General features: G+C 38.9%; 11 protein-coding genes across 17 annotated transcripts in view; 4 read left to right on the top strand and 7 right to left on the bottom strand.

Moving 5' to 3' along the window:
* Positions 1-3,506, bottom strand: part of stoml1 (stomatin (EPB72)-like 1) — a 9,457-nt gene extending 5,951 nt beyond the window's left edge. The window contains exons 1-3 of the mRNA XM_047354407.1: positions 3,183-3,506; positions 2,970-3,076; positions 2,729-2,878 (exon numbers count right to left, since the gene is read on the bottom strand). Of these exons, the coding sequence (XP_047210363.1) occupies positions 2,729-2,878; positions 2,970-3,076; positions 3,183-3,339 (414 nt within the window). The 5' untranslated portion in view covers positions 3,340-3,506. The remainder of the gene's footprint in view (positions 1-2,728; positions 2,879-2,969; positions 3,077-3,182) is intronic.
* A 3,832-nt stretch (positions 3,507-7,338) lies between these two features.
* LOC124858639 (photoreceptor-specific nuclear receptor-like) lies at positions 7,339-12,530 on the bottom strand. The gene is made up of 8 exons (XM_047350726.1): positions 12,271-12,530; positions 9,210-9,354; positions 8,987-9,090; positions 8,645-8,911; positions 8,347-8,534; positions 8,033-8,270; positions 7,836-7,941; positions 7,339-7,733 (listed from the first exon to the last, which is right to left on the bottom strand). The coding sequence occupies exons 1-8, from the start codon at positions 12,359-12,361 to the stop codon at positions 7,601-7,603; spliced, it is 1,272 nt and encodes a 423-aa protein (XP_047206682.1). The 5' UTR covers positions 12,362-12,530; the 3' UTR covers positions 7,339-7,600.
* A 3,999-nt stretch (positions 12,531-16,529) lies between these two features.
* On the bottom strand, positions 16,530-26,292 carry hexa (hexosaminidase A (alpha polypeptide)). 2 transcript variants are annotated; one of them, XM_047350085.1, is made up of 14 exons: positions 26,008-26,292; positions 25,423-25,527; positions 25,277-25,342; positions 24,104-24,150; positions 23,877-23,987; positions 23,692-23,793; positions 23,362-23,494; positions 22,658-22,838; positions 22,425-22,511; positions 22,266-22,338; positions 19,265-19,439; positions 17,181-17,271; positions 16,966-17,073; positions 16,530-16,852 (listed from the first exon to the last, which is right to left on the bottom strand). In XM_047350085.1, exons 1-14 carry the CDS (start codon positions 26,276-26,278, stop codon positions 16,789-16,791), a joined length of 1,614 nt encoding a protein of 537 aa, XP_047206041.1. In that variant the 5' UTR covers positions 26,279-26,292; the 3' UTR covers positions 16,530-16,788. The 2 variants fall into 2 exon arrangements, with proteins under 2 accessions (XP_047206041.1, XP_047206049.1); XM_047350093.1 differs by lacking the exon at positions 26,008-26,292 and having other exon boundaries at positions 24,104-24,155; positions 25,423-25,491.
* Positions 26,293-27,420: 1,128 nt separating this feature from the next.
* Positions 27,421-42,122, top strand: arih1 (ariadne ubiquitin-conjugating enzyme E2 binding protein homolog 1 (Drosophila)). The gene is made up of 14 exons (XM_047354891.1): positions 27,421-27,874; positions 33,977-34,044; positions 34,190-34,337; positions 36,464-36,556; positions 37,270-37,325; positions 37,732-37,798; positions 38,298-38,404; positions 38,486-38,528; positions 38,649-38,720; positions 38,826-38,956; positions 39,293-39,350; positions 40,227-40,487; positions 40,652-40,764; positions 41,731-42,122. Exons 1-14 carry the CDS (start codon positions 27,590-27,592, stop codon positions 41,813-41,815), a joined length of 1,587 nt encoding a protein of 528 aa, XP_047210847.1. The 5' UTR covers positions 27,421-27,589; the 3' UTR covers positions 41,816-42,122.
* Positions 42,123-46,338: 4,216 nt separating this feature from the next.
* Positions 46,339-63,278, bottom strand: c2h15orf39 (chromosome 2 C15orf39 homolog). Of its 5 annotated transcripts, none has more exons than XM_047392522.1 (5): positions 63,000-63,278; positions 61,907-62,021; positions 61,352-61,499; positions 54,781-57,961; positions 46,339-49,423 (listed from the first exon to the last, which is right to left on the bottom strand). In XM_047392522.1, the coding sequence occupies exons 3-5, from the start codon at positions 61,358-61,360 to the stop codon at positions 48,339-48,341; spliced, it is 4,275 nt and encodes a 1,424-aa protein (XP_047248478.1). In that variant the 5' UTR covers positions 61,361-61,499; positions 61,907-62,021; positions 63,000-63,278; the 3' UTR covers positions 46,339-48,338. The 5 variants fall into 5 exon arrangements, with proteins under 5 accessions (XP_047248478.1, XP_047248494.1, XP_047248470.1 ...); XM_047392538.1 differs by lacking the exon at positions 61,907-62,021 and adding an exon at positions 59,821-59,922 and having other exon boundaries at positions 63,000-63,277; XM_047392514.1 differs by lacking the exon at positions 61,907-62,021.
* A 10,043-nt stretch (positions 63,279-73,321) lies between these two features.
* ppcdc (phosphopantothenoylcysteine decarboxylase) lies at positions 73,322-81,860 on the bottom strand. The gene is made up of 5 exons (XM_047390180.1): positions 81,567-81,860; positions 79,972-80,067; positions 79,306-79,434; positions 79,026-79,194; positions 73,322-74,331 (listed from the first exon to the last, which is right to left on the bottom strand). The coding sequence occupies exons 1-5, from the start codon at positions 81,708-81,710 to the stop codon at positions 74,243-74,245; spliced, it is 627 nt and encodes a 208-aa protein (XP_047246136.1). The 5' UTR covers positions 81,711-81,860; the 3' UTR covers positions 73,322-74,242.
* A 51-nt stretch (positions 81,861-81,911) lies between these two features.
* On the top strand, positions 81,912-88,663 carry hacd3 (3-hydroxyacyl-CoA dehydratase 3). Its single transcript, XM_047390173.1, has 11 exons — positions 81,912-82,050; positions 82,684-82,726; positions 82,823-82,896; positions 83,059-83,223; positions 83,409-83,454; positions 83,576-83,686; positions 83,787-83,914; positions 84,018-84,130; positions 87,813-87,919; positions 88,001-88,132; positions 88,226-88,663. Exons 1-11 carry the CDS (start codon positions 81,973-81,975, stop codon positions 88,300-88,302), a joined length of 1,074 nt encoding a protein of 357 aa, XP_047246129.1. The 5' UTR covers positions 81,912-81,972; the 3' UTR covers positions 88,303-88,663.
* ints14 (integrator complex subunit 14) lies at positions 88,659-93,627 on the bottom strand. 2 transcript variants are annotated; one of them, XM_047390155.1, is made up of 11 exons: positions 93,036-93,627; positions 92,843-92,950; positions 91,276-91,431; positions 90,855-90,973; positions 90,605-90,747; positions 90,447-90,539; positions 90,142-90,286; positions 89,891-90,024; positions 89,511-89,668; positions 89,355-89,420; positions 88,659-89,277 (listed from the first exon to the last, which is right to left on the bottom strand). In XM_047390155.1, exons 1-11 carry the CDS (start codon positions 93,255-93,257, stop codon positions 89,044-89,046), a joined length of 1,578 nt encoding a protein of 525 aa, XP_047246111.1. In that variant the 5' UTR covers positions 93,258-93,627; the 3' UTR covers positions 88,659-89,043. The 2 variants fall into 2 exon arrangements, with proteins under 2 accessions (XP_047246111.1, XP_047246120.1); XM_047390164.1 differs by having other exon boundaries at positions 89,511-89,629; positions 93,036-93,626.
* Positions 93,388-102,093, top strand: LOC124883503 (sodium/potassium/calcium exchanger 1-like). The gene is given in 8 exon segments (XM_047390615.1): positions 93,388-93,429; positions 94,876-94,969; positions 95,050-95,738; positions 96,814-96,986; positions 99,858-99,933; positions 100,020-100,109; positions 100,237-100,394; positions 100,492-102,093. Coding segments are annotated over 8 exon segments (1,557 nt in total). The 3' UTR covers positions 100,727-102,093.
* Positions 102,094-102,533: 440 nt separating this feature from the next.
* On the top strand, positions 102,534-110,100 carry LOC124879361 (sodium/potassium/calcium exchanger 1-like). Its single transcript, XM_047383887.1, has 10 exons — positions 102,534-102,929; positions 103,210-104,434; positions 105,550-105,609; positions 105,693-105,801; positions 106,930-107,010; positions 107,367-107,434; positions 107,611-107,877; positions 107,973-108,062; positions 108,219-108,385; positions 108,480-110,100. The coding sequence occupies exons 2-10, from the start codon at positions 103,367-103,369 to the stop codon at positions 108,727-108,729; spliced, it is 2,160 nt and encodes a 719-aa protein (XP_047239843.1). The 5' UTR covers positions 102,534-102,929; positions 103,210-103,366; the 3' UTR covers positions 108,730-110,100.
* A 2,140-nt stretch (positions 110,101-112,240) lies between these two features.
* dennd4a (DENN/MADD domain containing 4A) lies at positions 112,241-140,395 on the bottom strand. The gene is made up of 30 exons (XM_047347284.1): positions 140,178-140,395; positions 134,206-134,537; positions 133,834-134,080; positions 133,180-133,249; positions 132,914-133,083; positions 131,936-132,174; positions 131,756-131,822; positions 131,546-131,604; positions 131,302-131,446; positions 130,106-130,281; positions 129,678-129,778; positions 127,127-127,345; positions 126,432-126,577; positions 125,622-125,642; positions 124,291-124,424; positions 123,942-124,074; positions 123,509-123,715; positions 123,270-123,398; positions 123,011-123,155; positions 120,751-120,873; positions 119,924-120,034; positions 118,403-119,148; positions 118,083-118,293; positions 116,925-117,016; positions 116,657-116,832; positions 116,142-116,529; positions 115,189-115,306; positions 114,751-114,913; positions 114,586-114,650; positions 112,241-113,900 (listed from the first exon to the last, which is right to left on the bottom strand). Exons 2-30 carry the CDS (start codon positions 134,514-134,516, stop codon positions 113,764-113,766), a joined length of 5,049 nt encoding a protein of 1,682 aa, XP_047203240.1. The 5' UTR covers positions 134,517-134,537; positions 140,178-140,395; the 3' UTR covers positions 112,241-113,763.
* Between the last annotated feature and the right edge of the window lie 1,036 nt (positions 140,396-141,431).

Raw genomic sequence — 141,431 nt, 5'->3', positions numbered from 1 at the left:
CAGTCCACTGCTTCCACAGGTCCCCCAAGGTCTGGAATCGGCCCTTCTCCACAATCTTCCTCAGGGTCCGGTCACCTCTTCTCGTTGTGCAGCGTTTTCTGCCACACTTTTTCCTTCCCACAGACTTCCCACTGAGGTGCCTTGATACAGCACTCTGGGAACAGCCTATTCGTTCAGAAATGTCTTTCTGTGTCTTACCCTCTTGCTTGAGGGTGTCAATAGTGGCCTTCTGGACAGCAGTCAGGTCGGCAGTCTTACCCATGATTGGGGTTTTGAGTGATGAACCAGGCTGGGAGTTTTAAAGGCCTCAGGAATCTTTTGCAGGTGTTTAGAGTTAACTCGTTGATTCAGATAATTAGGTTCAAAGCTCGTTTAGAGACCCTTTTAATGATATGCTAATTTTGTGAGATAGGAATTTTGGGTTTTCATGAGCTGTATGCCAAAATCATCCATATTAAGACAATAAAAGACCTGAAATATTTCAGTTAGTGTGCAATGAATCTAAAATATATGAATGTTAAATTTTCATCATGACATTATGGAAAATAATGAACTTTATCACAATATGCTAATATTTTGAGAAGGACCTGTATGATGCTTGCTTTGAGAAAGAAAAACAATATCTCATTAATATGGTCTATCTACTTTCATGCCATATGCAGCCTTAATTTAATAAGGTCAATCCTTTTTATAGGCAACCAGCTTCTCCATATGACATGCCTGGCATGCCGAAACAGGAGAGGTGTAAAAAAACGAGAAAACAAGTAGAACGCAATTTCTTTTCATGAATAAATATTCTCTGATGCTGTTTTTAATAGTGAACATATATTCAATAGTAACAAACTTTACCTTTTGGCTGAATAAGGGACTACTGTAAGTCTAATAACAGATATTTACTTTAACCACTGAAACAGATAAACATAAATCAGATAACATCAGCTGAAAGTTTCATAGAAATATCTCAAACATGCACAAATTACAGTACAGACCAAAAGTTTGGACACACCTTCTCATTCAAAGAGTTTTCTTTATTTTCATGACTATGAATATTGTAGTTTCCCACTAAAGGCATCAAAACTATGAATTAACACATGTGGAATTATATACTGAACAAAAAAGTGTGAAACAACTGAAAATATGTCTTATATTGTAGGTTCTTCAAAGTAGCCACCTTTTGCTTTGATTACTGCTCCGCACACTCTTGGCATTCTGTTGATGAGCTTCAAGAAGTAGTCACCTGAAATGGTTTTCACTTCACAGGTGTGCCCTGTCAGGTTTAATAAGTGGGATTTCAAGCCTTATAAATGGGGTTGGGACCATCAGTTGTGTTGTACAGGAGGTGGATACAGTACACAGCTGATAGTCCTACTGAATAGACTATTAGAATTTGTATTATGGCAAGAAAAAAGCAGCTAAGTAAAGAAAAACGAGTGGCCATCATTACTTTAAGAAATGAAGGTCAGTCAGTCTGAATTGGAAAAACCTTGAAAGTGTCCCCAAGAGCAGTCGCAAAAACCATCAAGCGCTACAAAGAAACTGGCTCACATGAGGACCGCCCCAGGAAAGGAAGACCAAGAGACTCTGCTGCGGACGATAAGTTCATCCGAGTCACCAGCCTCAGAAATCGCAGGTTAACAGCAGCTCAGATTAGAGAACAGGTCAATGCCACACAGAGTTCTAGCAGCAGACACATCTCTAGAACCACTGTTAAGAGGAGACTGTGTGAATCAGGAACTTCATGGTAAAATAGCTGCTAGGAAACCACTGCTGAGGACAGGAAACAAGCAGAAGAGACTTGTTTGGGCTAAAGAACACAAGGAATGGACATTAGACCAGTGGAAATCTGTGCTTTGGTCTGATGAGTCCAAGTTTGAGATCTTTGGTTCCAACCACCGTGTCTTGGTGCGGCGCAGAAGAGGTGAACGGATGAACTCTACATGCCTGGTTCCCACCGTGAAGCATGGAGGAGGAGGTGTGATGGTGTGGTGGTGCTTTGCTGGTGACACTGTTGGGGATTTATCCAAAATTGAAGGCATACTGAACCAGCATGGTTACCACAGCATCTTGCAGCGGCATGCTATTCCATCCGGTTTGCGTTTAGTTGGACCATCATTTATTTTTCAACAGGACAATGACCCCAAACACACCTCCAGGCTGTGTAAGGGCTATTTGAACAAGAAGGAGAGTGATGGGGTGCTGCGCCAGATGACCTGGCCTCCACAGTCACCGGACCTGAACCCAATCAAGATGGTTTGGGGTGAGCTGGACCGCAGAGTGAAGGCAAAAGGGCCAACAAGTGCTAAGCATCTCTGGGAACTCCTTCAAGACAGTTGGAAAACAATTTCAGGAGACTACCTCTTGAAGCTCATCAACAGAATACCAAGAGTGTGTGGAGCAGTAATCAAAGCAAAAGGTGGCTACTTTGAAGAACCTAGAATATAAGACATATTTTCAGTTGTTTCACACTTTTTTGTTCAGTATATAATTCCACATGTGTTAATTCATAGTTTTGATGCCTTCAGTGTGAAGCTACAATATTCATAGTCATGAAAATAAAGAAAACTCTTTGAATGAGAAGGTGAGTCCAAACCATTGGTCTGTACTGTATGTAAAATAGTTAAAATGCTTCTTTTGCTAAATATAGGAACTTTATCGACCAGATTGTAGACGGTCTGTTGTTATTTACTCAGTATTACAAAAATTACTGTGATCGTTTGGTTAGGTTTACCTGGCATGGAGGGATGTTAAAGGCTCGAGTTCTCAGGTCCACTCTCTGCCACTGATCAATGAGGGGCAGCACCAGCACAATCCCGGGACCTTTTGGAGGACAAACCCGACCCAGACGGAACACAACTATCCTCTGGTAATTTGGAACAGTCTGTGTGTAAAATGAGTCCATCTTGGTCAAATTTACCTGATATCGAGTCGGTGGAGATGATAATGAGTAGTAAAGGGTCATTTTATCCTACCTTTAGAACAAACCATCCTGTTACTGGGAAGGTTATGAAGGTACAGATGTACACAAGGAGGATCACAATCAGGTTGCAGATCCAAGACATCCATCCCTGGGAGGCATCTTAGAGAAAAACATCACCAGAAGCTTTGTACACTGTAGTAGCATATAACATCCACCACACCTAAAAAAAACATCTAATAACAGCTAATATTAGCCAATAACTTACCAGTAAAGTCGTTTGCAGAGATATTTGGGATATAATCAAACGAAAGTCCTTTGTGGTAGCTTGGCTGTGAAAAGCTGTGAGACTCCACAAACAAACCAGGGGTCTTCTGGGAGCTTGAGTCCCTCTGAGGAAGCAGCTGGTACGACCTGCCGAACATCCCTCCGGAAATACGGCTTACTTTACCTTTAAAGCCACATGTTACTCTAGAAGGTCCAAGTAATTAGAAGCCGCCTGGTTGGAGAAAACATTTTCACAGAATTAGCTTGGCACTTGGGATACCCTAGCTAACCTTGTTACAGTTCTTCTTCGTGGAGTTAACTGTGTAAATGTGCTTACTACCGCCACCTAATGTTTATGTTGCCCAACTGAAACTTCCACACCAAGAGGAATTATTTTACTGCATATACAGGTCCTACTCAAAATATTAGCATATTGTGATAAAGTTCATTATTTTCCATAATGTCATGATGAAAATTTAACATTCACATATTTTAGATTCATTGCACACTAACTGAAATATTTCAGGTCTTTTATTGTCTTAATACGGATGATTTTGGCATACAGCTCATGAAAACCCAAAATTCCTATCTCACAAAATTAGCATATCATTAAAAGGGTCTCTAAACGAGCTATGAACCTAATCATCTGAATCAACGAGTTAACTCTAAACACCTGCAAAAGATTCCCGAGGCCTTTAAAACTCCCAGCCTGGTTCATCACTCAAAACCCCAATCATGGGTAAGACTGCCGACCTGACTGCTGTCCAGAAGGCCACTATTGACACCCTCAAGCAAGAGGGTAAGACACAGAAAGACATTTCTGAACGAATAGGCTGTTCCCAGAGTGCTGTATCAAGGCACCTCAGTGGGAAGTCTGTGGGAAGGAAAAAGTGTGGCAGAAAACGCTGCACAACGAGAAGAGGTGACCGGACCCTGAGGAAGATTGTGGAGAAGGGCCGATTCCAGACCTTGGGGGACCTGCGGAAGCAGTGGACTGAGTCTGGAGTAGAAACATCCAGAGCCACCGTGCACAGGCGTGTGCAGGAAATGGGCTAAAGGTGCCGCATTCCCCAGGTCAAGCCACTTTTGAACCAGAAACAGCGGCAGAAGCGCCTGACCTGGGCTACAGAGAAGCAGCACTGGACTGTTGCTCAGTGGTCCAAAGTACTTTTTTCGGATGAAAGCAAATTCTGCATGTCATTCGGAAATCAAGGTGCCAGAGTCTGGAGGAAGACTGGGGAGAAGGAAATGCCAAAATGCCAGAAGTCCAGTGTCATGTACCCACAGTCAGTGATGGTCTGGGGTGCCGTGTCAACTGCTGGTGTTGGTCCACTGTGTTTTATCAAGAGCAGGGTCAATGCAGCTAGCTATCAGGAGATTTTGGAGCACTTCATGCTTCCATCTGCTGAAAAGCGTTATGGAGATGAAGATTTTATTTTTCAGCACAACCTGGCACCAGCTCACAGTGCCAAAACCACTGGTAAATGGTTTACTGACCATGGTATCACTGTGCTCAATTGGCCTGCCAACTCTCCTGACCTGAACCCCATAGAGAATCTGTGGGATATTGTGAAGAGAACGTTGAGAGACTCAAGACCCAACACTCTGGATGAGCTAAAGGCCGCTATCGAAGCATCCTGGGCCTCCATAAGACCTCAGCAGTGCCACAGGCTGATTGCCTCCATGCCATGCCGCATTGAAGCAGTCATTTCTGCCAAAGGATTTGCGACCAAGTATTGAGTGCATAACTGTACATGATTATTTGAAGGTTGACGTTTTTTGTATTAAAAACACTTTTCTTTTATTGGTCGGATGAAATATGCTAATTTTGCGAGATAGGAATTTTGGGTTTTCATGAGCTGTATGCCAATATCATCCGTATTAAGACAATAAAAGACCTGAAATATTTCAGTTAGTGTGCAATGAATCTAAAATATATTAATGTTAAATTTTCATCATTACATTATGGAAAATAATGAACTTTATCACAATATGCTAATATTTTGAGAAGGACCTGTATATTTCCCAATGTTTGCACAATTTTTATTTTAAGTTTCAGAGAAAGAACATCACTTTCCACACATATGTATAAAATATATCCAGGGCAATAAAAATACTTGCTTTTTGGTTTCTCATTTACTCCAAACATGTCTTTATTTCTGCTTTGTGACTTTTCAATGCAATGCTGTGCAAAACTACTCACCCCTGTAGACCCTTTTCCACAATTTTGTTTATGTTACAGCAACAATTGTAATATACTATCACAAAGTAATACATACTTGAGAAGTAGAAGGAAAAGATTGCATGGTTTTATTTTTAAATCTAAAAAGTGTGGCATTTGTCTATTGCCTCCCTCAAACAACACTTTGCTAAACCACTTTTGCTGCAAGTGTTTTGGGGTGTGTCTCTGCCAGCTTTCTACATCTAAAAATAAGATGTTTTGCTCATCCTTTTTTACAACAAAACACAGTCAGCCTGAGACCATTTGTAAACATCCAATTTCAAGTTTTGCCACATATTCTGACTTTGATTTATGTCTAGACTTTCAATGTGTCATTCTAACACATGATTATTAGCTTTGGCTGTATATTCAGAGCTGTTTTCAAGCTGAAGGGAAACCTCCTCTGCAGTCTCAGGACTTTTGCAGCCTCTAACAGCTTTTCTTCTATGATTGTCCTGTATTTAGCTAAATTTCATCATCCCGTCCACTCTGTACAGCTTTCCTATCCCAGTTGAGGAAATAATATCAGAATACCACAACACCATAATGTTGCCATCAACATGTAACCATCATGCCATCACCATAGAAATAGTGTGCTTGGGGAGATGTGTAGTGCTGGTTTTTCTTCACACATAGAGTTTTGGCTGTTGGCCAAAAAGTTCAACTCATCTGACAAGAGTACCATCTCCTACATGTTTGCTTTGTCTCTTACATGGCTTGAGGCAAACTACAAGCAGCATTACTTAAAGCACTCGGCAAGGGATTTATTTTTGCCAGTCTTCAATAAAGACCACATTTTTTAAGTCCATGAGGTATTTTCACTCTCCTAATACTGTTATGATTTGTGGGTGTTTTTGGGTTTTGTTGGTCTGTTTCACAATTAAGTTTTTGAATCATGCTTCTGTTTATTATTTTCCTGGTTATGCTTTAGTTTCATGTTTTTCTAGTTTCTGTTAGTTTGCATTCAAGAGTTTCCGTTCTGCTGACGTTTTGTCCTGACAATCAACTTTATTCGGTTCACCTGCACCTAGTTAATCTGTCTTATTGTTTCACCAGGTCACGCTCCATAAATACACACCTGTTCAGTTATTCATCACAGAATCATTTTCAAATCATGCTCATGTCTAGTTCTCTCGATCATGCTCATGTCTTGTTTTTTCGGATCATGCCATGCCTGTCTCACCTGCCTGTTTCTGTTTTGTTCATGCCTCGTCGGTAAGTGAGTTTTAGTTTTTTATTCATTAAATCCTTTTTTCACTTACCGTCATGCTGCCTGCTAGTCTGCATTCTGGGGTCCTCCATTTCACAAGTCCTAACAAATACATACATTTAGTGCTTATTAAAGATCCAAAATAGTGGTAGGATTGAAGCAGACCTAGATGTTTAATCCTCTGTCATGGAGTAAGTTCCTGTCCACCTAAATTGTCTCATAAACAGAATTTATTAAGATTACCAGCACCATATTTAGAAGGATGTGGCCCCCCTACATGTTTCTTCTAGGCATGCAAACCACAACAGATTGGTAGTTAGATATATATCAACTTTGAGATTTTTAGGCCTAGTTTATGTGAAAACAGTTTTTGTAGATCTTTGTATGTCTTCATCGCCACAGTCATTGAACAACACCAGAACAAAAATGAAGTCACAGAGCTTGTGGTTAAAGCTTGTTGTTATGTCTGAAATACGCTTAATCAGAGATTACGTTGGAGGTAGGCCATGACATCATTGTTTTCCAACTGTTTCCTATTGGCTTTCTAAATAAAAATCAAACAAGTAAAAACCTTATAAAATACAGTGTTGGTGAAATATCCATTTGTTAAATAAAAAATTACAAAGCCTGAGGGCCTCAGATTACCTCCCCTGTACCTGCCCAGACTGGCTTTTATGCGAGGTTGCAACATTATATTTAATTTGTGTTCAATAAAGAACAAGGAACTCACATTACGTTTCCAATTTTATTGAGTAGAAATGTAATCACATATATGTCAGTCTTACATGTTACATTTTATTTGGGGAAAACAGAAACAAGAGTTCTGGTCCTTTTCTTTAAAACTTCTGTAATCAGTCATTGAAGCAGCTACATGGTCTTGTTAAAAATCATCCAAAAGACTAAAACGTTTACTGTTAAGATACATCAGAAGGATGCCACAGGAACATAAAAAAATTATGGGTTTGGGTCATTTTCTTTTTATGCTTGTTCAGTTTTTGAACATATCACACAACAGCTTCTCCATAGGTGTGTTGCCAATTGTCCTGTGAAAGAACAGCTGCTCTATCTTACTTGGACTCAAGAAGCGGAGAGACGGCAGCAGGAGCAACAGCCTCCCAAACCTTGTTGAGCAAGAGCAATGGCAAGTCAGTTTATCATTTTCCTTGCAAACATCTTTGAAAATCTTTGTAGCCTTTTTAAATATAAAGTAGTAGTTGTGTCACCTTGCAGCATGGCTGGGGTACACCGATTGAATGTGCTGACTCAATAACATGTGTGACTGCTCCTGCAGATTTTCTATCTGCTCAGGATCTTTGAGGTTGTGTATCTCTGTGCCAGGGAGACAAATAGCAAACATGGGTTGCATGATCAAATAAATATAATACATGGTTGACCTGTGAAAGTTTTATTTTTTTTGTACCTGGTTTGAACAAAATTATTGCTTTCAGACAAGCAAATTCAGTAGGGTCAACAGCCAGAGCCTTGAAACGACTGAATACATCTTCAAGAATCTGCAGCTCAGATGAGGCAAGGTTGGCCTTGGCCTCATGAGTGGGGGAAAGTTCTGGACACAGAATTAAACATCTATCCATTGGCAGGGACATTTGGATGGCACACAGAAGGAACATCTCACTCCAGGCTTCTTCCAGCAGAATCACCTGAAGACGTTACAGAAATATGCAATATTAGAATGGGGAAATACTTACAAAAATCTACAGTGTTAGTCAGCCTCACCTGGTCTCGAAATCCCAGGTGAGCAAAAACAGGCAAATATTTTGCCCACTTTACAGACATGAAGAGGAGTCGAGCTGATGTCTCGTAGAAGCTTTCTGATGAGATAGGTGAGTATATGAGCCCGCCGCAGTCTATTGATGAGCTGCCCTGTTCTGCATCGTTTGTTGTCACATCAATATTTTTTTCATCTGTGTATTGAAAATAAACAGAATCAGGCAGATGCTGAGATTAATACAAGTCAGAACCCAGACATCTACATCCATCTTATAATAACTTCTCCATCTTTCCAATGACCTACCATTCTCTTCCTCTGGCTCCAGTTTGGTAGAAGTCTCTGTGGTCAGCAAGCTGACCATAAAGCGGTGGGTATTTGGGTTGCTGTAGGGCTGAATAGGTGCAGACCTGGTTGCAGACAAAGTGACCAGAGGTCTGAATCTAATAGCTGAGTAGTGGTCAGAAGTTGCAAGTTCTTGTGTCGTAGCCAGGTGCTCCTTCTTGGCCTCCACATTTATGGAGTCGAGACTGACGTGTGCTGTGCTTCGAGGCTGACGCTCATTCTGTACCGCTGCCAAAAGGAAAATATACTACGTTTTAATATATGTCACTACCAGCGCAGTCAACTCAATACAAGATTTCTTACCATCTTTGTTCATTCCAGCTTGAAGACACCTCTTTAGTCGACAGGCTTGGCACTGATTCCGATGAGCTTTGTCAACAGGACATCTGCCTGTTCCAGCCTGACACCTGTGATGTTAGGAAAAACACTTGTATAGATTTTAAACTAACTGATTTCAAAACAAGGATGTTACATTTGTTTGAACTGATTTTGCAATACAGCATGTATTACATATGCCCTCGCTCACCTGTAGATGAGTCTTCGCCGTACGCTACGTTTGAAAAAGCCGCTGCAGCCATTGCAGGCATGTATGCCATAGTGTTTGCCGCTGCTTGAATCAGAGCACACTTTGCAAAGCAAGGCTTGACTGAGAGCTTTAGGAGGACTTTTCTCTGTGCAGAATAAATGGCAAAGGGAATACTTTAAAAATAGGCTTAAACTGTAGAAGTATTACACTGGTATTTTTAAAAGTTGTTTTTCAGCCTTGTAGCAACCAGTTATTTATATAATGAGCAATAATATAATACCTGGTATAATGTTACAATTTTGGCCATTTAAAATGTAATAAAGTTCATAATGTAATAAGGTTGTAGCGCCAATAACCAAATAACATTTTCCCAATAGCGTAATGTTATTTTGCTATTGGTGTCACTTTTGAAAATATAATAACTGTGTAACACATGTATGTCACATTATACACTGACTTTCTCATTTTTAGCACATTCCACTAAGTAACAACCAAATCTACTTCACAGCAAGTAAATTAATGTCCCTCCATACAAAAAACCTATGAATTTAGATTTAAACAAGTTAGCAAAATTCTAAATAAAGATCATTTTCAAGCTGGATCTTACAATCCATAGTTAAAACGTTATTGCATTATTGGAAAGCCCGGTATGTTATTGGCTTTATTACATTTAGAATGGCAAAAATTATTATCTTGTTAGCTTTCATAACATTATTGGTTGCTACAAGTCTCTATCATACATTACTGCAGTTGAAACAAGAAGCCAACATACATTGTAGAAAAAGACACTTGCTATGTTGCACTGTCTGAGATTAAATCAGACATTTTTTTTTATATTTTGGGTCAGTGAAGATTTTCAAAATTATGTATATTTGCTGATTGCCAGATTAATGAGAAATTGAAGCTTGAAGAGACAGCATTACATTCCCTAAAGTCAGCAATTTACATACACTAACATCAATTTGCCATTAAACTATTTGGAAAGGCCAGACGATTATGTCATAGTTATGCAAGCTTCTGGTAGGTTAATTCACAATATATAAGTCCTTGCATCCTGGAAAAAACCCAAATCAGTCAAAACATCAGGAGGAGAATTGTGGACCCTGCAAGTATTGTTCACATTTAGGTACATTTTCCAGATGCCTGAAGCTGCCACGTTCATCTGATCAAACGACTATACTCAACTATAAAAAGCAGGGAGGTGTTCAACCACCATTCTGTTAAGGAAGGAGACAGGTTCAGCACCTAAAACATGAGAGGTGTGAAATGTGTAAATCAACACCAGAACAAACGCAAAAGACTTTGTAAGTAAACTGCCTGAAGCTGGCTTAAGAGTGTCATTATTTACAGTGAAATGAGTCTGTATTAGCAATGGCTGACAGACCAGCCAGCAAGGAAGAAGCCACCACTTCAAAAGCAACATATAAAGTCAGAATATAGTCTGCAAATGCCCTCAGTGACAATGATCTTAGTGTTTGGAGACACGTCATGTTGTCTGATGAAACTGAAATTAAAGTGTTTAGTCGCAATTTGGTCAATTGTCACATTTGGAGGAAAAAGCTTGCAAGCCTAAGAGCACAATGTAATAAAGCCAGTGAAGTACAGCGATGGCAGCATTATGCTGTCTGGGTGTTTTGTTACAGGAGCAACTGGGCCACTGAAGAATACAGATGGCATCATAAGGAAATAATATTATGAAGAAATATTGAAGCATCATCTCAAAACATCAACTATGAAGTTAGAGCTTGGGCACAAATTGGTCTTCCAAATGGACAATTCAATTCAATTCAAAAATTCTTTATTAATCCCAAAGGGAAATTAAATGTTGTTATAGCTCATATTATGAAGGTTTCCTCAAAGAACTGTTGTAGATGCTGATGGCTGTGGGCAGGAAGGATCTCCTGTAGCGCTCCGTCTTACAGCAGATCTGAAGAAGCCTTTTATTGAAGACACTCTGTTGTTGTAGGACAGTCTCATGAAGAGGATGCTCAGGGTTCTCCATAATGTTCTTCATTTTATGAAGAATCCTTCTTTGCACAATGATCTCCAGAAGTTCCAGAGGAGTCCCCAAAACAGAGCCAGCCTTTTTTATCAGCTTGTTGAGCTTTTTTAAGTCCCTGGCTCTGATGCTGCTTCCCCAGCAGATGATGGCAGAAGAGATCACACTCTCCACAACAGACTTATAGAAGATATGCAGCATCTTGCTGCAAACACCAAAGGACCTAAGCTTCCTCAAGAAGTACAGTCTGCTCTGTCCCTTCTTGTAGATGGCTTCACAGTTGCATCTCCACTCTAGTCTGTTGTCCAGGTGAACACCGAGGTATTTATACTCCTCCACCACCTCCACTTCTTCTCCCATGATAGAAATAGTGTTTGACTTATTCCTGTTTCTCTTAAAATCTTAAAATCATAAATCATCTTCTTTGTTTTAGTCCCGTTCAAAATGAGATGATTGTCTAAATGCCTCTAAGCATACCACCAAATCAGTTACAAAGTGGCTTAAATGCAACAAAGTCAGTGTTTTGGAATGGCCATCACAAAGTCCTGATTTTAGAGCTGAAAATGTGTGTGAGCAAGGCAGCCTACAAACCTCATTCAGTTACACCAAGTCTGCCAGGAGGAGTGGGCCAAGTGTTGTGACAACTTTGTGGAAGGAGACCCATTATGTTTGACCCAGATTATTCAGTTTAAAAGACAGTTCTACCAAATACTAAGAAAATGTATGGACATTTCTGAATAAAAAGAAAAAAATGAGAAATTATTTAAAAAAGATTCTTGCTCTCATCATTCTGGCATTTAGTGAATAGAAATTATTTTATAAATCCTAACTGACCCAAAAACAGGAAAAGTTCAGTCTGATTTAGAGTCAGACACTGAGAAACAAGAGGTTACATTTCTTTTTATACAGTGTACGTACAGTAAACACCAAACTTTTACTACAGTGATTTATGTATACTATACATTGTTATTAATATAATCCAAATAATTACTCAATTAGATGGTATTTTGAGGAAGAGAAAAAAAAAACAATGAATTTATAATTAAGAAAGGTTTACTTTACCTTCTTGAATTCCATCTGGACTCTGTTGTGTGACATTGCTGGAGCCATTTGATGAAAAATAATCAATTTTAATCACCTGGTCTTCCATCATATATTGTACCACTATGCGTAAATATTGAAATAAAATATTTTAGAGGAGGTATACACAAGTCAGATTAATCAATCAAAAAATTTTAAATCACAAAAGACCTAAATTTGTTATTTTGCTACAAAAGCATCCAAGACAAAGAGCTTCCTGTGTCTGATGTAATGTAGGGCCATTGAATTATCTGCCAGTGAGTGTGAGAGCTTGAGTCGTCTGGGGGCTTTCATGGGGAAGAAGATTAACACCAGTTGCTGTGTAAGCAAATGCCAATGTCTCATCCTCTTAATCTTTACTGTGCTAAAGATTGGTGTGGTCTTCACGAAGTGGTCAACAGTGGTGAACCAACATTAAGCATGGATGTACCACAACCAGAAACAGAACCTCTAAAAAACACTTTTTTTTAAGCACAGCTAAACTGCTTCTCTTTAGAAACAAAGAACAGTTTTAATATTGAATTTTATCCACAACCTAATATTTTAAAAGTTTGGTAAATCAAAGTTCTGGTCAACCAAGATGTAGCAATCTAATAATTAAACTGTTTATGGATTAAGAAACATTGCATAATGAAACACAAAGACTTTACAATTACAAAAAAGGAAAGACATAAAGATGTCCTGGAGCAATCTGATAAACACGAAGTGACAAACTGAATTAAAGCATTCTAATATTAAAGACATGGCATAACTAACAATGATGTGGAAAACATGTCATAGCAGTAGTCCCTAACACTTAGGTTTAGGAATGGAGATTCATCTTCCCAGTAGGACAATGACTCTGAAGTGTTTTGCAGCTTTTAACAGGTTTTGTTTCCAGGTTTCTCCTGTGTTTAGCTGCCTCCATCTTCCCATAAAGTCTGACCTTCTTTCCTATCTTTGCTGAAGAAAATCATCCCCACAGTATGATGATGCCTCAGCTATGCTTCACCCTGGGGATCGTGTATTCAGTGTGATAAGCAGTGTTATATTTCCACGATGTGTACCTTTTTGCATGTAGGCCAGAAAACATTTACATTTGGTTTAATGTGACCAGAGCAACTATTTTTTCAGATCCTTGCTTTGTCCGCTACATCAACTTCTTAGGTCCTGCTAGGGTAACAATGCAAAATGTACAGCTAGAGCAACACTGTAATAGATTAGATCAAACCTTATTCATGTGTTAGAGTGGCTCAGTCAAAGGGCAAACCAAAACCTAATTGAGAAACTATGGCAAAAAATTATCCACACCAATGTTTTGAGTTTGAGTTATTTGCATAAGAATGGGGGGGAAAAAATGTAAATTTCTAGATGTGCAAACACACCCCAAAATATGGATGGCGGTTCTATAAAGTATTGACTCATGGGGCCTAAGTATAAATGCAAATTCCACCTTTTAGATTATTATTTGTATAGAAAAAAGAAAGGTATAATTTTTCCACTTCACAGTTATGCACTACAAAATGCTGCCTTGCCTTGATCAGATACAATCCAAGGAAAAATATTTCACGAAACGTGAATACTTTTGCCAGAATCTTTGTATTCATTACCTGTAACTTTGCTCAAAATTCAATGTTGTTCTTGAAAGGCAGTTAACAAGGGAACAAACTGAGAAAAATATACCCTGAAGAGATTGAATGAGCAGCAACAAGCTGACCCTTAATTCTTTTATTCTGCTATTAGCGGCTGCACTCGGAAGCTTCAACCTCCTCTATTAATGTCAAATGCAATTTTAAGGAAAATAAACTATTTTCTCCAGTTTTTACCATTAACAGTACATGTTTTCACAAAACACTTTGATAAACATGGTTTTCTATTACAGGTTTAAGCTTGGAACTCTTGTAGAATAAGATCTGAAATTTCAAAGTTCGTCAACACTACTCTGTCCACCATTTTATTTCAATCATGTTCAAAATTTTTACCCACTCTTGATAGTTGAATGAAAACAAGTGAGGACCATCAGCATACAGCTATCCACATGAGGGCCATTTAAAATTTCAGTCTGTGTCTCCAATTTAGTTTTACACTGGAGACTGTTTAAGCTCCAATCAAAGTAGTGCAAGTGAACTGAGTTCCCAGAATCAAAATCAGCTTTATTGCCAACTTTGTGGACACAAACAAGGAATTGGACTCCGGTACACTTTGCTCTCAGTGAAGCTTTTAATAACAAATGCAAATAATCAATATATAATTTAAATGTACATATATACACAAGTGACTTTGCAGAAGGAGATAAGAAGATAAAGTGGGACCAGTCCAAGTATGCATGGTGTTGTTCTGGAACTCTGACTGTCAAGTCTTCATCGGAGAAACAATCCTGCAGCACTATAGTAGATCCCTACCTTGCATTCCCTGGTTTACCTAACCTACGCAACTGTTCAGCTGTTGGCAGGACGAAGATGCTGCAACCAACAGCAAAGCGTTGGTTGCAAACTGCCGAGGATAGCTGTCACGTTCCTTCACACCTGAGCCCTGGGACTCTTCTGTAGATATGTGTCAATCATCTTTAGAAGCAGGCCACCATTGGCCAAGTGATTATGTATTTAGTGTATTTAGTGGAAACTTTTATAATGACAGATCCCTGCAGGTGTTTCAACACACGTCAGTGGAAAAATGTTTGCTCATTCACTTGTCATTTGTTCATTCTTACATTCATTATTCATTTGTTATTTCCTGCATCTATTTAAATGCAAGCACTGCTCTAATGTTTTTTTATTGTGCGAGCTTCAAAAACAATCTGAGCCAAGAGTAAAATCCTGCACCTGAATGCAGTTTGGCAGAGATTATGTGCAAGACATAACTTTATCGTCCTTGAGAAGATGCCCTTGAATCCTAGTTTGCGAACCTCTGCATCAGTCTAAGCAGCTTTTTGATATAATCTCCTTTCAGTCGTTGTCAAAGAGTGCGCTTAACTTTTCGAGTTGTTACCTCTTCTTCATGCAGAGCAGGTGCATCAAGGTTGTTGAAGCATGTTGCACTTACAACTGTTTATTGTATTTTTCAATAATTTGTATTTGAATGTGTGACTGAAAGGTAAAAATGCAAGGTAATAGCGTTTCTGCCAGAAATAAACTTTGGTTAGTTTGGGGTCACAGCATTTTCTGATTTCCACCCAAACATCATCCACAACCTTCCGGTGCCCTCACCCCTCCTCCAAAACAGATAAAGGATTGAGGTGTCAGCACTCTGGCTTTTAGGGATTGCCCTCCCTTGCCATCTGGTGACATTTACTGTAATCCACGCAGTGACTAAATCAATGAACCGTATCTGCAAAACCATATCGCAGCAGCTAACAGTTTAAAATGACAAATCATTCTCCTTTTTTGCAGGGCGTAAACCTTTCCAAAAAAAAAAGACGATGCACTGTGTATTTTGTTTTAAAATTATAAAGAAGACCAAAAAAGTTTAGTTGTAATAGCAATATAATAAAAGTAATTTTAAAAGCTTCATGCAGCAAGTTTCATAATTGCCTATCTGCGATTGGTCTTTACAGGGATGCAGATATTGTTTGAATGTGTCCTGAAAGTGTTATTATGGAAAGAAGAAACACAGCTAATTATAGAAGAGTAAAGCCATATGAGTCAGAGATGAAGGGCATATTATGAGCTTATAAATCACAACAGATTTAATAGTAATAAGACTTCCAGGGGTCAAAGTCTTTATCAGTAAAGGTTTAGATGGTTATCTTCTCTCTAATCAGAGAAGAAAAAACAAACTAATCAGTGTTTCACTAAGCCTAAAAGAATGTGAACGGTAGTTTTAAGGAATAAGATATAACACTACAGTCGGCCCTTGCTGGGAAACTAGCACTATCTAACCCGCCTTGTCTGCACTTTTGCGTTGCTGTTTTTTAAAAAATTCTCTAGTTTATATATTTTTTTAATTTCATTTAATTTTTTGTGTAATTGTTGATTGTTGTTTGTGTGCTTCTCCTGTAAAGCACTTTGTGTTACATCTGACCATTTGAAAATTACTCTATAAATAAGATTTAACTGATTGATTAATTGATTGGTTGATTGATTCTTTGTTTAAAATTAAGCTAAATCCTTTGATACATGAATAGAAAAAAGTTGTTATCCTTTAAAAGCAGATATTTTGTATAATTTAAACTTACTTTCCAGTAAATTGACAGTCTGTTATTTTTCATAGAATTAAACAAATAATTAAATTTAATTAGAACACAACAGAGACAACAAATCTGATATGGTCTGCACACAAATTGTTTAATTATATTTCAAGAAATAAGCTCAGCATATTTCACAAGTTTTTTTAAGTAGATATAAAGATAAAAAGTATATGACAAAGCATAGGTGTTTTTTGTGTAAAATTGGGTACCCAAAAAAATAAATAAAAATAAATAATATAAGCTTAAAGTGTCAATTACTTGATTTTCCTTGTCTTTTCTTTCATCCCTTTCTTTTTGTCCCAAAGGATCAAAAAAGGTTGCATGTCAAATCATCCTCAAACACTTTGATACTCATGTTTGCAGTGGCCTACATCAAGAGGCTCAGCTTGGATTCCACGCCTAAAGAGGAAGCAAAGCAGAAACAAGAGAACATAATATGCAGACTTTGTAAGAAGTACAAACATGTCTTTTTAAAGGGGGCCAGCACTATAATGGCTGACAAAGTAAACTACCTCAGGAGCTTGCATCGAAACTCCTGCAGTCGTGGAAACGCTTTGTCCACACTGGAGGTCTGCCTCTCATTGCTCCACAGTCTCTCAGCAGCAGCACTTGCTCTTGGCCTGTTCATTTTTATGTTTTTAACCAAAGAGTAAAATAGATTCTAGCCAAGCAAGCACAAATTTGCATTGTTATTTTATCTTTTAACAAATGTTTGGCTCACACACACCAGAGACGTGGGGAGAGGTTGGTGGCATCTACATATTCCCCCCATAAGCAGACTTCTCCCCCAATCACTAGCCTCTTCTGCTTCTCAGTACCTGTACAGATACAAAAAAAGCTTTAAAAATTGTTAGAAAAAATTTATTGGTTTTAATTAATTTTAGTTGTGTCAGTTGCTACAAATCTTAAATGTCAAATCAAAGCTGTTAGTCTATGTTTATTTGGCCATTTTAATCCGTTTCTATTAGCTGCCCCCAGATTCAGCACATAACCAGCTTATAACTGCAAAAATATCCATGAAACTGAAATGAGGATTTCTAAAGATCTGCAAGTATTGGCAGAATAGGAAATAACATTAGGCAAGCTTGGTCTACTGGAAACAAGCATTGCCTGAAAATAGGCTTTCAGAAGGGTGAAAATTTGTTTATAATTAGTGTTTTATATTGGCTCAAACGTCAATGAGGTTCATTACTGTATCTCCAACTATCAGTTGTTGCTTATTTTAAATGAGATTGTCACAAAGACAAAAACTAACTCGGGAGTTGCTTTTTTTATTTATTAAGTTGTGTTGAGATTAAAATCTCTTTCCCAAGAGGGACCTGGCAAGACGGGCGAAGAGTTACAATAAAACAATGATAAAACATAATACATTCATACATAACATAATACGTCTGAATAAAACTGGAAGCACAAGATCAAGGTACCGACTCAAAAACAATTACAAGAAGTTAAACTGTCTTGTTCCCATTCTTTTGCAATTGCCTTGAATTAATCAATAGTCACCAGCTCTGTCAGCTTTGAGTCTGGAATCCATTCCAGGTAGAGGGGGCGGCGTATTTTAAAAACTCTCTTACCCAGTTCAGTTCTGACTCTGGATATAGTCAGATGATTAAAAAGCCTAAGAGAGCAGTCCATGATGATTAAGGAGACTTTTTATAAAAGCAGTCAGATAGGAGGGAAGTAGTCTCAGAATACATTTCTACACAAAAAGCATCCAATACGAATGTCAACAGACAGACAGAGAAGGACTGCCAGAAGCATCAGCATACAAATGACATTGGTGGACAGGTCCACAACCTGCAATGAAAAGTAATGCACAGTGGTAAGCTGATTCAAATTTCTTTAGATTCTGTTCTGACGAATTTATACACAACAAGCCACAAATCGTGACAAACTTAATTAGCATAACTAATGAGGAGTAGTGGTCCAAGAGTTGAACCCTGAGGAACACGTTTAGTTACAGGACAAATGAAGAGCGGGACACTAATGATTTTACTAGACAAATAGTTTTTAAACCAACCAACTGCCTGGATAGACAAAACCCTTTCTAAAACCCTATTTAACAGGACGTTGTGATCTACAGTAAGGTAGGATTTTGACAGATCCATAAACACACCATGCAGCGCTGTGTCTGACACCACTTGACTGCCAACTCCAATATGATTGCGTAGATCATTTGTGGGTTTTTCTGCATGGGTGGATTGGATTATTTTCCAGCTGAAAGTTATTGATAAACCATGAGTCAACAGCGCGAACTACTGCCTACCTTTTTCAACAAATGTTGTTGTTTTCAACATTTACATTTCTAGCTCTGTTTTTTTTTTCTTAGCACAGAAAAAAAAACAAGAATCAGAACTTACAATTCTTTAGCTCTTAAAGCCCATTAATACCCTAATAAGTCTACCTAATAATCATCAGATGTGCCACGCAGGCCTATGGTGACATATATCACCCTGACACTGAAGACTAATAGGTGCGAAAATTTATTGTGGTGTAATTATGCAGATTTAAAATATGCCTCATTTACCCCATTTGAATCTAGGTAGTGTGTCTTCTTTGTGTTAAAGGACAGGTTAGGGTTCTTGTGTTGAACTTCTTGCCCCAAAATATCAAACATAACAAATGAACAGAACGTTTACAGAATTCTTTTTGTTCTTTAAAATTAGGGGTTTGCTGCCACTTGGTGGTTTGACAATGAATGGAACACAAAGTGGAGCAATGTGTTGGGTGTCTGGGATCTACTGTTTAAGAGAAAAACACAGCGTTTTCACAACTTCAGCAGCTCACAGGACACCACCTTCTTTCACTGACCCTTGAAGGCTAGAGGCCATACGTTATAGTAGCGGGCCCAGTTGTGTGTGGGTCCAGGCTGGTCCAGATACCAAGGAGAGGCCAGAATCACCCTTAGCCCTGCTTTAACAACCTTGCGTACTTCACACAGGTAACAGCCCTGTTTCCATACCTCCACCACTGACAAAGACTTGTGCTGCAACACAGAATAATGAACCATTAGACACCTACACAGTTTCAGTGATGCATTACCTCCAACGTCATCCACATTGGCATGCAGTAAATTCTTTGTCAGCAGAAAAATGTATGACTCAAACTTGAATTTAATTCTTTATTTTAGCTGCAAAAAATGACTTTGACTATTGTGATGTGAGCAGATTTATAATGCAATCAAACATCCATAAAAACGTATCATTTCAACCAATAGTGATTTAACTTTTCGGTGACCTACAGAGAATTTCTGCATTTTTAATAAATCAAGACACAATTAATGTTTTTTTAATTTTTCTAAGTTTAAATTTAGTGCCTCTCAGATTTATTATGCATGTAAACTTTGACAGGCACTAAATTAATCCGATATCAAGTTTAGGCTTTTAACAACGGATTTAAACTATTCCCTTTTTACTGTTGAATGATCATACTAGAATGTGGTGTACATGTTTATTGTTATTCTATTTTTGTTTTATCTACACAATCTGAAAATCATGCACACAGGCTCAAACACTTACACACACACCCACAGTAATACTGTAATAAATGCCCTTTATAAGTTTCACCTTGACCACAAGCAATAGTGTAGCCCAAACAACTTTCTACTTAATAGCTAGCTGGACAATTTGTCACTCTTATGAGAAATGGCAAAGTTAATTTAAACTGGTGGTTTTGCAGGCATAGGCCCAAATTGTAAGCATAGTACATACATTTTCTCTATAACTAAGGTCAGGGTTATTCGAGAAGCTTGAGAATAGGCTGCTTGAACTGTTCCAAAACCAGTTGTATGTGCATTTGGAATCATTGCCCTGTTAGAACACCAAGTTGTGTGGAGAGTTTAACAATCTGGCTGTTGGTTTTTGAAAGTTAAGGGATTTTCAGGTTGTCCCCATTTTTATTAATCCAATTAATATGTGCAATGCACCAGCGCCATTGGCAGGGACACAGACCCTTAGCACGATCCTAGCTCTACAATGCTTGACAGTTGTTGCAGTGTTCTTAAGTTTGAAAGCTTCACCTTGACTCCTCAAAATATTTGCAAAGTTGTTGTGGCCAAAAAGCTCAATCAACTCATCTGAGCATAAAATATTTCACCAAAAAGCATTTGGTTGGACCATGCTTTGTTACAACTTTTATTTCTTTCTTAGTCAATACACTCTTGATTAGAGCTAATGTTAAACTCACTGCTATGTTGACAGTAACACTGGTTTTCAGTTTATGATAGACTTCTGTTGTTCCTAAATATCCTTACCAATTTCATCACTTTAGAAGTTGCGTCAGATTGCCAAAACTTTGGCACAGTTGGGTGTTCCCAAATAATATGATCCCAAATCAACCTCCAAACTAGTCTGTAAGGAAATGAATAAAGCATGCAACCATAAGCTTCTAAGATGCCCCTAACCTCAACCATGTTGACAGTTTATTGAGTATGCTTATAAGCCATGGCTTTTCCAGCAAACCAGCAAATACTGGTAAGAAGAATTGCCTAATGCCTAGCCAGAATTATGCCAAAAGCCTTTGGGATGAAAAGTGTGGGGTTTTTCTGCAACTTGCTATGAGTTGCAGAGAAATAATATAGACCATACCAATTCAAATCTTAATTTGTGTGTGTGTACAGTTGAAACCCGGTTTTTACATTGTATAAATAGACACATTCTCTTTTGTTTTCTCACTGCCTGACATGACATTAGACTACACAATTTTATGTTTCCAATCAGTTAAGATTACCAAAATTAATAAGAGAAATAATGCTTTTGAGATTTGTTTTTACCTTAGTATTTTGTAGAATTGCCTTTTAAACTGGATCAAACATTTTGGATATCTGTCCACAAGCTTTCCAAACTGTAATCTGGCTTTTCATATTGCTTTGAGAGTTAATGACTTCTTTCTTGCTGAGTGGGATTATAGTCTACTTATACTTCTCCTTCCTGAACAGTTAATGTAGCACCTTAAACCACCTGAAAAATTGCCCAAAAGGATGAACCAGACCTTTGAAGGTCTATAGATCTCTTCCTGATATATTTCCTGATTTCGTTTTAATTTCTACAATGTCACACAAGGAAGCAGTGTGTTTGAGGTTTTACCCTGAAAAACATCCATAGGTAAGTCTCAGTTTAATAGAATGTTTGAATTAACCTATCTAAAGCTTACAAGCCATGACATCATCACCTGGGCTTTCTAAATTAGTTTAAAGGCGTAGTAGTGTTAGTGTAGATAAACACTGAAGAATGCAATGAGATAAAGATCTAATTAAAATTCCCTCTCATTATTCTGGCATTTAGCAAATAAATTTTAGTGATCCTATCTGGCCTAAAACAGGAACAGTTTAGTCTGATTTAATGTCAAACAGTAAGACCAAAAGTGGTTGTTTCTTTTTATACAATGTATGTAATATCTGGTTTCAGCTGTATACTGTATATTTGAGTTTGCATATTTTTGGAAGTGTGGAGATTTAAAAAATTGGTAATAAATTACAACTTGTGCACCAGATTCTTGTTTTAAAAATGTATGTTTATCAAATTATCATTCCACCTTGGTAAATAACATTTCAAATGTATCAACTAAAATGACCTTCATGCTGATGATGAGTTTAAAGAAACTTCTGACAGGAACCATATCTCCTTAGGTAAAAACAGTAGTTAGGCTACTGTGGTGACAGTGAAACCTTGATTTTCTTTTTTTTTTTAAATCAACATCTTAAATGTTTTTAGTTTATTTTAAATCATAAACTCTGAGCCTCCATAAACATTCAGTGACACAAACCTATGTTATTTTAAATAAATAATACCTAGATCTGTTGGTGCATACTTACTTGTTCATGGTAGTCAAAAACATCCTGCCACACAATGGATGTCTTCCTGAGAGCTGATGTGATGTTCACAATCCTATTAATAAAGGTAAACATATTAATCTATCTATAAATGTGGTTTTCATATTGACGTCTATACAAAATCTCCCCTCTGCCACTTACTTTTCAATGTAGAATGCTTCCAGTTTATTAAAGTCCACTCCAAAACCCATCTTGTGCATGAATGCACGAATGTAAGGATTTGATCTCCTACAAAAACAATTAGTGGAAAGTATTTATGCTACTACACTCTGTGATGACTTGCAGCTTTTTTACAGGTGGAAACCGTTTTTGTTGGATATCAGGTTTATTTTTCTTTTCTAAGTAGTTATTTATTTTCTATTTTTATAACCTACCAGCAATAAAAGTCAACTTCATCCCCTCCTAAGTGGATATAGGTGTCAGGAAACACTGAGGCCACTTCCTTAAAAAGTGATGCCATGAACTGATAGGTGGAGGGTGATGTCGGATTAACAGGTCCAAAAGTCCCTGAAGGAGTGCCCCCTTTGTAGCAGGGAGTCAACAAGTCAGGCTGACCTGAGACATAAATCAATAAGTAAATATTATATATATATATATATATATATCTACAGTATATTTATCTATCTATCTCTCTACAGTATATCTATCTATCTATCTATCTATCTATCTATCTATCTATCTATCTATCTATCTATCTATCTATCTATCTATCTATCTATCTATCTATCTATCTATCTATCTATCTATCTATCTATCTATCTATCTATCTATCTATCTATCTATCTATCTATCTATCTATCTATCTATCTCTCTACAGTATATCTATCTATCTATCTATCTATCTATCTATCTATCTATCTATCTATCTATCTATCTATCTATCTATCTATCTATCTATCTATCTATCTATCTATCTATCTATCTATCTATCTATCTATCTATCTATCTATCTATCTATCTATCTATCTATCTATCTATCTATCTATCTATCTATCTCTCTCTCTCTCTCTCTCTCTCTCTCTCTCTCTCTCTCTATTTGTTTGTTTTCAATGTTCCTCATTTTCCTTTGAAATTCTACCTTTTCCCCAAGATTTTGTGTGACCTGGTGAGTCAAACTCAGGAAGGACTCTTATTCCTCGCATCCTGGCGTATGAGATCACCCTTCTCACATCTGACTGTGTGTAGATGTGAGTCATCGGGTGGAAAGCCCCCTGAATCAGAGCCAGAAGGTTTTGGTTACAGGGAGGAGGCAACTTCCCAGCACTCATGGTTTAAGAAGCAGTGGTGCTACAAAAATCACTATGCAAATCAAGAATTTGAAATGGTTTAACGATTATTTCAGTTTTTTCTTAAAATAGTGATAACTCTCTCTTTATATGACACTTAACAGCTGTCTCAATCCACATACCTTATTGGAAAGGTCTGGAAATGTGCGACTTTGGTAGGGGAAGGCGGGATCATCAACAATGTGCCAATGAAACACATTAAACTTACTGTAGGCCATTGCATCCTAGCAAAAAAACAAAGCCATGTATCTTACGTTTGAACAATTAAACAGAGATCTGAGCTAAGATCATGTTATGTCCTTAATACCAGAGTTTTTAAAATGGTCTGCACTGGTAAATAGTGGCGTGAAGTGTCCAGTAAAATTCCTCTGTATTGGAATTGTGGGAAGTCCTCGATATTGGTCTTGTTGATATAATACTAAAAATCAAAAATACAGAAAGGACTAATAATGATAAGCTAAATCAGATTGCATATTGGTAGACAATGTATATTTTGGAGATCTTAGTATTAGCATTAGGGAAAGTCTTACTTACTGAGCCAAAATCATCTTGATACACCAACTGACTGAAGGTTTCTAGACCTGTACTTAAACAGAAAACATACATTTTAACAACTGTCATTTAAAACATACGTCTAAGAAAGTAGGACACTTACACTTTGAAAACTGCTGGGTGTTTTGTTAAGCCTAAACGTTAGGTTTATGCTGTTGGGACAGCAGTAGGGGAGTTTTGACCAAACACTGGGTTGAAAATTATGACCCAGTTGGTTGGGTTACAGAAAAAACTGTGAGGAGCATCATAATTTTCACCGGACCTCAACTTAAAGAATACAAAACCTGATCAGACCTCACTGAACTTCTTCCATGGGTTAAAATAAAAACTTAGATGATAGAATGTCTCTGTATGATAATCTTGATGCCATGCATTGGTTTTCTCCTGGTACCCTCAGCTTCCTATGGTCACAAAAACATGCATATTAAATTAGCCGGTCAATCTAAATGACCCTCAGGTGTATTATGTGGACGGGTGTTTTTCCTGTCTATTTGTACGTTGTCCTGTGATGGACCCACAATGTAAAGTCAAATGTATTTATGAGCACATTTAAAAACAATGAACGTTTAACAGAGTGCTGAAGGACATAAGGTATTTAAGAAAAAAAAGAAAGATGAAAATAAAAATATATGAAAAAGAGTTATGAGAATAAAAATAATCACAGTACAGGCTAAGAATACTGATAAAAGGTGTCATGATTTGATTTGGTTTGAATGCCAAGAAATAACCAGGGTGAACGTTGCCTCTCACAGGTGCTATCTTGCAAAATTGAGCGGGTGTCAAAAAACGATGGATAGAATATACTTTTAATGCCAATATTCTTGTTTTGCAGTCCATGTGATTATTTTTTTTTAGCACAACCATTAGCAGCTTTAACTGTAGACATTTGTCACTCTTTTTAGGATTTCTTTGGATTGAAAACCTCACACAGTGAACTGGTCAACCCATACCCCAACTACGTTCTGCTAAATCAGCCCAGGTCCATATTTGACCCGGGACTGGCTTAGCAGATTAACCCAAATTGGGTTATTTTTCACCAAGCAGTTTTTAGAGCATAACCGACACAACGATCCTTGCTCAGATTAGCTTACCATTATTATGTCATTTTCAATATGGTACTTTTAAATTCTTTAAACATGTAGAGGCAATAATTACCTTTCAGAACACCCCACACAGTTTCAGCATTCAGAGATGCTTGCCCAGCAGAGACATTCAATTTGTCTAAAACACAAACAAGAGAAAGTTCTTAGTGTGAGCTTTTACCAATATTGTAAAACCCCAGCATGTATGTTTATACTTACATCTCTCAGAAGAGTCTTGATTTGGGTAACCCTCACAGTCATGATGGTCAAGACTGATTGTGAGAGTAAATATCTCGTTCTCACTGAATCGTATAGTATCATTTCCTGTCATAAATGAGTGTAAGTATTACTACAGTTCAATTAAATTTTACTTAAATGTAAAAACGTGACAAACTATTATACTTTTAGACAACACAAGGGTGAAGCTGTGTTGGCATGGTCCATTGTCACTGAATGTGGTTGAACTATTAGCGTAGGCTGGCCTACAGCTGAACTGCTGTTTTTACAAAGCCCATTTATCCACTTTAAAAGGCACAATGACAAACAGAACATTCATAACAAAACTGCTAAGCAATTTCACAATTGTAATTATGTTTTAAAGGTGCTATCAGCAGAACATCTACTCTTCAGTTTCATGGTAAAACACATAAGTAATATTTACCAACAATGGGCTTTTTATACAGTTATTTAAACACAATTAATGCGTAATTAAAATAAAGTGTGATCAAACTGGTTTATAAGTGCAACTAATATGTGAGATATTTATTTTCTGAAAAACGGAAAGAAATTAAAATATACACTCACCAGAAGCGTAGTCTGGAAATAAAATGGAAAAATATCTCTTGAATGCAGCATCCAGAACAGAACAGTGGTGCTGTGCAGCCAAGTGTCTTCTGTAACCAAAGCTGAAAGATTGAGGCTTCAGTTGGTATCTCTCTGGCGAGGTGATAAAAGTTTGTGGTAATGGCCACACACCCTCCACTGTGTCTAAGCAAAGCTGTAGTATGATCAGTAGTAGGAAATTATAACTTATTACAGTGCAATGTCCTGGATTTACTGAGCACACGACTTTCATATTGGACTTTTCACCCTTTCTGGCCAACTGAGCCAGTGAGATGCTTAGGCGCATGTTGTCACATGAGGAAAACAACAGGCAGCCTACCACTATGCCTGCTAATATACATAATAATAGTGGTACTACCAGGGATGCCTCCAGAAGGGTTTCAAAGGGGCCACCAAAACAATATCAGAAGTTTCATTATGCTGTTGTCCTATTTACAACAAAATTGAGATATGAACAGTTAAATAAACAAATACATAAATAAATTTAAAAATATATTTTTGACTAAGTGCTTTGAGCATTTTAAAATCAATTACACTACCGGTCAAACGTTTAGATACACTTTCTCACTTAATAGGTCTCTTTATTTTCATGACTATTTAAATAGCAGATTCTCACCAAAGGTAATAAAACTATGAATGAACACACATGGAATTATATAGTAAACAAAAGTGTGAAATAACTCTAAACATTTTTATATTTTAGATTCTTCAAAATAGCCACCCTTTGCTTTGCGGACTGCTTTGATCTCTTGGTATTCTCTCCATGAGCTTCATGAGGTGGTCACCTGAAATGGTTTTCCAAAGAGTCTTGAAAGAATTTCCCAGAGGTTAATTGAGAGACGGCCAAAGGTTAATATTTCAGTCATCACAGCAAATGGTGGCTACTTTAAGGAATCTAAAATATAAAACATAATTAAAGTTATTTTAGAATGTGTTGTTAGCTACATAATTTCATACGTGTTCATTAATTGTTTCAATGCCTTCAGTGAAAATCTACGCACAATGTAAATAGTCATAAACATAAAGAAAACCATTAAATGAGAAAGGCGTTCTAAAACTTTTCACTGGTAGTGTATGTATATATATATAGAGAGAGATATAGTTAGTTGGCCAATAGAAATGGCCCTTAGGTGTATAGTACTACTACTATTACTACTAATAATAATAATAATAATTAACGGTATTGATGGCTGCGCTTTTTCAAACCTAGTTTTGTGAGCAACAATTGGCAACATTTGGAACCATTTTAAATCGGCTCTAACTTATGTTATTTATTTCATTCTTACTTAGTTTCGATAGTTCAGATAAAAATATATTACATTTCTCCACACATTTTATTTTCTAGTTCGTCTGACGTAAGGCCGTCGTCAGTTGGTGACGCTGCCTCTCTTTGTTGGCTTAGCAGCGGCGACGTTTTGTTGTTATTTTCGCTGCAGCTGAAAAACAGGCTCGGATAATTTTGGTTTTCGTATTGTTCCGCAATCTACATCTGGCGTTTTCGACCTCAAGGTGTGCTCGTCCTAAGCCGGTAAACACCTTAGGAATGGACTCAGACGAGGGCTATAATTATGAATACGACGACGAAGACGAATGTAGCGAGGACAGTGGCGAAGAGGAGCCCGAGGACGACACCCTGGAACTCGGTGATGTGGAGTTGGTTGATCCCGTAGTGGCCGGTGGGGAGCGAGACGAGGGCGGCGAGACTGGTGTAGGTGGTCACGGTCCTGGTGAGGAAGAAGAGGAGGACTACCGTTTCGAGGTTTTGACTGCCGAACAGATTCTCCAGCATATGGTGGAATGTATCAGGGAGGTCAACGAGGTCATCCAGGTAGGTATTTTGGTATACCGTCGTCAGGAAAGACCGGGGTCCAGGATTTTATCAATCGTTAAAAGGCCACGGACGTTAGCTTAACGGCTAGCCTAGTGGGAGTAGTTAACTTACCGGAAGGTGACAGTTTCACAAGATTAATACGTGTTGAATTCGTTTTTTAACGATAGTAAGTTTCTGTTGCTTGTGATTCTTTAAAAGAATATGGATTTGTTCAAATTTAACAAAAGATATACATTTAAATAGAAATTTGGCTACAGGAAGTAGTCTAATCCCCATTGAGAACTTGCCAGCTACGTTCGCTAAGCTAGTGTTAGCTTTCTCGCTACTTAGCTGTCTTCTTCAGCTATGCTAGCCGCATTACACTGGAAAAACACAACGTCTTTGGGTGTAGATTTAGAGAACGTTTTGAGTTTCGGTAAGACAACGGTTGAAGTTCACCAATCAATTTTAATTTATCTTTGCTAAATCTAGTGCAACTTAACTACCGTTAATGTGTTTTGACGTTTGTCCAAATGCTAGTTGGACATTGTGTAATTTAGCAAGTGACAAGCTATATTAGTTACAGAATGATGAACAAGCATTTTATCAAAACTTTGATGTGATAAAATGCTGATAAAGGACCTGTTTTTAATACGATTTTTGATTGAACAACTGATTACATTCGCAGTAGCTCTCCAGAGATCTACGGTTTAGCACAGAGCCAACCGAGGCCTCCATTTCCTCTCTCCCAGGTTCACTTAGGCATAGAATAAAAAAAACGAAATGGTCTTAATAAGTTGGCATTTAATGTTCTGTGATATAGCGTGGCATTTTTGAACCATCATTCCATAATATAGCTGCGATGTATCTTAAAAAGCTATTAAACTCGAGAATACATGAACTCTTGCCATAAAAAACGGTTACTTTGAACTTGTTCCAGTTGGAGAAACAAATGACTAGTTTTTGAAACGATTGTGCATTAATCTTAATCTTTTTTTGTTTGATTGACAGCTCAGTTTCTTAAATACTTGTTCTTAAATACTTAGTTTCAAACACTAACAGAAAAGAGGAGTTGTGAATACTGCTCCAGTTAGTTTGGGTTCAGATGTCTAATACTTGAAAGATACTGAAAGGCTTCCTTTGACATTATTTTGCTTATTTAATACAAAATCAAACCAAGATAAAGCCAATGATTGAACCTGTTGTTGTTTATTGTTGCTTTTGAACATTCAATCCTGGCTAGTTGGTTCTGCAATTCTGTTGTCTGTTTATTTACATCGGAGTTCTGGTAATTCCATCCCTTCTCCATTCACTGTCCTTGTAGTTTTGTTTGTAGTTGTACCTGACCTATCTGGGTAAGAAATTGTATCATCCACAGTGAGATGTGATCTACTGACAATGCCTAAATTCATACACCATAGGAACATTTTGTGCCTGCTTTGAAAATAAAAATATTCTAGACAAATCTTTTATAATCTGCTCATAGTCTGCTTTAAGGAAATGTAGTTATGTTACTCCAATAAAGAATATCTACCAACAGGAGGTTGCTCAGTTATTTTGGTTTAATCAGAGGTCATAATCTCTCATGAGCATCAGCTGTTATCTCCCAGTGTAAATAGGATGTAACACAAAGTTTTTAGAAAAAAATGTACAATTTTATTTGAGATTCCAGTGTTTTTGTGACAACTAATCTACATAATTCATAGAAATATAGTATAGGTATAACATCCCGTGTTTATGAGTTTATTGTTAAGGATGAAATAGCAACACATGTACAAAATGGGGGTGCAAATTGGTGAAGGGGGCCTCAAACCAGAGCCTTAGATTTCTGCCCTGCCTAGTTAAAGCTGACACTGCACAATCAAGTTTTATTTCCACTCAATTTTTCCTCCTCCTTTACTTAATTCAAGGAGCATATAAGAGCATATGCAACTCACCAGTCAAAACATCTTTCAAAATACAAAAAAATCCTTTCATGCAGTCAAACTGAGACTGTTAGAAATGTACACAAAAGAAATCTAGCACATTTTTCCGTTTTGTTTTACCTTTTTTTTTTAAGTACATCTTCAAGCTTGCTTATTCTTGGCGGTTGTTATCATACCTACAATTTTAGGCAAATCAATGCATTGTTTTGGTATGTAAAGACAATTCAGACAGTTTATTAAACCTAAATGTTAATGGAAGTTAGAGAAGTCAAAGTGCTTTCCCTGTTCTCATGCATCTAATCAGGTGCATTCCCATGCCTGAGAGGTTGCATCCCATCATTTTAAAAAGCAGCAGAGAATAAATTGCAAATAAAACAGCTGTTCAGTAAGGAGGCAGTCTTGTAATGTTTTTCTTTAGTCTTTAAACATGTACATATACACAAAGTATGCCAAAACAGTAACTTTTACTGAATGTAAAACCTGGAAGTGGATACAGGAAAGAGCAGCTCAGTTTAAGTGCGCTAGTTTTTCCACAGATGCTATGCTTCGTCAAATACTGTGTTTCTTTCTTCGCAATATATTCATCACTAGTGCTGGGCGATAAGACACTACATATCGTGGGGACGATAGAAAAGTGTCTATTGTTCTACTTCTCTTCTATTCGTTTCTGTCGTTTCTAACATCATTTTATCAATTATTCAAGCAAATATTTCATAAAGTAGGCTACGATGAATGTATTAGTGTTGTCACCTTGCATACATTCAGTTTATATATGTGATAAACAAGAATAAAAAATAGATTTTTTGCAAAGAAGCTGCGTCTTGTGGTTTTGTGACATGACGCTGCTTTACGTTATGTGACTCACACGCCGGTTTGCGGCATGTTTTACGTTATTTAACTCACTGTCCCAATACTCGCACTTCCACCCTTGTGTCCCTGAATTGCGCCTTCCAGTTGATGGGTTCGAGTGCATAGTGTGTCCCAATTCTCCAGAGTGGTCCTTAGCCCCGCCCCCTTTGTTCCCTCAATCCGCCCTTCGGCAAAGCCCGCATCTAAGCAGACTTCGCCGAAGTATATTACCCACAATTCACTGCTCCAGATGACGTTCTGAGCAAAAACCAATCACAACCGTCAACTTAATCAATCATCAAATCAGATTAAGAACTGCGTAAACTTCAGACAACAAGCCGACAAATTTTTTTTTACTGGTTTTCCAGGCTCAACATTGTAAGAAACCACTGGGTTCAGAGTGAGTCTGGGCAGTCAGTAGGCCATAACACTGAAGTTACCTTTCAAACAAACACTGGCGTGGCGAGAGTCTGGTGTATAAGCCTCCTTCGCTTTCTGCACTTTCTTCTCCTCAAAACAATTTTTGTTGCAGTTTTAAATAGTTTTTTTTAGCAGCAAGACTGTGAAAACAGCGCTGGTTCCCGCCCTTTTTGATGTTGCAGTTACGGTGCAGAGGTGCAAGTCGACGACGTTACCCCTACTGTTCCAATTCTCCAATTTTGCACGCTTATGACCTGCGCACTTCAACCCCTACATGCACTTGTACAAAGTACACACTTCATAGAGGGGTGTAGTGTGGGTATTGGGACAGGGCCATGTGAGTGCTGAAACATGGAAGTGCCAGAGGCTGAAGTCTCATACCGGGGTTGCAACAAACAAGAGACAGGTAGCCCAAGAAGAAGCTCTTTTACCAAAAATGGGAGTACGTCTGTGATTTGGGTACATTTTGGGATCAAGAAACTGCTACTGCAGCTCTACCTCTGCCTCATCTGTTGTCATTTGATACACATATATTGCTGCACTAAAATGTATTTTTCTCATTTGTGACAGTTCAGTTAAATGTTACAGAGCCCGCGAGGGGACATGTGGGAATTTTTTTTCTTTTGCGTCCCCACGCATTACTTTTGCGTTCGCTCGCAATAGTCTTTGCGCTATCTCGTAATACTTTCTGGGAGAGTTTCCAAACTAGATAACTGCAAAAATGGAACAAACACTTCACCCGTTTTTGAGATTTATTGACTTTTATTTTGAAATCGGCCTTAAATAAAGGGATCTTCAACCAGACTTAAAGACAGTTATTATCCACAAGCTGTCAAACTACTGAACTCTGGACAATAATACTGCACAAAACCACATCTGTGACACTTTATTTGCTTATTGGTGCTGCATGAGGTGTACTTTTTTTGTACGCCATTAGTGCTTTTGTTTTTATCGTGATTTGAACGGTTCTTCTTATCCTAAGCATTTAGTCGCATTGTTGACTGCATGTTAACCTGCATATGATAAATAAACCTTACCAATGCCATATCAGTGTTTGTTTTGTGAGCAGTTTGTCATTTGTGCTGCTGTTCCAAAATGTACAGCTTTCTTAAGGGGATTAAAAACTTTTGCAAACGAACGCAAAAGTATTGCATGGGGACGCAAAAGAAAACAAATCCCCCATGTCCCCTCGCGGGCTCTGTAAAATGTCACTTTAAAATAAAGTTGGAAAAAAGTAAGCAATGATATTATTTTGTCATATTTTTCAGAGAATAACAGAAAAAGTGGGGGTATATTGTGATATATATCGTTATTGTGATATAAAATAGTCTATATTGTGATATATGGTTTTTTTCCATATCGCCCAGCACTATTGATCACATGACGTTTGTAGTTGATTCATAAAGAAATTAGTCAATCTTCGTTTCGGATCACCTGCTAGTTTCACATGATGCTTCCTTGATCATAAATTCTAGACCGACGTGTCAAAAATGACTGTTTGTTTGGTTTTTATAAGTGTTATTCGAAAGTCTGAGAAATGCAAGAACCGCAGAATGCTGACAATGAACGCAAGTGAACCTCCAACAAAGTTTCTATTGTCCCTACCTGGCATTATAAAGAGAGTAGACTTGGGATAACTCTCCGGATTCACATAAAACACAAGCCCTGGCAAAATCCTTGCTCCCTTCTTAGCACAATGCTGACCTTAGAAAGTAGGGGAAAAACAACCTGCTTCTGTATTGTGTAATTTTGCCTCCAGAAATGGTCACTACTTTTGACAGCAACTGCAGTTTGGCTAGATTTGAAGTGAATTTTGATAAAGAACTGAGCCGTAAAAGCAATGCAAAACAATGCTAGTTTTATTTTGGCAGCAGCAGCTAACTCAGCTTTAAGAACTGTATGTAATGTGGCTCAGTGGAAAGAATGTGTCTTACAATCTGAAAGTTGTGGGTTCAATTCCAGTTTTCTCCCGCCACATGCCAATGTGCCCCTGGTCAAGGCACTTAACCTCAAGGTACCTACTGATTTGTGTATCGCTGCATGAATGTGTGCGCACTAGTGAATGCGGCTGTAGGGTAAAGCACTTTAAGTGGTCGGTATGACTGGAAAAGCGCTATGTAAGTTCAGCCCATTTAATGTTTATATGTTGTTCTGATTTCGAGAGGAATGGCTTGATGTCCACTCTCTGCCCTTTTGGTGTGTGCAGTTTAATGTTCATGACAGGCAACATCACTGGTGGCAGCATGTCAAATGATTACCTAATCAGAATCCAAGCACTAATTTGTTTTTTGTTTTTTTTTACCATGAGACCAGTGTATCTGTTTACTTAAGCCTTATATGTCATCCTGCCAGTTGGATGCATTGGTGGAAACAATTAACACCGTTTATTGCAATGCTGATGAATGTAAAAGTTATATTAGGTTTAAGGAATAATACCTTATGTATGACTAAAGTGATCACCTTTAACTTACAAAGGCTCAAATCCATAATAACATTCCTGAGGATTCTGTTGTAGTTCTACTTCAAGGTTAATGTTGCCTCAGTAGCTCTGGCAATAGAAGTATTGGTTGTATAAACAGTCAAATAGGAACATTTCTACCAAAATGTGTACAAGCTGGTAACAGCTCTGAAGTAGCGAGCCTTTGTAACTTTATAGTTTATTTAAACTAAAACCTTTGCTCAGTTTTTTTTTTGAGTTAATCAATTATTGCACAAGACACAGAATATGATCAAGCATTTTACAGAATATTTTTCTCTGATATTGTAAGATTACATTACTGCAAATGTTTTTACTCTTTAAATCCCTTGTCATACAGGGCTTAAACTTTGCTTTGACAAAATACATTTTTATGATAAACTCTTTGAACAGTAGCAAAACTTAAATGTAAAATGGAATCTTAATAAACAACCATTTTTTTCCCTCTAGAACCCTGCAACAATAACACGCATTCTCCTCAGCCATTTCAACTGGGATAAAGAAAAGCTTATGGAAAGGTAGGAATCTCTGAATTACATTCAGCCTTTGCTGCTGTGGCATTACTTGGTGCCAGCCAAAAAAACATTGCAACAGAGTCAGGCCTTGGAATGTGAATGTTTACATGCTTTTTAATCCTGCTTTTTGTTTGTTTGAATATGTTAGATACTTTGATGGTAATCTCGACAAGCTTTTCTCCGAGTGTCACGTCATCAACCCCAGCAAGAAGCCCCGGATCCGTCCTCCAATCAACACTAGATCATCGGCACAAGACATGCCTTGTCAGATCTGCTATTTAAATTTCCCCAACTCAGTGAGTTACATAGTTCGATCAGCATCGTGCTTGATGAGCTGGCTCCTCAGTTGTAGATGTGGATTATGTTGAATATAGTATTAAAGGAACTACGCCTTAGCCTTACAATCTTTTCTGGAGAATCGAGACACATTTGGGTTTCATATTGTAATAAGATATCGAAGGGAGAAGCAGCATTACTAAGATTTTTAAAGAAAACAATACCATCTAGAAATTTCTTTTAAGAGAAGATTAGAAGCAACTGTTGAATGAACAAAATATAAATCTGTTATTTGATGCCAACAACATTTAAAACAACAAGGTAATGGGCATTTTTATGCTTTGGTATTAAGGCTACTAATTGTTTCAGATTTGAAAGCGTCTGTGGTTATGTTTTAAGTTGTTTAAGCAGTCCATGGTGGTAGATGTCATTCAGAATCTTACATTTCATATAGAAGCCAAAACCGGACAGTAGACAGACCCATTAAAGCACACGCCCTATATCTCTATGAAGGCGCGCTGTTTTGTATTAACAAATGATGAGCAGCTCTGTTCTACGGAAATGACTAAAGACGTCTGAAGAAAATACTATCTCTGATGGTATGGGGGAGTATCGGTGCACACTAGTGATCCACTTCCATACCATCATAGATGTCTCCTTTTCCTGTAATGCCCTGGATAACATCCTTTTTCATCTTTAGCACATAGAACCCAATTCTCTTTTCTTTTTTTGAAGAAGCCTAAAGTATTGACCCATCTAGCCATAGGGCATGTGTCCTTTCATCCTATAAACATGGTGGTGTTTTTGCACAGTTAATTTAGAGCTTCTTCCTAGGTTAATTCTGGATGCACCAATTTCAGAATTACTCACAAACCCATAGGGTTAAAACGGGTAGCATGAGCGTTTCTTATAGAGTAGTTTTTGTGGGTTTAAATATTACACACATACTAATGTGATTTTCAGCCTAGGCTTCTATTGTCTATCTTGTTAGTATAGTATAACGTGCTATTCATGTTTATACTAATGGGTTATAAAATGTATGCAGATAAAATTTGGCATTCACCAATAGTCTTTTTTTGTAATCAATGGCAGTCTTAAATGCATGCACTGGTTATGGTTAATCAAAATATGTTTTCAAAACGGCAAAAAGTTCTCATCACGATGTTCTAGTGGACAGTTATCTGCTGTGTAAACTGAAGGAAAGCCAGTTCCACCTTACGATATTTAGTGTGTGTTTATGTGTGACTAAGGACATTCTTAAGATTCCGTTTCAACTGAGAAGATGGTAGTAAAGCAAGAGTTATTTAGCTGGAGGTCTTTTAAAGAACATCTGCTCCAATGCGGGAACCCCCCCACCAACTGTAAAAAAAAGCATTTTGACTATCTGGAGGTACTGCTGAAGTGGGTATGAATGTATAATCCCAAAAGACGGGTAAAAATGTGCCTTGCTTCAATGTGTATACTTGAATAAGTCTTGATAAAGGTGCCCTTTGTTGACCTTCTTAGATTTCTTGAGTTGATGTTAATCATCCTGACGTTAATGTGTGAGCGGAGGTGATGTCCTCTTGTTAAAACGAGTAAAAGATTTATCTGTGCTGGTAAAGATACGAGAAAGATTCCTGAAACTTTCTGTGGCAACAGTTTGAAAATAGGCATGGTCTTCTCTACCTGCAGTAAGAGCTGACTCAAACAGTGGGAGATAGTTAGCCAATGTGTTATATCCTCCCATACACTGACTTGTAGTAAACCACGTAAGAGTAAAATTGCTGAACACTAAAATGCAACAACTTCAAGACATTTGAAAATCCCTTCCTTTGTTCTTCATTTTGGTTAGCAGGTTAAGAAAATTAATCGGCAAAATTTGGATTGTGTTTTGCAAAAGAAAAAAGCTTTTCTGGAAATAGAAATTGTATTGAGCGTTGTAGTATTAGTCATAAATACTCTTTATTATGGAGTACAATTTTGTCTTTTATTTTAAGATGTCGGCAAATCTCAGTTTCCACTTTGATCTAGTTCAGTTATTTGTGAAAACTGAGTTTTTTTGGCATACCTTCACATTTTTCTTAAGAACAGCTTGATTTTAAAAGGTACTGCTTGCTTGGTGACTAAGGCTGCACATTTTAACTGTTGGATGCCTTTGTCCCAGTACTTTACAGGCCTGGAGTGTGGACACAAGTTCTGCATGCAGTGCTGGGGAGATTATTTGACTACCAAAATCATAGAGGAAGGAATGGGACAGGTACCTTCTAAGATCCATTTGTTAAGATATCAAACTTTTCTTTGTCAGCAACAGTTTTTTGTTTTTTTTTTCCAGTTTTTTAACTGAATAATTACTTCTTTTTTTTTCATTTAGATCTGACATACTGATTCTGATTTTGACCAGTTTTGTTATTTCATAGAAAAAAGAAAATGTACTGCAGCTTCTTTGACTGAGGTAGTAGTTTTGAATCCAACAGAAAACAAAGGACTTATTTAATGCAGCCAATTATACATGTTTCAAATTTTTTATTAATGTTAAAATGTTTAGCAAAGACGTGTTTTTGTTAAATGTTTATAGACCGAAAGTGGAGGGAGTTCTAAGCTTTTCTGCATTTGAAAAAATACAAATAACTTTTTTTTTAATGTTGACCCACCTATAAGCACTCAGTCAATCAATTGCAGATCGGCCGATTCCGAGCTGTGGCTGATCTTATTGCTGCATCATTATTTATTTTTAGTAAAAGCTTGTCATCAATTTCACACTGACTTTGGAAAGTGTCTTGGATTGGGGATCCACACCTACTTCTGTGTCAGGAAGGAGAATTGAGGGGGAAAAAAAACTAAATAAGGAAAACTACTACATCTACTAGCTACAAACAGTGTAGTTAGCCAAGTTGTTACCCTCAATGTCACTCTTAAAGTCGTAGTTTTTATCAGCCAACTAATGGTTTTCTTTCTATGCTGTCTTCTCAGACCATTTCTTGTCCTGCTCATAGTTGTGACATTTTGGTTGATGACAACACAGTCATGTGAGTATGTTTGTGCATATTTGTGTTTTATGTTGTATATTTTTGCTCAGCTTTGATTGTCATATCTGGCGGAAGATGTGGCTGATAAAGTCCTTCACTGAAAACATTCAGATTTAACTTTGTGATGCTTGATGCAACTTGGGATTTATTCCAATTTTAAAACCAGCAAAGTAGTTTTTACTGTTAAAACCTTAAATTGTGTGCAAAATGATTTTATACGTATTGTATGTTATGTTGTACATTGTAAATCATTGTATTCACTGTATAAATGATACATTTAAGTTTTGGTAAGCAACTAAAATAATATCTGCTTACAAGTCTGTGCATATTTAACATGATTTCTTTTTTTTTCTTTTTTTTTGTCTCTTCTAATGAGGGCTAATGGTTGATTTGAATGTTTCCACAGGCGCCTCATAACAGATTCAAAAGTAAAGTTGAAGTACCAGCATTTAATCACGAATAGTTTTGTTGAGGTAAGATTTCTTGTTTGATCAGAAATGCAAAAATGCTTGAGCTTTCCCGTGCAACTTCCAGGTTAATGACCTGAGTACATTTGAAAAGAAGAAACATGAAATAAATAGTTCTTGAATTTAAAATACATCTATTGGTATTCTACACAAACAATCAGATCTACATGAATGTCAGTTTAGTACACATTGAGAACAGCTATGCCGCTCACAGCGAAAGGAAGATGTAGGTTTACAGGTAATAACAAGTAGAGCCCACGCAGATATTTTCTTTTTTTAGTTTGTAGGCTTCAAAACATCTGTATCCATCTGTTTTTTTTCTCTGAGATAAACTAGTAGAAGTTTCCCTTATACTAGATAACCACCTAACTGTTTGTGTAAAACTCTACATAACTGTACTCAGAGTTGTCCTCCGTAGAGAGCTTTGAGGAAAGTTTAAAGTTACAGTTTAATTGGCAATCTATAAAAACAAAACAATCTCTTTCTTTTTCATTACTCCTTAAAGTGCAATCGACTGTTAAAGTGGTGCCCTGCACCGGACTGCCATCACGTTGTCAAAGTCCAGTATCCAGATGCCAAGCCAGTGAGATGCAAGTGTGGTCGTCAGTTCTGGTAAGAAGAGTAAACTGTCACAGAATACAAGCCGATGACCTGTTGTTGGCATTTAGGTTGATGTATGTCCTGTTACTGCAGTTTCAACTGTGGAGAGAACTGGCATGATCCTGTGAAGTGTAAGGTACGCTGAAAGGAAATACAAAAATGCACACACAGAGGTTGTCCTTTTGCCTTTATGTAAGATTCAGGCAGTTACTGGGAGCAATATTATTCCTTACCTTTTTATACGCTTGGCTTTTAGTGGCTGAGAAAATGGATTAAGAAATGTGACGATGACAGCGAAACTTCCAACTGGATTGCAGCAAATACCAAGGTATGGAGTTAAATAGACGCACTCAGAATTACATTTGATGTTTCTATTAAAAACATCTGTTCTTCAGTTTAACTACCAAACACAATGCTGGCCTTGCCTTTACAGGAGTGTCCAAAATGTCATGTGACCATTGAGAAGGATGGCGGCTGCAACCACATGGTTTGTCGTAACCAGAACTGCAAAGCTGAGTTCTGTTGGGTCTGCCTGGGCCCATGGGAACCTCATGGCTCTGCCTGGTAAGAACTAAGGGCATCACTTTGCATGTTACCTGATATGCAATAAATGGTGCTTTTAAAGAGATAATACCAATTTGACTCCTGGTAAATACATTTAAATGTTTCCATTCACCTCCCAGTTGTGAAACCACAGCTTTACATATTTGATCAAATCAGTTGTTGTAGCGGCGTATCATTCATTAGATAAATTACCTGGTTCTCAAAAGGCAATACGCTGTGTAGTGTGCAGAATCAAAAATACACTGGCCTCTCACACACCAGAGTTCATTTAGGACCTTGTTCATAAAAGTGTCCAGAGGTATGCCTTAAACACCGCTGATGCTTTGAACCTTTCAGGTACAACTGCAACCGCTATAATGAAGATGACGCCAAGGCAGCCAGAGACGCTCAAGAGGTAATTATGGTCTACATTTGCTCTCAAACGTTGTGACACCCATTTTACTTAGAAAGGTTTACTACATAAATGCATCATTTATATGCATGTTTTGGTCCAGAGCCATTCTTTGATTGGCTCTGGCATTTAGAAATGCAGAGGCAGCAGTCTCCTAAGCGTTGTTTTAATTCCAGAGAATTTCATGATTAACAATTCCTACATTAAAACACTATAAGGATTCCATAGTTTGTAACAAAAAAGTATTTTAACAAGTAAATGTACTGCGAGGTTATATAATTAATGCTATTGATTTTTGTGCATAAACAAATATCCAACAGTATAAAACATGCAAACTAGTTTTGTGGAACACCTGTAGAAATTTCAGGGTTCATGTTGCTGGTACAGTACCTACAGTTTTCAACATCTCCAGTTTACAGAGTTTCTATGCAGTCTGGAAAAGTGTTTCCCAGTTCTGCCAAAAATAAAATAGTGTATGGAAAAACATTTGCCCATTTTTTTTTTTTCCCTCTTCTGTGGTTTAAAAGTAGCATCTGTCTGTCCGTCAATCCACCTAGCTTGTTTGTTTCTTGCTTTTTTCCTTCTTGATTCCTTCATCTTTCTTGATTAATTTATTCCTTCTTTTCTTGATTCCTTCTCTCTTTATTGCTTGTTTCTGGTTTTTGTAGGTCCCGTATTTACAGCACAAAAGTTTATATTTATATGATAAAATTTGACCTAAAAGCACAGAGAGCTCTGGAGAAAAGTATATATACTTCTATAAATAAGCAGCAATGGTTTTTTGAAAACTCTGCAGTTGGTTAGATCCAGATTTTCCAGTAATCAGTATTTGGATGTGTTCCTGAGTATAAGCCAGTTCCCCGTACTGTGTGTGTGTAGCGCTCCAGGGCAGCCCTGCAGAGGTACCTGTTCTACTGCAACCGCTACATGAACCACATGCAGAGTCTGCGCTTCGAGCACAAGCTCTATGCTCAGGTTAAGCAGAAGATGGAGGAGATGCAGCAGCACAACATGTCTTGGATTGAGGTGCAGTTCCTGAAGAAGGCTGTAGATGTGCTCTGCCAGTGCCGCTCTACACTCATGTTCACTTACGTCTTTGCCTTCTACCTCAAGAAGAACAACCAGTCCATTATTTTTGAGGTAAGGTGGCTCAAAGCGTTCTTTAATGCTAACCCTGTGAACCACCAAAATGGCAACGCAAAGTCACACAAACGCAAAATATACAAGATTTCAGTCTTTCTTGGAATGAACTAGATGCATTTTTTTAAACAGTGTTAACTGAGGATGTTACTTCTGTTCCCCAGAACAACCAGGCAGATCTGGAAAATGCCACTGAGGTCCTCTCTGGCTACTTAGAGCGAGATATATCCCAGGATTCCTTGCAGGACATCAAGCAGAAAGTACAAGACAAGTACAGGTAAGTGAAATACTGTTCTGGTCAAACGTTTACATACACTTATGGACATGAATGTCATGTTAACCCAGGAGACATTTAACCTAATATTTGGTTAAATGTCCCTTGGCAGTTTACATCTTGACCACATGCTTTGTGTAGCCACCAACAAGCTTCTGGTATCATTGAAGAGTTTACCATTCTGCTTTGCAGAATTGGTATTGGGTGTTTAAAGCAGTCGGTTTACTGATGCCATTTAGAAACCTTCATGCAAGCTTCCAAAAGCAGTTTTATTGGGGGTTTGGGATCATTGTTCTCTTCCAACAACTGGTTTGTTTAAGAATCAATTATCTAATGCAATCTGTCCACCCAGTTTGAAGGAAAGTACTTAGGAGGTTCATGAATAATCCAGGAACCAGCCAGGCTCAAGGATCATAAACTGGAAGCTGCTAGAATACCAGTGGAACGGCTTGGAGGGACGAGCTTAACATCCACATGGACGGAGAGCCCAAGACCGAAAACAAAAATCAACACCTTCAGGCTGCACTGAAATTTGCAACTTTCAACGTGGTCAAATACAAGCTAGAGAAAAGATGAGACAAAGATCGAGCTATTTAGCCATAATAACAGGAAGTGTGTTTGGGGGAATCAAGGTGAGGAGTTCCTTCCAAAAAGTTAGAATGGTGGAGGACTACCTCCAAATTCTTCATCCTCACTTTAAATCATGAGCTACATGGAAGACACTTGAACAATGATCCCAGACACGATTCTAAGGAATAAAATGGCTGAATGTCAAGTTTCTGTAATGACTTTTACCTGAAGCCAAAGGAAAATGTATTCAACAACAACAGTTTAAATGGGCGAAATCCTCAAATTACTGACATTTATGCCAATGAGTGGATGTAAACCTTTGACCAGAACTGTAATTTATTTGCCACTTGCTGTAAATGTGCTTTTGTTGGACTGTAGAAAATGTTCCTGTGTGTGTAGATACTGTGAGAGCAGGCGAAGAGTGCTGCTACAGCACGTACATGAAGGCTATGAGAAGGACCTGTGGGAGTACATCGAGGATTGAGGACACGTCCCAGTGCAACAGACTATTGAGTATCTTGACAAACTAGAGCGCTGATGCAATTAAACAGGGCAGCACGGGCCTTCTGCCGCCTCTTCTTGGCAACCAACCACTTTTGCATCTTTGTTTTTTTCCTGGATTACTTTAACAAAAAAAATCTTGAAAAGAATTATATTTAAAGAAAGTGTAGAGTAATACAAAGAATGTGTACTACAGTATTGTTAGTAACAGGGTGGAGTCTTCAGAAAGCAGAAAAATCCATCATAAACAAATAAATCCTTTTGGGCCTGTATTGTAACCCTCTAAACTATATTTTCTCTTCTGCTTTTTTTTTGTTTTGTTTTTTTTGTTTCTTTTGTGAATCTTTACCGTTTTGAATTTTGTTTTAGTTTTCTTTCCATGAGTGTGAAAAATGTTTTCAACACAGCTTTAATTGTCCTGGCCATGTCTGCAATATTTGGTGAAATCCTTGTTTGGATGGCTGAATATTGATGGGCTGATTGCAAAGGGGGCAAAGACATTTCTGGTGGGGGGGGGGAGGGAGGGAGGGGGGGGGGGGTGAAGAAAAAAAACACAAAAAGAACAAAAAACAGCAAGTCTGTATTTTTTCAAATTGTAAATAGTCCATATGCATGGAAGTTAAAGAGCAAGAGTGGCACGTGTTTGCATAATTTTGAAATATTTATTCTTTACTGAGACATACTTTTGCCATTTAGGTTGAGTCTGTTTACTTCTCCCATAAACAGTGGGAGTTTGGAACCATTGGCAATAAGGGATCCATCCTGTTGTCATTAGTCTGCTCAGAAGTTCCTCATCAATTTAGTTTGAAAGGGAACTCCCAAGAAATGTTCTTGTGTGATCACATAAATGACTCTGTGAACGTACGCGGTCAAGAAAAAAAAAAAAGAAACGGTATCGGAAAAGATTTTACAGCTCAAAGGTAGGAACACACCAGCCCCATGTCCCTCTGCACTTATCTTTTGTTGCACCATCACAATTCTTTTTTAGAGACATTGCTAATTATTTGCAGGAGCCAAACTGAGTGACATTCACTCTTTTTTTTTTATTTAATTTTTTTTATTTTCTCTCTTTGTAACGTGGCTTGAGTTAGCCATGGTAAAGCTCAGCTTGCACCTTGAGGAGTGAGAGAGGGCTAGCAGAATGTACTTGACAGCACACCTTTGTAGTGCTTCTAATTGGGCTTGATCGCTCTCAAAGTATGCCAGGCATTCCTGTCACTCCTGCAGGTAACTTCTCAGTGGCATGAGGTTGCTAGCTGCCCGGGTGCTTTGAAGAGATCTCTTGCCTTGCAGTAAGACTGAACATTGCTTTAAACTAGCCTGCGCTGATGGACGTCGGTGATCTGTAAACAGCTGAGAATTTTAGGGCAGAAAGGTCGTAGGGTTGTTTTGTAATTCTGGTATACTTTTGCATAACAGTCCGTGTTTTTTTTTGTTGTTTTGTTTTGTTTTTGTTTTTTTCGTTTTTGTACACGGGTTGAGGTTTCAGCAGTGAAATGTCAGTGCCCCTCCAGGTGTTGCATTGTTCTGTGTGGCAGCTGCCCTGGTTGTCAAGCTCTCTGTTTGTAGATGCTCGTTCATGTTTCTGCAATGTGGCAGTCTTCACGAGGTTGACTGGAGGGGACATGAACTTTCCAGGCACTGATGCAAGTTGGAAAGATGACACCAAAGTGTCAGCCACCGTTAAAATACATTCTTCGCCCTAGTTTCAGCTCTTTGGGGAATTGTCCCCCAAATGCTTCTTATGTGTTTCAAGTTATTATTTTATCCTAGCAAATTATAAACTGTACTGTTTATTTGAATAAATGTCATGAGAAATCTCATTTATGGGAGTGCTGTGTGAGTCATTAGAGTAGCTTTGGCCTCAAGCAGATTAAGTCGCCAGATATCGGGAGACATGCGCAGTTGAGGCTTTTCGTGGCTGAAACCGATTTCTTGCTTTCTTCGAAGTCTGACAGCTCAGATTTTTATTTTCTAAGGACTACAACACAAAGGAGGAAAACGTGCTGAAGAACCTGTGATGGAGGTAATTTTGAATCCAACTAAAAATGAAAGTATAAAATTAATCCTATTTATGCAGCAAAATCTTTTCTAATTTTTATTTAACGAAAGACGTATTAAAATACATGCTGTTGGTTGATGCATTTCAAGGCAGAATATGGTTGGGCTTCTTCGTTGGTGCAGTTAATGAACGGGGAAATAAAGCTATCGGTAACTAATCCATCAAACATTTCCCCTCCATGCATATAGCAGAGTATACTACAGACCTCAGCAGAGCTCTGTCTTCCGGAAAAGTGTGGCATCAATTTGGAAACTTTCAATAATCTTGATTTTTGGTTTAAATGGAGAAAAGGTGATTTTTTTTTTTCTATCACAGAGTTATTGTCGATCATCTTTCTTTTTTTTTTTTTCCTGTTTTTTTATTTTATTCAAGAATCTAGAATTTGTTTTATCAAGGATGAAAAAAGATGAATGGATCAGAATTTCTTTTCTTGAAGCTGTCTTGCATTAACTTCAGCTACAACTGTAATCATTATCCTAACCTGCTTTCTAGGGCCCACTCTGTTTTCACTGCCTGCTTTGTGAACATTTCAGATTTTAGGTTTTGGAGTAACAGACGCAGCTACTTACATTAAACCGAGACATCCAAAAACTTTTAATACTTTTCTACATACCTTTCCTTTATGCTATTAAAGGTGTTTTTTTTCCTAATAGTGTAAAATGTGAAGGGGAAATAGATGTTTGTTTTGGAGAAAAGAAATATTAAAGTGCAAAATGTTGCAAACACTCTTCTTGCATGGGTGGTTGATTATGGAAACATTTTGTTTTGGCATTCACTAGACCACAGTTGCATGAATTAGAATATAATGAACTTCAGTAATTCAACTTAATAGTGAAACTTATAGATTAATTACACAGACCAAGTTTTTTTTTTCTGTTAATTTAGAAGATTATTACTTACAGTTAACAGAAATGCCAAATTTAGATTTTTAAAATGAGAATATTAGTCATTTTCTACCACTTCTTCCATAGTGGGTCGCGGGAAAGCCGGTGCCTGTCTCCAGCGGTCTATGAGCGGGAGGCAGGGAACAATCCATCACTGGGCAACACAGACACACACAGGGCAAACAACCATACACACACTCATTCACACCTCAGGGCAATTTTAGAGAAACCAATTAACCGAACAGTCTTGTTTTTTTGGACTGTGAGGGGAAGTCGGAGTACCCGGAGAGAACATGCAAACTCCATGCAGAAAGACCCCCGGCCCGGAGTCGAACCCAGGACCTTCTTGCTGCAAGGCAACTGTGCCACCGTGCAGCCCCCGGTGGCACAGTTGTAATACAAGAATATTACAGAAGACAAATAAAAAATATATATAAATTTTTAATACATGACCTGACCAATCACAGAGAGGACTGCTGACTTTTAACAGTTGTCCAACACTCAGTCATTAACACCTTCACAAGTCACAAAAGGTCACTGCTAAATAAGCTGGCTGTTCAGAGAGCTGTATTAGAGTATATTAATGAAAAGTTTAGTAGGAGGAAAATCACTGGTTAAAGAAAAAAAGTTCTCAAGCAACTGAGATGACCGCAGCCTCGAGATGATTGTGAAGCAAAGTTCATTTAAGAGTCCCGAAAAGATTCAGAAGATTTGGACTGCAGCTGCAGTTAGAGCTTGAAGAGCCACCACACGGATGCATTCAGGTCATGGGCTATAGATGTTGCATTTCCTGTGTTAAACCGATCCTGAAACAGACATAAGTGTCTAATCTGGCCTTAGGAGAAAAGACTAGACTGTTGCTTGAGAGTGGAGAGGCACACAATCCATGTTGCTACTGCTGTTGGTCTACTGTATTTTATTCAGTCTAAAATCAGCACGTGCCACTATACTTCAGAGCACTTCATGCTTCCCTGTATCGACAAGCTTTACAGAGATACTGATTTAAATTCTCTGTATTGAGTATTAAGGAAGATGGTCTCTATTAAAGCAACCTGGGTTTAAATTTAGCAGAGCCACAGACTGATCTGTCACACTGCATTGATGCAGTAATTCATGCAAAAAGAGCCGAGACCATGCAAGTACTGACATACTGTACAGTACTGTAGTATGTATGAGGCTGAGTTTCACTTTCTGAATTAGTAAAGAAAATTTTGAGGATATTCTACTTTGAGATACACCTGCACAAGAATACAGTCTTAGCACAAGGTGCATGAGTCACTGCAGATGAATATCCATCTGAGCATGCAACAGTAGATCCTTCCACAAGATGGTGCCAAACTCCTTGATTTTAACTCCCAAGTTCTGCGTTTCCCGGCGCGCTCGCATATATTTTCAGACATATCAGAATGAGTGAGTTGGCCATTTGGGGGAATAATTGTGCCTTTTCTGAGATTGATTGGAGTCCCTGTTACCAGATTTTCTCGTTCATGTTCTGAACAGATGATGTAGCTGTTGATCAAGGAAAGATTCAGCAACATGTGAAATAAGATGAATGCAATATGCTTTCAGTAGAAAAACATTTATTTTTAAGACCATAAGAAAGTTCAGTCTGTTCACTCTCAAAGAATCTTAAGAAAAAAATCATACAAAATGTAAAAACAGTTTGAGGTGCAGTCATGAGCAAATGTCAAAATGTTGAGTTCATACTTCCATTCGAAAATCTGACGTTGGTTATTTGAAAAAAATAAGTCTTGAGCAGCTCCACATAAAAAAATGTTCAAAAGAATAGCAGTCCAACTACACTAACCAGATCAGTCATGGCAAATAATTTACAAGTAGGTGAGTCATAGAGAACCAACATTCATTATATACATGCTCCCAACTTTGTGAAATGAAACTATTGAAAGAGGTGTGTTCAAAATAGCAGTGTGGAGTTCAATTTCTGATGTCATTTTTCTCTGAAAAAGCAGGCGGCCTTTATATAAGGATCACACCATCACATGTACATGCATCTCTCTCTGAAAACCTGACACAAACGGGTCGTTCCAGGGATTGCTCAGAACAACAACGTACTTCGATTTAGACGTTGATTGGAGAGGGGAAAACGTATGCAAATGTGCATACATTTGTGCAGAAATGATTGGCTGCTCAGCTAAAATGAACTCCAATGCTTTAAGATGGAAAGCAAAACCAGAGAGATGGAGAAGACTACCAATCGAATGGACTGAAGTATAGCCAGAATGGCAAAGACTCAGTCAATGATCGGCTCCAGGGTGATCAAAGGTCTGAAGTTAACGGTGAGTTCTGTGACAATTAGAAGAAGCCTGTGTGAAGCTAATCTATCGGCAAGAAGCCCCTGCAAAAAAAAAAACCTGCTGACCAGAATAAAAATTTCCAAAAACATCAACTGGCTTACAGAGAAATGAATCATGTTATGGACTGATGAAAGTAAGATTGTTCTTTTTGGGTCCAAGAGCTGCAGACAATTTGCCAGACGACCCCCAAACACTGAGTTGAAACCAGAGTACAATCTGAAGACCAAGGGATCAAGGATCAGTTTGCCTTTATCGAAATACTTGAAGAGGTCATGTTGCCTTATGCCAAAGAGGAAATGCCCTAAAAATGGGTGTGTCAACAAGACAATGACCCCAAACACACCAGTAAGTGGGCAGCATCTTGGTTTTAGACCAACAAAATCAAACATTATGTAGTGGCCAACCAAGTCCCCCGGCCTTAATCCAAATGAAAACTTGTGGAGTGATGTCAAAAATGCTGTTTCTGAGGCAAAACCATGAAGCACAGATGAATTGTGGAATGTTGTCAAATCATCTTGGGCTGGAATAGCTGTTCACATGTGCCAGAAGTTGTCCGACTTCCTGCAACAGTTCTCAGAAACAGTGGTTGTACAACTAAATATTAGTTTAGCGATTCACAGGAATGACAAATCCTAAAAACAATTTCAGTTTATATAGTCAATATTTGAGTTTGTAAAGAAAATTGCAGACACTGCTATTTTGTTCACTGCCAATTGTTCATTTTCTGTAATGTGACGAAAAGATTGATACATTTTTGTCCATGGTTTGATTTAGAATATAATGTGAAGTGTTCCCAGTGCATGGAAATAAAAACTATTCTAAGGATTGGGGGCTTTACTCATGGCAGTGTGTTTAAATCTACTGCCATTACTATGAACACAACTGTAACGTACCTTAATGCCCATTGAGCATAATTTGCTCCAACAACAAAAAGAAATGACTGCAAATTAAGAGCGGCAAACATACACAAACCCACGTGGCACTGTTTAAAGATTTATATTAGATAAAAAAGGGACATTGTTATCAAAATATACATCATGGTGGAATATACTTCAATTTGTAAACTCCTTTAAGCCACTGTGTGTCAAAGACAACATCATCATCTGCATCTCAAAGAACAAAGCATCTCAGGTAATGTCTGCAAGACTTGATAAAAAAAAAGCCAAAACATTATACAGTCTAGCTTCATTCTTCATTTTTGTACTCTTTGACCGCAACCCTTCAAAAGGAAAACTTGAGGAATGTTTAGTCTTCTATTTTAAGCCAGCCCTTCTTGTAGTCTATCATCAGTTCCAGGTAGTACTTCCACTCTGGCTCGCTGTCGTACCTCACTTCAAATATGGTCTTCAGAGGGTTGGTGTGAGCCTCATGGATACACAGCACCTCACCTCTGTACCACACCTCTGATTTGTCGTCTTCCTCATACAGGTGCCGTATCCTCTTTCCCACCAAATCTGGGTAGTAGAACCTCATGGCCCTCCGAGCTGTCTGGACAGCTGAGCGCAGCACCCACCGCCTCCTGTGCTCGGCGCTGTGGCAGGCGGACAAGTAGGGACAGTATTTGATCTTAAGCAGAGACCTTTGTTTAGTTTTGGGGGGACTGTTGAGGGACCTATCAGGATGACAGAAGCTTCCTTTTGCCTTCCACCTGCGCGGTGCTTTAGGCATCCTGTGCTGGTCGCTGCCTACACCCTCTCCAGCTTCAATCTGTGATGATGAAGGCTTGGCAAGCGTCCCGGACTGCAACACAGCTTCGTAGCAAACCCGTTTTCTGTTTAGACCTCCACTGAGCATCTTCCTTAGTTTAAGAATCATGCCTGAGCAGTTCTTGGATTGGGCCGGACGTCCTGAAGCTGGATTGTCGGGTAACCGACTTGAGGAGCTCTCAGTTTCAGCATCGCTATGAGACGGAGACAGCTCGTCCAACGTTAATGGACATGTCCAGGAATTCTCAGCTGATGGTCTTTGTGTTGCAGCCATAGATTCCTGCTCTGCAGCTATGTGATCAGATTCTTTATTCTCCATCTGATGGGCTCCAGGAGTTTCATTTATAAATGATTTCAGATCACCTTCAACAACTGTCTGCTCTGCATCACCTGTCGCTTCTTCATCAGACAAGCTTTTGTCCAGAAAAATATGCCTCAAAGCACTCCTTACTCTGCTTTTGGTTTTACTCTTGCTAGGAGATGTTTCGTTCTCCTCTTCCTTTAGACATCTCTGATGGTGTGACTCTGATGGAGAGGTTGGGGCGTCACAAGGAACAGGAGTGCCACTATTTGAAACGTCATGGCCCCCATCTTGTTCTTTATAAGTAGGATTCATATTTAGTCCTGCAACACAAAGATCATTGCATTTAGAAGCTGGTTTGAACAACTGATGGTATTTATAGAAATACAGTACTGCAAACATACACAAATACACATGTATGCATGTGTATTTGTGTCAGTAAATTACAATATCATCAAAAAGTTAAATTATTTCAGTACAGATATTAGTGATATATTTAAAACCTTTATTTTTGGCAATGTTGATAATTAGTTTGGTTTAGTTTATTTCTTATTTGTTAGGGACTGTACGAAAAACTAACACAATGAAAAAAGATGCTTTGTACCTGACTTAGCAAAAGCTACTTTCCATTTGTAGTCCCTGGGCTTACAGTTAATAAAAACCCATAAATCAGTTTCTCAGAAAATTTGAATATTATACAAGATCAATAAAAAATATATATTTTTTAACAGAAATGTTGCATTATGGTCTGCACAATTATTGAGAAGACTGCGGACTCAACAGATGTCCGACAGACCGTCACCAACATCCTCCACAATGAGTGTATTCCAAGAAAGGTCATTGTTGAAGACACCGACTTATCACAGAGTGCGGTATCCAAGCATATCATTGGAAAGTTGAGTGGAAGGAAAAAGCCTCACCTCCATGCTATGCCTCGTCAATGATGATCAGTGCAAAAGGATCCTCGACCAAATCCTAAGTAGTACTGCACAGTTCATGGATCTATTTTACAGTAGGTACAGTAGTTATTTGGGTTGTCATTGTCTACAATATGTCATCAAAGTTGGCGTAAAACCACTCTGTGTGGCACTGACTCCAGCTACAGTCCACAATTTGTGAATCTCAGCTTAGCTCTGAATGGGCTTTGTTTCATATTCATCAAGACTGTGGTTATCCCTGTACCTTCCTTTATCACACTTTTTTCTTCCACAAAATTTTCCATAAATATGTACAACTAGCTTATTTAGCAATGACCTTTTTTGGCTTACCCTCCAAGGGTGTCCATGACTGTGCTGGACAACTGTCAAGTCAGCAGTCGTCTTTATAATTGTGTACAACTGACAACATTTCTGTATTACAAAATACTTTTATTGTTCTTACATAATGTTCTACTTTTCTGAAAAATATAATTTTTGGCGGTAAGCCATAAGAAAACAGAAATAAAAGGGTTGAAATATATCACTGTGTAATGAATCTACGAGTTTCAATTTTTCAATTAATTTACTTAAATAAAAAAATGTTTTTGATGATATTCTAATTAAGATGCACCTATGTATGGAAAAATCAGGTTGCTTACTAGAAAAAGGAAAATGAGAGTTAAAGCAGGTTATAGCATTTATTTAGTGGTCAGGAAAACCACTGAACAGCGATTTGTAAAGGGATCTTTTAGAATGGATTCAAAGATAAACAAATTAAATAAATAGTTTCAGTTTTCCTAAAATGCGAACTAGGCAGACAGTTTAATGTTCCAAGGGCACCTATTCTGCACACAGAAACAATAGGAAACTGATGTCAGCTAAAAAAACGGGAACTGGACAAACGTAATCCAGTGATCCTCCACCATCGAACAGTCTATTAGCACAGACAGACGGGGTAAACGTGAAGGCTGGGAACACAGTCAGCTGCCACAGAGGATACAATCAGTCAGGGAGTAAAACAGCAGTGAAGGTCAAGAGCAGGACAGGAGCAAAGATCCTTTACCAAAGTCAAGAGCCTTTAAGTCATGTGAACTGAAAAAAGTGTCAGATGTGAACGGAAATTCAGGACAGATTCAAGAAAAATATAATAAATACATCTTGTAACCATAAGTTCCATTTAAAAACATACTTGAAGAGTACTACATGTGTAGCTGAAATTGAACTAATGTAAAGTAAGTGGATCACCCAAAAACTACCGGCTCCATGATTTTGAGTGACAAAGTAGCGCATAATTGTGAAAAGTAAAGAAAATTACACATGGTTTTTAAATTTGTTTTATGAATAAAAATCTGAAAAATGTGGCGTACATTTGTATTCAACGTCCTTTTCCCCAATTTACCTAAATAACGCTCAGTCATCTAATCAGTAGACTGAGTTCACCCATGTGTAATTTAATTTCAGTAATAATCCAGATGTTCTGTGAAGGTCTTAAAGGTTTGTTAGAAAACATTAGTGAACAAACAGCCTCATGAAAACAAGGAACACAGCAGACACGTCAGAGAGAAAGTTGTGGAGAAGTTCAAAGCTGAGTTAGTGTTGAACATTTCACAGGGCATTGTTCTGAAATTGGCGGCAGCATGGCACAACTATAAACGCACCAAACCATGGCTGTCCACCTAAACTTACAGGTCAGGCAAGGAGAGCATTCTTCAGAGAAGCAAACAAGAGAGCTACGGTAACTGTGGAGGAGTTGCACAGATCCACGGCTCTGGGGGGATGTGGTAAATTAACTACTATAAGTTGTGAACTTAATATGTATTTGGCCTTTATGGATGAGAGGCAAGAAGAAACACATTAATGAAAAAGAACCATATGAGGTTCTGTTTGTAGTTTGTCACACGCCACGTAGGGGACATGGCAAATATACAGAAGAAGGAGCTCTGGTCAGATAAGATCAAAAGTAGAACCTTTTTTGCCTACATGCGAAATGTGTGGTGAAAAACTAACAGCACACCAGCAAGACATGCATGCCCACAGCATGACACTGTCGGACAGTGTCATGCTGTGGGCATGCATGTCTTGCTGGTCAGAGTTTATGTTAAGATGTATCGAGCTAAATACAGGCCAATCCTGGAAGAAAGCCTGGTAGAGGCTGCAAACCTGGGAAATGGAGGTGAAAGTTCACCTCTATTTGGTAATTGCTCTTTGCAGACACTTTCCATCCAATGTGACTAAGCTCTGACTGGGCAAACTTTCAGTCTCTAGATGTGCAAATTATTGAGGCATACCCCAGAAGATTTGCTGAACGAATGCACTCCACACTTTTCAGGTTTTCATTTGTGAAATGTGTTTAAACAAAAACCAAAAAACATGAGTCTCCTTTAGCACTACTTTGTGTTGTTCTCTCACATAAGAATCCAGTAAAAAGCATCGAGGTTTGTGATTGAAACGTGGAAAAACGTGAAGATCAGGTGATTTGAAAAAAAAAAAAAAAAGAAGAAAGTTAATCATTGCAACTACTGTGCTCTGGTTACATCATGCACCAGCCTGCCTCTCTCTTTTTGAGGTCAGCTAAGTAACAAATTCCCAAATTATTTCATTTTTCCATAATCAACCAAGTGCGCCATCCCCAGGCCTGCACAACAAGTAAAATCATGCAACTTTTGGTGTTGTGCTGCTGAAGGTTAGCAGAAAAACGTTCTGCTTTTTAAATCATGGAAAATGCAAAGAGTGGTTAATTAAAATTTGAAAATTAAAAACAAAAATGTACATATATACCTGGACTCTCTTTTGGACATCAGGTGAGGGTGATTCTGTAAAACAATAAATGAATTTTATATTGCACCATTGTTAATTGTACTTCATTCTTTACAAAAAACAAAAAAAAAGGGCCACCACTGCAGAAAATGTGATTAGATTAATCAAAAATGATGAATTGGAAAAAAAGAGAGAGTAAGAAATACTACAGCAAGTAGTCAAAACAGAGAACTGCAGTTCACAAGAGTCATTAAAGGATATTTCCAAAAAACCTGCAAACCAAGGCTGAGTTTACTCTTTCAAAGTATTTGCAAAGACAAAGTTTTTGCAGAACAAGCAAGAAGAATGTTGCCAAAGTCCTTTAAAACTCAGATGCTGTATATAATGCATTTGGAGCAAAATGCCTGGGCTTCATCGGACCAAGCTGTTAAATTGTCTATTTATATTGTTTTATGTTTATTTGTAATTCAATGCCAAAGCTATGCTTAAAAGCTGGGACAGGACCACAACACAGATGCTGCTGGTTTCTGATGACAAGCTGGATGGTTCACTTTCCTATTCCCTTCCTAAAGAAGCTAAACTCTCAAAACATTTGCAGTACTTTTAGATTTTGTTTTCATTTTTGAAGTTTTATATTTTAACTTTCACTGCAGATGCAAGTTGTCAGAAGCGTGTCTGAGCTAAATTTTGTGTTTTGTTAATGAGTGATTCCATGCTATATTAAAAGGTCCAAAGATTATTCCTGTTTTCTACCCTTTATCCTCCATTCACCAGTTTCATAAGGTTATCTGAATCCTGTTATTTTATTTATTATAGACAAAGAAATCTCAGTTTGTTTTAGGATTTTTACATTGAGAAAAGCTATGTTTTTATACAATTAACAGGCAAAACCGTTGTTCTTGTAAAAACATTTGGAAATCAGAAAACCTAATCACAAGGGGAAATTATGCTGTTTCAAGTCACTGTGAAACAGAGCTGTGGGTCTCTGTAACTCCTCCAGAGTTACCATGGGCCTCTTGGCTGCTTTTCTTGTTAATGCTGTCCTGCCTGGCCTGTCAGTTTAGCCAGATGGTAATATCCTTACAGGTTTGCAGTTGAAACAAACTCGTTCATTTTCAGATGATGTATTGAACAAAGCTCTGACAGATGTTTAACATTTAGGATGTTGTTTTATCCTTCTTTCTGATCTGTCTGCTATGGTCCTTGGTCTTTATGATGCCGTTTGTTCTTTAATTTTCCCTGACAAACCTCTGAGGCCTAAACGGAACAGCTGGATTTATTTTGAGATTAAGTTACGTACAGGAGGTGAGATGAAATTTCGAACAGGTCCATTTACTTAATAGGAGAGTTCTGAAGGGCAATTTGTTGCACTGAATTTTATTTAAGGGTAAATGAGTATAAGGGGTTAAATGCATGTCACAATTTTCATATTTCTATTGAAAACCATGCATCATTTTCATTACATTTCAGTACATTAGAATTATGCACTATTTTATATTTGTAAATCACATAAAATCCCAATAAATAGATAATGAATGGTAATATGAGAACACGTAAAAAGGTTCAAGGGGTATTAATATTTTTCCAAGGCACTATACCTTTTTTTTTTACAATGTTTTTATTTTGTTGCATAAAAAATGGGTTTACGAAGACATGGTTGAGCTGTGGTTTTCCAATGACAAAACAAATCTCTTAATAGATTGGAGTTCTGCCACAGCTGCAAAATCAATGTAAAACAATTTACAACATTCCGTCTATTCACCCGTCTAATTCATGATCATTTTAATACTTTATGCCCAGCATGTCCTCATGGGTAATTAGGAAACATTTGCTTACCAAAGTGGCTTTTATAAGGTTTACTAAAGAAGAACCGGAGAAATAAATGTCACGCATTATCCCAAGCTTAGAAAAGAAAGCAAGTATTTGATCAATCTGAATCACCAACAGTAATCCAATAAGTTCATAATAAATGAATGTAAGCAGGTCTTCAGGGAGCATGTACTCACCCAAATGTTTGCAGACGTAAGTATAGTACAGCAGGTTGACCACCTCTGTGTAAATGTCTGGCAGGTGTTTGAGGGAGATCAGCCTTCTGAGCTTGGAAGAGCAGGCTCGCTTATGAAGCTGGATCAGGATCTTCTCTTCAGAGAGCGTGGTGGGCCGCAGCTCCACCTTGTGTTCCTGCAGCACTTTGTCAATGAAGCTGCCCTGGACCGTCGGAAACAGCAGCTCCTTCACCACCAGCATGGGGAGAAACACGGCGCCAGTCCGCATCACGTGCGGAAAAGGACAGCGCTTCTGAGCCGTGTACTCCCTCAGCCTCTCGAGGACCTCCTGGAGCGCTGCTTTGATCTCCTTGTTGATCCACATCTCTCTCACTTTTGCACCCAACAGGCAGGTTACTCTCTGGACCTTGCTCGACTGAGACGAAGATTCTGATATTTCCAGCTGAGACACCCAGTTTTTGAGATCTTGCTCTGAAGAAGCAGACACATATTTGGATATCAAGCTGCAGAGAGATTGGTGCAGCTCTAAGAAGTGCTTGCGTGCTGGAGTTTGGCACTCTTGTATGGCTGTAAGTACAGGTATGGGCTGTGGGTGGGGATTGTGCTCCACAGGTAGAGCAGTTTTGCAGCGCTTGCTATCAGGAACGATAATATTGTAGGTGGAAAGTTTAAGGCAATGAGGAGGAATGCTTTTAAAACTGACTTTCCCTGGAGACAGAGAGTTGGGTTTTGGATGCAATGCAAACACCTGGCTTTTTAATGTCTCATCCTGATGATTTGGATCCATTTGTACAGTCAAGTCAGCACATTTCATCTCATCTGAAGTTGTATTTTCACTTGCAGATAATGACGTATGTTTCAGTTCACTGGATTCACATTTCTCTTTCAATGCCACATGCACACTGGTAGGTGATTGAGTCTCCTCAGGCTCCTTCTTCATTTCCACTTTGCTGTGATGGGTTTGGCTCTCTATAGAGTTGCTTACATCTGGTGAATCTACTTTTTCCACTTTAATCTTTTTAGCTTGGACAGAAGACTCGTCAGCCGAGGTATGCGAGGAGCTTTTAGATTCTAGTCGGATGACGGACGCTTGATTCTTTTGATCTAATCTCTTCTCTTTGCTGTTTGGCTTGACTTTGTCACTGTGCTTCTCTGAAGTCTGGGAGGTTCTCTGAGGTTCTCTTCCTGGAAACAAAACTCCCGGATCCTGCAGGTGCAGCTGGTAAGGTGCCAAGCTGAACACATTGTTAATAACTGGCATAGGTGGTGAGTCAGTTTTCTTACTTGCCTTAGCTTTCTCAATTTCCACCTTTTGTCGTTTGTTGTTGTTGGTGCATTCCACCTCATACACATCCTCATCTTTTATTCTGAAGGGGTGAGATGAGTGAGAAACGCTCTGCGTTGGGCACTTTTTATAGTCGCTGGTTCCTGCGTCAGACACCGGCCCATTGTGCTTGCTTCCTGCCGTAACACCGGGGGAATAGATAATTTTTCGGACATTATTGGGCGCAGCTGTGTGGGTTCTTTCTGAGCAGTGGCTGGGTGAGGGGGGCAGCCAAGGTGCTGGGGACACAGGAAGGCTTTTTGGCTGATTCACTTGGGCTTCAGCAGGGGAATGTTCTAGGATTCTGTCCATGTTAACGACAGGTTGTAGATGGACTGGTGGATCTATGTGCAGGCTGGTAAATGGTTGGAAGAACCTGCCAACTTGTGTGCTAGATGGTGAGACAGCAGCTGGGTTTAAACGTCTTGCAGGACTGCTTTTGTTCACGCGTACGATAGATGAGGAACTGTGTAGCTGGTCAATATGTACGGCAGTGTTGGGTTTCTCTTTGGCTATAGGGTAATCCATGTGTTGGCTGGAAGAGGGAGCATTCATGCTACTCGGGTGAAATCCAGATAATGAATTTTGCCTTTTTAAAGGGTCCCTGATTTGGCTCGCCTTTAGATGAAATCTTGGAACTGTGTAACATGGATAGTCATAACCCTGTATAAAAGAATGATTTGGCAACATTTCAGTGCAAGACAAAGGAATTTCAGCATGATGCGGCTGAGGCACTACGTAATGCTCTCGGGGGGAGATCAAGTGTTTATGAAGGAGAGGGCCATCTTCTCCCTGCTTACTACCACTCTCTTTTCTCTGTGTCCTGTTTTCCACCTCTCCGTTTGTCTGGGAGTAGTAAAACCCTGGGTGCTGTGCAAGCTGGCCATATTTGGACATGGGAGAACATTCCTGATAAACCTCTGAGGTCATATGCTCATATGTGGGACGGGGGGCGTACAGGCCGGGATAGCCTGCGGGGGAGGTCTGCAGTGGTTGACTGCTGGGCTCTCTGAAAGAACCAAACAGTGTACGAGTTGGGGTGCAGGGGTAGCTGCTGTAGCTTGGCTCAGTCAAAGAGGGCAGAGCCCTGACCCTGCTCGGACTGTATGCCTCCACAGTTACCCTCTTCAGCTGTTCTGCATTGCATTCAAACTGTAAATCATTCTGCTGCAGTGCATCTTTTCTCTGAATTGGGAGCTTTTCAAGGTAGTGGCCATTGCTTTGCATCCACTCATGTTCATAAACATTGGTTGGTATTCTAGGAGAGATGTGATCCATGCCATAACGGTGTCCTATCACACAGCCCAGTTCATTACAGCAGGGACTGAGTCCATAGACCGGCTTGGGAATTGCCAGGTAAACAGAGCTTTTAGATGGAGAGGGGGAATTCTCACCTCCTGGTTTTGGTTTTCTAATCACCGCAGAACAAGCAGCTGTTGGACTGTTCATCTCAGGACTTTTAGTGTACACTATAAAACCCTTCTTAACCGGGGTGTGATGACTTCCCTCTGAAGAAATGCTGTCTTTCCTGTATGCCATGTGGTTTTGTACCATTCCAGAGAGGTGACTCACAGGACTTCTGTCATCCAGCGGAGATGTCTTCGAGTGGCTCCAAGGAGGGGTGAATCCTTCTCTGTCCTTTACTCTGGGTTCATAAGCAAAATAGGCTCCATTGTACTGCACTGTCTGCTTACCCAGGAAACCAGGCATAGCTTGTGGTTTTGTGAGTCCACTGGATGCTACCGTTCCATCAAATAAGGGCATCGTGCTTCGAAACACTGGGTCTGCAAGTGTCTGCATGGATTCGCGGCTCATCCTCTGGAGATGTTGCTGCGAAGCACTGATATGGCTCCAGACCTGAGAAAATACATGATGAAAAAGTAGGATTTAAATATTTAAAATAAAGGGGGAATTAAAAATATTACAATATCAAACATTTAAAATTCATTACACACAGATGTATTGCAAGGTTGTATTCCTGATTATGATGATAATGGCTTACAGCTAATGAACAAGTGAAAAACAAATCCCACCTCCCTCCAAAAACCAACAACAACCAGCAGGCTCAGTAACACTCATTGATCCCAGATGCTCAAAGGAACAGGATACAGGAAGTCATTTCTGCCTGCTGCCATCAGGCTTCATCACACATCCACCATCATTACTGCAATGATGATAGTCAAAAATCCCCTTGAGATTGATCAGAATCAGAATCAGCTTTATTGCCAAGTTCGTACATAAAAAACAAGGAATTTGACTCCGGTACACTTTGTTCTTTGGTTTTGTTTTTGTATTACAGAATATACATATATACAATGTACAATATACACATATATAATAAAAAGGTGCATTTGCAACATCTGTATGCTGTTGTTTTGTACTCTATTGAATGTTCAACAGAGAAACAGCCAGGGGGAAGAAACTGTCTCTGTGGCGGCTGGTTTTAGTAAACAGTGCTCTGTAGCGGCAGCCTGAAGGTAAATCTCTGAACAGTTTGTGTGCAGGGTGTGTGGGGTCTGCAGAGATTTTAGCAGCTAGATAACATTCATCTAGCCATCTATAACCAAACATTCAGTTATAATATACAAGAATCTTACAAAAAAACACCAAAAAAGGGTCTTTAACACAGAAATGTTGACCTGTGGTCATGTTATGGCCTGCACAATCAGGGGAAAGACTGCTGACCAGCAAACAGTCAATGTCTACTGTTGCATCATGAAAAGTTGAGTGAAAGGAAAAACTAATGGAAAAAGGTATGGGCTACAATTGTCACATTCTTTGTCCCAACTCACTTCTGAACCAGAGATAACATCAGAAGTGTCTTAGTACCAAGTGCATACACTACAGTACATGGACATACAGTATCTTTCAGTAGGGCAATATCTCCTTTTTTAATTTGGCTTATGTAATATTGTTATTATTTGAGAAACTACATTTACAAATTAATGGAAGTAAACACTCGAAATATATATATAATAATCAGTGTGTAACATTTCATATGAAAGTATTGCTTTTTGAACTGAATTACTGAAAGAAATTAAACTTTCAACCTTATTCAAATGTACTAATGTGCACCTGTCCTTAGAGCTCATTTAGAACAGACTTTAATCATCACACACTTAAGCAGTATGGGCAGCATACAATGCAGCAATATGACCAATTTGCGCAAATAACAGAGCCATCATTGGATAAGAACTGCTTGAGGCAATTTCACAACCTTGACAAATCCCGTGGTTTATCACACAGGTCACACTCACTCTTATCAGCTGATTCACAGAAATGGTGGAAATACTGCAACAAATGGCAGTAAAGTTACAATCTGAGGAATGCTTGGGGATGATTTATTATTTATCGCTTTTGCAAGGACTCCAGTGACTGAGCAATGCTGAGAAAAAGAGCTTTATTTTTCCTAGACAGCCTGTTGGTTTGGGTTGGATGGCATAACTCCTCTGCATGACTGATGCCAGCATTCGCTTCAAGTGTGAGAACTACAACATGACAGAATGCCTGAAATAACGTTTCAAACATACTGGATCCGTTATCAGGTTGTTTTGGTTAGTTTTAGATGCCAGAATCACTAGTCTCTTTCAGCTGGGAACCTTTAGCCAAAACAGAATGTGTTACCAGATCTGGCATGCATGCCTTGTCCTGTGTTTACATCCTACGACAGAAAAACAGCAGAGTGGACTTTGTGTTTCTATTCTGCATTTTCTTACCACAAAACAGCAAGAGATGCAATAGTTCCTTTTTTTCTCCCACCACTTCTTTAATGTTGGGGCGGAACTGACTCATATCCTTTTATACTAATCTTCTGCTTACTGCATATAAAAAAAAGAATAATCAAAATCATCATCAGTCTGAACAATAGCTTAAAGTGCATGACATGTAGTTAACCATCTTGCATATCAAGAATATTAAAGAGGATTTACAGCGGGAAATTGTCAGCATAATAATGATTGATTGGCGATATCAACATTTTATTACTCTCTTGTGCGGTGGAATTATAAACTGGCCTGCTTTATTGACATGTCGTTTTATATTCCACAATACAAATCATTTACAGCCCATATTAATCATTACCCAAAAAAATCTATAGTGGCCGTGAGGTGCAAAACAACCCTCAACAATTTAAAAAAAAAACAAAAGCACGACTAAAAACTAAATGAAACTGCGCTGTTTTTAAAACATCACTTCAGTTTTGGTGTCATCGTTGGGTTTTGCACCCCACGGCTGCAGCATACTTCTGAGTAGAAAGTTAAAAATACAGAAGTAGCTCTTCACCCCTTTCTTGTTTCCTCTTTAGCCTAGCCAAAGTAGCTGTGAGTCACAAATTGCTGCAAGTACCATGAAGAGGGAACATTGTGATCTCTTAGGTCACTTTAAACAGAATAGATTTCTGGTCATATTTGGGTTAGTTCAGCTCATTTCTGCCATGTGATTCTGGTAAATATATATATTAAATGAGAAGTTTAGCAGGTATTTGACAAATTGTCAAGTTATTTCCAGGCCACACATCTTCTGCTAATTTGCTTCTCATAAAAATAGTTCATATCCTTTGTCTACTTAATAAGGACTAATGGAGATAGTGATGGCAGTACATGAGTTATCAGTTTTGATTAATTTAATGAACGTGGGAAAAAAGAAAATTCAGTATTTGACTTGCCGATCACAGATTACAGCCATTTAAGCAAAACATTGCAGAGTAAAGTGTTTAGAGAATTGATTTTCTGCATGTCTGTACTCCTGTTTTTATGATTTATTAGAAATGCTTGTACAACGATGATAATTGGGGTTACAAGTCTCTTTATAAATATACTTTGCCACTGAGAAGCTTTTCTTTTTTTAATTCTAATTGAAAAATGTCTCTAAATTATGTGTTGCAGTAAAAGGCATAAGTCAACTGCAATTTCATTTAAATGATTAGTATTACAAATGACTTACTTTGATGTATATTTGATAAAATGGTTAAGTCAATGAGTATTTGAAGTTGCTGTTAAAGTCTTTTAACCCATTCTTCTATGGAGAATAGTTGTAGTTGTAACTCAACTTTTAGCCACCCTCATGTTGTCAAACAGATTCAATTTAAGGTATTTTTGTTTATTCTAGAGGTCTGGCAGTAATCAGCCATCAGTGGTCATGGGGAAATTAAACAAATTTTCCTAAAAATGTGGTTAAACTCAGTTAATTCATGACTAAAAAACTGGGCGTAAGATTTTTTTCTAAATGGAAGGAGACCCCAGGGCATACCCAGATCATGATGGAGGATACATCCCTTCTGGCCTGGATGGGAATGCCTTGGGATCCCCCAGATTAAGCTGGTAAGGGTTAGGGTGAGTCACTGGGGGAGAGGGATGTCAGTGTTTCCGTCCTTAGTCTGTTTTCCCCACAACCTAGTCTTGGATAAGAGGAAGACAATGGATGGTTGGATGAATACATTATTTAAAATCTGCATGTTGTATTTGTTCCAATTTAATTTAATTGATTTATTTTATTTAACTTTTAAGAGGCACATTTAAGTTACAAAAAAAAAAGCAAAAACAGAAAAATAAATCTGAAATGGTGGCAAATATTTTTTTCTGCACACGAAATATAAATATATGTGGTGCAAGCAATAATTATTATTATTATTCTTTTTTTTTTTTTTTTTTTTAAAAGGAGTTTGAACCCCCTTCTAGCCTCACCACTACAAACATCCCTGTTGTCTTATGACAAGTTGCCTAAAATATCTGAAGATGCGTTGAAGCCCCTCTATCAGATCCCGTGATCACATATGCATCCGGAGAAAAACCGTAGCCTATAAACCTGAAATTAAGATGTAAAGGTTTGGGTAAAACATAGCCTCATCCAGCCTCTTGTCACTCAGTAGACCTATCTGCACCGGCCTCCAACAGATGTTATCAGTTCATCCTGTTGACACCTTTCACAGTGAGAAAGAGAAGACAAATTATATATATATATATATATATATATATATATATATATATATATATATACACACACACACACAGGGTGATGGCTTATCTTCAGAGAAAGGAGAAATGTGGTTTCTGTGCTGGAGGAGGAAGCAGCAACAGCAGAGCTGTTTTCGACGGACGGAAGGCGCGTTCTGTCAAGCGTGCGCGTGAACGCGTGAGGAGTAGCGTATGTGTGCGCGCGTGCCTCCTATCCGTTCACCCCCACTCCCACAATCTGTAGGCCAAGGGTGATGGAGTGTGACTTCCGAAAGCAAACCGTCCACACTGACAGGCCACAAACCACGCGAGACCTCCAGAATGCGCAGAACATTTCACATCACAGTCAGACTGTGATGTGAAATGTTCAGTATGTATGTGTGTATGTATATCGCAGTCAGGCTGCCATATACAGGAGTTCGCGATAGGAGAAATCGTTATTATTATTAAATTATTTCCGCTATTTAATAAAACGTGACTCACTCAGTCTGAAACGGAACTTCAAGTCGAGAGACAGAAGTTGCCTCTCAGTTTCTCCTGGTATCCGGATGGTTTACATGTTTTGAGGAATGAGTAAACACAGGCTCGTTGTCCCTGCCTGCACGAACTGCCCCGGTTTAAATTGATATGAGGAGGACGCAAATAATATGGAAATAATTGACGAGTTTTAGTTTTGGATCATGGTGCGACTCGTTTTACATACAGGCTGAGTAATGAGCGCCGTCCGTCAGCCTCGGTAAAATTATACAGAAAGAAGCAAAAAAACAAAAACAAACAGCGTTTCAGGCGCTCAGGACGTGTGTCACTGCTTTGATTGTCTGAAGACAATTGGACTGGAGTTTTAAGTTCTGCAATCCTCCTCAAACGCCTGTCATCACTCAGATTAAATAGTTTTGTATACAAAAAAAAAAAAAAAAAGGGGGGGGGGGGGGGGTGCGCCTTACCTCTTCGCTTTCGTAAATAATCTCCACATATAATCCATGAAAGTCGATTTATAATTATAATGAAATAGGGTCAAAAATCTCCTATCGGCTTCTGGTGTGGTTCAGCTCCAACGCGTTAAAATCCCACCAAGTAAAAACGGAGGCATGCCAAGAGGTTTACACAGCTGGCCCCAAATCCACGAGGCTTTTATTGAAGTTAACAAAGTGGAGAAAAGACAAAAGGGTGGAGGATGGTCTTTGATCAATAGGCGGAGTTATACCCCGAGTCAAACCACGGCTTGCTTTCCTCACATGGGATGTTTTCCCGCTGGTCACTCCCTCGCTTTTATTGGCTGTATAGTCCTTAATGCCCGGCGGCCAGCTGGCACTTAAACTTAAGTTGAGACCTATGAATGTTTGTTCACTGACAGATCGCGCTCTACTATTGGTGTCACGCCTCCCTTAGCTTTCCCCAAATCCGACTTTCCTTATCCTCCGGGGAATCGCGGTCACCAGACGGAAGCGTTTTCTTCCATAAATGTCTTTATTTTACCCCCACTGACATTAATATAAGCGCCTTATGTATACATGCGCCACATTTAAGGAAACGTTTCGTAAACCCGTGGCCTTAATGGTCGCCCAAAGCACTTATAATCAAATAAAGTATGTAGGCTGCTGCCTCTCTGTAGATAAGGGAGATAAGAGAAAGCACACTGCGAGCTGCAGGATGGGATACAATTCCTCACAGATTAGTGAAACCTTAAGCAAAGCAGACAGACAAAAAAAGTTAATAAGTAATTGAAGCGATAAAGGGCCAACTGTAACATTTTTTTTTTTTCATTTTCTATTATAACTTACAGTCAAGTAGAGCTGCACTCGTTCTATATATTAGAAATGCATATATGTCAGAATTAGAAATGGACAGTCAAGATACTGTATATGCCTTTGGTTTAATGAAAATGATTATATTGCTGGATGTAACAGCAAACTTCAGTGTATTTACAAATAAAAAACAGGAAGGAATGTATTTGTATTGTCCCCCTTTTTCAAACCTTTGTCCAAAAACTTTTCGCTGCAGTCTTTGGGATCTCTACCAGCTTTGTACATTTAATAAATGAAATTTATGCCCATTCTTCTTTGCAATATAGCTCAAGCTCAGTCAGATTCTATACAGAGAGCATTTGTGAACATCTATTTTAAAGTCTTGCCACAGATTCTTGATTAGATTAGGGAATGAGCCAATCTAAGATATGAATATGCTGTGATCTAAACTATTCCATTTTAACTCTGGTTTTATTTTTAGGGTTTCTTTCAGGATTATCCTGTATTTAGTTCCATGCATCCTCCCGTCAACTTTTATCAGTGTCCATATCCCTGATTAAGAATATTATCCCCACATCATGATGCTTCCACCACCATGATTCACTGTAAGGATGTTTTTAGTGTGATGTGCAGTGTTGGCTTTCCATCAGTATTGTGCATGAAAACCAACAAGTGTAATTTTGATGACCAGAGCATCTTCTTAGGCAAACATGGTGTTGGCTTAAATTAGTCTTTCGTATTTTTCTTTCAGCAACATTTCAGCCTCTTCTTACCACTCTTTTATAAGGATTGGATTTGTGGAGCACAAAATTAGATTTTGTCTGGTCAACAGATAGTAGTAATAGTGAACTGGGCTCTGTACATGTTGTGGCCATAACATGGGAAAATGTGTAAACGTTTGAGAAGTATGAATACAATAACAAGGCTCTGAATTCCAAATAAATGCACAGTTATTGCTTTACTGTCTGATAAAGTGGCTCATTATATTTTGTCCAAACCTATTGTTTGAGGTTTCACACAGATCTTCAATACAGTGACTAAAAATCAGTCAGTCAGTCATTTTTTACCGCTTATTCCATAGTGGGTCGCGGGGAAGCTGGTGCCTATCTCCAGCAGTCTATGGGCGAGAGGCGGGGTACACCCTGGACAGGTCGCCAGTCCAAAGACATGCCTGTTAATTGGTCACTCTAAATTTCCCTTATGTGTATGAATGAGTGTATGCATGGTTGTTTGTGTGTGACTAAAAGTATGATGTTTAAATCTAGGCCATTTAAATACTAAATTGTTAATGGACTGAATTTATATAGCACTTTTCTAGTCATACTGACCACTTAAAGTAATTTACACTATTATTTGCAATACTGCAGCTAATAAGACACGAAGAATCTAATGGCATTATTAGATATATACCTTAAAAGAAGAGTTAAGCCTTTAGTAACACCTGTGTTTATCCCAGCTTCAACAAATCTGCTAAGGAAACACTCCATACCCCAAACCTGAAAGAAATAATATGATCTTATCTGATCATATGATGTTTATTTCACAGTAGAACCAATAATGTGCAATTTATGTTTACCTCTGCTGAAATGTAAAATAAAAACACAGACTGAAAGTCCAAACTCTACTGAAAGAAAGCTGTGTTTGCCCATTGGGCTCATCTTAATGTAGTTAATGGTTGACTTTAACTGAGCAAAGTTAAAATCAGGTCTACCATTACAGCAAACAGACAGTGTTTTACCTAATGCCACTTATCATTACCCAGTTTTCCATCTCTCATCAGTATGTCTAAAGAAACAGTGTTAACATCTCATTCTGGTCACAGCACTTGTAAAAGTTGCTAAAACTTGTTTTTTTGTCTTTCCTGGTTCTCTATAAAATGATTGGTAAGATGTTTTAACAAGAGCATATTCCACTGCTAGCTTGATTTTAACCTGTAAATGAGTCAATTTATTGTTAGGCTTGCATCATGTCTTTCCCTTTTTCACCTGTGAGTCGTAGTCTAATTTATGTGTCCCACAGGGACTGTCACAGTTTACTCTAGACAAGTCGGTGGCTCCCATCAGTCCCAGTGGCCCCATCAGGTAAAAGATGTTCGCCGGAGGGAGTGTGAGGGAGGTGCGGGGGCAGTTTGACTCAAGTGTCAGGGGTTTCGTTTCCCATCTCCCCTATTTCCAGTTACCATAGCATTAGAGCCTAAGGCTTACCAACACAAGGTGTTTAGAGGCAAATCTTCAAACATACAATGTGGAAAAAAGGACGTTTACAGTCAACCAGCATAAGATCCACCTTGATTAAGAGATCAGAGATTTGGGGGTATTGGGTGGCTTGGTTGGTAAAGCAGGCGCACCATGTGTAGAGGCTATAGTCATCAACACAGTTGTTCTGGGTTTGATTCCCGGTCTTGGGCCATTTGCTGCATGTCTTCCCCTTCTCTCTACCCCTTTTTTCCAGTCAAATTACTATTTAATAAAAGCCACTAGTGTCAAAAAAAGAGATTGGAGATTTAAATATTTTTTTAGTTCATGACCTCCATGCTGTTTATATAACCAATATTTGAGTTGTTTGAAAGGTAAACGAAGGATAAAAAGAAAACTGTTTCTGTGCCGTCTCTCTGTAAGGTGTTATTTTTATGTTGTTCTTAAATGTTAAAAATGTTCTGGTTGAGAAACGCAAAACAAATCCAGAAGTTTCATATTTCTGCTCATTTCACTTACAGTGTTTATGTTTTTTTATATTTGTGCCAAAAACAGTAGATGTGCATTAATACCATTTTTCTGCGCTTATATTGTCATATTTCTTATTAAAAACATAGAAAAGTGCTGATAAACCACAGGAGTTTTCTACTTTCTCCTGACCGAATCCAGGACATGTTTACCTTTTTAAGTCTGTCTGAAGTCTGTAAAATGCGTTGTGTTGACACAGGGATTAGAGCAGGTAATCTCTCAGGATGCAGTTTCTGATGAAACCCTTCTTCACAGTCCCAGGGGCCACAAACTGCATGATGAGCCTGGGGACTGTTTGAGTTGCATCAGACTCACAGGCTGCACGTCTCATCTTTCTGAATGTGGCTGCATATTGACACTTAACCTACATATTAATCTTGTGAAACTGGTCATGTAGATTCTATCATGATTTCGCAGTAGAAAGTGGCCTTAAATGATAAACATCTCAATTTCTTGCTACTTGTGGAAGATTTGAAGCAGATTTGCTCCATGTTCCAACAGTAAAAATGTAATATAACAACAAACAACAAACTTCGTGGTTTATTTTTAAATCTTGACAATAACTGTATAGTGATTTCTCTAAAATCATTATGTAACAACTAGTTTTGCTTCAAGGGTAAGGAATGTAAAAAAGTTCAAATATCCACTTTTGCAAAACAGGTTTTTGGATATAGTATCTTCTTAAAACAGAATGCAATTTGAAGGTGAGAATGACACATGGTTTTCAAAACGTTTTACAAATAAAAATCTGAAAATGTTGGTGTTTATTTGTATTAAACCATCCTAAATATAAACTTTATAGAACCAGGTTAGGTGGGTTGTCTCTTTACAATCTTTGCACATCTAGAGGCTGGCATTTTTGCCCATTCTTCTTTGCAAAGTAGTTTAGCTCAGCCAGATTAGATGGAGCTATGGGCGTAAATTTTTAGGTCTTGCCACACATTCTCAGTTGGGTTTAGGCCTGACTTTGACTGAACTGATATAACACATAAATAGGGTTTGATCTAAACCATTCCACTGTAGTTTTGGTTGCATATTTAGGCATGTTGTTCTGCTGGAAGAATGAACCTCTGCTCCAGTTTGAAGTCTTTTGCAGCTTCCAACCAGTTTACTTCCATATTCTTGTAGACATATATCTATACATACAGGGGTTGGACAATGAAACTGAAACACCTGTCATTTTAGTGTGGGAGGTTTCATGGCTAAATTGGATCAGCCTGGTAGCGAGTCTTCATTGATTGCACATTGCACCAGTAAGAGCAGAGTGTAAAGGTTCAATTAGCAGGGTAAGAGCACAGTTTTGCTCAAAATATTTAAATGCACACAACATTATGGGTGACATACCAGAGTTCAAAAGAGGACAAATTGTTGGTGCACGTCTTGCTGGCGCATCTGTGACCAAGACAGCAAGTCTTTGTGATGTATCAAGAGCCACGGTATCCAGGGTAATATCAGCAAGAAGGACGAACCACATCCAACAGGATTAACTGTGGACGCAAGAGGAAGCTGTCTGAAAGGGATGTTTGGGTGCTAACCCGGATTCTATCCAAAAAACATAAAACCACAGCTGTCCAAATCACAGCAGAATTAAATGTGCACCTCAACTCTCCTTTTTCCACCAGAACTGTCCGTCAGGAGCTCCACAGGGTCAATATACACGGCTGGGCTGCTATAGCCAAACCTTTGGTCACTCATGCCAATGCCAAACGTTGGTTTCAATGGTGCAAGGAGCGCAAATCTTGGGCTGTGGACAATGTGAAACATGTATTGTTCTCTGATGAGTCCACCTTTACTGTTTTCCCCACATTTGGGAGAATTACGGTGTGGAGAAGCTCCAAAGAAGTGTACCACCCAGACTGTTGCATGCCCAGAGTGAAGCATGGGGGTGGATCAGTGATGGTTTGGGCTGCCATATCATGGCATTCCCTTGGCCCAATACTTGTGCTAGATGGGCGGGTCACTGCCAAGGACTACCGAACCATTCTTGAGGACCATGTGCATCCAATGGTTCAAACATTGTATCCTGAAGGCGGTGCCGTGTATCAGGATGATAATGCACCAATACACACAGCAAGACTGGTGAAAGATTGGTTTGATGAACATGAAAGTGAAGTTGAACATCTCCCATGGCCTGCACAGTCACCAGATCTAAATATTATTGAACCACTTTGGGGTGTTTTGGAGGAGCGAGTCAGGAAACGTTTTCCTCCACCAGTATCACGTAGTAACCTGGTCACTATCCTGCAAGAAGAATAGCTTAAAATCCCTCTGACCACTGTGCAGGACTTGTATATGTCATTCCCAAGATAAATTGATGCTGTATTGGCCGCAAAAGGAGGCCCTACACCATACTAATAAATTATTGTAGTCTAAAACCAGGTGTTTCAGTTTCATTGCCCAACCCCTGTATCTCCTTCCTGTCTTTTAGTTTTGGTGTTAACCCCAACATTATCGCTTGCTGCCACTTGGCCACCCATTTAAAGCTTTTTAAAGCATCCTCCCCTGTGCATCTCATCCTTTACGGAAAAAAAAACTTAGCTTAGAGAGCAGAATATGTCCAATTTCCAAATACCAGCTATTGCAAAACAAGTTTCAGAAATGGTACATATTTTAAATGATGCACTCAGAAGGTTAACCCCTTTTACTACTTTACAGTTTGTAAATCCTTACGATGCAATCAGTTTTTATTTTATGTGTATACATTTTATATTGCTAAAGGAGAAAAAAAAGATACTTTTAGACCAATCACAATAAATACCACCAGGTTTTCTGCAACGAATGTTTTTCTTGGATATATAAATGAATGAGATACTATAACGCTGTAAGTTGTAAATGACTGATAGTGAAGAAACATCATTAAAGTTGGACTATAGTTGTGAGGTGATGTGATAAGCTGGTGTCCTGTGGGATAAATCTTATAGATTTTTTAAAAATACATTGTCGAGACATCCCCTGATAAGATACAATCGATGCAGTGAAAAACAATTTCCTCATTTAAACTTTCACCTTGAATTCTTTCACATCACCTCTGCATACACTCCCTGTGAAGTTTGCATGATTCATCCGAGTTATAAGAACATGTTGTTCATTCCCATCCAGTGCACCTGCTGGCTTCAAACTCCGGCGGCCCTGCCAAGGCCAGTCTGACACTCCCTCCGATTATACAGTTGATGTCGTGTTCTTCTGGCCTCATTAACTGAATCATACTGCAGCCAATAGCTTCAGGACAGGTTATGGCTCAGGGAGGAATGCTTTTCATTTAGGGAGCTACTCACACCGCTCCATGTGCCGCAACCTCAACAGCTCAACAGTAACAATGCAACACCCCTACCCATCCACCACAGCTTATTTGCAAAGCAAATTTCCTCCAGCAACCCTGGATTTGGTGAGAAGTCAGATAAACGGAGATGAAACATAACTATCTGAGCAGCGCTGGAAAAAAACAAAACAAAACAAAAATAGTGCAACTGAAACTAAAAGGTTCTCAATTCAGTGAAATACAAATATCACTTCTGAGGAGTTTGTTTTACATTGAAATATAAATGATGACTCATGGTGTTGTGTGAGACAATGACTTCTCTTTGCACTTAAAAGGAATTAGTTCATGTAAGAAATAAAACCAGAATGTTCTAAAAGGGTAAAGCATAAACAATATTTTGTTGCATGACTGCACAGTCTCTATGCCTCGCAAACGTATCCATACCCTTAGCACCTTGTCACACTGAAACTACTAAGGTCAATATGTTTGTGATAGACCAACGCAAACTATCACGTAATTAGAAATTGTGCATGTATGTGTTTTGACAATTTCCTGGCTGCTATTAGGTTTTTAGATTTTGTTTTCTTAGGTTCAGCTCCTTGTGTCCATTATTTAGGTGCCTTTCTCAGTTTATTCTTCTATGTTTTATCTCCTAGTTTACTTTAGTGTGTATGTACATTTTTGTATTATTATTATTATGCTAGATTTCCTCCCTGTGTTTCTCTCTGCTCCTGCTCATTTGCTTTCCTTTCTCAGCTCTCTCTGTCTTCATTTGTCTTGGCTGTTTCTCATCTCCTCCTGATTCCACTCAGCTGTTTACCATGCTTTCTGGCCACTCTTCCCCGCTGTCTGTCTATTTGCTGGTTTCTCCCGTGCCTTGGTGACACTGCTCCTGGATCTATGTTTAGTTGTTCTGCCTTTTGGTCCATGTCTCTGATGCTCTGACCTATTCTCCACCCGACTTTCTAGCCCTGTTAATTCTGTAACGACCAGATTCTACATTTGGGTTCTCCTTAAACCACATTATGGCACACAATTCATGTAGAGGTAAGTGTGTGGTAGAAAACTAAAACCTTTAACACACCATGACCATAGTGAAACATAGTGGTGGTGGCAATATGCTGTGGTTATGCTTCTCTTTAACAGGAACAGGGAAGATGGTCAGAATTCATTAGCAGAGCTAAGCAAAATACAGGGAAACACTGCAAAAAACTAAAAACTGAGGTGGGGAGTCACCTTCCAGTAGGACATCGAGACACATCATTTATAGTAAACATTTGTTTACTGAGGACTTAATTCTAAATATTATTTTTGCATTTAGTAGCTGTTGGACCAAATGAAGAAAGCAATAGAATAGGTAATTCCCACTGAGAACCACTAAAAGAGAGACAGAAAATGTTTTGTGAGAAACATCTGGTTAGGGAAAAAATGTCTTTCAGCAGAAAAAGTCCCAGTGATGTAAACATTTAGGAGAGGCCTTTATGTGCAGGAAGCATCACTGACCGTTTACCTCAAGATGCAAAGCGTGGCGTGACTAAACCTAACGGGGAAACAGCACTGAAACATGATTCCTTGGACAGCTGAAACCAACACTATGAAGACAGGTGAACTGTATGTAAATTAAAAGAAAGATGTTTCTGGCCCGAGAATGTCCACCTCACCTGTAAAACACACCAGAGCCAATGTAAAGACACAAGCAAGTCTAGCTACGACAGCAGCAACAGATAACAATCCGGTGTCAGGCTAAGATGTCCTACCCTAACCAGCTGAGTATTCCGGGACAAAAAAAAAAAAAACCTTAGGTACCAAGGCAGCTGCTGTGAGACAATAATAATGTTAAAAGTCATTTTTGCATATGCTAAAGTTATTTACCTGTCTAGTCTAGTTGGTACACAAACATTATTTATTATAAGATAGTGTATCTTTTCTTAGTGTGGTTAATCCGTTTGAGTCTTTTACAGAACTTTGTGTTCTGTCTGATTTTGTTTTCCATAGAAAGTATTCCTTGTTCAGTGCTTCTGTGTTTAGCTTTGTTTCTTTACTGAGAGGGCCTTGACCGAGTCTCTCCTGGCGTTAACAATGGGTACTCTCTTTGACAAACCTTTGGAAAAGATGTTTGAATTAAATGCAAATTTTACTTTTTAAACAATCAGTCATTTTCTACCGCTTATTCCATAGTGGGTCGCAGGGGAACTGGTGCTTATCTCCAGCAGTCTATGGGCGAGAGGAGGGGTACACCCTGGACAGGTCATCAGTCCATCGCAGGGCAACACACAAACAACCACGCACACTCATTCATACATCTAAGGGCAATTTAGAGTGACCAATTAACCTAACAGTCATGTCTTTGGACTGTGGGAGGAAGCCAGAGTACCCGGTGAGAACCCATGCATGCACGGGGAGAACATGCAAACTCTATGCAGAAAGACCCCTGGTCAGGAATTGAACCCAGGACCTTCTTGCTGCAAGGCAACAGTACTACCAACTGTGCCACCGTGCAGCCACTTTTTAAACATATTTCAGTTATTTGTGATCCTACTGTAAACATTCAAATTTGTGCTTCTCAGAACATTCCTATCCATCTCAAGTGTTTACAACTGCATTTCCCCAATCCTTCAAAATCAAAAAATTTTTTTCGGTTGTGGTTACTTTTTATTGCCTCCAATTTTATATAAAGTATAGCACCTTGTATTACCCTTATGTATGGAAAATACCATATAAACAAAAACTGCAATTGTAAAATACAATAACTAGTACAGGAATATGGTTGCTGCCATCAAAGTGTGTTGAGTAGTTTAGGGATGGCTTATTCTGGAGGACAAGCTAATGGCACGAGGTTGTAGCAGTATGAAAAACCAAGTAACTACAATAAAAAGTAAACTCTTGAGAAAATATTGAGAATTATACTTAATAGTGAAGTTTTGCGTGCTTCATCTAAGATCTGGTACGGCAAGATATGGAGTCTAAACGATTTAGGTCGCCGTCTAGTTTTATTGGTGGATATCTTCTCTAGACAAACTCCAGACTTGTTCATACACTTCGTTAGGAGATGAGGATTTTCACAGTGATAAACGTGTCTAAACCAATTGCAATCCCTGGGTTTCTTCACTGTTGACCTTTGGTGCTTGTGTCAGTTGTAAAAAAGTCTGTTAAAGGTGTAAAAACAGAAGACATTTAAAAAAGCACATGGAAACATATCACAAGATGTTGCCAGAAACTTTTGAAATCCTTCAAAAACAAATCAGGATTGTGTCTTTGCCAACTGTTTTATTTAGTTGCAGCTAGCTTAAAAATTATTCAATCCTCCTAATTATTTTTTCTTTATAAGAGCACATATTTGAAAATCAGGTGTGGTCTCAGGCACACCTCATGCTACCGATCAAGGGCTTTCATCATCATCATCATCATCAATTTATTCATTAATTTATTTATAAAGAACTTTACAAAATGCAATCAAATTGCTGTACAGGTAAATAAAAAAACTAAAATGGAAGACATAATAACAAAAACAAAACAAAAAAAGCCAAAAAGCAATAAAATACAAGGTTGACAAAATATATTTATTAGTTGCACCTCAGTTATCTGGATTGTTGATGAACGCATGTTTCAGTTCACGTTAGAAACAGTTTGAAGCTAACAGCTGACATCTGATTCCTCAGAAGGCAGGTGGACAAAAACCTCCAAGTGACTCCAACAGACCTGCAGCAGCCACTGAGTTTTCAGGTTCTGCAATAAGCCATGTCCTAAATGCTTAACACTCCACGCCTGAACAAGACACACACCACTTGTGACCCAGAAGCATAAGGGAAGTTAGCGCCATTATGATCATTACAGTTTAAATAAGACAAAGAGGTTTCGGGATCCTGTTCTGTGAACCTAAAGCTCAAAACATGAAACTATTCGGGCCAATAGGTCAGCGGTTTGTTTCCTCTGGTACTGGAAACCTGTGGTGTGTGAAGAGCAAGATTCATCCAATCAAGTACCAGGATTTCCTGGGAGAAAATACCATGCTGTCTGTGAGGGAGCTGAAGCTTGGGTTTCATTGAACCTTTGAACAGGACAATGATTCCAAGCACAAGTCATAGTTGTTAATGCACATGACTGCAGAGGAGGCAATAAGCTAAAGTCAGAAGATCCCTGCATAGAAATTTACTTTAAAATGAAGTGCTATAAACAGTTAAGACACACACAATCCCTTCTTAGTTGTTACTCAGAGTGACAGACACTGTATGCCAATAAGTAGCAGAGGATTCTTCTCGTTAGGTCTCTGTCCCAACAAGAAAAACAGCTTCAACTAGACAAGAGATTCAGTGACATACTAATATAATCCCCACCAGCCTAAAAAGGATAAAGAAACTATACTGGGTGGATTATAAATGTTGAGAACCTTTTAGAAAAAAGTGTGAAAGCTAATCCTCTGCATTAGTTTGTAAGAGCCTGTTGGCTTTGGCAGGAAAACTTCAGGTTTTCTGCGACGACTCAACTGGTTTTGGAAGATATTGCCTGACAAAACTGACAATAGTCGATACCTCTGCCATGGCGCCTTTACCTACACCAAAAGAAGACAAAAATTTAGATGAATGCATCAATTAGGAAAAGAACAATATTTGATGAGAGCTGGGAAGTAACACATATAATATATACATATTCAACTGCAAAACAAGCTCTATGCTCAAGACACACACATTCATGCACCCATTATTTTTGTAAACTTGCTCTGTTTGCATGAAAAGCTGAGACAGGCTGTAAAAACGATTTATCAGTGGCCCGATGATGAACCGTCTTCAGGATATGTACTATGAGAAACTGCTCTAAAATTGGCACTTACTTACAGGTCCTTCTCAAAATATTAGCATATTGTGATAAAGTTCATTATTTTCCATAATGTAATGATGAAAATTTAACATTCATATATTTTAGATTCATTGCACACTAACTGAAATATTTCAGGTCTTTTATTGTCTTAATACGGATGATTTTGGCATACAGCTCATGAAAACCCAAAATTCCTATCTCACAAAATTAGCATATCATTAAAAGGGTCTCTAAACGAGCTATGAACCTAATCATCTGAATCAACGAGTTAACTCTAAACACCTGCAAAAGATTCCTGAGGCCTTTAAAACTCCCAGCCTGGTTCATCACTCAAAACCCCAATCATGGGTAAGACTGCCGACCTGACTGCTGTCCAGAAGGCCACTATTGACACCCTCAAGCAAGAGGGTAAGACACAGAAAGAAATTTCTGAACGAATAGGCTGTTCCCAGAGTGCTGTATCAAGGCACCTCAGTGGGAAGTCTGTGGGAAGGAAAAAGTGTGGCAGAAAACGCTGCACAACGAGAAGAGGTGACCGGACCCTGAGGAAGATTGTGGAGAAGGGCCGATTCCAGACCTTGGGGGACCTGCGGAAGCAGTGGACTGAGTCTGGAGTAGAAACATCCAGAGCCACCGTGCACAGGCGTGTGCAGGAAATGGGCTACAGGTGCCGCATTCCCCAGGTCAAGCCACTTTTGAACCAGAAACAGCGGCAGAAGCGCCTGACCTGGGCTACAGAGAAGCAGCACTGGACTGTTGCTCAGTGGTCCAAAGTACTTTTTTCGGATGAAAGCAAATTCTGCATGTCATTCAGAAATCAAGGTGCCAGAGTCTGGAGGAAGACTGGGGAGAAGGAAATGCCAAAATGCCAGAAGTCCAGTGTCAAGTACCCACAGTCAGTGATGGTCTGGGGTGCCGTGTCAGCTGCTGGTGTTGGTCCACTGTGTTTTATCAAGGGCAGGGTCAATGCAGCTAGCTATCAGGAGATTTTGGAGCACTTCATGCTTCCATCTGCTGAAAAGCTTTATGGAGATGAAGATTTTATTTTTCAGCACAACCTGGCACCTGCTCACAGTGCCAAAACCACTGGTAAATGGTTTACTGACCATGGTATCACTGTGCTCAATTGGCCTGCCAACTCTCCTGACCTGAACCCCATAGAGAATCTGTGGGATATTGTGAAGAGAACGTTGAGAGACTCAAGACCCAACACTCTGGATGAGCTAAAGGCCGCTATCGAAGCATCCTGGGCCTCCATAAGACCTCAGCAGTGCCACAGGCTGATTGCCTCCATGCCACGCCGCATTGAAGCAGTTATTTCTGCAAAAGGATTCCCGACCAAGTATTGAGTGCATAACTGTACATGATTATTTGAAGGTTGACGTTTTTTGTATTAAAAACACTTCTTTTATTGGTCGGATGAAATATGCTAATTTTGTGAGATAGGAATTTTGGGTTTTCATGAGCTGTATGCCAAAATCATCCGTATTAAGACAATAAAAGACCTGAAATATTTCAGTTAGTGTGCAATGAATCTAAAATATAGGAATGTTAAATTTTCATCATGACATTATGGAAAATAATGAACTTTATCACAATATACTAATATTTTGAGAAGGACCTGTATAACAGAACATCTGACTTTTCTTGGGACTTGTGAAACACAAAAATGATTAATTCAAACAAGCCTAAAGTTACTAGATTTATTTCTAGGAGATAGTTCTGGGTCAAAAGACCCTTCATGAATTGCTACCCCTATTTCTTAGCCACATGTTGCCGACCCCTTTTATCTTAATTTCTTATCAGTTTCTTTACCATTGTCGTTAGGTTTGCATGAATGGTGTGGATACATAATCATGAAAACATAATATTTGATTTCATTTGAATAAGCAGTTCAATTAGATTTTTGTACTACACACTATTTCTATATATTTTTGCATCCTCTTTTTCGGTCAGTTGATTCTTATGAAATATGACAGATTATAACCCCCAATCAACCCATAATAACTAATTGAGGTCTTGCCGGTAAATATTGTTAACTGAAGCCAAATAACCACATTTACCAAAGCTGCACAAACCTTCTAGACAAAGCCCACTTTAGCAAGATTAGGAAGGAGGGAAAGAATGAATGAAGCACAGAAACACGTTGTACTTAGGAATCTTTACATACCGTACCGAATACATGTTACACAAGACTACACTGTGGTCCACTAATTAGTGATAATAAAGGTCTACTTTTTTCAAATGTTTGCTAACACAGAAAATTTGGTTTGGCAGTAAGTGTTTTTATAGGAAATGTCTGTGTTTTTAGCATTTTTAAGGTTGGAGTGTGCCAACTAACAACTAATTTTGACGAGTCATCCAGGCATTCTTTAAATAAACGTACTGTTGCCATGAAGGCCTTAAGGCCGAGTTTAAAAGCAAGTGATGACAGATACTGGACTGTTTGTTCACTGAAAATATTACAATGTAGAAGGGCCTGAAAAATGAGGGCAGAAGAAAAAAGGTTTAGCAAAGTCAAATGATGCATGAAGCTGGCATGTTAGTTGTTTTGATAAAAGGTGAATGAATTACTCTTTTGTTTTGCAGCAAAGATACATTAGACACTGTTAAACAAATCAGAAGAGCACTTTGGAACCTCACAAGGTCATGTCAACCCTGGGTCAAACAAAAGGTGTCTCTATCAGGTAACCTAACGCACTGCATGAGGCATTAGCTGAGGACAGAAACCTCCTAAAGTGCACTCAGCAGGTTGATGCAACCTCCCACACTGGTGGCATTTACCATTTCCTTTTATTTGAGCATTCTTTCACTCTGCGGTGACAATTGTTCCGATGGAGGAGCAACCTAGTCAGGAAGTACGTTTTTCATCAAAACATGTAGTTTTAACCTAGAATTAATGCTTTTATTACAACACTATATGCCTTATACTGAGGGATGATTGATCAATTACGGAGAAAGCTTTTTAGATCTGTAGCTGTTCAGTACAAAGGATTAATTGTTTCTGCCAGTTGCTGTTGGTATGTCAAATGTAGTCAAGCAAACTGAGGTTTGCGGTGGTCATTTATTTTTTTATTGTCCCATTGAAGCCTGCTCTAAAACCGTTTTACCAAAGATTCAATAGGATTTCAGCAGGAGGTTTTAAAACGTCCTCATTTCTATGTAAGTGGATCAATGTACACGTAAGGTTATTGTTCACTTTAATACTAATCCTTTAAATTGCTCAACAAATTCTACCTCTATTTTCCTGCAGGTTCCTACTTTATTTTCTAGAATGTCTTCAGTTATAGATATAGAAAGAAGATGAAATTCAAAATCATGAAGTAACTTCAGCATTTATGTCTTTTTTTGTGAGTAAAACAAATTTTCTCTATTTAGGCCCGAACAGGAAGGCCTGCAAGGGCCTATTGTAACTCGAATGTTTATTATTATTCATCCGGGAAATTAATTGGCTTTTTGGAGGCCTTTACATATTCAAAAACTCACCAAACTTCATAGAAAGTTGTCCCCCAATGGAAATGTTCCTATTCTAATGGGTTTGAAAATGGGCGTGGCCAAATAGCTCTACAGCGCCCCCTAAAGTGAGATAGGCAAAGTGGTAAGTCCTAGAGAGTTGAAATTTGGTACATAGCTAGATCTCCCCAAATCATGAAAAAAAGTATCTTGGGGGTATGCCCTAAAACCAACAGGAAGTCGGCCATTTTGGTTAAGGGTCATTTTTGGACGTTTTTCACTCCTAGGGATTTTGAGCTACCGGCTTCATATTTGATCAGTATGTAGTTAAGGCATTGGGGATTAAAAGTTATCAAAATTGTGAGTTTTTGAGCATGTTGAAGGGGCGGGACCAGGCCGCTCATACTGCCGCCTACTGGTGATGTGCAAAACTGAGCGGCGGGATCGTCGGTGTCGTGGAGTAGGCAATGCCAGGCTCCCGCAGTCGCTGCACAGGCCGAGTTGCGCTCAGGTGCGAGGGCCTTCAATACTGCTTACAGCTTTAATTTGTTTTGTATCTTCTTGAAAATTGCAGTCAATGGAATTGTTGCTGAAACATTTGTCCTTTATTCTCTCTACAATGTTCATCATTGTAATTTTAGTTTTTACAAATATTTTTCCCTTTAGGTTAAGCAACAACTTCAGATTATTTTCCTGATTTATAGATTTTTCTAATCATGTAAAAAAATAAAAATGAAAAAAATCACATATCAGCAGTAGACTATTTTACCTGCAGGATTCAGTTAGTGTTTTTAGAGGTATCTAAAACACTAACTGAATCCTGCAGTTAATGTTTTAGATACTAACTCCAGGATTAGTATCCAAAACACTAGATATCAGTGTTCATGATACTAAAACACTAATATCTCTAATACAGCTGACATGAGTCTGCTGTATTAGGCACAGACTAATACAAAAAAAAAAGTAAAAATGTACCTTCATCCCCACAGACTAGCTTCTTAGAAATGCAGGGGATTTCCACATATCCGAACTCTTTTAGCCGGGATACCTGCTGAGCCGTAATGGGATGCAGCCACATAGCTGTATTCATAGCGGGACAGAAGAGGAGAGGTCGACTGGTATCCCAGGCTCTTACCACACATGTCTGAAATGAACAGATTCCAATCAAATGAAACAGTTTTAGAGAAACTTCATGACACGATGTCATTTGCCATTAGATTTCATAAACAGAGAGATAATACTTTTACATTCTCACCAATAGGTTGTCACAGATGCCATTAGCAATCTTTCCAAGAGTGTTGGCATCGAGAGGGGCAATGATCAGCAGGTCTGCCCAGCGTCTCAGCTCAATATGCAGCACAGGGTCGGATCTTTGTGTCCATAGCTAAACAAAAGACGGGATGTCTCCCTACAGTTATGTTGGTATACCATGGTTTTAAACAGTTAGTTTGAAGACTGGTAATTGTTTTTATTATTATGTTTCTATAATTTTTAATCCTTTTAATGAGTTGCCAGAGAAAGTAATGGCATGACCACAGGCTTCTCCTGCTCTATGGAGGATAATAATGCATGTGATACCCAACCCAATGACCAATTAACCAGCTACTGTCAGCTTATTATACACCCTGTGACACTGCAAAAAGAGCAGAAAGGAAAAGGGTATAATATTCTGTGCATTAGGCACTTAAAAAACGACTACTAAATATAGCAGGTGTTCTATAATTTTGTATATTATGTATCAAAATTAAAACAACAAGGAAATGGTATAGGAAACGTTTTTTTTATTATTATATTTTCAGTGTAACTGTAAAAATTAATGTGTTATACTATTGTAACAGCAACAGCAGTGTAACAGTAGAAGAAATATAGCTGCTGATCTCATTCATAAAAGTACTTTCCGGTGCTTTCCGTTTATTATTACCTCCCACTCATCCTTGTCAGTGTAAATCTTTACAGAAACATCTGAAGGATTGTAGAAGTGTTTGGCGTGCTCTGTAGTGACCACTCTTACATCCACCTAAGGAAAAAACGAAACAGAGACACTGACAGAAAGGTCCAGGAGGGATACTGGATTGTAAAACTCTCACCAAGAAATATTACAGGCACATCTCAATAAATTAGAATATCATCCAAAAAGTTAAAAGTGAAAGTCATACATTACATAGATTCATTGCACAAAGTTATGTATTTTAATCATATATGTCTATTAATTTTGATAATCATGGTTCACAGTTACTGAAAACCCTAACTTTGTTTCTCGGAAAACTTTCATTCAACTTAAAATCAAGTTAAGGGATTATCAATACAGAAATGTTTTCTTATGTAGCCATGCTATGCTCACAAAAGAAAAAAGTCACAAAGGCCTATTGCTAAAGGAGCTGGTTGTTCACAGTGTTGTACCCAAGTGTATTAATAGAAAGTTAAGTGGAAGGGAAAAATCAAATAGAAATAGGTACACAAGCAACTGGGAAAACTGCAGCCTTAAGATGATTGTAAAACCCATTTAAGAGCCGGGGGAGATTCAAAGTTGTGGGCCGAGGCTTGAGTCAGTGTTTCAAGAGCCACCACACATAGACGTACCCAGTACATGATCTACAATGGTTGAATTCCCTGTGTTAAGGCTTTCCTAAACCAGAGACAATGTCAGAGGTGGTCTTCTTGGACTAAGGGAAAAAAGGACAGGACTGTTGTTCAGCTCTCTTTTCAGATGACAGTAAATTTTGCAATTCATGTGGAAATGAAGGTCCCAGAATATGGAAAACAGCAACTCGGCCGTGAAGGAAACTTTAGACCATTTCATGCTACCCACTGCTGACAGGAGAGGGTGATTTCATTTTCCGGCTAAACGTGCCACATGTAATTTTAAGACCATTTTTCAAAGTGCTTGTTTCTTTAACCAACTTGCCTGACTTAAACCCATAGAGAATCCATTGGTCTTATCAAGTGGAAGATAAGAGACATCAGCCCCACCAATGCAGTAAAGCTGAACCTCATAAAGCAACCTGGGCTTTCTCAACAACTCAGCAGAGCCACAGGCTGATCGCCTCCATGCCATGTTGCCTTGATGCATTAATTCATGCAAAAGGACCCCCAATGACTGCATGATGTGTAAAGTACGTGGACATGTTTTTTCAGTAGGCTGCTGTTCCTATGTAATATTTTTATGTTTTTAGAAACTTTGGGTTTTCATTAGCTGTAAGCCATAATCATCTAAATTAATTCTTGCACTATAATCACTGAGTGTAATTAATCTACATAATACATGAGTTTGACTTTTCGAAGTACTAAAATATATTGACCTTTTGATGATTTTCTAGCTTATCTGAATAAGCCTTTGTCTCACTACATGTATGTGACAGTAATGGACTTCTGTTGATGTTGCTTCTAATGTCTCCACCTTGCGGTAAAGGTAAGAGTATGCAGTCAGGTGAACAAAGACGTGGGCTTGGTGTGATTTGTGACAAATGTAAATCAGGCACAGATTAATACGAATAAATGACCTGCGGATCCGCTCACCCCGGAAAGCTGAAGGAGCTCGGAGACCAAAAATGGCAGTTTCAAAGCTGCGACGCTTCCTGTTACACCCACAAGAACACGAAACGTCCCGGAAGATTTAAACAAATCGGTTTTCAGAGACGATACGAAGTCGTCTGACTGCATCTTAGCCGATAATCACCAAGAGGAGGTAAGCTAGCTCCTGCGGACCCGTACCACTTCCGTAAATATACTCCCCAAGCCAATCAGAAGAGGATAACAACCGAACGTGCACGAGTACGTCTGCACGGTGACAGATTGTGAGCGCGCGCGTTGGCAGAATATTCTGGTGAAGACCTCACAGAAAGCTAGCATGCCAGAAGGGGACTTCATTCATTTCCTCCAGTGATTTTTTGTTTGAAGCAAAGCTTTTTTCGTAACCTTAACGATGACGCTGACGCCTCTTGTTTACTGGGCACAACGCCATGATGAGATTTACCTGCGTGTGGAGCTGACAGACGCCGTGGTGAGTTCAGCCCACCTGTCGTCCTCTCAGCAGCGCTCTTTGAGTTTTATTTCATACCTCCGAGGCTAAAATATAAATGCAAATGAAGGTGGCTGTTTTGCATTCTGGTACATAAATACATAAATACGGAGATTAGTTAAGGTGATAGGACCTCTTTACAAAGCTCTCTCTGTTATTGTCCCACCAAACATGTTCTTATTTGTGCAGAATAATGAGGTTGGGCATCAGGGCTGAAAATGTTTGGGTGGTTACATGGATTAATAAACCCTGAAATAACCTCTGTCGGTTGATTCTCCGCTTCACAGTCTCTGCCACAGTCGCCCTTCAGGATTCACAAAAAGTATTTCTAAAGAGCTGCAACTTCTTGCGCTGTTTATTAGTGAGATAGACGTCAAATAGAGCAGATCCGGGGCGGAAACGGCGTAAAACAACTGTTTCTATTACAAAGAGTTTTCTAACAATAAAATAAAATATCAGCAATGTTTTGGACTATAAAAGGTAGTTTTATCTTGCGTTCAGGACTGACTTATCACTTCTGTATGATTTTAGCATTATTGTCCTCGAACAGGAAGACAAATGATGCCTAAATTATCATTCAGTACAAGGAAGTGCTGACTATCTGTATTTCTGCAGAATATTGGTGTCCAAGTGCGTGAGAATGTCCTTCAGTTTCAAGGTAAGAATAGTTTTTTTTAAATCCTTAATACAGTTTTCATACAAACGTTTTTAAAAAGCACATGATTAGTAACTTTATTTTGCATACTTTCTGCAGCTCTGGGGCATGGCGCTAAAGGACAGCATCAATACGAGTTCAGATTAGAGTTCCTTTTACCAGTAAAGTCAGAGGTATACATTTATTTTAAATTCTGTCGTTCTTTCTGACAACTTTGAGATTTTTAGGCCCATGCAGTAAGCCTGCAAGGGCCTATATATTGTAATCGTAGTGTTTCTTATTATTATTTGTTTAGCTTTTTTCCCACTTTGACTTTTGATAATTTGTGCATCCAGGTGAGTCACAAGTCCACACAGCGGCAGGTAAACATCACAGTGCGGAAAGAGCAGCGAGGCTGGTGGGAAAGGCTGACTGTCCAGGAGCGCAAACCGGTTTTCCTGGTACCAGACTTCAACCGCTGGCTGGAGGAGTCGGACGCCGAGATGGAGATCCGGGAAAAGGTGAGTCAAAATTGGATTTTTTACTGTCATCCAGACTGTTTTTGTTTGCATAATACTTCTTTCTACAGCTGTTTTAAACATGTCAAAATGTTTATTCTGCTGAAAGTGAAAAAGTTTCTCTTTAGAAAAAACAAAGTCTTGATTACTCGTAAGTAATTCTTATTTTTTCTCTGAATTTTGATAAGGAGGAGAAAAGGAACAGGCTGAAGGCTGTGAGGCATACAGAAGAAGGTAATAATGAATACTGGTAATATGACTATTTTTTCTGTCAGGTGATATTAAACATATTTCTTAAAATATTACCTTGTTACATTTTTGGTAACATAGATAAAATGTTTTATTTATGTTTCAGGGTTCGTTAGCCTGAAAACAAGCTTTTTGTTTGTTTACAACCTGATCCAGTTTCTCGGATTTTCATGGATCTTTGTCAACATGACTGTACGCCTCTTCATCTTCGGCCAAGGTCAGAAATACTAGTGTAGCATAACTTTCTTTCTGCATGTTCCTTTTTTTTTTTGTGGTCTTTTTTGATCATTAACTTCAATGTCTAAATCTAATTTCAGATTCACTCTATGACACGTTTCACACTATATCGGATGTGATGTTCTTCTGCCAGATCTTGGCTTCCGTTGAGGTGCTGAATGCTGCTTTTGGTTTTGTCCGAACTGGCGTTATTCCCACTCTCATACAGGTATGGCTCATTCCTTTATGTGAGGATTACAAACAGATAATTACAAATTCACTGGGAGCGTGTAAGAACTAATTGAGGCTTTTTTTCTTTCTTTCTATGGTAGGTAGTTGGAAGGAATTTTGTCCTCTTTATCATTTTTGGTAGCCTGGAAGAAATGCAACACCGGCCAGTTGTGTTCTTTGTTTTCTATCTGTGGAGCGCCATTGAGATTTTCAGGTAAGCACTGGTGCATCTCATGAAGTTAGAATAAATAAAAAGTTAATTTATTTCAGTATAAAAAGTAAAACGCTTATATTATTCATTTCACACTTAGTGGTATATTTAAAAAATGTATTTCTGGTAATCTTGATGATTAGGGCTTGCAGCAAATGAAAACACAAAGTTTAGTTTCCCTAATATTTCTAATATTAAACAAAAAATAAATTTTAATACAGTAATGTTGGCAGACTAAAAAGTCTGTGCACAGTACAGCATTATATACATGGCCAGGGCTCCTTTGGCATGAAATATTGCATCAATGAGGCGAATAATGGAGGTGAACAGCCTCTGAGGTGTTAAGGAAGTCCAGGTTTCTGGATATGCACCAACGCACAAATAATCCAAGTTAGTATATAACGTAGCCTGCTTAATTTGAAGCTGGATGCAGTCCTGATTTAATAAAGTCAATCAATTAGGAATCTGTCTTGAGATATCCAATTTGTATAGGAAAACTGTCCTGGCACACGTAGGCAACCTGCTTCTCAATACGGTATGCCTGAAAGAGACCCATGGGGAAATAAAAAGGAAGTTCAGGTTTTTTTTTTAACAGCAATTGTCAGCTCATCTTCATCATTGGAACTAGTGTCTTTTTATCTTCCTCTTGTCAACGCTTCAATAATTCTCTACGGGGTTCAGGTATTTTTGGTAGTGTGGACAGGTGCCAAGTCCTGCTGGCAAATGAAATCAGCGTCTCCATCAAGCCTGTCAGCAGAGGGAAGCATGAAGTGCTCTCAAGTTTCTTTTTTTGTTCCCAATCGCTCCCACTTACTTATAACACTACTAACAATTCACTGTGAAATATTTTGTAGCGAGGGAATTTCATGACTAGATTTATTGCACAGGTGGCATCCTATCACAGTACCAGGCTGGATTTCAATGAGCTCCAGAGAATGTCCCATTCTTTCACAAATATTTGTAGAAAGAGTCTCCATGCCTACAGCAGTTCCTAGATTTGTTTTTTAGACCCATTGCAATCGTGAATGGAACACCTGAATTCAATGATGTGGATAGGTGAGGAAACACAGTTGGCATTTCATGTGTTTATTTTAGTGAACATTATGGTTGAAAGCTAATGAAAATTAGTTCAGTCTCTAAGAGCATTACGACCCACGGCATGAGCACGATAAGCCTGTGGCTCAGCTGAGGTGTTACGGAAGTCCAGGTTTCTTTAATAGCCTCCTTCAGCTTCACTACATTAGTGGGTTTGATGTCTTATTTTCCTCCTGATAATACCCATAGGTTCTCTAGGAAACATGGTCATTACATTACTTTTGGCAGTGACTGCAGGTGCCAAGTCGTGTGGGAAAGTGAAATAAGCATCTCCATAAAGTACGTCAGTAGAGGAAGGCATGAGGTGTCTTAAAGCTTCCTTCATGGATGAATAGCTGTTGTCCAACTCCGGTAGATGAAATGGCAACTTGGATTCTGTGCCTCTACATACCTTCTCCAGACTCTGGAACTTTCATTTCAACATGAAATGCAAAATTAACTTTCATCTGAAAAAAGGACTTTGGAGAGCTGAGCAACAGTCCAGTCCTTTTCTACTTAGCAGAGGAAGAACACTTCAGAGATTGACTGGTTTAGGAGTGGATTAAAACAAGGGATGCAACAGTATTAGGTCATGTCCTGAATATGTCAGTGTAGCCTGGTTCTTAAAGCACTTATTCCAGCTATAGTCCACGCCTTCAGAATCTTTTCCAAATTTTTGAATGGCCGTTTTTTTTAGAGAGGAGCAAGTTGAGGTGGCTCGGGCATCTATACCGGATGCCTCCTGGACGCCTTCCTCGGGAGGTGTTCCAGGCACGTCCCACCGGTAGGTGGCTCAGGGGACGGCCCAGGACACGCTGGAGGGACTATGTCTCTCAGCTGGCCTGGGAACGCCTTGGGCTCCCCCAGGAGGAGCTGGAGGAGGTGTCTGGGGAGAGGGACGTCTGGGCGTCTCTGCTGAGTCTGCTGCCCCCGCGACCCGGTCCCGGATGGAGCGGAAGACGACGAGTCCGAGTACGTTTTTTTAGCATAGCCCCCAAGACTGCAGTTACCACTGTTATTTTTGCACCTTTTTCTACCAGTTTTACCTTCCACTCAACTTTCTACGAATATGCTTGGATAAAGCACTCTGAACAGCCAGCTTCTTTACCAAATACTTTTTGGGGCTTACCTCTTTGTGGAGACCGTTATCAGTCAGCAGTAAAGTCAGTGGTCATACCCATGATGGTGTAGGCCATAACATGCTCACAACATAACATTACTGTATTTAAAAATCTGTATTTTGTCTCTGGTAGATGTCTAATTTTCTGATAAATTAACAAAAGTAGTACAGAAAGAAACATATTTAGCCAGAGGTTTTCACTCAAATCATTGAATTCGGGTGTTGCCATCACTCTCCTAAACACAGGTATATCAATTCCAGCTCGAGACAGTCTTATTCTACAAACATTTGTGAAAGACTGGGTCACACTCAGGAGCTCTGTAATCATCTGCGTGGTACCTTGATAGGATACTGCCCGTGCATTAAGTCCAAATGTGAAATCAGCCCTCAACTAAAGAGCAGAGTCAGCGGATGCTGATGCGCATAGACTGCAGAGGTCACTTTTTGCTAAATCTGAAGCTACAGAGCACTGAACTTCATGTGGCCCTCAAATTAGCTCCAGATCAGTATGTAGAGAGCTTCAAGGAATGGGTTTCTATGACAGAGCAGCTACATCTTCAAGTTCAATGCAAGGAGTCAGTAAGTGGTTTAAAGCATGCTGCCTCTGGACTTTAGAGAATTGAAGACTTGTTCTCTGAGTGAATTTCTCTGCCTTGCAATTGAGGGAACAAATCTGGGTTTTACAGTTGCCCAGGAGAGCAGAACATGTCTGACAGCATTGTTTCAAGTATAAAGTTTGGTGCCGAGGGAATTATGGTGAGGGGTAGACTTTTTGTTTTTTTTAGAAAATGGGTCTAGCCCCTCGGTTCCACTGAAAGGAACTCTTAATCCTTCAGCATACTAAGATATTTTAAACAGTTTGGCGATGGGCGCTTCCAACTTGACTCATCAACAGAGCACAAAGCAAGGTCCACAAGACATAGACACGCGAGTTTAACATGAGAAGAACCTGACTGGGCTGCAACCGAACAGGACATTTTTGGGCCTTTCATGTCCAACATCGGTGCCTGACCTCGCAAATGCTCTTCTGGAGGAATGGTAAAGCATTCCCATGAACGCACTCCGAGACTTTGTGGAGAGCCTTTCTAGAAGATCTGAAACTCCACAGAACTGATAAGAAAAAACACTGTGAATGGGCTGTCACTCGTGTTCACGTGTGTGAAGGCAGACGAGCAGATGCCTTTGGCTCTAAAGTGTGTAATAAATCTAGAGAACATTTAGAGAACAGAATTACTGAAGTATAACATTAGTAAACATTTTGATGATATTCTAATTAAGATACAGGTGCACACATAGTTTTTAAAGGACCTATGGATCTACATTTACAGAAGCTAAGGTAATGTGTTGTTTCCAAGCTGCACAGACTATTCTCGTTTTGATAATCATTATCCACAGGCTATTTAAGCTACAGCTACAAAGATGTATTGTTGTAAATGCAAATCTGTCAGCCAACAAGCATTATGTAAAGCCAATGTCATGCTCTAATTTCAGGTATCCATTTTACATGCTGCGCTGCTTTAACACCAAGTGGAAAACTCTCACTTGGTTGCGCTACACAGTCTGGATACCACTCTACCCATTAGGTGTTTTAGCTGAAGGTGAGTTAGTTCACATGTGTGAGTAACTCATATGTTTAAACAATAACATTGATATGCAACTGATGTTTTTATTCCTTATAGCTGTTGCAGTGATACAGTCCATTCCCATATTTGTCCAAACCAAACTCTTCAGCATTCCTCTGCCGAAAGCCATCGGCACTTCCATCAGCTTCTCTCACGTCTTGCATGCCTATCTGATCCTCATGTTTTTGGGTAAAGCCAACAACTGAACGTCAATCACAACAGTCTGTTCCTCATCAAATGTGTATTTTCAGTACTGACGGAGCTTTTTTTTCTGCTCTTCAGGGCTTTTTATCAACTTTCGGCATCTCTACAAGCAGAGGAAAAAGCAATTCCAGACCAAAAAGAGGAAGGCACATTAATTCAGCACCAACAATAAACGCCTCTGCTGCCTGCTTACATCTGGACACTTTTTAAAAGCCTCACCTCCCAAAACTAATTCAGTTCAGGATTTTAAAAAGTTATTTTCTTTTCCACAACTTCTTTGGTCTTTCTAAAAAAGACATCCTCTATCTTTTGCATAACCATTCCACAGATTGTGCGATATTTCATCCTTGCATGGTCACATTCACCAGATTTGGATTTGCTCCCTTGGATGTTTTTTTTAGGATTGCTGTGTTTTTACATGATTTGTCAGCAACAGGCTCTGAATATACAACCTTGCTGTTGTCACCTGATAAACAGTCATTACTGTTTTAATAAAGAGGGAACAGTATCCTCTAATGCATGGTTTTCTTTATTTTACCCTTCTCATAAAAGTCTGAGATAAAGCGATGACCTTTAAAACACAATTCACTTTTTCAGCTCAGCTATGACCCAGGATGCATCTTTATTATTCAAAATGTTCCTTGAATTGTCATTTTGATAACTTATGGCACTGAATAAAAATTCTGAATGATGAGTAATTTAATTACCTGTCAATCTGGGAAATATATTGTATAAAGAAACATGTAAAAAAAACAATATGTACATCTAAGATTTTTTTTTAAGGTTTCCTTCTGAATTATTTCAGATAAATTGTGTCCCCATATGACATCTCGGACAAGCCCGGTCAGTATGGTTCCAGTTCACATCTGGTTCAGAATCAGTTAATACAAGGTGGCTCAGCTTGAGAAGTCTGTGTGCATGGGGACAATGTTGTGGTCAAAAGCGGCATACTGGGAGTCACCAGAACTGGCTAGTTTGAGCTGGTGTGCAGCATGGGAGAGCTGGAAAGCAGCATCAGGATGCGTCGAGTCGGGCAGCAGGGTGCACTCCCTCTCCAGCAGTTCAGCCACGCCCTTTAGGAGCTCCCAAAAACCGAAAGCCAGGGCAGCTTTCCGCAGACGATTCAGCTCCTGATAGATTAAAAACAGGAATCAGATGTTTTACTTAGAAAAAATAGTTTCCTTTGAATTATTTCTGCTTAACCTACCTTATAGAATGTCTGAGTTTTATCAGGTAATTTCCTTGCATTCCTCAAGATCTTCTGAACGTCGGTCTGTATGATGACAGCATGAAACACTTGTCAGGAAATATTCTGAGCAGTAGTCAACACAGCACACAGTGAACAGATTGTTTTTTGCTGCACCTGTAGCCCGCTGGCTTTAATCCACACGGTGACATTCTGAGCATAGCTTCGTTTGACCTGTGGCTGCACGGGGAACGGGCTTTTACTGTCATCCTCTCCGTAGGGATTTTCTGCAGCCTCTGTGACACCAGAAAGATGACTACGCATCAGAGGGAAGTCTGTCGATCCATATCATGTTCAAAGCAGAACGATCAGTAATCATTAACTGATCATGCACACATACGGAGAACCTTGACCTTTAAGATAACGTCACTCACCCATACAAGCGTTGGTGAATAACACATTTGTTTAAAAGTTGCACAAGAGTTCAAAAACATCACTTGGACAAAAGAACACTAAATATTATCAAGCAAACTGATGTCTGGGCAGTAAAATGTTACCTGAAACAGGTCCCAGATGTGAGATCTTGCCCAGCCAAGGCAGGGGATCTGGACTGGGCTCAAACAAAGACATCATCAGGTTGGACTTCTTCTTGCTGTCTGCTTGGGAGTACAGCATGCCAAACCAATCCGGCCTGTGATCAGAGCAGGATAGAGGTTACTGAATCCAGACATCTGTTAACAAAAATAAAAATAATTTTCTGGAGATGAATGTAGGAGAAGTCATTTAGGTCTGCACTGTTGTGGCTCACCCCAGTTGGACCAGAGCCACCATCCCCTCAACCTTCAGACTTCCATGCAGAAGAACACAGAAATTTGGGCTTTTCCCTGCCATTTGGCTGGCTGAAGGTTCCTCCTCAAGCTCATCGGTGGCTCCTGTACCAACTTCATCTACTTCTGAAATTATGTACAAATGTGTCAGCCCCTACCTCATACAGCATACATGAATCAGGAATTTAATTTTATATAGTTGATGAAATGCATTTCTGCAAATCATCCTCTTTTATAGCGACTTTCTACAAACACAAACTTAATCAACTGGAGCAACAAAACCAACCTTTGTTCACAGCAATGGGAAGAACCAAGTGTCTGGATATTACAGGAGGGCTGGAGATGTCTGCAATTTCAATGAAGCCCACAATTTCCAAATCTGAAAAAAACAAACATCTGTGAATACTTAATTTATAATGAAACGTTTCTGAGCCTGATAAGTACCTGTGCTGACAGCTCGGGGAATAGGCTCCACCTCTTCGTCCACCACCACAGGCTCGGGGCGAGGGAACACCTGAACGTCTGAAGACAGATTCCCGCAGTGCAGAACTGCGTGGAAGGGAGAGTACGCTCGGTCAATCAGCATCCTGGAAAGAAAAGATGCGTCATTCAGCATATGAATGAACTAAACGACATTACATTGAACACCTAAAAGGTCTCTACAGTGAGCAACCCTAATCAATAACAGCCTTACCCAAACATTGCTTGTACACTCTTCATGCAAAGCAGTCCGTCCACGGTGAAGATCTGTCCATCCCCTCCACTGAGACGAAGGAGCTCCTCCAGGTTATCCATGGTGTCAGTCATTTGCAACTTAAACAAAGCAAAAGACAGGTGCACATTTTTGGATCTATCAAATAGAATACTGACATATGACACACGAGATAATCTTGCTTTGCAAATAGCAGTGGATGCAATGACACAATTCTGTATAAAAACTCAAATATACAAAACAGTTGACAACAAAAGGGCAGTTTGATAAAGGCTGTGAAGTTAGACTTGAATTATGGCATGATCCTTGCATCTCTATGGCATTTGGCCATTTTATCCCTACAGATTCAGACTGGTGATCACTTAAAACCAAGGTACATGCAGACCAATGTGCATTTCAGTACCTCCTCTGCATTGGCTATACACATGATGAACATCTTGGTGGGAAAAGGGAAAGGAAGTGGAAACTTTTTGTCATCACCACGAAGTTTCAGGGTTTGAAGAGAGTGGCGAAGGGAACCCTTTCCAATCCCAAGAGATCCGTCTGTAACCAGCACCACCTACAGGAGAAAAGATGGAGCTGCATAAGCCGTTATGGATGAACTATCACTGAAACAGCAAGAAAACAATGAAAGAGTACAAATACAAGTGCTGGTTTGGACTCACTACCTGAAAAATGATTACATAGCATGTAAAAGGCATGTAGGTGTGATAGTTACTGGAATAAGGTTAGTTTGAACTACTTCAAATGAAATTTCATGTAAAAAGGTACCCTTAATGGATCTCAGATGTTTGAGAGTTTTAATGAGAGAGGAGGGAAATATGACAACAAATTCATCTCTTAAGTGTTTTAGGCTATAATTTACTCCATACATAGAATAAAAACCTCAAATAGGCAACTTTATTTCCCCAGTAACATTAAGTAGTGCAACCACACTGCTAAACTGTAGACAACAATTGTACTCAATAATATTTTAAAAACATAAATGCAGGTTTTGTTAAATGCTCTTATGGAACAAACAGTAAAGAATTACTTCAGATAGCAAAAATACAACCAAACCAAATGATCCAGCCGTAATATCAGTTTGGAAATGCCCATCACTGTTATTTCAGGATGACAAGTTATTGTGATGCTATTTTTTTCTCTTAGTATGTGCTAAACAATACAATAATATCCATCCAGTTATTAAGTGGAACATGAAGTTACCCACATACCAAAGTAGTTTAAAGTCAAATGTGTGACAGTTAAAGCCCAGCTTAAATCGGGTTATGCCACTGGAAAATGACTCCAACCATAACAGAGATATTTAGTACCATATTAATTAGATATTTAGTTACATGTATTCCGTTACATTTACTTGAGTAACATTAGGAAAAAAAGCACTTACCTTTTAAATTTAATCTGGAAATTTGTGATTCTTGTGCCTTATTTTGTAAAGATCTCTCCTTTTTTTTCAAACCTTTTCCTGCATAACTTTATATTTTAATAAAAGATCAGATCATATTTACTGTGCTACCAGTATGTTGTAGAAAGTGTCTTTTTTATACCATTGTACTCACAGTTGAAGGTAGCATTACAAAAACGGGACTCCTACAGGCTAGAAAAACTGATCAGGAGGGCAAACTGTGGTTGATATTAACCTGAGATGGTATCCTCAGAGCTGTTTGGGTTCATCTTTGCTTTGTTTTGTTTTTTTACTGGATGTTGAGTGGGTGTGGAGTACTTTTCTGAATTATGGGATACAACCTGGAATCAAAGTTTCACTGGTAGGAACTCCTAAAGATGAATAATAAAGTCTTCTTTCTATCGCATGACAATATATTTTAATAAATGGAGCAACTGCTTTCTCTTGCACAGATCTGAATATATAATGTGGATACTATCTATCCACATTACCAACAGGAAATCTCCAGAATGAACAAAAGTACCTTTTTAAATCCACCAAACAAATTAAGAGCATGGCTGAATACCTGACAGGGACAAGCACTGCCCCACTCCTGCTGAACAACGCTGCTAACCCCTTGAAGAGCCAACTCAAGACAAGTTTTGTCATAGTCTTCCAAGTTACTAAGTGCATCCTGCAAACAAAAACAAAACATTAGAGAAACTATTTAAATACTGAAGACGCGCTGTTTTTACTTTACAGACAGAAGCAGCTCTTACCTGTAACGCATTGTAATCCCTTGTGAATGGCACCAGCAGCTCCCAGAGGGAGGAGAAGGCCATCAGGGCGGTGAACTCCAAGCGATAGTTGGAAGCCATATGTTCAAACAGCATGTTGAGTCCGTGGACAGCCAGGTTCTTCCTCTGGAACTCCTCACTGCCATCCAGGGACACTGGTCGTGTCATGGACAGGGACACGTCCATTAAGACCACCGTAGGCATTTCTTCTCACCGCTGACCGAGATCCAAAATAACACAGTTGATTTAAACGGCTCCCGAACGTGCGATTTAACGTTTTACTGCAAACCCCCTGAAAAGCACCAAGCTTCAGTTAGCAAAAAGACTCCCGTTAATGGCCATAGACGCTGAATTAGACAGTTTAGCAAGGGCTAAAGTGAGCTAGTTTGTTAGCATTCTGCAACCTAACGGCTAAAGAGAAACATTCGGTATATTATTCATCACATATAAAAGGATAAATCCATAAGTTAAAAAAATCAAATATGAGAAACAAAAATGAATAAACTCCTCAAGTCGTTTTTGTTGTTTAGCTTGTGTTGCTGTATTCTAAGTGCACCGACAATTCTGTCCGAGAAGCAATTTGTCAATATATAGTTCCTATGTAATCTATCAAAATCTGTACAGTAATTTACAAGTAATGAAAAGGAAACATCAAGTTTGAGCCAAAATAAAATTTATGGACATATGAAATATTACATGCTGTTTTGTTTCGATTCGGAAATGTTTTAGTCGGATTTGCGGAAAAAGAAAGAAAGATAAAAAAAAACAACTAGACTCGTTTCGTAATCCAACCCACATTGTAAACCCCTCACGTTGCCATGTCGTCTCTTCCAGTTGTGTACCTGTCTACTTTCTGACATTAGTTTATTTCTCTTGGTAGTTAGGTATTTTTACGGAAGCTCACTGTTTTCACAAAAAAAAAAAAAAAATAGACATCTTTTTTTTCTGGTAATCTGAGACCCAGATCTCGTAATGGTGAGAAAAGATGTCCATTTTTTGTCTTTGGTGAATGCAATGAGCTTCCGTATCGTTTTGATGAAACGAGGAGATAAATAATGATGACATTTTTATTGACTTTTTATATATTCGAGATTTTTTTTTCTTAATGCAACTAGTTCCTATTGTTTGTGGTCTGATCCCAGTCAACTCTTACGAAATAGGGTATGTGACCGCACGACGCCTGTTGAACCCTGAGGATCTCTGAGCGATTTCCTGCTTCTGCATCATATTTTAGGGAACAGAAGGAAAGAAACGACCAGGGGCCGCTCAGCAACTCTGTGCTCATTCCAAGGCTTTTTGGTGAAGTTGCGCAACAACTCAAGTTTAGAACTGTTGAAATTCTTTCACTGCTGGAAAAACGGGCCATTGTTGCTAGTCCTGCTGAAGGGTCCTATCTTAATAACAAAATCTCATAGATTTTTATTATTTCTTTTTATTTTGCAATCTGAAAATCCATTTGGATACCATCCCGGATTTTTTAATCTCTATAATTTGTTTTATAATTATTTACATAAGATTGAACTTTACAGATATTTCAGGCTCTTAACATTATTATCACTGTTAATATATGCATAGTTAAACGAGATCAACGGTAGAGTATAATGTTTAATAGACAGTCATTTTGAATACCAGACACTGAAAGCTGACGTTGTCCTGGAAAGAGGAGCAGAAGAGCAATGTCACTGCACATTTTTTGCAATCCTAAACCAGGCGGCCCATTTACAGTTATTGTTATTTGAGGGTTAATTGCCTAAGTTGCATCTTGGTCTGCTGTCAAACTGCTAGTTTAATTTACCTGAGACTTTTTCTTCTTTATAAACAGGTTTTCCTACGGGGCAAGGACCCAAATACAAATCAGACAGTTGGAGTTTTTGAGAAGATTGAGTTCTCCGTTGCTATTATTCATTCAGACCTAAGCAAGTGAATAGCACCTTTTGGTACAAGATGGAGTCTTGGTCACAGCAGAAGCTGGTCTCAGTGGTATATTCTGGTTAAGATTATTTTCTCTGGTACCTTCCTGATCCAGCCTGCTGTGACTCCACCATCCCTACAGCTTCCCTTATTAAATCTCAACGTGCAAACATGATTTACCCTAATGATCTTTTTTCTGTTGAGGATTGCAGACGAGAATGGGTGGTCTTACATGTATTTGGAATAATCTACGTTTTGGTGTCACTGTTATTTGTTTGTGATTAGTTCTTTGTTCCTTCGCTGGGGGTCGTCATGGAAATGTTGGCCATCTCAGATGACGTTGTAGGAGCCACCTTCACGAGTGCAGGAAGATCCATCCCATGGTTTTTTGTAAAGTCAGTCCTAATCCTCTCTGGTTACTATGACTTATTTGTGGACATTGAATTAGTTACTGGCCACGCAGCTTTTAGAATGCTGTTTGTGACTGGAACATGTGCTTTGTTTTCTGGGAAGGTTCTTCCTCTAACCTGCTGGCCACTTTTCAGAGACCTATCATTCTACATGCTCAGTTTCATCCTACTGATGCTTTTCTTCTTGGATAATGTTGTCAAGTGGTGGGAAAATGTGATACTTGTGTCTTTTTTTATTCTCTACATCATTTTTCTGAAATATAATGCTCAAGCTGAACAAATGCTGAAGAGCCAACTCCAGAAAACCAAAAGAGTGATGAAAGTTTTATTTGTGAAGAAAAGTGAAAAGATGAGCCCTCTTGAGGTAAAACAATTTTCTTCGATGGCCGATATTATTATTTCCATTATGCTGGATACTGCAAAATTAGGAAGAATGTGTTTTTAGATTTTCTGGTTTTGTTCTGCCCTTATTTTTTTGTTTTTTGAGTTTGGGTGCAAAGTTTCACACAAACTCAACTCAAAGTTTATTTTATTTGCATAATACTGCAGCTGAATCCTCCGACATGTAAAATAGTGAACATTGTTTTTTTCTCTGGAATTATAGTTAATTGATCTCCAAAGGATAATTAAACTTGTGATAGTCCAGAATCTGTTTGCTGAAAGTGGCTCTTCATTACACATTATTAAGATAAGTGTGGTTTTTACGTTTATGGATTTAAACAAGTAGCAGCTGGACCTGATATAATGTAGCCCTAACTGCATGGAAGCCTTACTGCTTACAGGCTAACCCTGTGTTGATCTTGCATACAGTGAGTCTTTATTATTTCATGCTCATTACACATATAGAATATAAGTCACCCTTTTCTCTCTTGTTATCTGAAATCCAAATCTTTTACCATTGCTGGTGACAAAAAACTGAATAGTTGCAGGTAGGAATGATTGCTATTGGGGTTTCGTCAGGGACTCCAATAGCAATCACTTTAAAATTCCTTATACCTGTTGTTAGTTCCTGATACCTTTTGTTAGTGTTTCTATGGGTGTGATTTTCTGTGTCTCCTTCATTTCCAATGAGCCATGTAACTTCCTTTTTGCAAAGCCCGGCCTAATTGCCAACTGTGTCAAAGGACATGCACATACATGTTGCTCTTAAGAAAACACATGTGAGAGACTGTACCAACATGAAAGTCATTGGTGTTTGAGTTAGATGGGACATAATCATAATGCTAAATGTGACCGTGCAATATTGATGAAATGTTGCGGTATTTTTCTACAAATATAATGCAAGGTCTTTACTGTGATGAAGTATCTGACTAGGTCTTGGTATCAACAAACGCCTAATATTAAATTAATCGGATCATCAGAGACAAAATATCCTGATTGAGACAACCCTAACTCAGTTTTTGTCTGTTGTTTACAATGTTTAACACAATCCCTCCCAGGTGTATGCTCCTGCAGGTGGGGATGATGCACAAGGCCCTGGAGACTGTGATGGAGATGGCATTAATGAAAACAATGGTGGCCACAATGACAAGAAGCTTGTTGAGAGCAAATTGCTAGAAGGCGCTAAGCCTCTGTCTTTGCACTGGCCTAACACACAGGGAAAAAGCCGCCTGTCATAGTGTTGCGTATGGCTCTGACCCACATGCAGAATCACGCTCATGGGAAACAGGTACAAGTTTGAAAAGCTTATTTAAGGTGACTGGAGCAGTACGGTGAGCAGGAACAACTGTAAAGGGAAACAACAGGTAAGTGGCACAGTAAACAAAACCTGAACTTAAATGTGTTATGTTTCTTACTAGGAGGGGGTAGGCAATCCGCCAGGAGGAGAGGGATTCGGACTGGAGAAGTAGTGAAGGAGGAAACAATGGTAAGTCCGATGATTCCTTGGTTACAAGGGCTAAAGCTTAAAGTGCAGGCGAAGCATCAGCAATGAGGTGGAGGGTGGACAGGTTAGGTTGAATGAGCTCCAGAGTTCAGAGTCCGGAAGCAGCCAGCCGGGGAAAATCCAGAGTTCAGCGACGGGTAGGTGTGTGTGGTAGATCTGTCCTCGGGAGGTCCTTGGAACGAAGCTAGTGCGAAACAAAGCCACCGAGGCCACCCTGGGTAACCTCCAGGTAGTTGCCGGTTCAGTCCTTGGAAGGTCCTTGGAACGAGATTAGTTTGGGAATGAAACCACAGCAATGAGATGCTGGCTGCTTCCTGCTTAAGTACTCCAGGACTCAATCACCGGGATGGAAAACACCTGTCTCCACCACTGCTGAGCACTAGCGCCTACTAGGAGTCAAAACACAATCAAACACATAACAAAAAACCCAAGCCCCGACATTACTCCCCCCTCAACAACCGCCACCTGGCGGTCCAGAAGCAGAAGGACGGGAAGCAAAGAAATCAGAAATCAAAGTATGATCACAGATGAAAGATTGGGGAACCCAAGAGCGATCCTCGGGACTATAACCCTCCCAATCCACCAGAAACTGCACCCCCGTCCACGCCGACGGGAGTCAAGAATGTGACGAACAGTCCAAACCGGGTGTCCCGACCGGTCCAGGATGGGTGGAGGGTGTTCGGCCGGAGGGCAAGAACCACAGTCCACTAAGGGCTTAACCTGAGATACATGGAAGGTAGGGTGTACTCGTAAGGAGGAAAGCAACCTGAGGCGAACGGCAGAGGGGCCGACTAGGGACTCAATAACATAGCGCCCAATAAACCTAGGTGACAACTTCTTTGACATGGCTTTGAGAGGGATGTCCCGGGAGGATAACGAGACCCTTTGTCCTGGTTGATAAACAGGAGCTGGCCGTCTCTTACGGTCAGTGATACGTTTGTTCTGGGCCGCCGTACGATGTAGGGCTTGAACTGTTCGCCTCCAAATCTGTTCACATCTATTCACATGATGGCGAACAGAGGGAACAACCACGTCGACCTCATCAGCAGCGAACAGGGGTGGCTGGTACCCTAACGAGGCTTCAAAGGGGGAAACCCCCGTAGCAGACGAGACCTGTGAGTTAATAGCATACTCAACCCAAGGAAGATGCTCGGCCCAGTCTAATGGGGCAGAGGAGGTCACACACCTAAGTGTGCACTTGAGCTACTGGTTGAGTCTTTCTACTTGTCCGTTTGATTGGGGATGGTGGCCTGAAGTCAGTGATACCTTGGCTCCTAGAACTACACAGAACTGTCGCCAAACCTGGGAAATAAACTGAGGCCCTCGGTCAGACAGTATATCCTGTGGAATACTGTGTAAACGAAAAACGTGTTTGACTAAAAGTTTGGCAGTTTGTAACGCCGAAGAGGTTTTCCAAGGCTTGTACTAAGTGACAAGCCTTGGAGAAACGGTCAACAATAGTCAAAATGACCGTCATACCCTTGGAAGTGGGTAACCCGGTTACAAAATCTAGAGCTAAACGAGACCAGGGACGCTTAGGGATGCTCAAAGGTTGTAGAAGACCAGCTGGGGGTTGGTTACCACTCTTGTTTCTAGAGCAGACAGTACAGGCAAGCACCCACTCCCGGATGTCTTGGTGCAAAGAGGGCCACCAGTAACGTCTGTTAATCAGGGCTATGGTGTGGCTTATCCCTGGGTGTGCAGTGAACCTAGCCGCGTGGAACCACTGGATAACCCTAGACCTTACCGCAGTAGGGACATACGTACGGTTGGTTGGCCCCGTAGCAGGGTCAGGCTCAGTTCTTAGCGCTCGGGAGACCAGTTCCTCAATCTCCCAAGACACTGCCCCGATGGTCCAGGTGGGGGGCACAATGGGTTCAGGTAGCTTCTCAGACTCATCTGGTGCGAACTACCGGGAGAGAACGTCAGGCTTGGAGTTCTTACTACCAGGTCTGAAAGAGATGGTTAGATTAAACCGTGAAAAATAGAGACCAACGGGCTTGTCTTGGGTTAAGTCTTTTAGCAGTCTGTAAACAAGCCAAGTTCTTGTGATCGGTCCAAACTAAGATAGGGTGAACGGCACCCTCTAACCAGTGTCTCCACTCTTCTAAGGCTAGCTTAATAGCAAGGAGTTCCCTGTCACCCACATCATAATTCCACTCAGCTTGGCTAAGCCGATGCGAAAAATACCCACAAGGGTGCAGCTTGTCATCATCAGAGGAACGTTGTGAGTACTGCTCCCACCCCAGTGTCGGATGTCAACCTCCAAAATGAACTGTCTGGAGGGATCCGGAAGTTTGAGGATGGGGGCCTGGGCGAACTTCTCCTGTAGAACACGGAAGGCGTGATCCGCAGCGGAGTTCCAATGGAAGTTGACCTTGGTGGAAGTTAGTGCAGTTAAAGGTGCTGCCGTCTGGCTGTAGTTCCGGATGAAGCGGCGGTAGAAATTGGCAAAGCCGAGAAACCTCTGTAGTTGTTTCCGAGAGTCCGGAACAGGCCACTCCAGCACAGCCTTTACTTTCTCTGGGTCTGCACGGACCTGTCCACCCTCTAGAATAAAACCTAAAACACAATCAAACACATAACAAAAAACTCCAGCCCCGACACCGCCTACATCTTCCTGTTTCCAGTCATCCTCCATCTGTGGCTCACAGTTCCCGATGTTCGCAAACAGGTGAGATCTGATGGATGTTTTAGATTTTCCAATTAATTGTGCCCTAATACTTGACGTGATTTTGTGTTTTGGTGTTTGTTTCACAGAAAGCCAGAAAATACTTTGTGCTAACCTACCTAGTTTCCATTGTTTGGATTGGAGTTTTCTTCTACTTTGTGATGTGGTGGACTCACCAGGTCAACTGCTCCTGAAACAGCTTTTTTGTACATAAATAAGGTTCAGAATTTGCACTGAATTATTCAGGCTGTAAATCCAGAAATTTTAACTTAATCCCACTAAGCATTTTTTTTTTATATTTTAAAGGTGGATGAAACATTTGGTGTCATGGGTCCAGTGACACTTCTGGGAGCATTGGTGTCCAGTCCTGATCTCATAACTAGTGTAATAGTGGCCCATAAAGGCCTGGGAAACATGGCTGTGTCTAGTAACATGGGCAGTAACATCTTCAACATAATTGTGAGGTGAGTTAATAGACTGAATTATCCTGGCTGAGATAATACATCATACAAATGAGCACAGTTGACCGATCCCACAATAATCTGTTATTTCATCCAGAAGCCTTCCAATAGAATCTCTCCTCTACTCATTCATCCATGGTTTCTCCCCTGTGGCCGTCAGGACCAAAGGCCTCTTCTGTGCCAGTGTTCTCCTCTTCCTCATGCTCCTCTCTGCTGTCATCTTCATTATATTATACAAGTGGAGGATGAAGAAACTGCTTGGCCTCACCTTGGTCCTTCTCTTCATTCTTTTTGTGGTCATGATGCTGTTTGGTGTCTGTAATTGCCGTATGTAAAATAACCTTGAAATGTGTTTATGCATTTTTCAGCTGCTTCTGTGTAGAACTGATCCATGCTTACATCTACTGGAGTTAAAAAAACAAAATTCCCTAAATATTCATTCCTGTATTGTAGCTGTAAGATACCCCAAGTTTATGTAGATGCAGTTTTAACAAACTTTGTGAAAAAGTAATCGCTCTGTAACCTAATTGAGGGCAAATACCATCAAGTGTTTGTAACTGGCAGTGAGTCTTTTTCATTGCTGTGGAGGAATTTTAGCCAACGGTTCTTCGAAGAGTTGCTTTAATTCAGCCACATTGAAAAGTCGTTGATCATGCTTAGCCTGTTTAACGTCATGCCACTGCATTTCAATTGGGTTTAGGTCCAAATTTTGACTAGGCCACTCTGAAACCTTCGAACCATTCCATGCCATTCATAAATGGACTCACTGGTGTACTTCCATGCATTATCTTGCTGCATAACTCAAGTGTGCTTGAGGTCACAAACTGATAAGATGACGTTTTCATTCAGAATTTTCTGGTAAAGACCAGAATTCAATTACAGGAAGTCATCAAGGTCCTGAAGCAGCAGAGCAGAGCTTGATTCTATAGGGTGGCAGTAACCAGGTGGACGTGGAAGGTGAAACTGAACAAAAACAAAAGGGTTATTCACAGTTAATTCATGATTTAACAAAGAGCAGTGATTACTTTTTCACATTGATTCAGCTTGAATAGCTTTTTCCCCCTCAATAAATAAATGCATAATTTGAAAACTGTTTATTGCATGTACTCCAGTTACCTTTGTCAGTTCAAAAATTTTATGTGATCTTAAATATTTAGGCATGACAAAAATTCAAAAACAAAACAAATGTTGCATAAGAAGTTCATTCATAAAGAAAATGCTTTTTAAGGGCTGTTTTCTCTTCTTCCTCTGAGAATAAAAACAGAGGGATTTAGGGTTTTGTGTAAATCTACATTTCGATTTTCTTATTTGTCTTTTCAAGGTTTATAGCACAAATACCTAAACAAACATCTCTTAACAACCAAACTGAGATTTTTACTGATGTTTTTAAACAAGGTATATTTGTATTTGTGACATATACTGAGGAAAAAAATGTTTAAATGCCTGGTGTGTTATTAATCATAAAAATATATTTGATGTTTTTAATGTTTTGCAGATATTGATTTAAAGATTAAACATTTCTTGGGGAGTCTTGATAAGCTCTTCATCAAATGCAAAAATAGGAAGTCCCTTTGTCTTCCAAATTAACATTTATTTCTACTGTTCTGTATTTCATATAAATATTCACATTTTCACTCATGTTGTCTGAAACCGGTCTGGACTTAAACTGGGCCAGTTCATGCTTTCTATGCAGGTGTTAAGAAATTTCACTCATCATATTAAAATTTTGCTGTCTGCAAAAAAAGCAGAAAGTTTAGATAAAGAAGATTGACTCCTGGTTGCTTTATTAATATTTAAGTGCAGGACTGTGCAAGTACAAATATAGTGTAGCTTCAGTGCAAGCCCAGTTGTGCACAGCACATGTGCACATCCCTGTGAGGCGATTTAGTGTTAAATATGATGAATGGTCTGCAATTGCATGTGCATGACGCGGCAAAAGAAAGGCTAATAAAACAATCTGGAACAAAATGGTCACTTCTATACAAAGACCATTGATCTGTGCTGATCCATTAGATAGATTATACATGTGTTTCCAGTTCATTGTTGGTTTTGTTTCTCTTTGTAATATGTATTTTGAAACGTTCTGTGGTGATGAAGGAGGCACAACTAAAATCATTTCAATTGTGATCTTACCTATTTAAATCATAGCTCAGTGCAGAGGGAGCCAAATTCAACAATGAGCTAAAGATTGAACAATTGGACTGCTGTATATGAACATCCTGTATTTACAAGATGTGAACTCCTTTTATTTGTGCTACATCTATGCACCAAGACACCTTTAGGCCAAACCTTTACTTTTACTTTACATTGTATAGATCACTAGCGAGGTTGCATTTGCAAAGTGAGAGTGAGACAATGCAGCTAATCCTCTTAGACGACTTCAGGTGTTAGGTATTATGCTGATCCATTGTGAAGACTCGTTCTGTGCCCTACATAAGCCTTTGGTCGTTGGGCAATAGTTTTTGTTTGTGCAAGTACATTTAACTTGGCAGCTGCATTGGGGTTTTTATGCCAGTGATTTTGCATGTTAATTCTAAGGTAAGTTTGTTTCATTGATTGCTTTTGTTTCTCCATGGATGTCTTGACTAAGACATTACTCTAACTCTTTATTGCATGCTCTTTCTGTTAACATTACTTTACTCTGTAGCGATCACTACCGTGTACATTGTTTGTACTTCACTATCAGTAAAGTTGTTATAAATTCCATAATTATACCTAAATAACTTACAATGTTTTATAGAGTGCTTTTCTGAATGTTTAAATTTAACTAAATATGTAGCTCAGTGTTAACTTTGGTGTATTCTTCAATCTACAATAGACTGGATTTTCCAAAAACTCAATGATGTGACATGAATCACTTCACTGAAGTTCTGTATTCTTCTACCCCATGGTCTGCTGGGGACAGAGCTGGACTCTATCAAAGCTTATTTATGCTATTTAATTCAACCTAGCCATCAGGAAGGCTGCTTTGGAGGATGATGCGTTGTACAAGAAGGAAGCGGCTCCAGCTGAGCAGGTTTCTGTTTCTCCTCGCCGGGATTTTCCTCTGTACCCTCTACCAGCTCACCATTAGTGCCAGACTGCAGGAGCCACTGCCAGTGGCTCAAATTAGAGAGGATTTTGGAGAAGGGTCAGCAGAGGGCATTGAGGAGGCTGCAACAGAACACGGAGGGGTGGAGGAACCTCTCACTACTGCACCTGAATTAGAGCCCACAGATCAAACCATACCAAAGCATGCGATTCCAAATGCTGATAAGGATATACTTAAAGATACAGATACAACTGATGATTTCAAAGCATCCACTACCACTGAAACCACACTGTTGCCAACCACAAACCGGACTATTGTGCATTGCATCTATGTGGCCCCTGATCCTCCTCTGGTGATACCCACCCCCATTCCAGCTCCACCTGTTACAACTGTCTCCCCAGCTACACCTGGTCAGGCTCCTCATGTTAAAGGCGAGTACCCTGAAGATATCTTCTCAATTGAAGATCGCAGACGAGGATGGGTGGTCCTTCACATTTTGGGGATGATGTATATGTTTGTCTCTCTTGCGATTGTCTGTGACGAGTTCTTTGTGCCTGCACTGGGGGTGATCACACACAAGCTGGCCATCTCTAATGATGTAGCAGGAGCCACCTTCATGGCAGCCGGAGGCTCTGCACCTGAGCTCTTTACCTCTTTGATAGGAGTCTTCATCGCACACAGCAACATCGGCATTGGCACAATCGTCGGCTCAGCAGTTTTTAACATTTTGTTCGTGATTGGGATGTGTGCTTTGTTTTCTCGAGAGATTCTCCATCTAACCTGGTGGCCGCTTTTCAGAGATGTTTCGTTCTACATACTCGACCTCATCTTACTGATCATCTTTTTCTTGGACAATGTCATAATGTGGTGGGAGAGCATGATGCTGGTGGCCTGTTACAGTCTCTATGTTATCTTTATGAAATTCAACGTACAACTGGAGCAGAAATTCAAGGCCCAGCTCCACAAACACAAGAGCATTGTAAAGGTTATCGCTGTGGAAGAACCTGAAAAGGTAAGCAGACATGTGATAAATCATGTTTGTTTTTGATGTACTTGAATACTCAATTAATCTGTTAAATCTCTTGGTGGACGAGTAAAACGATGCTCCAAGAGAATCAAGGGTGAGAATGCGGCAATTTAATATCTTTTGTCTTTGCATTCAATTCATTAAACAAACACCAAATGTTTCTATAAACATTTCTATATTCGATAGTTTAAATAATTATGGAAATAAATAATAAATAAATGTTCATACATAGTTATCTTTTAATAATCAATAAAATACATAATTAAGAGACTAAACATGGAAATCAGCATTTAAAATGCTAATTATATGTTAATAGCATATGCGATCATTTTAACATTAATTGTTTTCTAGAGCTGTTTTGTGGTGCCCCTTGAATTCATTTTACCTTTCAGCCTTACCAATCAAAGTCAGTTGACAGGGCTGACACTGATATAGGCAAGATGATTGGTCTGCAGTTAAACTGGTGTGCATGTTAGCCAATCAGATGTTAGGGCCTAAGTAGTGAGCTATGGTGACACTTTGAATTATTTCATGAGAGACTTTTGCACAAGAACTATGAAATAATGAAGTAAATATTAAAATAATTAAATGCAATTTTATTGCATCCAAGACCAAAAAAATTTAGCTAGCATGAAACTAGTGCTAGATAGGCCTGTGCAAACCAAAGCTGATCAGGCACATCAAACTAATCATTTAGGTGTTGCAGCTCTGCACAAGCAGTAGCATCAACATGTATACTTCTTATACTTGGTTTGAGTGATAAATTGCCTAAATGTGTTTTGTTTACTTATATTTGAAGCTTTTATTGTGCTCTGTATGCTACAGAAGCTAGGTATAGTAATTGTGCAATCATTAAATTGTATTTAGAATCATTTCTTAGTTCATGATAAAGTGAGAACAGGTTCATTCACGATGCTAATCTGGTCGAAGGTACGCAGATATATGTTTAACAATGCTGTATGTTATTACTGGTAAGATCACAAGTGTGTGCAATACCATAATGCATAAGATTATATTGTTACTTATATACTGATATATAAATTCTACCAAAATGAAATACCTTTGAATGATTATCACTGAAATAACATTGTTGCACGCAGACAAATGGGGAGGATGAAGATAATGCGCCTCCTGCTCCCGAGGACAAGAATCGGTTAAAGGTAAAAACCCAGTCACTAACAGTGACTAACAGTGTATCTGTATAGTGAGTAGCTGTCATGACCTCAGCCATCTTTTTTCCTAGTTGAAGCCATCCCTTCAGCGAGGGGGGAGTTCTGCTTCTTTACACAACAGCAACATGAGAAACACCATCTTTCAGCTCATGATTCAAACATTAGATCCTCTGGGAGATGGTAAGTACCATATTTATGCCACTGATGGCTCCTGTGATGGATAACTGCATAAAAACAACTTTTATACAGACTTCCTGTGTGGTATGTTCTACCCACTATAAAATGGATTAGCTAGGTGTCCTGTATGCAGTCATCTCTAAGTCCAGATTGATACTAAGCAGATAAATACACCCTCAGTATATAGAAAGATCCGGTTGTTGATCCCAAAATGGAAAGATTATGGCACAACACAGACAGTCGGACAGGTCTACAGACAAAATGCTATGTGTGGCGAAAAACTAACCCCGCACATAACCATGGAGGTGGCAGCATCATGCGATGGGGATGCTTTTCTTCAGCAGGGAAAATGGTCAGTTCTGATGAGGACATTGTTGGAGCCGCAATCTTGGAACTCCTGGAAGAAAACATGTTAGCAACTGCAAAATACTTTGGATCCCCTTCCAGAAGGACAACGACCCTAAACAGCCAGAACTAGAATGCAATGTTTCTAGAAGAGCATGTTCATCTGCTGTGGGGATTCTTCCAAAGATAGCACCTAAATCTAATTGGAAATATGGGACAAGACCTGAAAACTGACAATTCCCATCCAATCAGACTTGAGATATGTTGGAGAGGAATGTGGAAAAATCAAAACATAGGGGAAAAAAAAAACTAGGTTTGTATTGTGTCTATCATCAATCATTTTATGGAAGTCATACCAGAGTTCCTGGTCTCCAAAACAGGAAATGATCCATGGCTCCAGAACAACAATCAACTGTCAAATGACCCTTACAATCTGGATCACAACTACATTCGGGTTACTTCTTGCTCTTGGAGACATCTTGTAACACCTTTGAAATATGTGAAATATTTCTGGCCTATCTGCTTTTATATCACTGGATCAACTGTCTTTCTGTGAGGAAGTTAAATTTACCAGTTTCCAGAAGAGCAAATTATTGCTGTCATTGGCTTTCACATGTTTATTATACTTCTTTGTACAATTGCAGTGTGTATGTTGTTGCTGGCTGCACTGCCTCTTTTGTTAGCTCACAGAAGACTGAATCTGTGTTTTCTTAAATAAGTGTTTAATTATTCACATCTCTTGACTTGTTAATGCATTTCATCTGTTTGTTTGTATTTGTTTTGAAGGAAAATTTAAGGAAAAGGCTGAGACCCTGAACAGTGTGTCTAGATGGAAGTCGGACGCCAGGTCCCAAGACAAAAGTGAAGGTAACTGGAAAAGGATGGATCTGATCTGTTCATGATCACTACAATCATGTTTAATAATCTTATCTAATTTTAGTTTATAAATGTATGACAGAACAAATGTCTTGCTAGATTAGAATGCAAAAATACATTAAATGCTCACAATATTTGTTATCACAAAACGCCCTCAGTGGCTCACAGTCAGGTTCTCTACAATACTGTAAAATTATTGGTTTTTTTTTGCTTACATTGATGCAAATATTGTTTAAATATGTACATGCTTACATACTTTCTACATATATTTATACAGTAGAAGTACATGTTACTGTATAAAATAACATGACTATTTCTGAATAACATATTTATGGTTTCCTTCACAGAGAAAGTTGGAAAAAGTGAAGAGACCAAAGAGCCAGAGGCTACCCCAGCAAAAGATGCAGAAAAGAAGGTACTTCCTACCCATGACCTGCTGGCTTTCAAAAAGCCCAGAAGTCAGTCTTTGATACCTGTCTATGTAAGAGTCAAAGTACAGGGATATTACGAATTGTATCAGGTTTTCTTTTGGCTAGAAAATATCTTTCCTTGTGTCATATTTGGGGTCCATCACTTCTCTCCATTCTGCAGGATGATGTGCCAGCAGAACAAGGTGGATCCGAAGGCTCAGACAATTCTGGCAGTGACGAAGACGACAGCGACAAAGAGAGTGACGAGTCCAGTGAAGATGAAGATGAAGATGAGGATGAAGAGGAGGAGGAAGAGGAAAAGGGGGAAAAAGAAGATGACCCTTTGTCTTTACAGTGGCCTGACACACCACGCAAACAAGTCACCTACCTCTTCCTGTTGCCCATAGTCTTCCCTCTGTGGCTCACAGTTCCTGATGTTCGTAACCAGGTTAGAGGCATTCAGAAGAGTCATTTCATGGTGCTGCTGTGGTTTGCTGAATTCCTCTATAAGTTTACCTTTACAGTTTTCACTTTTGTCAACAGAAATCTAGAAAATTCTTTGTGCTCACCTTCCTGGGCTCAATTATGTGGATTGCTATCTTCTCCTACCTCATGGTGTGGTGGGCCCATCAGGTCAGTTATTGCAGTGCTTTGCTTTAGTTTATATACAAGAACAAATGGTAGCTGTCAATGAGGTAGGAAATGAAAATCTAGTTTACATTGAATTCCTAATTAAATCTCCCTCATGTAAATTTTTTCCTACACTGAACTCTTATTTGTCTCTATAAGGTGGGCGAGACCATCGGCATCTCGGAGGAGATCATGGGTCTGACTATCCTGGCTGCAGGGACCTCCATCCCTGACCTCATCACCAGTGTGATCGTGGCCCGTAAAGGCCTGGGAGACATGGCGGTGTCCAGCTCTGTGGGCAGTAACATCTTTGACATCACTGTGGGGTGAGCTTTCAAAGTTTGATCGGTCAGGATTAGAAAATAATCAACCAATCACCCCCACCAAGTGATTTCTGTGTCATCTTTCTTTTTTTACCAGTCTACCAATCCCCTGGCTCCTGTACTCTTTCATCCACGGTTTGGCTCCAGTGGCCGTCAGCAGCAATGGGCTTTTCTGTGCCATCGTGCTGCTCTTCCTCATGCTCCTGTTTGTCATCATCTCCATCGCAGCCTGTAAATGGAAGATGAATAAGATGCTCGGTTCCACAATGTTTCTCCTCTACTTCATCTTCCTGGTGCTCAGCGTCATGCTGGAGGATCGTATCATTGTCTGCCCTATTTCCATCTGAGACTGGAAACACAAGCTTTATCCACAGCAGACCTTTTCCCGTGGAGGGGGGAACTAAATATCGCTTTAAAAAAGAAGTCATTCTTATGGAAACCGTTTTTGGACTCTTTGAAACAGTAATTGCAAGTACATTTTTTATATTCTTAACAACAATGATAACACAGCACCATTTTTAGTTGTAAAAAATATCTATGCAACCATGTTCAAGAATCTGAAATCGGTTTATTGAAGTTTCTATCAATTTTTCCATGTCCATTTTGACTTGGACTTGGAATATGCGCAAAAGTACACAACCTGAGATTTCATCTCAAGGTTCTTTGAAAGGCTTGTTTGCATCAGGCAGGCTGTTCCTTTTGTGAAATATTTTAGGGGGAATCCAGTCTTTAAATTATTTTACTAAAATAGTTTTTGAGAACTTTTAATTCCATTAGATTTTTGTCATCCTTACTCTTGTTTTTCTAAAATGCATAGAGAGCTCTTTAGATCTTGACAGTGTGAAGGCACAGACTTTAGTAGGACGGAGGACTCCAGGTTTTATAAATGGCGCACAGCTTGGAGCCTTTGTTTTAAAGTGTATGGATTATGTGGTGTGATAAACACATGGTTCTATTTACATTACAAGTTATTAATCTGCTTTTTAATAAAGTTGGTAAAGTTTTGTTGGAGTATCCCCCTTATTTGCGATTCAAATCTGGGGAAAGTCCCTGTTTTGTCACACACAGGCTCATGTGTAATGGCAGAGGACAATGAAATAGTAGTTAAAATTATTTATTTCACAAAAAAAACTATATCAAAATAAACCAATATCTGTATGTTTTGTCAAGTCAGTATGATTAGTTGTGTCAGTGTGTACAAGTTAAATTGATAATGCAAATATTGTGTATTAAAGTAAAAAATATAAAGCAAAGAAACTTTATTTATGAAGCACTTTTCACATATTTATATATCACAAAGTGCTTTGTAATAAAATATAAAACACATGAAACACAGAAGGTCACATAAAACATCAGTTAATTAAAAACAACCAAGCCAGCAATAGCTGGAGGGGAAAGGGCATCCTGCACACCACCCAGATGTTTATATTTATGCATGGATGGAGGTCCAGTCCAGGTTGGCTGCTGCACTCTAACCAATAGGATCCATTCCTTCAACAGTTTGGATGCAGTCATCTACACACACCCAGCAGGGCCTTGTATAGGGTACTGTACTGTGTAGGGTATATACTGTACGAAATGGTTGGTTGTTCAAATATAGCTATGAGGTGTGCTTTTGTTTCTTCACAACTGTCTGTGTTGTCCATTTATAAAGCTGCTGTAGTTTCACTGTATTGTTGTTAGAAACACGATAGAAATATATTTTATAAAACCTGTTGTCCCTGAAGTAAAAAAGGGAATTTTTACATTTGATTTTAGTTTTTAGTATTGGAACCCCTAATATTTGCCCTAACACAGAACATGTCCAACGTGTCCATACTCACTTGGTTCAACCTGGAACCATATGTATCTTGGATCCCACAAAAAGAGGAGGATGGAAATACAGGTGAACAACCTCCAAAGCTCACTGTTAGAGTAAGAGATGCATCTTGGGGCCAAAGAGTCTCCAAAACAACAACTATGTTGTCTATCTGCAAGCACACCAGAAATCTAATCTGTCCTCACATTACAAACCATGTGGAAAATGTTAAATGCTTCTGGGACCTTAACTAGAACTATGTTCTTTGGTCAGATGAGACTAGAATTGAGTTTCTTTGTAACATTCTAAGTGGGTCTTGCTTACTTTGGGGCTGTTTCTCTCATGCACTTTAACAAGGCATTGGTAACCTTGTTAAAGTGCATGACCTTGTGAACTCTTTGAAATACATGGAGGATATTACATAAAAATCTGGTGTCCTCTATAAAAAAATTCAAAATGAGTCATCAGAGGGTCTTACAGCAAGATAATTATCAAAAATATGTGGGGTAATGAACAAAGAAATGCTTCACCCGACACAAAAATAACCTTATTCTGTGGCTATCACCATCCCCAGACATGAATCATCGAGGAAATCTATGGGTTGACCTAAAGAAAAGAGAACATAAAATCATTGTGGAAGATTTAGAGATATTATACAATGATTATGAAACTAACTCATTGTCAATAAATCTCAATTTTAAGAGCTTTTGCATTTATAACAGAAATTGTATTGAAATTGTGAGTGTTATTTATTTGTCTTCAAATTCATTTCCTCAAATTTTCATTTTGAAAATCAGATTATGATGAAAAACAAACTCTTCCAGGTTCTGCTGCTATTTCATGACAGCCAGACTGTCTTTGTTTTGATAATACTTCGGTTTATTCATCTAGACATGTGACCACTAACTGATGTTTCAACCCATCTCTGTTTTTAAGTCTTGCTTTGTCTCATGTCTCTGCATGTGTTGCCGTGGTTACACATTGTCTTCCAAGATGGCCAGTGGGTACGTTTTGTGATATTGCTGCAGATAACTAGCTGCCATCCTATGAAATATTATAGAAAACTAAGAGTTGTCCTTTAGGCCAAAAAGGCCTATAAAATATTAACAAGAGGGATGCCAGTAATTACTGGGCCGGTAATTATGAAAACAATTCATTTTTAATCAACAACCTTTTTTCTACTTGATTAAATAAACTCAAATTAAAGAGTAGTCAAGTCAAGTTTATTTATATAGCGCTTTTCAGCAACAAGGCACTCAAGGCACTGTACACAAGGAAAAACATTACAATGATACAGAAAATCAAACAAAGATAATAAAAAAAAAAAAAATAAATAAAATAAAAATTAAATAAGGAGAATAGAATGATGGATAAGAAAATGAAAGGAAAATTGGACTGAAAACGTAACTAATAATGTTTAGATGGCACATTCAAAGGCCATCCTAAACAAATAAGTTTTTAATCTTGATTTAAAGCAATTTAGGATTTCGGCGCTTTTACAGTTTTCTGGGAGTTTATTCCAGATTAGTGGAGCATAAGAACTAAAAGCTGCTTCTCCATGTTTGGTTCTGGTTCTGGGTGTGCAGAGTAGATTTGAGCCAGAAGACCTGAGAGGTCTGGGTGGTTGATACACTGACAACAAGTCTGTAATGTATTTTGGTGCTAAGCCATTTAGTGATTTATAGACTAACAGAAGTATTTTAAAGTCTATTCTCTGAGCTACAGGGAGCCAGCGTAGGGACTTTAGAACCAGGGTGATATAGATTTAAAAAAAACTAATAACTCATTGTGAGATTATGAAACCACAACATAACATTTCTTTTATTTTAAGACTTATCCATCTTTACCGGGGGCGAAAATAAATGTGAAGCAACTATGATCCCAAACACATTTTAATAAGTATGTTTAGGTTTAAAATTTGTGCACAATTTGGACAGTATATCTTTGATAACGCGAATTTGTATTATATGTCATACATAAATATGTAAAAACAACTTTGCTGCAGTAAAATCAAGGTTGTTTGAGTTATTTTCTGTTTTGAGAAATGAAGAAACCTGAAATCCACTTGGTAAATGTGTTTATTCATAAATCAAGGCAAAGTATAGATCCGGTCAGTGAAGAAATTTTCTTTTTTTAATGTAAAAATCATAGAAATTAGTATCTGTGTTACAAACGATAAATAATACTTCAGAAACATTGTTAAAATTGACAGTTAGTGTAAACATCACATAAGACATAATATTACATTTTGGTCTTCAGTGGTTTTCAGACACTTATCAGGTGGTCATAATGCAGATTTACATGCTGTGAGGTTGCTGTTCGATCCGAGCACACAGCCTTGACTCATCCAGCATTGTATCATCAGACGTGATTGTGAAGCTCAATGTAATTAAATCTCAGCTGTTTTTTTTTTTGTCAGCTTCCAGTGAAACACTGTACTAAGATGCTTCACACTCAGTTTTAAAGTGAGATTAAAATAGGGCAGGTCAGAGCTTTATCATGTAACTTTCAGGTGATGATTGCAGTGCAAAGAAACCTACGCTGGCATCTATTCATAGTAGACGGGGTGAAAATCTTTTTTTTATCTGTACTTCACAATAAACAGTGCAAAGGCTGCCCAAGTATCCAAAACTGACATCTACACCAAAAACAAAGCATACAAAATACAAACATTCTGTACAGTTACAGGGATCTATAACTGTGCCCGATAAAACTTTGTAAAAAGAACTCCACTTTTTCTTTAATCATACTGTTTTTGAGCACATCTCCTTTTAATGTCTGTATATTACACATACATTTTTAACTACCTCTTTAAAAAAGCTTGGAAATCTGTAAATAAATTATATAAATTATATTCTCTATTGGGTCTTTTTTCATGCATTTTTAAAAAGGATTAAAAAAAGACAGTAGATATGTGTTAATTCATTGTTACCTTACTGGTTTCAAACCAGCATTGTTATAACCATCTGGTTTAATGTATCAAGGCAAATCAGCATGGCTGTGACAGTTTTACAGAGTGCATGTTAGCAGAAAAAGATTTCATTTTATTAAACTAATCCAACTCAAATGTCAGAACAGCAACTCCTGCAAATACTAAATAAAATGTGACTTTGGCTGCGGGACCACATATTTATATAACAGAGAACACACAGCTCATCCTGTCAAAGTGCTTTGTAAAATCATAAACATCTAAAAGCAACAAGAGTCCAAACAAGGTCACCAGAGACCACTGAGAAACCTTTTATAATGTGATCTTATGCTCACATTTACCCACTTATTCACACCTTCAACACAAATCAAGTCATAAAATAGACTGTATAACAACTGTACAAACATGTTACTACAGAGATATTCAAAATATGGTTGATTTTCTCTGTATATTTACAAACACAAAGGCCTTCATACCTTTCAGCTCTAACAGTACAGGAAACTCATGGCAGTTAATTTGCATTAAGGGGGGATTGTTCCATTGTGCTTACTGAGAGCTCCATGGCCAAGTCAGATGAGCTGGTCCTGAGTGTGAAGAGCAGTCCAATATAACAGCAGCAGAATATATACACACATTTTTTAAAAATCAGGACGTTTACAAACTGGGCTCTCCAAACGTTCTCCTGCACTCCATGACCCCAGCTCCCGGGGGCCTGTCACAGTTGTGTGTCAGTTTAACTTGGTTGGGGCTGAGCCGATCATAGGCCAACCTATACTCCCGGTCAAAAGCATCTGCAAAGAAACAACATAGAGTTTAATCTGACCATGCAAGAAACTTTAGAACTCAACTTACAAAAAAAAAATACACATAATAAAATGATATATAAATTGCATATGGTATTATGTATTATATGCAGTGCCTAGCAATTACATTTTATCACATTACAACCATATAGTTCAATGTATTTTACTGGCAAATTTTGAGATAGACTAACACAGACTGCCATAGCTACAAAATCCAATCTCTCTCAATGTAATCTTACTGAATTTGAGCTGTTTTGCAAAGAATGATGGGCAAAATTTTCAGTTTCTAGATGTACAAAGCTGATAGACATAACCCAAAACCCTTGCAGCTGTAATTGAAGCAATAGGTAGTTGTACAATGTACTGACCCAAAGTGAGGCTGGAAACAAGTATGTTCCACAACATTTTTTCTCTTAAATAAAAATCTGAAAAGTAAAATATGTGTCCATTTTTCTTCCACTTTAGGATTATGAGCTACTTTTTTGGGGAATCTCACATAAAATTCCCAAAAACACATTGACGTTAGTAGTTTAAATGTGACAACTTTGAAAAATTTAAAGAGGTATGAATACATTTATATAGAATTGTAGTTCTTAGCCGGCAGCGGCTGCTCATCAAAGTAAAATTTTAACATTTTTGTGCTGCTAGCAAGAATAAAAAGGAGTGAACTTACTGATATTAATGTTGTTCTTCCCCAAAGCCACAAGAGTTAGAAACAGTAAATCTCTGTAGAGGCTCCTTTTGAGGTAGAAGAAAGAAAAAAAAAAAACCTTAGACTTTCCATCCATATCATCCTCCGCAGGCGGTTTAGAACAGCACAAACATCTTTCATTCCCACCTCTGTCTCTTGAAACCCAAGTTGGGCCCCAGCAGCTGGATGATCTGGCTCATGGGCTGATAGACGTCGCTCTTCTTGATGCTCCTCACAAAACCCTGTAGCAGCTCCACTGTGAAAAGCTGCCCTTCTTCACACAGCCCAGAGCGGATCAAAGAGTTGGCACCTGTAAAAACAGAAGAGACTAATCGTCAGCCTGATCAAAGGATCATTCATCTCCTGCACTCAAAGTCAACTGTGACAGCAATGATAAAGTCAGCAGAGCTATCAGGAGTCCTGGGTTAAATTATGTATGATGCTCCAGGTTTACCACAGGCATCAACTAAGTTTGAAAGCAAGTATATGTTCTAAAAAGCAGATCACTTTTGTGAAAGTAATGAGCGTTTGGAGTGCTTTATATTTTTAACACAATGTATTAAAGAAAATGCAGAATCGACTTACAGTGTGTATTCCACAGGACATAGCAGGGTTGAACTTTATCTTTGTGCAGCTTCAAGTTGTCCCACATAATCCTCACCAATACGTGCTTGCCGTCCTCAGATGAAACAGTCTGGGGTGTCTAGAGGGAAAAAAATGTGTTTAAGATTAATCCATTTTTGTGTCAGGTTTTATGGGTGGAATTTTATTATTGCAAAGCTTGGGTGCTGCTTTAGAGAGCTGGTTATTTCGCCCCTTCATCATTTTGTACATTTGCAGTTTTAATTCTTTACTACCCAGCTCTTGTGCCATGGGAGATTTTATTACAACAATGCGGCAACCCAAAAAGGGGGATGTTTTGTACTGTCTTTGGCAGCCAATGATGTAAAGGGATTTTCAATCCTCGATTCATAGTCTATTGTAAGGAATTGTGGTGGTCGATTAGTTATTTTGATTTGATCAAGGGATCATACACGCTCAGCTGATATTTAATAAAAGTCAACAGGGTCATCTGGGATTCATAAAAAAATGAAACTCAGTTATTGTACAAAGTCTTTAGAAACAAATAATAATGAAATTAAATTATGTAAAAATCTGCATAATTCATGGAAAGCTATAATAAAAAATAAAGCGATAGGCAATGAGTTTAGCAGAAAGAGACAAAATGGTGATGTGTGGGTACAAAATGGTTTGCCCAGAGCTGTTGTTTTATAGTAAGTTGTTTTAATTGTTTGTTATGTTCCCCTAACTAACACTAGAAGGCACCAAACACCACAGCTAAACTAATTAAGGAGATCCTGTTCTCTTCATAATCTTCAACAACAGCAAACTTTTTCTCCTTACCCTTTTAACTACTTTTGTCGAGCTTTAGGAGTCATAGCAGGTTTCGTGTTGAAATAGTATTTTCAAGTGTAGTAGAGATATATCAAGATAATTTAAGAGTTGACCATAGCTGCACCACATGTACTGATATCTACCTGGTCACCATGGCTGCAGTGTTGGGAAGCCAGGATAAGAGCTGGCAGGTTACTTGGTAGCTCCAGCCTTCTAAAGTACCACACAAGGTTCCAGAAGACAATGGGATGTTGGTCAACAACACTGGGGGAGGAGATGGCCTGTTCCCCCTCGTTCACCAGCAGGCTCTCCAGCTCCTTCCAGAGAACCAGGGGGCTCAGGTACGGCACCGTAACCGGATCAAGAGCTGATGCTCGTGCCAAGCCTGGCGCATCATTGTGAACACTCCAGCTGCTCTCCTGCTTCAGTGCAGGAGTAGCAGATGGCTGAGCTAACTCAGATGTTTTGGCCTCAGGGTTGAGCGGTGCAGACGTGTTCTCCTCTTTAGCAGGATTACTCCACTTAGATGACCTGGGGGGTAGAGAAAATGGATCTATTTAAAGAGGTCATGGGGTTAAATAGTCCTTTAGTTCACATGTTTTCTGTGAAAAATAATGACCTTTTAACAAAAACTCGTACCACAGTAGCAACGCCTTACCTATTTTGTGGTCTCAGATCTTTGATTTCCGCATTAAGGAAAGGCAGGAAGGCAGTGCCACAGAAAGGACAGGTGCTATTAAGGTTTGAGTCATCTGCTGTCCAACCTGCCATGATCTCTTCATCATACACCAAACAATCACATGTCTTACAAAGTGAACAGCTAGACATCAGCACCTAGGAGAGATAGCATCAGGATGAGGCATAAATTGCCCATCAGTAACATGAGTAACATTATAAAAAAAGTTTATAATCTGTAAGTATCTTACTTCTATGGTGTAATTAGGGCTGGGATGGAAGCGGCTGACATCAGGAGAAGAATCTGGAGTGCGTGGGCACTTCGAAGGAAGTGCTAAACCACCTGGACACCAGGAAGAATAATACAATTTTTAGCAGCAGTCAAACCTTGGTTTAACATGCCATCATACACTCTAAAAACTGATAGGTTGTTGCTTTAAGCTAAATGCTGGGTTTAATATATTGGGATAGAAGTTGGGCCGCTTTAACCAACTAACCACTGGCCATTAGTCACCAGGTCATAAAACAGAAGCTAGGTTGTTGAATATGAGGCTCTCATCACTCCTCAAAAATTGCCATTTTGAACAATGCACACTGACCATCAGACATAGGCACTAGCCTATCGTAACCCCAAAAGGATAGTGTTGTTAAAGAAACCAGATCGATAAAAAAATGCTTAATTTAACTTGAAAATTGCCTGTTAAGTAATTAAGGTTAAAAAGTACAAGATACTGTCAACAGTACGTCAGCTTATTTCTTGCTCGTTGCTCTGAGGACAAGCAGAACAGGATGATAACCAGACACTGCGGTCGAACCTACACCACAAAGGTGTTTTTTCTGACACAGTTACATTGCTGCGCTAAACTGTGGAAATCAGAAATAAAAAAATTACAATGGCTTTTATAGTTTATGTGCCATCATCACAAACTGGGATGATAAAAAAATCAGGATTCAAGCCAAGACTGGATCGGTCCATCTTAGCACAATAAAACAAATTGTATAGTTTTTAATTGTTCAAATCAGAGGTGGACAAATGTTCTACATTTACTGAGGCATCAACCTCCCCATTAAAGTCGGGAATCAGTCAATGTCTTTTTGTGGGCCAGGTCTAGCAAATCCGTTTCTCGCAAATGGGTGTGTGCATGTGAATGTATATGCACGTGTCTAGCATAGGAGCCAGCAGCTAGTTGCAGAAAGGAACCTGCACTGAATCCTCCCTCACGCCTGTTGGCCTAGTTTTCCACAGAACAGCACTCAAATCTTTCCAATGGTGAGCTCTTCTCTCAGCTTAGTTCCAGATTTAGAGGTGTTTTTGTTACAGAACAATGCTAAAGAATACATTTTCACCATATATAAGAGCTTGTTTGCAACAGTACTGTGTGTGAAGAATGATAATATGTTCAACCAACCAGAGAAGGAGTTATGTCTGAACACTCTGTTTGGGCTGCTCGGGTTGGTTTGGGGAGCTGCAGCAGGGCTTCTCCTGACCCGTGATATGCTCCCATGCTGAGGGGAAGTGAAGCCATGAGGATCCAGGCAGGAGTCATTATCCAGCAGTGAGGAGCAGTCTACCTCAGCTGAGGTCAGCGAGGAAACGCTCATACGATCACTGTTTCCCTCCTGCAAGAAATAAAGATAACACAATCCTGTCAACTCAGTCACCTGAGTTCATGTTAGAGCCAGTTATTAAAATTGTGCTAAACGTATGGGATGAAAATTCCCAATTTACCTGTGTTAATGACGTCTGTGAGGACAAACGGGAGTAGAGGCGGCTGGCCTTCTCGGCCACACCCTTTCCTGCTGATATGACACTGTTCTTGAAGATATCCAGAGTTGGAGTCAACATTGAGTCCATGGAGAATGATGAGGTGGAGGGACTGGGTGAGGATGGTAAAGCCAAGGAAGAAGGTCTTTCCCTGTCTTTGTTACACATGCCCAGAGGAAGAGATGGCGACGACTTTAGCCTCTCCTTGGATCTCACAGGAAGTGAGAGGTGTGCGTTGGAGCCGTTGAGGGTGGAGGACTGTGGGGATGTATGAGCTGATGAGGTGGAGCGAAACAATGGGCTTGAGGAGTTCTGCAGTACCACACTGGATGAGCGGCTGCTCAAAGGGCTGTTGCTGCTATTTATGAACATTTCAGTCTCTTTGGCACTAGGTGAGCTGACCTTGCCCGGGTCAAACCGCTGTTCTGTTCCTGCTGGCGGCATCTGTGATAAGGGATCATACCCTGTCTCCATATTGGTCTGTCTCTTTCTGACTGATTTTTGCTCGTCAGTCTTGGTATCCTCTTCTTCCACACCGTGTAGTCTGTCTGCAGCAAGATGATGCTGCTTTGTCGAACCAAAGACAGGGACAGTGAGGATCACTAATCCCTGTCCACCAGACAAGTCCAGAGATTTGGGCCTCTCGGTCTTTGGCAGCACTGGGCACAACAGAGTCTCATTAGGGCTGGAAATAACCATGGTGCCAGTGTCTGTGATTAAAAACGTACCAAAACATTTAGGTCAAAGAGAAGTCGGCTATTTAAACATGTTTGAAATGATATTCAGAAATGTTTTAAAAACACTATTGGCTTCTATCAGTTTGAAACTTCTTATAGAAAGAGAGAAGCTGCATATTGAAGGCTTAAACTCAGACAGGGGAGATATGAATGAAACAAAATGCAATTATTGAGTCTATGGCTAAAGATACTCATCTACATACCACCCCCCTAAGACATGATGCCATGTCTTAGAAGACAAAATCACAATAATTGCTGCTAATCACTCTGCAGGGTTTTCTGTTGACTCAGAAAACCCTCACCTCTCGTGTGCAATCAACTACAAGACATCAACAGCACTGGCTAATTATCCCTATATGCTGGTTGTCATGATCTTGTGGTATTTAACAGTTTTGTTTAACTGTTAAAGCATGAAGCCACCTTATTTTGTATGGCTAATTATAAGTGCCTCTGATTACAAATTCAGACCTATTAATGAGGACTACCAACAAATACAGGGACAGAGATGTCCTCTGACACAAAGCATTAGCTTACATAACACTAAGCATATCTACTAAATGGATATGCTAAAAAAACACTCAAATATAACAGCAAATGGATGGATGAGAGAACATTACACCCACACTTTGATTTTATTCCCCAGCTTTTAAAGACAGAGCGCTCATTTTCCTGTCCGCTGTGACTCATTTTTATAGAACTGATCACGAAATTGGGAAAGACCCGAGGTATAAAGCTCTCCAATACTCACTGGGCTGCTTCGGTCCTTTTTCTTCCACCGCTGCAGAATTATCGCTCTCTGGGTTGCACAGCCTCTCCTCCTCTTTCGACAAGGAATCGTAGCCTTGATCAGATTGCCCACCTAGAGAAAAAATACACTTTAACCCCCTGAGTGTTATTGTTATGGCTTACGTATTTCCTTTACTTTTCCTCTTCCTCCTTCAGAAGAAGCTCTGTACATTGAAATTATCCTGCTAGTTTTTAAAGATGCTTTTTAAGAGACAACTGATCACAGAAGATTTCTTCAAAAGAGAATACTGACATTGCCACGAGCTCACAGCAGACAGTACTCCCAGAATAGAAAAGCAAGAGAAGCAGAAAAGGAATAATGTATTAGTATGCAAAACTTGCATCGTACTTACAAGGTCAGCATGTATGATAAAAAGCTATCACACAGATTTTTTTGTCTTTTTTAATAACTTGGTTATATTTTAATGTTGAGGAGGAAAGTTTTACCAGAGTGAAAGCAAACATTAGATATTGCTAAGATGGATGTATATGTATCTCTTGTATTAAGTCCAGTTGTTTTAAGTTGCATATGAGTAATAATATAACTTATACTCATATGCATATACTTATACTTGTAGCATCATCACTTTTTGAAGGATCAAATGATCAGCAGAAGGTAATTTATTTGGAAGATAATAGTGCAATTTATTCCAAACCTTATGATGCATTATCCATGTATACTGTGATTTGAGCAGGTTAAAGGTTTCCACATCATCAATCTACTTTTAAGGTGAAAACTGAACAACATCTAAATCAGAGAGAGTTTGGAGTGGTGCTACATCCTCCTACCTGTACTCAATCCATCATCGCTGGAGTCCATTTTAGTGAAGTCGGTATCGATGGAGGTGCGTTCCACTAAGTCATTACTGCTGTCTAAACTGCCATGGCTGACTGTGTCGAGATCACTGCCGTCTGCAAGTAGACAAGCGAGGAGAAAAGGAGCGAGAAGCTTAAAAACATGACAGAAAACCAATAGCCCAGCTTACATAAGAGCCATGGATGAACAATCACTGAACCAAGGAAAAACTATTATCATCTGAGAGCCACACAAATCCTATCATGATTGAATGAGACCAAACAGATTTCCGTATCGTCTTTAAGCTGAAAAGAATGACAACGAAACATGAGTCGATGTCTTGCATTTCTCTGACTGTAAATGAGCTGCGGAATATTGGAGTTTAGCATGAAAATGTTTCTATTATGTTAATAGAATCAAATCAAAATCAACATGACATCCACATCGGCAACAACACCATTTACATAGTAAGACATGGTGTTTTCATTAGAACCCCCACACAACATTCATTATAGTAGAGATGGTCTATGGTTTAGGGAATTAGAGAATATGTCAGCAGGAGAAACCTGTCCACTGAGAGGAAAACATTTTACTCTGTTTAATTATGAGTACATTATAGTGTCATTAAGGAAAGGCAAACAGGGAACAATATGTGCCGTTGAGGCTGTAGCTGGGATTAACGTTAAGAGTGCTGAAAAACAAGTGCTCCCGTAGTATCACTCAGTTACACTGTATATATACATCTGGAGCCACAGCAACTTAGGCCAAGGAAATTAACACAATAAATCTCTGTTTACTAAATGCACATACACATCTTAATGCATCTGTATTATTGTTAGAAACGACATTTAGTTCATGCTTCATTTCTATTGGAACTCAACTTAAGGTGCACATTAAACTGATCGTCATTAAAGTTTTGGGTAATATACGTATATGTATTTTCAAATACAATTCCAACTATCAACATGGGCTCCCAATTAAGGCATCATTATATCTTTATCAGAATCAGCTTTATTGGCCAAGTCTATGTGCACAAACAAGGAATTTGACTTCGGTGTCAGATGGTCAGAGTGTACAGACAATACATTTAAATATATAAACTTCAGGGGAGATTGACTCAGGCTGTAAGGTGTTCGTCGTGTTTATCAGAGAGACAACTGTCTCTGTTGCAGCAGATTTTTGCAAACAATGATCTGAAGCGCTGGCCTGTAGATACAAATCTAAAAAGATTGTGTCCAGGATGTGTGCAGAGATATCAGTGGCCTGTTTCCTGACCCTAGACAGATACAAGTTTTGGGTAGAGGTGAGGTAAGCTCTGATGATTCTCTCTGCGGACCTGATCGTTCATTGCAGTTAGGCCCTGTCCTGTTTTGTGACTAACCCAAACCAGACTGTAATAGATGTGTACTAGACAGACTAAACGATGGCAGTATTATTATCAGTGTCTGATTAAACTCAACTTCCAATATCTGTTGTTGGTATGCAGTTATTCATTTTGTCAGCTGCAGTCCCAGCAAGTCCTACAACCAAAATGTGTCTTTTTTTTAAATCACCTACTATATTGTGTGCATAGCTTGCAAAACCGTATTTATAGACTGTGAACATCCTTTTGTGAAACTAATTCATCTGTTTTTTTCCCCTAAGAACTTAAGCGTTTTTCATTCTTTATGGTAACATTCACAATGAAAGAGAGACTATTTTGGCTGCTGCAATTTTCTGATCTCTCATGTGACCCACTTTGTTCAGAGGTCACATGAGAGGTGGAGGTGTGTCCTCACAGATGCAGTTGTGAGCTATACAGAGAGGAGCTGAAACTCTAGACATTAAGTGTTATGACGCTCAAAGCAAAGTACAAAGTTTATAAAGCAGGAAAATGACTTATTTAATATTTGTTTGTGTGCATGGTTAATTGCCTAGCCCTTCAGCAAACTGTGCCACATGAACGCCTCATCAGCAGGAGCAAGACATGAGGTTTTTGAACACTGTAGATGTATTTGCAGAATTAGATAAAAGCAAAAACAAAAGGTTGTCCTGCTGAAACTTAACCATGGGATGGTTGATAAAAGCACAGTTTTACCTTCTGATAAGCATTAAAACTAAAAGCGCAGTTTGTGGATTCTTGATGTTTATGCAGTACAATTTAAAAAGTGACCATCTGGCTACTACCTGACATTATTAGGGGCCCTCATTTGTCTGATATTCTCAAACAAATACTAGACATCGTTACTGAGTAAGTTTGTTCAGCGTTCTCACCTGAAAGCTGGGGGTCTTTGTGTGGAGTCTGTTGTTTTTTCCCTGCTTGCTTGAACTGAAGAACACCAAGGATCACGTTCCTCAGTTTCCCCCACAGGAAGTACCCTCCTCTGGTGGTGGAGGGCCAGGTGCTTTCCAAAACAGCCTTTGGAAAAGAAAACAATACAATGCCATAAAAGTCTGCAGTTATAGTTACAGTTAAATGTAGTGTCAAATAATCTCTCTGCTCATAGTCTGTGTTTATAGCAACAGTACGCACCTTGTTATAGTATCCGTAAGTTATCGCATTGGGCTGAACTCCTGCCTTCTTCATCTCAAACAACACCCTGACAGCTAACACTGGCTGGCTGTACTGACCGCACAACTGCAGCAGCACACGGTAGCACACCTGGAACACAAAACAAAAAAAGGTTTTACTAAAACATTAGCATGAGCTTGTTTCAGAAAATGCAACCCAATGCATCAGGACCTTTATTTCTATATGAAGTAATTTCATACCTCATCAGGAGCCTGCAGTTTCTTGTCTTGCATCTTCCTCAATACATCGTAAGCTGTGCGCAGGGCCCGCACCTTGGAGTGGCAGTTTCCCACAAATCCTGGCAGGCAAATAAACCACAAGCCGTAGCAGTGCCGAAGCAAACACGTAGACCACATCTGAGGCATAGATGAATGTGTTTTGGCCATCTTCTGAGCTGATTTGATCTCCTGCGAAAATTAGACAGTTGTTCTTTAGCACCCAAATTTGTATTAGCATTCACATTTATTGATTGGGTCATGCATGATTGTACAGCAGGTAAAAAAGTAATGCAAAAAACAGCCAACAAATAAAAAACAATATTATTTTAGTAATCTCTTGCTTGTAACTCATCTCTAACATTTTTGGTAAAAAAAAAAAAAAAGGCAAGCACATCTAGCTGTTACAAGGTCGTACCTGTTTTGAGCGTCTAAAAATGGCTGTAGGACTGGCTGGGGTGACGTGGCGTGAAGCAATGCCTGCGGAGATAGATTCTGGTCCTTCCAGGGGCTCTAAAAGCACAGACCTTAGCACAGGGAACCCAGAGTAGCTGCACAGACAGAGAAATTCTTATAATAAATCAAATGAAGTAAACAGCAAAAAGGGAACTTTGGCAGTATAGTCTAGTAAAACGGATACTTTTGCAAGGCGCTGTAGAGTCCAATACCTATGTGTTTTACTTTAAAGAGGTCACATGAGTGTCTTCTCTCATCATTTTATCCACTGTTCAAATAAAATAGAGTAAAAATAAATAAGTGTATCACACCTATAGCACAGAGGATGTTCTTCTCCTTGAGGCAGGGGAGGCAGTTCCGGAGGGTTGATATAAACTGTGTGCTCGCTGCGATGGGATTCATCCAACTCAATTAGTCTGGTGTCCTCTGGCCGATCACTGTCAACCTGGTTTACAAGAGAAGTACATACTTGTCAGCGTTCTTCATCTTTAATCACCATATATTCAGATTACACCCACTGCATATATGCATGCTGGCTCAATCGTATCTGAGGTATTACGGGCCCTCAGATCTGGCCACATATGAACGTCTGTAATAACCAGCAGTTGTCAGTAATGAGTCCATCTACATCACAATTATGGTGCTCTATCTAAAGAGGGGCACTGCCAAAAGCACAGGCTTGATCCCATAAATCTTCCAAGACTAAATAAAAGTAGGCTGCAGTGACCTGGACAAAATTGATGCCCCAGAGACATTAAACCATTTGATTGAGACACTTTGGCAGCACTACTGGATACTAAACTGCCATTTTAGCTTCATATCAAACTTGACTGATCTGCTGTTTGGAGAGAGCTGAACAAAGCTCCTTCGTTGGCATATCAGGGAAAAGCTACAGCTCGGAGCAGTAAACACGCTGAATTTCAGATTCAAAACCGTATTTAAAAGTATTCAAGGACATCGTGAATCCTTGCTATTATGACCTAAAACTATTAGCCTTATCTATTTCTTACAAGCTTATTCTACACACAGGACATCAATATTATGACAGGAGCTAAACAGTCCCCTCAGTAGAAACGTGCCAAAACTAGGGGTTTATTCTGCTCAGTTAAGAGGATGATTCAGTCATACTCTGACTGACCTATTTGTCTTCGCTTCAGTTCTGCTCAGCGCTTCTGGGACTGCTGTCCTTCCTCTCACACACAAAAGCTCTTACTCAATCACGCATTTATTGTCAATGTCAGCATCAACAATGAATGAATCAATGCTTGCACTTCTCAATAATAACTGGAAGAAATGAACATCAACACCAAACCTTTAAATGTTCTTGCTAGATTTGAATGTGACTTCCTGATTGCACAATTTTGCACGCACAGAGAAGATATTTTTTCTGTATAAAAAAGGGGGGCAGGATGTTTTGTCATTTTTTTTGTTTGTGCAACAAAGCCTTTTGACAGACATTGTTCATAAAAACTGTGAAATCGACAAATAATGAGAACTTGCCAACATCCAACAGGATTTCAAAAAATGACAAAGAAAAAGCACAAAAAAGGCACCTATAAGTGTGACACAGGGTTCCTTAGAAAGATACTAAACTGTGACAAAACATTTATTCACAAAACTCAAACAAATTCTGGTAGCTTACCTTGTTCCCAGAAGTGTACAACTACCAGACAGGAGCCACAATGACAAAGAAACAAAAAGGTAGAGCATTCAGTTCAATTCAATTCAATTCAATTCAATTCAATTCAATTCAATTCAATTCAATTCAATTCAATTCAATTCAATTCAATTCAATTCAAATTAATTCAATTCAGTTTTATTTAAATAGCGCCAATTCACAACACATCGTCTCAAGGCACTTCACAAAAATGAGAATTAGAATTTAGAAAAAGGCAGAAACAGAAAACCCACTAAGAGTAAAATTGGTGTAAAAAGCTAAATAATACTCATTATTAGTAAAATGTCTATTGCTACCAGTTGCCATTTCCTGTTTATCCTTTTTTTTTCATTTAATTGGCCCAAAACCCAATGTTTGTTCCTTTACAGCAGAGTTATTCGGATCAACCTAGGCGCCCGCCTTGGTTCTTTTCCCACTGTAATTCCTATGGAGTGCATGCAGGTGTCAATAACATTTACATTAATAACATCAACCTGTGCAAAACAACGCTAAGCTAAAGATTCATTTAAAAAAAAAAAAACAAACATAAAAATGGCTTAATTGATATGGTTTGTACTTCCTACAATGATAATGAATGCACACTAAAACGAATCTCTGCCAGTGAATTTTTAACAACCTCAATTTTTTTTCATCAAAATCTTTGTTTATATTAAAATGGGAGCTGTAAAAACAGAAAAAATCTCAGTTTTGAATAAAAAAAAAAAAATGCGTTAGCACGGACAGGGCTTTAATTCAGCCCAAAATTCCAGAGCAAAGATTAGCTGTGACCCTCACCTTATCAACACACTCATCAAAGAAAGCCAGGCTGGCGTCTTTATCACTGACAAAGGAGCACTCTTCAATGAAGCGACTGAACATCTGAGTCTTGGTCATGAGGGAGTAAAACCTCTGATGGGAGCGGTCTCTGCTCTTTAGGAATCCTATGCAAAAAAACACAGTATTTCATGACAAACTTAAAGTTAGTTTCTTCTTTAAAACTATCAGATCTTTAAATCTTAGACTGCACAACATAAAAGAGGTCGAGACGTTCACTAAACCAATATTTTAGGAAATGAGCTATCTGGTTTGAAACAAGCTGTTCTCTGGCTCTGCTTGCATAAGAGCACAAAGATGTACAGGGACATTGTGTTATTAATCATGCTGCTTGTCTGACTTGCCATCCAAGCCTAATTTCCACAGATGCTAAAGTTAGATAGCCAGCATTCATTTAAAGCAAACTTTAATGCAAGAACCGACGTTTAGACTTCAACCCCTACAGCAATAAATCTCGAGGGCAGGAAAGCAATAGCTTGTCAAACAAAGTACATTATTACTTATTTAGAATATACGTTCACCAGGAAAAATGTGATTTATGCTCAGATACAGTACCTACTAAAATAGGTAAAACATTCCTATCATTTGTAATCCTTTTTGAACCAATTTGGATGATTTTCCTCTCTATTGTATTTCAGGCTAAGACTAAAACTTACCTTGAAGGTCAAAAAGGGAGGTTACATCCGTGGTCTTCTCAGAGGGGGCTTGGGTGATGGGCTGCAGGTAGGAGCGGTAGCCTCGAAGGATGGCTGCCATGAAGCGGAGGAAAGTTTCTTGGATCTCCAGCTCAAGAGTGTGGAGGCTCTTTGCTCCGTAAAGCTCACTGTCAGTTACCATGTGGTCCATCTGCACATCATCACGATTTAACTGGCAACCTTAGAGAGAGACCCAAACAGAAGATTTAAATTTAGTCAATACATTAACATAGCTTACTGAAAACTGCTGAAGTGTTAAGGAAGTCACAAAGATTGGATGGCATTACACCAGCAAACCACAAAGCCTCTTATAGTGAAGTAAGATGCCAAATCATCACAACCACAATAATAAAAAGGCATTTCAGTGTCAGTGCTGGGTTAGTACTTGTCACATATTGTGATGCATGATACCCACAAATTGTGTCGTTTAACCACCAAAGGTGATTTTTTCAGAACCATCAATATCTGTAAAGAGTTTTACAGACATCCAGTCAATAGCTCTGAAGAATTCAATGTGGATCGATGTGGTGCTGAAAAGCACTGCCTGACTGACTAATATCGACAAAACTGAGGCAGAGTTAGTTTAACTGGGCAAAAACAGTAGTTTTACTGTTGAACTTCAACCTAAAATTGTGTAAGAAACCAAAGTATTACAGTTTAATGTCATTTTAGTCACATGACTGAGCTCCTTGCATAGCCAGGGTACGTTATGTTATTTATTTAGCTATTTTAATTCTATCTGCCAAATAAGGATCAACTAAGAACAGAACATGACTGATCTTTGCATATGTAGCAAAAACTTTACACGGATAGTTGAGGTATCAGTTGTCGCAGAAAATTAGTAGATTTTGTAGAGTAACCACAGGAGGCAGGTTTGGGAGGAATAGGTAAACCAGTCGCACGACATTAACTATTGTATTGCATTCAACCCGAGTAAGATATACGTGAAGACATGTGTGTGTAGATCTGATGGAGATCCTTTTACCCCTTTGCCAATACGGAAACAAGACGTCTGTCAGGGCGATGTTTTGTAAATGCTTTAAAAAACTATAATTTAAAGTAATTCTTAAACCTAATTACAACCTACAGTCAGAAAATGTGATTATGTCACCGTGACAAGAAATAACCCAGCTATTTTGACTTGATCAGGGTAACAACCTGCCACATTTCATAAAATTTTAGTTGAAATGGAGATTCAAGTGTGGAATAAAACATCTTCAGAACACAATTTACAGTTAAATGAGTATTTTTTGATCATCTCCATAATCTGTTAAAATAACCAAGAGAAATATACTGAAAGCAATGGTTATGCACATGGGTAAGAAATGGTTTATTATTGTTTACAAAATGGAAGTAGAATGGGTCATAACTGCAACACATAGTGAAATAATATGGGTGGGAATAAGGCAAAGGAGGCAAAGTGACCTGGAACTGCTTTATAGACAAGATCTTTATAACAATCCTCAGCACAATCACAGACACCAGAACAGAGAAGGAACTAGCTTTTTAAGTGTTAAAACAGAGCTGCAACTCACGCCCCATAAATCAGATGAAATAAAAATTTGATATTATATGTCAGATTTGCCCTCCCATTTAGAAACATAATTTGACTCATCTAACCACAGTAAATAGTTTTCCTAATTTCTAAAATAGTTTTGTTACGTCATAAACAACGAGACTGCTCCGCATTCTAAAACTTTATGATAGCTGGATTGAAAACAGTTTATTTTCCACTGACAATGACATTTTTAGCACATGCTAACCTCCTACGATGAATGTGTTGCTATAGTGTTTGAACCTGCAAAGTGCAGAGAAAGACAATACTGTTAGCTTGTAGTGCTAATGTTAGTTAGCCTGGTCAAACCACAGGGAACAAACCCCACTAGTTTCTGGTGATGGAACTGGAATACAGTTAACGTGGGTTTGATGTCATGCAGAGATCCTAATTCTGACTTCAGAGATAAATATCCACCAGAACTTGTTCCTCAATCACTATTATGCCCCTAAAACTTTCTGAAAGTCACTCCTCTTTTGAGAAGTTGAAGCCAAGATCAGTGTGCTTAGACATCTTATTTTATTGCCTGTTAGTGCTCACTAATTTTATGAAATTGTTATTTAATTCATATTAACTTTGGGAATAATTACACCCAAATCCTTTCTACATGCAATCATCTTGCAGAAGAAGTACTCTTAATAAGAAGTCTGATGTCTGCAAATGAATACCCAGAAAGGCTGAAGGAAGAGATTATGTAGATTGTGGAAAAGAAAATGTATACATATATAAATCCTCGCAGCATGCCTGTCCAGACTCAATGTGGCAGAAAGGCAACTAATGTCACATCATTAACAAGATCTTCTGTGATGCTGAGAAGATCGCAAGTTGTTTTTAAGTAACAGTGAGCTCAGCTTCCCGTAAAGTCAACCATCCTGGCTGACTCAATAGACTCATGTAGAGGTCTAAATTATGCATGAAACCACTTTGGAAAATGACACAGCGTCGGACTGGACTCACCCTCTGTGAGCTGCTGATAGAGCTTATTCAGGCTGTTCAGAAGGTGCTTACAGGCTCTCCTGGGCAAGGTTTTCCATGTTAGAGCCTTCTTTTCGTCTTTCCTGAAAGCAAAAACCAAATGGTTTTCATTGTAGGGGGGGAGGACAGTGGAGAAATATTGGAAAAAGATAGAACAGGTTCACCAACATTAGCACTGACATCTTAATCTCTGCGAAAGTGTTCGAGTTAATGTGGGAGGCATGTGTGCTCTATACAGCAAAATACTTCACATTCCCGCTACACTCATTACATAAGAGAGGCTTCTACTGACAGACACTGATAACCTTGAGGAATAACTTTCAGAATTACATTAAAAAAGAGAAATGAGTTTTGGCATGGTGTATTAAAGTTGATCTATTACACGCTGTGTACAGTCAGAGGTCACTTACTGGGAGATGGTGTTGGTGTCCAAATCAACACAGCTGATATCTGCAGGAGGAACATAAAGGTCAAAGTATCTGGAGTCCAAACCCACGATAAAAGGGCAGGGTGCGCTAAGAACATCTGCCAGGGCCAGTGGACACAGAGGGATGTAGGGGCAAGGCCAGTGGAAAGGAAAGATCATCTGAGAGGACAGCAAACAAATCCATCAGTAAAAACAAACATACAGTTTCAGTCACAAGTTTGCAAACACTGAACATTGTTATAAATGCACTATTAAGTATGGTTTTTTAATACTTGGTTTGAACCATTTTTTTCCTAGGTGTAACAATGATACAGCATACTTCAATGATTTTTTTAAAACAAAAATTAGCTGCACAAGTTTAGATTTATTGTAAATTTTCTCTAATCCACAGATGTTCAAAATTATGACAAAAATACAGACATCTCCACTAATTTTTTTAATAAATAGCCCATTTCAACTAACTGTACCAATTATGGCGAGAAGAGGGATCAAATATCCAGCCAGAATTACTGCAGAAGCTTGGTGACTCGGTATAGATTTGAAGAAATCCACAATAAATTCTAACTTGTGCACCAAAATCTTGTTTTTGAAAATGGTTAAAGTTGTATGTTGCAAAACTTTTCCTTTGTAGGGAAAAAACAGTTCAAAAGAATCAATAAAAACAATAATAAGAAATTCATGTCACTGATGTGTAGATGTGAATGACAGAGCAGAACTTTATCCACAGACACTGCAGGAAACAAGGGACTCAATTTCTATAATAAGTTACTCTTCTGTATTTTCATCTCATATATATATATATATATATATATATATATATATATATATATATATATATATATATATATATATATATATATATATATATATATATATATGTACCCCGCCTCTCGCCCATAGACTGTTGGAGATAGGCACCAGCTCCCCCGTGACCCACTATGGAATAAGCGGTAGAAAATGACTGACTGACTGATGACTATATATGTATATAATACACACATGTATTTTGGAGGAAAATGTTTATTTAGGAGTGCTTATGCTACAACACTGGTAGAGATGACTGTGATCGTCTACTTTTTATGTGATTTAATGTGCATCCATCTCAACTTTATGTTGGGATGATTTCTCTTTTGCATGATTATCATTAAAAAAGGGGGATACAAAGAACCAAAAGCTTACAGACACAAGGGCCTCAGTAACACTGGTGAGCACAGCTGGGCGCAAGGAATGAACCAGGATCTTGTGTTCGGTGACGGCCAGCACAAGCAGGGTGACTGCATTTTTTGGCCCCAAATTCAGAAGTAGTGTGGAGAGGCTCCCACCGCTTCAGAAGGAAAAACACAGAGAGATTAATTTATGAAGACCAAGAAGTAAGTGGTATTTTGTCATTACGCTATCTTACAATTAATCTTAAATTCTCTACCTAAGAGGTAGCGGAGAGGACACAGGTTGGCTCAGAATCAGGCTGTCATGTGGAGACAACTGTAAAGGACAAACAAGTTAAAAAGTTAATGAGTTTGCACATAGTGGCAAGATCCTTTGGGTTCTAAATTTATGATTTAGAATTAATAAAAAGGAATTACAGGATTGAGAAAAGACACAATAAAGAGTGAAACTAATTTTCTCATTGCACCTGCACAAGGATTCTTGGTCTCTGGGTAGAGGGAAATGGAACATTTTTCATGAAGTGAGAGATGTGCCTGTGAGAGACAGATTAAACTTTTAATAAAGTTGTTCATGTGATGAACAATTAATGATCTTGGCTACAAACATTTTTTTTAAATAACAACAAAAGTAAATAATATCTGCTTACTTTTCAATTGGGAGTGCATGCGGTCCAGAGATGGAATATCGGTACAGGAATGTGAGAAAGCTCTTGAAGGACTGGAAGAAGGGCCAGTGGGAGAGTAAACAGATGCTCTTGTTGTTGTAAACATTTCTACTGCTTTCAGGTCCCAGATGACAGTTTGGCAGGCCCAGTTGTGACCGCTGACGCTCCAAAAGGTTCTCCTCTGGGTAAGGCTCATAAAACTGGATAGCTGCTCCATACACCTGCACAGAAGAGGATCACAATGTGAATAATGATGCCTCCTAAAACGATTATACAAATAATTAGCCAGGGGACCATTGAATGAATTCGGTTATGACAGAACATTTAGCTATAATCTTACAGATTGTAGATAAATTGACAAAATCATCCTTGGTCCTTTGAAGATGAACAAATCAGTCTGTGCCTGAGGCACTATGAGAATAGCCTGCAGACAAGAGGTTGCAGGCACGACGAAATGAGCACTCAGGCATTCGGACTTGCACACCAGCCCAATTGCTGCAGAAGCCATTCATTATTCAAAAGATGGGCTGCACAAACAATCTTTTATGCTGCATTGCTTACGAGAGCTAACAGCCACTTAGTATTCCTAAAACAGCTTTTGGACCACTTTGGATTCCAGTCAGATGAAGAAATTGATTAATATTGTGTGTCATTCTTACTGCAGCACCTTATGAACAAGCAAATCCATTAGTGAACGTGATGCACTGAAAAAGGTAAAAAAAAAAAGACTAACGAGACTAACCTTAATGAGGCAATTAAGGTTGAATGTGTGTATTAAGAGGTCCAACTGGTGTGGGAACTCCCTAACTAGCACTGATGTAATTGAAACTTAGGTCAAAGAGAGTAGTGGTTTCAATATCAATATTGGTATAAGAGTCGGATTCTCAGAGTGCTCTGCTTGCGCACAAGTTCAACAAAAATGTGGTTTTTGATATAACCGATGCAGATAGGTGGTTATACCTTTTCTCCAGAAGCTCCCGTCAGTACAAATGTGGAAAAAACGGGCAGAGAGTGTTTGGTGTGAGCTGGCCAACACTCAATCATCGCCCCCATTGGCAGGCAGAACATAGGGACTGACTCGGGCAGTGGGAAAGACTCGTAGTCCTCTTTGGGATACCTGCACAGCAAACCTGAGCACAACACAGGTAAAAAAAGTAGGTTTGAAACTGCTGTTTTTTTAACTATTCATTACTGACACATAGCCACATTTAAACATCTTTTTTTACCTGCTTTGTATGCAATTGTGTTAGCCTTAGCAAGAGACTTCTTATAGCAAAGGTAGACTGAAGATCCCCACTAAAGAGTAAAAACAAAACATCACAGATAAATAAAAACCTGCAGTATTAGTAGAGGGACATTTGACATACAGTGGAATTTAAAAAGATGCATGTCTCTTGAACCTTTTCCACATTTTGTCACACTATAACCACAAACTGTGATGTTATTTTTTTCTGATTTCGTGCAATAAACCAACACAGTCTAGCACACAACTGTTAACCTGAAGGAAAATGATACTCAGTTTGCAAAACTTTAGCAAAAAGAAATAAATTGCCATCTTTACTAGTCACATAACTAGATGGCCAAAGATATCACTCTCTAGATGTACAAAGCTGATAGAGACATAACTTAAGACTTGAAGCAGTAATTGCAGCAAAAGGTGGTTCTGCAAATTATTGACTCGGGGACTGGAGGGGGGGGAGGGGGGGTGCAGAATGCAAATGCAAGGCGCACTTTTCAGATTTAGTTTTTTTTTAAGGAAAATGGTTCCCTTAAAATACAAATAAAACACAATGGTGTTTGTAACATGACAAAATGAAGCACGTTTAAAAGGAATACTTTTGCAAGGTACTGTATGTGGATACTTTGCAGCTCTGTCTCACCATGCTGCTATTGAGGTTCTTGTCCACCTTGCAGAAAGTGTGAGGAGGCATTTCCCCCTTGCCAGGAACGATGACGCAGACATCGGTGACAGCCAGGGAAGTATGAGGCTGGCTCTTCGGCGCACGCCGGTATGTGATGTAGATTCGCTGGGAGGATGAGTTGCTGATGTTGGCGGGGCGACCCGAGGGCGTAGTCTGGACGATGTGGCATCCAGGCTTCAGCTTCTCTTTCCACTCATACAAAACACTGGAACGCAGGAAGGGTGAGAATTTTTATACAGTGATCCTAAGAGTAGATTAATGTGTCCCAAGGTAGAGAAGTGATTAGAGGTGATGTGATTAAAGGGCCAGTGAGCGAGGATTAGGTCTTACCCAAGATCTGTCAGTGGAGGCTTATCTCTGCCTCTCTTGTAGCACAAGAAGATCTGTGGGCCCCTGAGGCTGGCTCCATTAAGCTCTGCTGAGAGGCCTGAGGGGGTGCTCTCCACACAGGTGAAGCCTGGGGGCACCTCTTCACCAAGGGACCGTATCACTACAGCAACATCGGTAATAGGGGCTTTGGGTTTAACAGATTTGGTGCCAGCATCATCTAAGTGCAGGTCCTCCTCCAGGGGCTTCAATGAATCGGTGAGGCCAGCAACCACGAAGTAGTCGGCTACACGGGGCGCTTTATCCTCCATCATTTCCCATTACCACACTATGAACTGAAATTAGAAAAGGAGGGGTCATTATTCATTTTCTCTGCAATACAAAGTCCAGTCCAGCTTTAAAAGAAGTGCGAGAGTTTTTCATCTTGATACCTTACTGAGCTGAGCACTGAACAATGGCTAAATATGTGTCGCCTCCACAGCCCTCCATGAGTACATAGTATTGTGTTAATGCTTAAAGATTTAAAGCCAAAAACCTAAAACTGAAACTGGAATTTTCTAACAGCACTAAGTTGAAAGGATATTAGTGTGATTTCTGGTGACACAGACCACTGCATGAGCTGTTAATATAATACAGACTACTCTGGTGATACAGTTGTTGGGAGAAATGGGAGCAGTGTTGCCCTCGGGTCTCTGAATATAAATGCTGGTCAGAACTAATGCTCACCTTCTACCGATGATACACTTGGCCCCGTCTTTCAGTGTTTAACTCCAAGACATAGTTACTCACTGAGCTTTTACTGTGACTAACTGTATGTGCTCTCTTGCACACTCTAAACTTGAAAACTGGCTCAGAGTTTATCTGTTTTTTCTGACAGAAAACACTGAAGAGATTATGATGGATATGACAGTAATCTAAACTAAAACGGCATGGTCTAATTTAATTTCTGAAAAAATGTGTCTTTTCAGTGGCAGTTTTTGTTACACGTGGTGTCACAAGAAGTAACAAAAAAATTGGTAAATTATAAGCAGACTGAGCTCCCCACAAAAAGCTTTAAGGTCCTCCATTGGGTGCCGGTGTTTTAGGTCTCCAAGCTACTGCTTTCAGACAGAATTTCTCCTGAAGTCATCTTTCTCTTTAGATTAAACAACATATACTTGTAAAGCATTACTATATGGACAGCAGACATAGTGTTATGCATTGATGTCCAAGTTTGGGGTTTAGTCTTTTTCTCAGCTGCTTTCTTTGAAGTCTTGTGATCGCTTTTTTCCATTCATATTTTTTTAACATACATGTTTATTTTGGCCACAGAAATGAACAAAGCTATAGTGAACGCTATTAACTGACAAGTAATGAATACTTTTGATATATGCAGCTTAATAATGCATGACACATAAAAAAGGAGCACAATAGAGCAAGAAAACAAGCCGCCCTTACTGCATTACAAATGTACCTCACATCACAGAAAAGAAATGAGAATATATAGGATCTGGAAGCAATATTGTGGAAACACAATATTTCACAGGGATATGCATTAAACATTTAATGACCTAGCTGCCATAACTGATTATGTGAAATAAAACACATGTCTCTGAAGAAACACAGAATTGAAAGCACAGTGTATGCAGAATTCAAATTGAGTTCGAAATGTATTTTCTCAAAAAACTTGGAGCAATTCAGCGTTCAGGCAACATTTGTTCTGGGCCTCAACAATATCATGATAAATGAAAGAAATATCAGGAGTGCCTGTGAAACAGCTTGTTGTGGGTTTATCACAAAGAACGGTGCCCTGGGTCAGCGTATTCTACTTCAGCTGAAGAGCCTGCTTTATCTCTTCCAGCAGTACCCCCACACTCATCGCTTGTTTATTTATTTATTTTTTTTCCATCACTGAGATATGTGTGAGTTGATGTAAAGTGTTTTCCCCTCCCTCTGTGCTGGATGTGTCACTTTTGAGGACCCTGGCAGAGAAGAAGCTGTGGCCTTGCCTCACCTTTATGGGACTTTTTCGCCTTTGCTGGTTTTACCTCGATACAGATACGCAATGAAAAGAAAATTCAGCCAGGAACCAAATGATGCTGAGATTTAAGAATTTGACTAAAATAGTTAAAGTACGGTCAGAATAATGAGCAAGTAATGTTCTGTTCAACATATCCTGCATTTTATAATAGGCTTGTTTAATGCACAGTGGAAGCAGAGGTTTTATAAATCATGACTCATCAAGACTAGGGCGTTCATAGCCCCATAGGCTCATCTGACATTTGTTCCTGTCCAGCATTCCCTGTGTTTCACTAATTAGTGTTGTCTGTGATCTAAATTGTTGCATGTAGGGCAAATTATAAAAAAAAAGCTGCATTTTATTTATTTTAAAAAATATTGAATTCTTTTTTTATAAGTAGCACTTCAGATATTCTCTCGTGTTGCTGGTGACATAGACAAAAGCAAATTACACCCCCCTTAAGACGGCCTTCTTATTATGTTGCACCACTAATTCTACTTTTAAGCGTCACAAAAAGCATCAAAACATTTCAATAAAAGCTTTAGTGAAAATATGTAGGTCTATTTTCAGATTTGGTGAAAGCAGAACATATGATCTTTGCTTTTTAATTAATTCTACAAAGCATTTCTGTAGTTGTCAGTGTGAGTTCAGAAAATGTCAGCTAAGAAGTCATTTCTGATTTAGAACCTCCGATATAATTCAGTCAAGCACAGATTTATCTAAACAAAGGAGTGAAACATAGATAAAAACGAAATATATTGTTTGTCAACTGAACGTTTATCAAAAATGATGTGGAGGCAAAAGGTCCAAGAATTTATGAAGAAACTGACGTGTCTATTTTCAACACTGCACAGGAGGATTTGAAAATAAAGGAAAATCCCTAGCTGCAAGTGAACGAAACAGCCAAGGTAACAAGAAGGCTTTTAGCAAACGTTTTACAGCTGTATTTTAAAGATAGACTCATATTTTTATACGCTGTTGTTTTTGGTCATTTAAAGAACATGTTTTTGGTACCAAAGTCACTACTGAACTATAAATCTTTCAAAAAAACTAAAAAAAATAGCACTGCTATTGATCTATATATTTGTACCGGCATATTCTGACATTAATTTAGTGCATGTTGCATTAAACCGAGGAATAGCAAAACATTTAGCATTTCATTTGCCTATGCTTACTAAGGCATTTGATTTGTTGGTGGTATTTTTCCTAACTCTATTTACAAAAAGTCAAAATTATAACATTGTAATATTCAAATACATTACACAGACTTTACAAAATATAAAAGCTCTACAAGGAACTTCATTATATCCCAAGACAATGCATTTTTAATCAGTGCTGAGAATGTACTTCATATGATAAATATCTCTTCAGCTGATTCACCTCTTCTTTAGTATGATATAACATTTAATCCACTCTGTAAATACCTGGTCCCAATGATTACTGCAGAAAATGTTCTAAGTGCTTGGATGCAAATACACATCTGATAGCCCAACAGATGTGTCATTTAATACTTAAAAGGTTCTGGATTAAATAAAGTAATCTCTGCTCTCAACTACCACAACACTGACTGCATCTATTCCTCCCCCTCAACAGGAAACAGAAGACTAAATTTATGACTAATCCTCACCATGGCAACAATATTAAAACTACGCACAGAAGTGCATGTAGAACTTTTCTATGCTTGTGCTGCTTCAAACACGATTCTGGTAACCCAATAATTAGAATTTCATTATTACAGATGTTGTCTTTTATTAGGTCTGGTAGTTTTATTTTATTAGTCCACTCCACAGGATCCCTATAACAGAGTAAATATATGCATTCCTACATAGGTTCACTCCTTCATGTATCCATACCAGCGTTTAACAGCAAATTTAAAACATTTAGATGTGACGCATTGGTTGAACCATTATGCAGTAAATAGATAAAGCATGGAATCAGATTCGTCAATTCACTCAAATGGAATCAAACGTTTAGAGGTGTCAAATTGTAATTACTTTATTCATTTGCCAAAAGCACCATATGTTTAGGAACTAAATGCATCAGAAGTGCACTACTCTTAACAAAATATTTTTTTTTAAACTTGTGGTGCCATCTTTACCTATCTGTAAAGATTGCACCCCCACATAATGGTAGGCAACTGAACACATGAACAAACATAATAAACACAAACTGGAAGTTACGATAACGATCCACATTACCCATAAGTCCTTGAGCCCACACCAACCTAGAGTTTTATTCTATATATTCAAGGTTTATTCAATGTATTCCCACTTTTATTTCATACACTCAAACCTATGACAATACTGGAGAACACTGTAATAAAGTAAACAGTGCAAGATCAACGTTGCAAAACTGTCAAAGTGAGGTACCACAAGGTTCCATGTTAGGATCACTGCACTTCCGCTTGTTTTTTTAAATGAAATACCTGAAAGTTATAAAGTCATCCATAGCCAAATGTGTGAATATTATGCTGTCATAAACATATATAATTGCACAGCAGGGTGCGTGGATGCTGAACAGACGAACAGTTTCACAGTGGCTTAAGAACTGTTTTCTGTCACTGAATTTGACCAAAAACTCCCTAAACGCACTTCACAATCAAATGTAGTCAAATGTATGTTTGTGACTCATGGGCTCCACAGGAGCTGTAATATTTTCATTCCCCACATTTTTCTTCATATTTGCGCTACAAATAAGGACACGGTGGATTTCCTCTTCTTGTTAGCTAACAAACCAACTTCCCCATTCACATCCACTGTGTACATGAGTCATCAGTAGCTGTTAGCTAAGCAGTAGCTTCGAAAGGACTTCTGCCAATTATTTCCAATCTTTCATCAGAGCTATTTTCCCCTGAAAGAGGCTCCACTCTAAGGATTCTCCTACAGCGTCAAAATGTATCAGATCTCATTCTAAGAAACAATTCCATGTGTCTTACATCACTTTTGTCATTTTAGCATTGCTACAAATATATATATATTTTTTTTAATATGGATGTTTTCTGTGATTTGACAGGTTACTTTCTAATTTAATTTTATTGGTTTCTACCAACAAAAAACTAAATAAACAAGCAGTACACAACCTTTGCAATTCTTAATAAATAAATAAATAAATAGGTTGCTTCTAAATACTGATATTTTGCATTTCATTTCAAGAACATTTTTTTCTGCACTTTCACAGAATCGTTTACTTTAAACCTCCAGAAACAGATTCTCTTCAAAAGGTAAACATTTTTTAATCGAGCTTTGAGCCTGTGCTTTGACTCATGTTGTAATTGTGAACCAGGAGACAGAGGCAGCGGCTGCTGGACAGCCGAGCTGGGCAGAGATTAGAGAGCTGAGCTAACAACATAGGGGGCAGGGACGATGGGCAGAGGGAACCACTACAACACGCAGGCTATTTCACTCATCCGTTCCCACTTAGCCATAAAGACAACCTTCACCCTCATCGGCCATTTGCATGGCTCCTGTCTGCAGACAAGGAGACCCTGGCTCCTACATGATGAGACCCCCCCCCCAAAATAAACAGAGCAGAAGATGAGGGAGAACATACACCAAAGATCCGTGGAGGATTAGTCTCCAAAGCATGCATCATGTGCGGGAGAAATATATGCATTGAATAAATAATCCAGTTAAATATATATACATATATAACTGGCCGAAGCGTTTTATTCCTTTGTTCACATCTAAAAAAGCCATTTTACACAGCATCGACCAGGGATGGAATGGACACCCCTCCATTGGGTTCAGGAGCTGATAGACGCCCAGCAAATCACAGCAAAAACATGTCATTATGCCAGGATATCTGCACATTCCTCGTTGGGTTTTAATTCGAATTAATGACCCAACGTTTACATGGCTATCAAATCAAATGAAACAAAGCAGAAATCAGTGATTTTAGCTTCTACATCTTACTACCGCAGACTAAAAGGGTGGATATGTAGCGGCGCTTTCCTTCGGTTAAATAAGCATGTACTCACATCACGAAGACAGAAGGATGATCTGCGGAATGAGCCTCTGGATTTCTTTCAAATTAAACGTGTAGCTATTCCTCACTGCTTACCTCGTCTATTTATATATATATATATATATATATAAAAATCTACGTATATTCACTTTAAATGAGTGTGTTTAAAATCCATGTAGAGCACAGGGGTCTAAATAAATAGGCTGTGTAGTCTGGAGCAGCGTTTTATCCAGACCTGCGCTGACCACGTGACTGATTACAAACCTTACTGACGTCACTGATGACGCCGCTGGTGGCTGTGACAAAAAAAAAAAAAAAGAAAATCAGCGTTCGAGGCGGTGTTTCTTCACACTTTATACTGGAAAACAAGTTCATACTGGGTGGTTGATGAACTTGCCCCAACAAGATGCGAAAATGACAAAAATACATTTGTGAAATGTGAGGCAAAAAAATTGAAAAAATATAGACTGCCAGAGAGACCGCCATCCAAAGTATGGTCACTATACAGATCCTGCATCCAGATCATGATCTGGATCACCACAGAATCTTAATGGGTTCTTCTTTGGGCTAAGACACTGGTAAAAAAAATAAATAAAAAAAACTCACAAGAATTCCTCTGTAACGTTTTCCATAAAGATGGTAAAACAGACAGACAGATAGACTCAACTAAAAACACAACCTCGTTGGCGGAGGTGACGCCCAAAATCTTGTTCTTACAACTCTTAGAGATTTGACACCACTAAAATGATGAGGTAGAATCATAAGTGTACCATAAAGAATTGTAAGTTCAAAACATTTAAGATGACAAAAATGACACTTTAATCCATTGGGTTTTTTCACTCATTTAATTAAAAATACAGTTTGCTCCTTTTTGCTTTGTTTTCCAAGGATTTCCATGACTTAAACCAGCGGGTCGAGTGATAAAGTGCAGCTGGTGCAGCTAAATGTTAAACGCTGCCACATGATTCGATGTGTCATATAATTTAATACAACACAGGGCCGGCTCAAGGTTGTGTAGAGTACTTGCCAGAGTTTGATTGGGGGGAGGGGGGCAGCTTCCGGTTAAACTCTTGTCCACCAAATCTCACTGCACCACTAAGGTCACTTTTACAATGTCCAATCTTGATCATTTTTGCATTTTATGTTTACTGCGGCTTGTTAACTACTAAGATGATTAATTGCTTTAAGGGATAGTTGTTTTTATGGCGTATTGTTGAAGGTTGTTAGCAGTTGTTATCTTACCTGCAGCAAATAACTCCTTTTTTTT

Source organism: Girardinichthys multiradiatus, chromosome 2, assembly GCF_021462225.1.
Source record: "Girardinichthys multiradiatus isolate DD_20200921_A chromosome 2, DD_fGirMul_XY1, whole genome shotgun sequence".
Taxonomy (NCBI): domain Eukaryota; kingdom Metazoa; phylum Chordata; class Actinopteri; order Cyprinodontiformes; family Goodeidae; genus Girardinichthys; species Girardinichthys multiradiatus.
Note: the sequence above shows the minus strand (reverse complement) of the source record. Positions and strands in the feature narration are given on the sequence as shown.

Coding starts and splice junctions, on each gene's coding strand:
- LOC124858639 (XM_047350726.1), bottom strand. CDS start 12,361: ATGATGGAAGACCAGGTGATTAAAATTGATTATTTTTCATCAAATGGC. Junction 9,091..9,209: donor CGGCGAAGACTCATCTACAG/GTGAGCGAGGGC, acceptor CTAACATCACAG/GTGTCAGGCTGGAACAGGCA. Junction 8,535..8,644: donor GGAGCCAGAGGAAGAGAATG/GTAGGTCATTGG, acceptor TTCAATACACAG/ATGAAAAAAATATTGATGTG.
- hexa (XM_047350085.1), bottom strand. CDS start 26,278: ATGAAAGTCGTGTGCTCAGTAAATCCAGGACATTGCACTGTAATAAGT. Junction 22,512..22,657: donor GAAGTTGACTTTTATTGCTG/GTAGGTTATAAA, acceptor TTGTTTTTGTAG/GAGATCAAATCCTTACATTC. Junction 16,853..16,965: donor TTTCGATGCAAGCTCCTGAG/GTAGTTTACTTT, acceptor CTTCCTCTTTAG/GCGTGGAATCCAAGCTGAGC.
- arih1 (XM_047354891.1), top strand. CDS start 27,590: ATGGACTCAGACGAGGGCTATAATTATGAATACGACGACGAAGACGAA. Junction 37,326..37,731: donor GTTGATGACAACACAGTCAT/GTGAGTATGTTT, acceptor ATGTTTCCACAG/GCGCCTCATAACAGATTCAA. Junction 38,405..38,485: donor AAGTGTGGTCGTCAGTTCTG/GTAAGAAGAGTA, acceptor CTGTTACTGCAG/TTTCAACTGTGGAGAGAACT.
- c2h15orf39 (XM_047392522.1), bottom strand. Junction 49,424..54,780: donor TTACGTCTGCAAACATTTGG/GTGAGTACATGC, acceptor TTTGTGTTGCAG/GACTAAATATGAATCCTACT.
- ppcdc (XM_047390180.1), bottom strand. CDS start 81,710: ATGCAGTCAGACGACTTCGTATCGTCTCTGAAAACCGATTTGTTTAAA. Junction 80,068..81,566: donor AGCTCCTTCAGCTTTCCGGG/GTGAGCGGATCC, acceptor TTTTTTCCTTAG/GTGGATGTAAGAGTGGTCAC. Junction 74,332..79,025: donor GCTAGTCTGTGGGGATGAAG/GTACATTTTTAC, acceptor CTTTTGGTGTAG/GTAAAGGCGCCATGGCAGAG.
- hacd3 (XM_047390173.1), top strand. CDS start 81,973: ATGACGCTGACGCCTCTTGTTTACTGGGCACAACGCCATGATGAGATT. Junction 83,455..83,575: donor TGTGAGGCATACAGAAGAAG/GTAATAATGAAT, acceptor TTTATGTTTCAG/GGTTCGTTAGCCTGAAAACA. Junction 88,133..88,225: donor TCTGATCCTCATGTTTTTGG/GTAAAGCCAACA, acceptor TCTGCTCTTCAG/GGCTTTTTATCAACTTTCGG.
- ints14 (XM_047390155.1), bottom strand. CDS start 93,257: ATGCCTACGGTGGTCTTAATGGACGTGTCCCTGTCCATGACACGACCA. Junction 90,974..91,275: donor GTATAGCCAATGCAGAGGAG/GTACTGAAATGC, acceptor GCTTTGTTTAAG/TTGCAAATGACTGACACCAT. Junction 89,421..89,510: donor TTAAAGCCAGCGGGCTACAG/GTGCAGCAAAAA, acceptor GTCATCATACAG/ACCGACGTTCAGAAGATCTT.
- LOC124879361 (XM_047383887.1), top strand. CDS start 103,367: ATGATGCGTTGTACAAGAAGGAAGCGGCTCCAGCTGAGCAGGTTTCTG. Junction 107,011..107,366: donor GTCCCAAGACAAAAGTGAAG/GTAACTGGAAAA, acceptor TTTCCTTCACAG/AGAAAGTTGGAAAAAGTGAA. Junction 107,435..107,610: donor CAAAAGATGCAGAAAAGAAG/GTACTTCCTACC, acceptor TCCATTCTGCAG/GATGATGTGCCAGCAGAACA.
- dennd4a (XM_047347284.1), bottom strand. CDS start 134,516: ATGATGGAGGATAAAGCGCCCCGTGTAGCCGACTACTTCGTGGTTGCT. Junction 114,651..114,750: donor TTGGGTTTCAAGAGACAGAG/GTGGGAATGAAA, acceptor CTACCTCAAAAG/GAGCCTCTACAGAGATTTAC. Junction 113,901..114,585: donor GAAGAACAACATTAATATCA/GTAAGTTCACTC, acceptor GTTTCTTTGCAG/ATGCTTTTGACCGGGAGTAT.